Source organism: Haematobia irritans, chromosome 3, assembly GCF_050003625.1.
Source record: "Haematobia irritans isolate KBUSLIRL chromosome 3, ASM5000362v1, whole genome shotgun sequence".
In the NCBI taxonomy this organism is placed as follows: domain Eukaryota; kingdom Metazoa; phylum Arthropoda; class Insecta; order Diptera; family Muscidae; genus Haematobia; species Haematobia irritans.
In genome coordinates, this window is record NC_134399.1 from 73,848,821 (window position 1) to 73,992,999 (window position 144,179).

The window sequence follows — 144,179 nt, forward strand, 5'->3', positions numbered from 1 at the left end:
GAAAAATTGAAATTTTTATATGAAAAACTTCTTTTGTCCATATCTCCACCCATACTCCACCCAAAACCTAGAAAAATTTAAATTTTTATATGAAAAACTTCTTTTGCCCATATCTCCTTAAATATGCGTCCTAGAGCGAAAAGGACTTTAATTCGTGACCACCCTCAAAAAATTGAAAAATCCACCCAAAACCAAAAAAAAATTGAAATTTTTATATGAAAAACTTCTTTTGCCCATATCTCCTAAACTAATCGTCCTAGAGCGAAAAGGACTTTATTTTGTGACCACCCCAAAAAAATTGAAAAATCCACCCAAAACCTAAAAAAATTGAAATTTTTATATGAAAAACTTCTTTTGCCCATATCTCCTTAAATATGCGTCCTAGAGCGAAAAGGACTTTAATTCGTGACCACCCTCAAAAAATTGAAAAATCCACCCAAAGCCTAGAAAAATTGAAATTTTTATATGAAAAACTTCTTTTGCCCATATCTCCTATACTATGCATCCTAGAGCGAAAAGGACTTTATATCGTGACCACCCCAAAAAAATTTAAAAATCCACCCAAAGCCTAGAAAAATTGAAATTTTTATATGAAAAACTTCTTTTGCCCATATCTCCTAAACTATGCGTCCTAGAGCGAAAAGGACTTTATTTCGTGACCACCCCCAAAAAATTGAAAAGTCCACTCAAAACCTAAAAAAATTTAAATTTTTATATGAAAAACTTCTTTTGCCCATATCTCCTTAAATATGCGTCCTAGAGCGAAAAGGACTTTATTTCGTGACCACCCTCAAAAAGTTGAAAAATCCACCCAAAACCTTAAAAAAATTGAAATTTTTATATGAAAAACTTCTTTTGCCCATATCTCCTAAACTATGCGTCCTAGAGCGAAAAGGACTTTATTTCGTGACCATCCCAAAAAAATTGAAAAATCCACCCAAAACCTAAAAAATTGAAACTTTTATATGAAAAACTTCTTTTGCCCATATCTCCTAAACTAAGCGTCCTAGAGCGAAAAGGACTTTAATTCGTGACCACCCTCAAAAAATTGAAAAATCCACACAAAACCTAAAAAAATTGAAATTTTTATATGAAAAACTTCTTTTGGCTATATCTCCTTAAATATGCGTCCTAGAGCGAAAAGGACTTTAATTCGTGACCACCCTCAAAAAATTGAAAAATCCACCCAAAACCTAGAAAAATTGAAATTTTTATATGAAAAACTTCTTTTGTTCATATCTCCTAAACTATGCGTCCTAGAGCGAAAAGGACTTTATTTCGTGACCACCCCCAAAAAATTGAAAAGTCCACTCAAAACCTAAAAAAATTTAAATTTTTATATGAAAAACTTCTTTTGCCCATATCTCCTTAAATATGCGTCCTAGAGCGAAAAGGACTTTATTTCGTGACCACCCTCAAAAAGTTGAAAAATCCACCCAAAACCTTAAAAAAATTGAAATTTTTATATGAAAAACTTCTTTTGCCCATATCTCCTAAACTATGCGTCCTAGAGCGAAAAGGACTTTATTTCGTGACCATCCCAAAAAAATTGAAAAATCCACCCAAAACCTAAAAAATTGAAACTTTTATATGAAAAACTTCTTTTGCCCATATCTCCTAAACTAAGCGTCCTAGAGCGAAAAGGACTTTAATTCGTGACCACCCTCAAAAAATTGAAAAATCCACACAAAACCTAAAAAAATTGAAATTTTTATATGAAAAACTTCTTTTGGCTATATCTCCTTAAATATGCGTCCTAGAGCGAAAAGGACTTTAATTCGTGACCACCCTCAAAAAGTTGAAAAATCCACCCAAAACCTTAAAAAAATTGAAATTTTTATATGAAAAACTTCTTTTGCCCATATCTCCTAAACTAATCGTCCTAGAGCGAAAAGGACTTTATTTTGTGACCACCCCAAAAAAATTGAAAAATCCACCCAAAACCTAAAAAAATTGAAATTTTTATATGAAAAACTTCTTTTGCCCATATCTCCTTAAATATGCGTCCTAGAGCAAAAAGGACTTTAATTCGTGACCACCCTCAAAAAATTGAAAAATCCACCCAAAACCTAAAAAATTGACATTTTTATATGAAAAACTTCTTTTGCCCATATCTCCCTAAATATGCGTCCTAGAGCGAAAAGGACTTTAATTCGTGACCACCCCCAAAAAATTGAAAAATCCAACCAAAACCTAAAAAAATTGAAATTTTTATATGAAAAAATTCTTTTGCCCATATCTCCTTAAATATGCGTCCTAGAGCAAAAAGGACTTTAATTCGTGACCACCCTCAAAAAATTGAAAAATCCACCCAAAACCTAAAAAAATTGAAATTTTTATATGAAAAACTTCTTTTGGCTATATCTCCTTAAATATGCGTCCTAGAGCGAAAAGGACTTTAATTCGTGACCACCCTCAAAAAATTGAAAAATCCACCCAAAGCCTAGAAAAATTGAAATTTTTATATGAAAAGCTTCTTTTGCCCATATCTCCTAAACTAAGCGTCCTAGAGCGAAAAGGACTTTAATTCGTGACCACCCTCAAAAAATTGAAAAATCCACCCAAAACCTAAAAAAATTGAAATTTTTATATGAAAAACTTCGTTTGCCCATATCTCCTAAACTAAGCGTCCTAGAGCGAAAAGAACTTTAATTCGTGACCACCCTCAAAAAATTGAAAAATCCACCCAAAACCTAGAAAAATTGAAATTTTTATATGAAAAGCTTCTTTTGGCTATATCTCCTTAAATATGCGTCCTAGAGCGAAAAGGATGATAATTCGTGACCACCCTCAAAAAATTGAAATATCCACCCAAAACCTAAAAAAATTTAAATTTTTATATGAAAAACTTCTTTTGGCCATATCTCCTTAAATATGCGTCCTAGAGCGAAAAGGACTTTAATTCGTGACCACCCCCAAAAAATTGAAAAGTCCACTCAAAACCTAAAAAAATTTAAATTTTTATATGAAAAACTTCTTTTGCCCATATCTCCTTAAATATGCGTCCTAGAGCGAAAAGGACTTTAATTCGTGACCACCCCCAAAAAATTGAAAAATCCACCCAAAACCTTAAAAAAATTGAAATTTTTATATGAAAAACTTCTTTTGCCCATATCTCCTAAACTATGCGTCCTAGAGCGAAAAGGACTTTATTTCGTGACCACCCCAAAAAAATTGAAAAATCCACCCAAAACCTAAAAAAATTGAAATTTTTATATGAAAAACTTCTTTTGCCCATATCTCCTTAAATATGCGTCCTAGAGCGAAAAGGACTTTAATTCGTGACCACCCTCAAAAAATTGAAAAATCCACCCAAAACCTAAAAAAATTGAAATTTTTATATGAAAAACTTCTTTTGGCTATATCTCCTTAAATATGCGTCCTAGAGCGAAAAGGACTTTAATTCGTGACCACCCTCAAAAAATTGAAAAATCCACCCAAAGCCTAGAAAAATTGAAATTTTTATATGAAAAACTTCTTTTGCCCATATCTCCTAAACTATGCGTCCTAGAGCGAAAAGAACTTTGTGTCGTGACCACCCCAAAAAAATTGAAAAATCCACCCAAAACCTAAAAAAATTGAAATTTTTATATGAAAAACTTCTTTTGCCCATATCTCCCTAAATATGCGTCCTAGAGCGAAAAGGACTTTAATTCGTGACCACCCCCAAAAAATTGAAAAATCCACCCAAAACCTAAAAAAATTGAAATTTTTATATGAAAAAATTCTTTTGCCCATATCTCCTTAAATATGCGTCCTACAGCGAAAAGGACTTTAATTCGTGACCACCCTCAAAAAATTGAAAAATCCACCCAAAACCTAGAAAAATTTAAATTTTTATATGAAAAACTTCTTTTGCCCATATCTCCTTAAATATGCGTCCTAGAGCGAAAAGGACTTTAATTCGTGACCACCCTCAAAAAATTGAAAAATCCACCCAAACCCTAAAAAAATTGAAATTTTTATATGAAAAACTTCTTTTGCCCATATCTCCTAAACTAAGCGTCCTAGAGCGAAAAGGACTTTATTTCGTGACCACCCCAAAAAAATTTAAAAATCCACCCAAAACCTAAAAAAATTGAAATTTTTATATGAAAAACTTCTTTTGCCCATATCTCCTTAAATATGCGTCCTAGAGCGAAAAGGACTTTAATTCGTGACCACCCTCAAAAAATTGAAAAATCCACCCAAAGCCTAGAAAAATTGAAATTTTTATATGAAAAACTTCTTTTGCCCATATCTCCTATACTATGCGTCCTAGAGCGAAAAGGACTTTATATCGTGACCACCCCCAAAAAATTGAAAAATCCACTCAAAACCTAAAAAATTTAAATTTTTATATGAAAAACTTCTTTTGCCCATATCTCCCTAAATATGCGTCCTAGAGCGAAAAGGACTTTAATTCGTGACCACCACCAAAAAATTGAAAAATCCACCCAAAACCTAAAAAAATTGAAATTTTTATATGAAAAACTTCTTTTGACTATATCTCCTTAAATATGCGTCCTAGAGCGAAAAGGACTTTAATTCGTGACCACCCTCAAAAAATTGAAAAATCCACCCAAAGCCTAGAAAAATTGAAATTTTTATATGAAAAACTTCTTTTGCCCATATCTCCTAAACTAAGCGTCCTAGAGCGAAAAGGACTTTAATTCGTGACCACCCTCAAAAAATTGAAAAATCCACCCAAAACCTAAAAAAATTGAAATTTTTATATGAAAAACTTCTTTTGCCCATATCTCCTAAACTAAGCGTCCTAGAGCGAAAAGAACTTTAATTCGTGACCACCCTCAAAAAATTGAAAAATCCACCCAAAACCTAGAAAAATTGAAATTTTTATATGAAAATCTTCTTTTGGCTATATCTCCTTAAATATGCGTCCTAGAGCGAAAAGGATGATAATTCGTGACCACCCTCAAAAAATTTAAATATCCACCCAAAACCTAAAAAAATTGAAATTTTTATATGAAAAACTTCTTTTGGCCATATCTCCTTAAACATGCGTCCTAGAGCGAAAAGGACTTTAATTCGTGACCACCCTCAAAAAATTGAAAAATCCACCCAAAACCTTAAGAAAATTGAAATTTTTATATGAAAAACTTCTTTTGCCCATATCTCCCTAAATATGCGTCCTAGAGCGAAAAGGACTTTAATTCGTGACCACCCCCAAAAAATTGAAAAATCCACCCAAAACCTAAAAAAATTGAAATTTTTATATGAAAAACTTCTTTTGCCCATATCTCCCTAAATATGCGTCCTAGAGCGAAAAGGACTTTAATTCGTGACCACCCCAAAAAAATTGAAAAATCCACCCAAAACCTAAAAAAATTGAAATTTTTATATGAAAAACTTCTTTTGCCCATATCTCCTTAAATATGCGTCCTAGAGAGAAAAGGACTTTAATTCGTGACCACCCCCAAAAAATTGAAAAATCCACCCAAAACCTAAAAAAATTGAAATTTTTATATGAAAAACTTATTTTGCCCATATCTCCTTAAATATGCGTCCTAGAGCGAAAAGGACTTTAATTCGTGACCACCCTAAAAAAATTGAAAAATCCACCCAAAACCTAAAAAAATTGAAATTTTTATATAAAAAACTTCCTTTGGCCATATCTCCTTAAATATGCGTCCTAGAGCGAAAAGGACTTTAATTCGTGACCACCCCTAAAAAATTGAAAAGTCCACTCAAAACCTAAAAAAAATTAAATTTTTATATGAAAAACTTCTTTTGCCCATATCTCCTTAAATATGCGTCCTAGAGCGAAAAGGACTTTAATTCGTGACCACCCTCAAAAAATTGAAAAATCCACCCAAAACCTTAAAAAAATTGACATTTTTATATGAAAAACTGCTTTTGGCTATATCTCCTTAAATATGCGTCCCAGAGCGAAAAGGACTTTAATTCGTGACCACCCTCAAAAAATTGAAAAATCCACCCAACACCTAGAAAAATTAAAATTTTTATATGAAAAACTTCTTTTGTCCATATCTCCTTAAATATGCGTCCTAGAGCGACAAGGACTTTAATTCGTGACCACTCTCAAAAAATTAAAAAAACCACCCAAAACCTAAAAAAATTTAAATTTTTATATGAAAAACTTCTTTTGCCCATATATCCTTAAATATGCGTCCTAGAGCGAAAAGGACTTTAATTCGTGACCACCCTCAAAAAATTGAAAAATCCACCCAAAACCTAAAAAAATTGAAATTTTTATATGAAAAACTTCTTTTGCCCATATCTCCTTAAATATGCGTCCTAGAGCGAAAAGGACTTTAATTCGTGACCACCCTCAAAAAATTGAAAAATCCACCCAAAACCTAAAAAAATTGAAATTTTTATATGAAAAACTTCGTTTATCCATATCTCCTAAACTAAGCGTCCTAGAGCGAAAAGGACTTTAATTCGTGACCACCCTCAAAAAATTGAAAAATCCACCCAAAGCATAGAAAAATTGAAATTTTTATATGAAAAACTTCTTTTGCCCATATCTCCTAAACTATGCGTCCTAGAGCGAAAAGGACTTTATTTCGTGACCACCCCAAAAAATTGAAAAATCCACCCAAAACCTAAAAAAATTGAAATTTTTATATAAAAAACTTCTTTTGGCTATATCTCCTTAAATATGCGTCCTAGAGCGAAAAGGACTTTAATTCGTGACCACCCCCAAAAAATTGAAAAATCCACCCAAAACCTAAAAAAATTGAAATTTTTACATGAAAAAATTCTTTTGCCCATATCTCCTTAAATATGTGTCCTAGAGCGAAAAGGACTTTAATTCGTGACCACCCCCAAAAAATTGAAAAATCCACTCAAAACCTAAAAAATTGAAATTTTTATATGAAAAACTTCTTTTGCCCATATCTCCTTAAATATGCGTCCTAGAGCGAAAAGGTCTTTAATTCGTGACCACCCTCAAAAAATTGAAAAATCCACCCAAAACCTAAAAAAATTGAAATTTTTATATGAAAAACTTCTTTTGCCCATATCTCCTTAAATATGCGTCCTAGGGCGAAAAGGACTTTAATTCGTGACCACCCTCAAAAAATTCAAAAATCCACCCAAAACCTAAAAAACTTGAAATTTTTATATGAAAAACTTCTTTTGCCCATATCTCCTTAAATATGCGTCCTAAAGCGAAAAGGACTTTAATTCGTGACCACCCCCAAAAAATTGAAAAATCCACCCAAAACCTAAAAAAAATTTAAATTTTTATATGAAAAACTTCTTTTGGCCATATCTCCTTAAATATACGTCCTAGAGCGAAAATGACTTTAATTCGTGACCACCCTCAAAAAATTGAAAAATCCACCCAAAACCTAAAAAATTGAAATTTTTATATGAAAAACTTCTTTTGCCCATATCTCCTATACTAAGCGTCCTAGAGCGAAAAGGACTTTATATCGTGACCACCCCAAAAAAATTGAAAAAACCACCCAAAACCTAAAAAAATTGAAATTTTTATATGAAAAACTTCTTTTGGCCATATCTCCTTAAATATGCGTCCTAGAGCGAAAAGGATGATAAGTCGTGACCACCCTCAAAAAATTGAAAAATCCACCCAAAACCTAAAAAAATTTAAATTTTTATATGAAAAACTTCTTTTGCCCATATCTCCTTAAATATACGTCCTAGAGCGAAAAGGACTTTATTTCGTGAACACCCCAAAAAAATTGAAAAATCCACCCAAAACCTAAAAAAATTGAAATTTTTATATGAAAAACTTCTTTTGGCCATATCTCCTTAAATATGCGTCCTAGAGCGAAAAGGATGATAAGTCGTGACCACCCTCAAAAAATTGAAAAATCCACCCAAAACCTAAAAAAATTTAAATTTTTATATGAAAAACTTCTTTTGGCCATATCTCCTTAAATATACGTCCTAGAGCGAAAATGACTTTAATTCGTGACCAACCTCAAAAAATTGAAAAATCCAAAAAATTGAAAAATCCACCCAAAACCTAAAAAAATTTAAATTTTTATATGAAAAACTTCTTTTGCCCATATCTCCTTAAATATGCGTCCTAGAGCGAAAAGGACTTTAATTCGTGACCACCCTCAAAAAATTCAGAAATCCACCCACAACCTAAAAAAATTGAAATTTTTATATGAAAAACTTCTTTTGCCCATATCTCCTTAAATATGCGTCCTAGAGCGAAAAGGACTTTAATTCGTGACCACCCCCAAAAAATTGAAAAATCCACCCAAAACCTAAAAAAATTGAAATTTTTATATGAAAAACTTCTTTTGGCCATATATCCTAAACTAAGCGTCCTAGAGCGAAAAGGACTTTATTTCATGACCACCCCAAAAAAATTGAAAAATCCACCCAAAACCTAAAAAAATTGAAATTTTTATATGAAAAACTTCTTTTGCCCATATCTCCCTAAATATGCGTCCTAGAGCGAAAAGGACTTTAATTCGTGACCACCCCCAAAAAATTGAAAAATCCACCCAAAACCTAAAAAAATTGAAATTTTTATATGAAAAAATTCTTTTGCCCATATCTCCTAAACTAAGCGTCCTAGAGCGAAAAGGACTTTATTTCGTGACCACCCCAAAAAATTGAAAAATCCACCCAAAACCTAAAAAAATTGAAATTTTTATATGAAAAACTTCTTTTGCCCATATCTCCCTAAATATGCGTCCTAGAGCGAAAAGGACTTTAATTCGTGATCACCCTCAAAAAATTGAAAAATCCACCCAAAACCTAAAAAAATTGAAATTTTTATATGAAAAACTTCTTTTGGCTATATCTCCTTAAATATGCGTCCTAGAGCGAAAAGGACTTCAATTCGTGACCACCCTCAAAAAATTGAAAAATCCACCCAAAACCTAAAAAATTGAAATTTTTATATGAAAAACTTCTTTTGGCTATATCTCCTTAAATATGCGTACCCAAAGCCTAGAAAAATTGAAATTTTTATATGAAAGACTTCTTTTGCCCATATCTCCTAAACTATGCGTCCTAGAGCGAAAAGGACTTTATTTCGTGACCACCCCAAAAAAAATGAAAAATCCACCCAAAACCTAAAAAAATTGAAATTTTTATATGAAAAACTTCTTTTGCCCATATCTCCCTAAATATGCGTCCTAGAGCGAAAAGGACTTTAATTCGTGGCCACCCCCAAAAAATTGAAAAATCCACCCAAAACCTAAAAAAAATGAAATTTTTATATGAAAAAATTCTTTTGCCCATATCTCCTTAAATATGCGTCCTAGAGCGAAAAGGACTTTAATTCGTGACCACCCTCCAAAAATTGAAAAATCCACCCAAAACCTAAAAAAATTGAAATTTTTATATGAAAAACTTCTTTTGGCTATATCTCCTTAAATATGCGTCCTAGAGCGAAAAGGACTTTAATTCGTGACTACCCTCAAAAAATTGAAAAATCCACCCAAAACCTAAAAAAATTGACATTTTTATATGAAAAACTTCTTTTGCCCATATCTCCTAAACTAAGCGTCCTAGAGCGAAAAGGACTTTAATTCGTGACCACCCTAAAAAAATTGAAAAATCTACCCAAAACCTAAAAAATTTGAAATTTTTATACGAAAAACTTCTTTTGCCCATATCTCCTTAAATATGCGTCCTAGAGCCAAAAGGACTTTAATTCGTGACCAACCCCAAAAAATTTAAAAATCCACTCAAAACCTAAAAAAATTGAAATTTTTATATGAAAAACTTCTTTTGCCCATATCTCCCTAAATATGCGTCCTAGAGCGAAAAGGACTTTAATTCGTGACCACCCCCAAAAAATTGAAAAATCCACCCAAAACCTAAAAAAATTGAAATTTATATATGAAAAACTTCTTTTGCCCATATCTCCTTAAATATGCGTCCTAGAGCGAAAAGGACTTTAATTCGTGACCACCCCCAAAAAATTGAAAAATCCACCCAAAACCTAAAAAAATTGAAATTTATATATGAAAAACTTCTTTTGCCCATATCTTCTTAAATATGCGTCCTAGACCGAAAAGGACTTTATTTCGTGACCACCCCAAAAAAAATGAAAAATCCACCCAAAACCTAAAAAAATTGAAATTTTTATATTAAAAAATTCTTTTGCCCATATCTCCTAAACTAAGCGTCCTAGAGCGAAAAGGACTTTATTTCGTGACCACCCCAAAAAATTGAAAAATCCACCCAAAACCTAAAAAAATTGAAATTTTTATATGAAAAACTTCATTTGCCCATATCTCCCTAAATATGCGTCCTAGAGCGAAAAGGACTTTAATTCGTGACCTCCCTCAAAAAATTGAAAAATCCACCCAAAACCTAAAAAAATTGAAATTTTTATATGAAAAAATTCTTTTGCCCATATCTCCTTAAATATGCGTCCTTGAGCGAAAAGGACTTTAATTCGTGACCACCCCCAAAAAATTGAAAAATCCACCCAAAACCTAAAAAAATTGAAATTTTTATATGAAAAACTTCTTTTGCCCATATCTCCTTAAATATGCGTCCTAGAGCGAAAAGGACTTTAATTCGTGACCACCCTCAAAAAATTGAAAAATCCACCCAAAACCTAAAAAAATTGAAATTTTTATATGAAAAACTTCTTTTGGCTATATCTCCTTAAATATGCGTCCTAGAGCGAAAAGGTCTTTAATTCGTGACCACCCTCAAAAAATTGAAAAATCCACCCAAAGCCTAGAAAAATTGAAATTTTTATATGAAAAACTTCTTTTGCCCATATCTCCTGAACTAAGCGTCCTAGAGCGAAAAGGACTTTAATTCGTGACCACCCTCAAAAAATTGAAAAATCCACCCAAAACCTAAAAAATTGAAATTTTTATATGAAAAACTTCTTTTGGCTATATCTCCTTAAATATGCGTACCCAAAGCCTAGAAAAATTGAAATTTTTATATGAAAAACTTCTTTTGCCCATATCTCCTTAAATATGCGTCCTAGAGCGAAAAGGACTTTAATTCGTGACCACCCTCAAAAAATTGAAAAATCCACCCAAAACCTAAAAAAATTGAAATTTTTATATGAAAAACTTCTTTTGGCTATATCTCCTTAAATATGCGTCCTAGAGCGAAAAGGACTTTAATTCGTGACCACCCTCAAAAAATTGAAAAATCCACCCAAAACCTAAAAAAATTGACATTTTTATATGAAAAACTTCTTTTGCCCATATCTCCTAAACTAAGCGTCCTAGAGCGAAAAGGACTTTAATTCGTGACCACCCTAAAAAAATTGAAAAATCCACCCAAAACCTAAAAAATTTGAAATTTTTATATGAAAAACTTCTTTTGCCCATATCTCCTTAAATATGCGTCCTAGAGCGAAAAGGACTTTAATTCGTGACCACCCCCAAAAAATTGAAAAATCCACCCAAAACCTAAAAAAATTTAAATTTTTATATGAAAAACTTCTTTTGCCCATATCTCCCTAAATATGCGTCCTAGAGCGAAAAGGACTTTAATTCGTGACCACCCCCAAAAAATTTAAAAATCCACCCAAAACCTAAAAAAATTGAAATTTATATATGAAAAACTTCTTTTGCCCATATCTCCTTAAATATGCGTCCTAGAGCGAAAGGGACTTTAATTCGTGACCACCCCCAAAAAATTGAAAAATCCACCCAAAACCTAAAAAAATTGAAATTTATATATGAAAAACTTCTTTTGCCCATATCTCCTTAAATATGCGTCCTAGAGCGAAAAGGACTTTATTTCGTGACCACCCCAAAAAAATTGAAAAATCCACCCAAAACCTAAAAAAATTGAAATTTTTATATGAAAAAATCTTTTGCCCATATCTCCTAAACTAAGCGTCCTAGAGCGAAAAGGACTTTATTTCGTGACCACCCCAAAAAATTGAAAAATCCACCCAAAACCTAAAAAAATTGAAATTTTTATATGAAAAACTTCATTTGCCCATATCTCCCTAAATATGCGTCCTAGAGCGAAAAGGACTTTAATTCGTGACCACCCTCAAAAAATTGAAAAATCCACCCAAAACCTAAAAAAATTGAAATTTTTATATGAAAAAATTCTTTTGCCCATATCTCCTTAAATATGCGTCCTAGAGCGAAAAGGACTTTAATTCGTGACCACCCCCAAAAAATTGAGAAATCCACCCAAAACCTAAAAAAATTGAAATTTTTATATGAAAAACTTCTTTTGGCTATATCTCCTTAAATATGCGTCCTAGAGCGAAAAGGACTTTAATTCGTGACCACCATCAAAAAATTGAAAAATCCACCCAAAGCCTAGAAAAATTGAAATTTTTATATGAAAAACTTCTTTTGCCCATATCTCCTAAACTAAGCGTCCTAGAGCGAAAAGGACTTTAATTCGTGACCACCCTCAAAAAATTGAAAAATCCACCCAAAACCTAAAAAAATTGAAATTTTTATATGAAAAACTTCTTTTGCCCATATCTCCTTAAATATGCGTCCTAGAGCGAAAAGGACTTTAATTCGTGACCACCCTCAAAAAATTGAAAAATCCACCCAAAACCTAAAAAAATTGAAATTTTTATATGAAAAACTTCTTTTGGCTATATCTCCTTAAATATGCGTCCTAGAGCGAAAAGGTCTTTAATTCGTGACCACCCTCAAAAAATTGAAAAATCCACCCAAAGCCTAGAAAAATTGAAATTTTTATATGAAAAACTTCTTTTGCCCATATCTCCTAAACTAAGCGTCCTAGAGCGAAAAGGACTTTAATTCGTGACCACCCTCAAAAAATTGAAAAATCCACCCAAAACCTAAAAAAGTTGAAATTTTTATATGAAAAACTTCTTTTGGCTATATCTCCTTAAATATGTGTCCTAGAGCGAAAAGGACTTTAATTCGTGACCACCCTCAAAAAATTGAAAAATCCACCCAAAATCTAGAAAAATTTAAATTTTTATATGAAAAACTTCTTTTGTCCATATCTCCTTAAATATGCGTCCTAGAGCGAAAAGGACTTTAATTCGTGACCACTCACAAAAAATTAAAAAATCCACCCAAAACCTAAAAAAATTTAAATTTTTATATGAAAAACTTCTTTTGCCCATATCTCCTTAAATATGCGTCCTAGAGCGAAAAGGACTTTAATTCGTGACCACCCTCAAAAAATTCAAATATCCACCCAAAACCTAAAAAAATTGAAATTTTTATATGAAAAACTTCTTTTGCCCATATCTCCTAAACTAAGCGTCCTAGAGCGAAAAGGACTTTATTTCGTGACCACCCCAAAAAAATTGAAAAATCCACCCAAAACCTAAAAAAATTTAAATTTTTATATGAAAAACTTCTTTTGCCCATATCTCCTTAAATATGCGTCCTAGAGCGAAAAGGACTTTAATTCGTGACCACCCTCAAAAAATTGAAAAATCCACCCAAAACCTAAAAAAATTGAAATTTTTATATGAAAAACTTAATTTGCCCATATCTCCTAAACTAAGCGTCCTAGAGCGAAAAGGACTTTAATTCGTGACCACCCTCAAAAAATTGAAAAATCCACCCAAAGCCTAGAACAATTGAAATTTTTATATGAAAAACTTCTTTTGCCCATATCTCCTAAACTATGCGTCCTAGAGCGAAAAGGACTTTATTTCGTGACCACCCCAAAAAAATTGAAAAATCCACCCAAAACCTAAAAAAATTGAAATTTTTATATGAAAAACTTCTTTTGCCCATATCTCCCTAAATATGCGTCCTAGAGCGAAAAGGACTTTAATTCGTGGCCACCCCCAAAAAATTGAAAAATCCACCCAAAACCTAAAAAAATTGAAATTTTTACATGAAAAAATTCTTTTGCCCATATCTCCTTAAATATGCGTCCTAGAGCGAAAAGGACTTTAATTCGTGACCACCCTCAAAAAATTGAAAAATCCACCCAAAACCTAAAAAAATTGAAATTTTTATATGAAAAACTTCTTTGGCTATATCTCCTTAAATATGCGTCCTAGAGCGAAAAGGACTTTAATTCGTGACCACCCTCCAAAAATTGAAAAATCCACCCAAAACCTAAAAAAATTGACATTTTTATATGAAAAACTTCTTTTGCCCATATCTCCTAAACTAAGCGTCCTAGGTTAGGTTAGGTTAGGGTAGGTGGCAGCCCGATGTATCAGGCTCACTTAGACTATTCAGTCCATTGTGATACCACATTGGTGAACTTCTCTCTTATCACTGAGTGCTGCCCGATTCCATGTTAAGCTCAATGACAAGGGACCTCCTTTTTATAGCCGAGTCCGAACGGCGTTCCACATTGCAATGAAACCACTTAGAGAAGTTTTGAAACCCTCAGTAATGTCACCAGCATTACTGAGGTGGGATAATCCACCGCTGAAAAACTTTTTGGTGTTCGGTCGAAGCAGGAATCGAACCCACGACCTTGTGTATGCAAGGCGGGCATGCTAACCATTGCACCACGGTGGCTCCCAATCCTAAGCGAAAAGGACTTTAATTCGTGACCACCCTAAAAAAATTGAAAAATCCACCCAAAACCTAAAAAAATTGAAATTTTTATATGAAAAACTTCTTTTGCCCATATCTCCTTAAATATGCGTCCTAGAGCGAAAAGGACTTTAATTCGTGACCACCCCCAAAAAATTTAAAAATCCACTCAAAACCTAAAAAAATTGAAATTTTTATATGAAAAACTTCTTTTGCCCATATCTCCTTAAATATGCGTCCTAGAGCGAAAAGGACTTTAATTCGTGACCACCCTCAAAAAATTGAAAAATCCACCCAAAACCTAAAAAAATTGAAATTTTTATATGAAAAACTTCTTTTGCCCATATCTCCGTAAATATGCGTCCTAGGGCGAAAAGGACTTTAATTCGTGACCACCCTCAAAAAATTCAAAAATCCACCCAAAACCTAAAAAATTGAAATTTTTATATGAAAAACTTATTTTGCCCATATCTCCTTAAATATGCGTCCTAGAGCGAAAAGGACTTTAATTCGTGACCACCCCCAAAAAATTGAAAAATCCACCCAAAACCTAAAAAATTGAAAATTTTATATGAAAAACTTCTTTTGCCCATATCTCCTTAAATATGCGTCCTAGAGCGAAAAGGACTTTATTTCGTGACCACCCCAAAAAAATTGAAAAATCCACCCAAAACCTAAAAAAATTGAAATTTTTATATGAAAAACTTCTTTTGCCCATATCTCCCTAAATATGCGTCCTAGAGCGAAAAGGACTTTAATTCGTGACCACCCCCAAAAAATTGAAAAATCCACCCAAAACCTAAAAAAATTGAAATTTTTATATGAAAAAATTCTTTTGCCCATATCTCCTAAACTAACCTAGAGCGAAAAGGACTTTAATTCGTGACCACCCTCAAAAAATTGAAAAATCCACCCAAAACCTAAAAAAAATTTAAATTTTTATATGAAAAACTTCTTTTGCCCATATCTCCTTAAATATGCGTCCTAGAGCGAAAATGACTTTAATTCGTGACCACCCTCAAAAAATTGAAAAATCCACCCAAAACCTAAAAAAATTGAAATTTTTATATGAAAAACTTCTTTTGCCCATATCTCCTTAAATATGCGTCCTAGAGCGAAAATGACTTTAATTCGTGACCACCCTCAAAAAATTGAAAAATCCACCCAAAACCTAAAAAAATTGAAATTTTTATATGAAAAACTTCTTTTGCCCATATCTCCCTAAATATGCGTCCTAGAGCGAAAAGGACTTTAATTCGTGACCACCCTCAAAAAATTGAAAAATCCACCCAAAACCTAAAAAAATTGAAATTTTTATATGAAAAAATTCTTTTGCCCATATCTCCTTAAATATGCGTCCTAGAGCGAAAAGGACTTTAATTCGTGTCCACCCTCAAAAAATTGAAAAATCCACCCAAAACCTAAAAAAAATTACATTTTTATATGAAAAACTTCTTTTGCCCATATCTCCTAAACTAAGCGTCCTAGAGCGAAAAGGACTTTAATTCGTGACCACCCCAAAAAAATTGAAAAATCCACCCAACTATCTCCTTAAATATGCGTCCTAGAGCGAAAAGGATGATAATTCGTGACCACCCTCAAAAAATTGAAAAATCCACCCAAAACCTAAAAAAATTGAAATTTTTATATGAAAAACTTCTTTTGAACATATCTCCTTAAATATGCGTCCTAGAGCGAAAAGGACTTTAATTCGTGACCACCCTCAAAAAATTGAAAAATCCACCCAAAGCCTAGAAAAATTGAAATTTTTATATGAAAAACTTCTTTTGCCCATATCTCCTAAACTAAGCGTCCTAGAGCGAAAAGGACTTTATTTCGTGACCACCCTCAAAAAATTGAAAAATCCACCCAAAACCTAAAAAAATTGAAATTTTTATATGAAAAACTTCTTTTGCCCATATCTCCCTAAATATGCGTCCTAGAGCGAAAAGGACTTTAATTCGTGACCACCCTCAAAAAATTGAAAAATCCACCCAAAACCTAAAAAAATTGAAATTTTTATATGAAAAAATTCTTTTGCCCATATCTCCTTAAATATGCGTCCTAGAGCGAAAAGGACTTTAATTCGTGTCCACCCTCAAAAAATTGAAAAATCCACCCAAAACCTAAAAAAAATTACATTTTTATATGAAAAACTTATTTTGCCCATATCTCCTAAACTAAGCGTCCTAGAGCGAAAAGGACTTTAATTCGTGACCACCCCAAAAAAATTGAAAAATCCACCCAACTATCTCCTTAAATATGCGTCCTAGAGCGAAAAGGATGATAATTCGTGACCACCCTCAAAAAATTGAAAAATCCACCCAAAACCTAAAAAAATTGAAATTTTTATATGAAAAACTTCTTTTGCACATATCTCCTTAAATATGCGTCCTAGAGCGAAAAGGACTTTATTTCGTGACCACCCCAAAAAAATTGAAAAATCCACCCAAAACCTAAAAAAAATTAAATTTTTATATGAAAAACTTCTTTTGCCCATATCTCCCTAAATATGCGTCCTAGAGCGAAAAGGACTTTAATTCGTGACCACCCCCAAAAAATTGAAAAATCCACTCAAAACCTAAAAAAATTGAAATTTTTATATGAAAAACTTCTTTTGCCCATATCTCCTTAAATATGCGTCCTAGAGCGAAAAGGACTTTAATTCGTGACCACCCTCAAAAAATTGAAAAATCCACCCAAAACCTAAAAAAATTGAAATTTTTATATGAAAAACTTCTTTTGCCCATATCTCCGTAAATATGCGTCCTAGGGCGAAAAGGACTTTAATTCGTGACCACCCTCAAAAAATTCAAAAATCCACCCAAAACCTAAAAAAATTGAAATTTTTATATGAAAAACTTCTTTTGCCCATATCTCCTTAAATATGCGTCCTAGAGCGAAAAGGACTTTAATTCGTGACCACCCCCAAAAAATTGAAAAATCCACCCAAAACCTAAAAAATTGAAAATTTTATATGAAAAACTTCTTTTGCCCATATCTCCTTAAATATGCGTCCTAGAGCGAAAAGGACTTTAATTCGTGTCCACCCTCAAAAAATTGAAAAATCAACCCAAAACCTAAAAAAAATTACATTTTTATATGAAAAACTTCTTTTGCCCATATCTCCTAAACTAAGCGTCCTAGAGCGAAAAGGACTTTAATTCGTGACCACCCCAAAAAAATTGAAAAATCCACCCAACTATCTCCTTAAATATGCGTCCTAGGGCGAAAAGGACTTTAATTCGTGACCACCCTCAAAAAATTCAAAAATCCACCCAAAACCTAAAAAAATTGAAATTTTTATATGAAAAACTTCTTTTGCCCATATCTCCGTAAATATGCGTCCTAGGGCGAAAAGGACTTTAATTCGTGACCACCCTCAAAAAATTCAAAAATCCACCCAAAACCTAAAAAAATTGAAATTTTTATATGAAAAACTTCTTTTGCCCATATCTCCTTAAATATGCGTCCTAGAGCGAAAAGGACTTTAATTCGTGACCACCCCCAAAAAATTGAAAAATCCACCCAAAACCTAAAAAATTGAAAATTTTATATGAAAAACTTCTTTTGCCCATATCTCCTTAAATATGCGTCCTAGAGCGAAAAGGACTTTATTTCGTGACCACCCCAAAAAAATTGAAAAATCCACCCAAAACCTAAAAAAATTGAAATTTTTATATGAAAAACTTCTTTTGCCCATATCTCCCTAAATATGCGTCCTAGAGCGAAAAGGACTTTAATTCGTGACCACCCCCAAAAAATTGAAAAATCCACCCAAAACCTAAAAAAATTGAAATTTTTATATGAAAAAATTCTTTTGCCCATATCTCCTAAACTAACCTAGAGCGAAAAGGACTTTAATTCGTGACCACCCTCAAAAAATTGAAAAATCCACCCAAAACCTAAAAAAAATTTAAATTTTTATATGAAAAACTTCTTTTGCCCATATCTCCTTAAATATGCGTCCTAGAGCGAAAATGACTTTAATTCGTGACCACCCTCAAAAAATTGAAAAATCCACCCAAAACCTAAAAAAATTGAAATTTTTATATGAAAAACTTCTTTTGCCCATATCTCCTTAAATATGCGTCCTAGAGCGAAAATGACTTTAATTCGTGACCACCCTCAAAAAATTGAAAAATCCACCCAAAACCTAAAAAAATTGAAATTTTTATATGAAAAACTTCTTTTGCCCATATCTCCCTAAATATGCGTCCTAGAGCGAAAAGGACTTTAATTCGTGACCACCCTCAAAAAATTGAAAAATCCACCCAAAACCTAAAAAAATTGAAATTTTTATATGAAAAAATTCTTTTGCCCATATCTCCTTAAATATGCGTCCTAGAGCGAAAAGGACTTTAATTCGTGTCCACCCTCAAAAAATTGAAAAATCCACCCAAAACCTAAAAAAAATTACATTTTTATATGAAAAACTTCTTTTGCCCATATCTCCTAAACTAAGCGTCCTAGAGCGAAAAGGACTTTAATTCGTGACCACCCCAAAAAAATTGAAAAATCCACCCAACTATCTCCTTAAATATGCGTCCTAGAGCGAAAAGGATGATAATTCGTGACCACCCTCAAAAAATTGAAAAATCCACCCAAAACCTAAAAAAATTGAAATTTTTATATGAAAAACTTCTTTTGAACATATCTCCTTAAATATGCGTCCTAGAGCGAAAAGGACTTTAATTCGTGACCACCCTCAAAAAATTGAAAAATCCACCCAAAGCCTAGAAAAATTGAAATTTTTATATGAAAAACTTCTTTTGCCCATATCTCCTAAACTAAGCGTCCTAGAGCGAAAAGGACTTTATTTCGTGACCACCCTCAAAAAATTGAAAAATCCACCCAAAACCTAAAAAAATTGAAATTTTTATATGAAAAACTTCTTTTGCCCATATCTCCCTAAATATGCGTCCTAGAGCGAAAAGGACTTTAATTCGTGACCACCCTCAAAAAATTGAAAAATCCACCCAAAACCTAAAAAAATTGAAATTTTTATATGAAAAAATTTTTTTGCCCATATCTCCTTAAATATGCGTCCTAGAGCGAAAAGGACTTTAATTCGTGTCCACCCTCAAAAAATTGAAAAATCCACCCAAAACCTAAAAAAATTTACATTTTTATATGAAAAACTTCTTTTGCCCATATCTCCTAAACTAAGCGTCCTAGAGCGAAAAGGACTTTAATTCGTGACCACCCCAAAAAAATTGAAAAATCCACCCAACTATCTCCTTAAATATGCGTCCTAGAGCGAAAAGGATGATAATTCGTGACCACCCTCAAAAAATTGAAAAATCCACCCAAAACCTAAAAAAATTGAAATTTTTATATGAAAAACTTCTTTTGCCCATATCTCCCTAAATATGCGTCCTAGAGCGAAAAGGACTTTAATTCGTGACCACCCTAAAAAAATTGAAAAATCCACCCACAACCTAAAAAAATTGAAATTTTTATATGAAAAACTTCTTTTGCCCATATCTCCTTAAATATGCGTCCTAGAGCGAAAAGGACTTTAATTCGTGACCACCCTCAAAAAATTGAAAAATCCACCCAAAACCTAAAAAAATTGAAATTTTTATATGAAAAACTTCTTTTGGCCATATCTCCTAAACTAAGCGTCCTAGAGCGAAAAGGACTTTAATTCGTGACCACCCTAAAAAAATTGAAAAATCCACCCAAAACCTAAAAAAATTGAAATTTTTATATGAAAAACTTCTTTTGCCCATATCTCCTTAAATATGCGTCCTAGAGCGAAAAGGACTTTATTTCGTGACCACCCTCAAAAAATTGAAAAATCCACCCAAAACCTAAAAAAATTGAAATTTTTATATGAAAAACTTCTTTTGGCTATATCTCCCTAACTATGCGTCCTAGAGCGAAAATGACTTTAATTCGTGACCACCCCCAAAAAATTGAAAAATCCACCCAAAACCTAAAAAAATTGAAATTTTTATATGAAAAACTTCTTTTGCCCATATCTCCTTAAATATGCGTCCTAGAGCGAAAAGGACTTTAATTCGTGACCACCCTCAAAAAATTGAAAAATCCACCCAAAGCCTAGAAAAATTGAAATTTTTATATGAAAAACTTCTTTTGCCCATATCTCCTAAACTATGCGTCCTAGAGCGAAAAGGACTTTATTTCGTGACCACCCCAAAACAATTGAAAAATCCACCCAAAACCTAAAAAAATTGAAATTTTTATATGAAAAACTTCTTTTGCCCATATCTCCCTAAATATGCGTCCTAGAGCGAAAAGGACTTTAATTCGTGACCACCCCCAAAAAATTGAAAAATCCACCCAAAACCTAAAAAAATTGAAATTTTTATATGAAAAAATTCTTTTGCCCATATCTCCTTAAATATGCGTCCTAGAGCGAAAAGGACTTTAATTCGTGACCACCCTCAAAAAATTGAAAAATCCACCCAAAACCTAAAAAAATTGAAATTTTTATATGAAAAACTTCTTTTGGCTATATCTCCTTAAATATGCGTCCTAGAGCGAAAAAGAATTTAATTCGTGACAACCCTCAAAAAATTGAAAAATCCACCCAAAACCCAAAAAAACTGAAATTTTTATATGAAAAACTTCTTTTGGCTATATCTCCTTAAATATGCGTCCTAGAGCGAAAAGGACTTTAATTCGTGACCACCCTCAAAAAATTGAAAAATCCACCCACAGCCTAGAAAAATTGAAATTTTTATATGAAAAACTTCTTTTGGCTATATCTCCTAAACTATGCGTCCTAGAGCGAAAAGGACTTTATTTCGTGACCACCCCAAAAAAATTGAAAAATCCACCCAAAACCTAAAAAAATTGAAACTTTTATATGAAAAACTTCTTTTGCCCATATCTCCCTAAATATGCGTCCTAGAGCGAAAAGGACTTTAATTCGTGACCACCCTCAAAAAATTGAAAAATCCACCCAAAACCTAAAAAAAATGAAATTTTTATATGAAAAACTTCTTTTGGCTATATCTCCTTAAATATGCGTCCTAGAGCGAAAAGGACTTTAATTCGTGACCACCCTCAAAAAATTGAAAAACCCACCCAAAACCTAGAAAAATTTAAATTTTTATATGAAAAACTTCTTTTGTCCATATCTCCTTAAATATGCGTCCTAGAGCGAAAAGGACTTTAATTCGTGACCACCCTCAAAAAATTGAAAAATCCACCCAAAGCCTAAAAAAATTGAAATTTTTATATGAAAAACTTCTTTTGACCATATCTCCTTAAATATGCGTCCTAGAGCGAAAAGGACTTTATCGTGACCACCCCCAAAAAATTGAAAAGTCCACTCAAAACCTAAAAAAATTGAAATTTTTATATGAAAAACTTCTTTTGCCCATATCTCCTTAACTATGCGTCCTAGAGCGAAAAGGACTTTAATTCGTGACCACCCTCAAAAAATTGAAAAATCCACCCAAAACCTTAAAAAAATTGAAATTTTTATATGAAAAAATTCTTTTGCCCATTCTCCTAAGCTATGCGTCCTAGAGCGAAAAGGACTTTATTTCGTGACCACTCTCAAAAAATTGAAAAATCCACCCAAAACCTAAAAAAATTGAAATTTTTATATGAAAAGCTTCTTTTGGCTATATCTCCTTAAATATGCGTCCTAGAGCGAAAAGGATGATAATTCGTGACCACCCTCAAAAAATTGAAAAATCCACCCAAAGCCTAAAAAAATTGAAATTTTTATATGAAAAACTTCTTTTGACCATATCTCCTTAAATATGCGTCCTAGAGCGAAAAGGACTTTATCGTGACCACCCCCAAAAAATTGAAAAGTCCACTCAAAACCTAAAAAAATTGAAATTTTTATATGAAAAACTTCTTTTGCCCATATCTCCTTAAATATGCGTCCTAGAGCGAAAAGGACTTTAATTCGTGACCACCCTCAAAAAATTGAAAAATCCACCCAAAACCTTAAAAAAATTGAAATTTTTATATGAAAAAATTCTTTTGCCCATTCTCCTAAGCTATGCGTCCTAGAGCGAAAAGGACTTTATTTCGTGACCACTCTCAAAAAATTAAAAAATCCACCCAAAACCTAAAAAAATTTAAATTTGTATATGAAAAACTTCTTTTGGCTATATCTCCTTAAATATGCGTCCTAGAGCGAAAAGGACTTTAATTCGTGACCACCCCCAAAAAATTTAAAAATCCTCCCAAAACCTAAAAAAATTGAAATTTTTATATGAAAAACTTCTTTTGCCCATATCTCCTTAAATATGCGTCCTAGAGCGAAAAGGACTTTAATTCGTAACCACCCTCAAAAAATTGAAAAATCCACCCAAAACCTAAAAAAATTGAAATTTTTATATGAAAAACTTCTTTTGGCTATATCTCCTTAAATATGCGTCCTAGAGCGAAAAGGACTTTAATTCGTGACCACCCTCAAAAAATTGAAAAATCCACCCAAAACCCAAAAAAACTGAAATTTTTATATGAAAAACTTCTTTTGGCTATATCTCCTTAAATATGCGTCCTAGAGCGAAAAGGATGATAATTCGTGACCACCCTCAAAAAATTGAAAAATCCACCCAAAACCTAAAAAAATTGAAATTTTTATATGAAAAACTTCTTTTGGCCATATCTCCTTAAATATGCGTCCTAGAGCGAAAAGGACTTTAATTCGTGACCACCCCCAAAAAATTGAAAAGTCCACTCAAAACCTAAAAAAATTTAAATTTTTATATGAAAAACTTCTTTTGCCCATATCTCCTTAAATATGCGTCCTAGAGCGAAAAGGACTTTAATTCGTGACCACCCCAAAAAAATTGAAAAATCCACCCAAAACCTTAAAAAAATTGAAATTTTTATATGAAAAACTTCTTTTGCCCATATCTCCTAAACTATGCGTCCTAGAGCGAAAAGGACTTTATTTCGTGACCACCCCAAAACAATTGAAAAATCCACCCAAAACCTAAAAAAATTGAAATTTTTATATGAAAAACTTCTTTTGCCCATATCTCCCTAAATATGCGTCCTAGAGCGAAAAGGACTTTAATTCGTGACCACCCCCAAAAAATTGAAAAATCCACCCAAAACCTAAAAAAATTGAAATTTTTATATGAAAAAATTCTTTTGCCCATATCTCCTTAAATATGCGTCCTAGAGCGAAAAGGACTTTAATTCGTGACCACCCTCAAAAAATTGAAAAATCCACCCAAAACCTAAAAAAATTGAAATTTTTATATGAAAAACTTCTTTTGCACATATCTCCTTAAATATGCGTCCTAGAGCGAAAAAGAATTTAATTCGTGACAACCCTCAAAAAATTGAAAAATCCACCCAAAACCCAAAAAAACTGAAATTTTTATATGAAAAACTTCTTTTGGCTATATCTCCTTAAATATGCGTCCTAGAGCGAAAAGGACTTTAATTCGTGACCACCCTCAAAAAATTGAAAAATCCACCCACAGCCTAGAAAAATTGAAATTTTTATATGAAAAACTTCTTTTGGCTATATCTCCTAAACTATGCGTCCTAGAGCGAAAAGGACTTTATTTCGTGACCACCCCAAAAAAATTGAAAAATCCACCCAAAACCTAAAAAAATTGAAACTTTTATATGAAAAACTTCTTTTGCCCATATCTCCCTAAATATGCGTCCTAGAGCGAAAAGGACTTTAATTCGTGACCACCCTCAAAAAATTGAAAAATCCACCCAAAACCTAAAAAAAATGAAATTTTTATATGAAAAACTTCTTTTGGCTATATCTCCTTAAATATGCGTCCTAGAGCGAAAAGGACTTTAATTCGTGACCACCCTCAAAAAATTGAAAAACCCACCCAAAACCTAGAAAAATTTAAATTTTTATATGAAAAACTTCTTTTGTCCATATCTCCTTAAATATGCGTCCTAGAGCGAAAAGGACTTTAATTCGTGACCACTCTCAAAAAATTAAAAAATCCACCCAAAACCTAAAAAAATTTAAATTTGTATATGAAAAACTTCTTTTGCCCATATCTCCTTAAATATGCGTCCTAGAGCGAAAAGGACTTTAATTCGTGACCACCCTCAAAAAATTGAAAAATCCACCCAAAACCTAAAAAAATTGAAATTTTTATATGAAAAACTTCTTTTGCCCATATCTCCTTAAATATGCGTCCTAGAGCGAAAAGGACTTTAATTCGTGACCACCCTCAAAAAATTGAAAAATCCACCCAAAACCTAAAAAAATTGAAATTTTTATATGAAAAACTTCGTTTGCCCATATCTCCTAAACTAAGCGTCCTAGAGCGAAAAGGATTTTAATTCGCGACCACCCTCAAAAAATTTAAAAATCCTCCCAAAACCCAAAAAAACTGAAATTTTTATATGAAAAACTTCTTTTGGCTATATCTCCTTAAATATGCGTCCTAGAGCGAAAAGGATGATAATTCGTGACCACCCTCAAAAAATTGAAAAATCCACCCAAAACCTAAAAAAAATGAAATTTTTATATGAAAAACTTCTTTTGGCCATATCTCCTTAAATATGCGTCCTAGAGCGAAAAGGACTTTAATTCGTGACCACCCCCAAAAAATTGAAAAGTCCACTCAAAACCTAAAAAAATTTAAATTTTTATATGAAAAACTTCTTTTGCCCATATCTCCTTAAATATGCGTCCTAGAGCGAAAAGGACTTTAATTCGTGACCACCCTCAAAAAATTGAAAAATCCACCCAAAACCCAAAAAAACTGAAATTTTTATATGAAAAACTTCTTTTGGCTATATCTCCTTAAATATGCGTCCTAGAGCGAAAAGGACTTTAATTCGTGACCACCCCCAAAAAATTTAAAAATCCTCCCAAAACCTAAAAAAATTGAAATTTTTATATGAAAAACTTCTTTTGCCCATATCTCCTTAAATATGCGTCCTAGAGCGAAAAGGACTTTAATTCGTAACCACCCTCAAAAAATTGAAAAATCCACCCAAAACCTAAAAAAATTGAAATTTTTATATGAAAAACTTCTTTTGGCTATATCTCCTTAAATATGCGTCCTAGAGCGAAAAGGACTTTAATTCGTGACCACCCTCAAAAAATTGAAAAATCCACCCAAAGCCTAGAAAAATTGAAATTTTTATATGAAAAACTTCTTTTGCCCATATCTCCTAAACTATGCGTCCTAGAGCGAAAAGGACTTTATTTCGTGACCACCCCAAAACAATTGAAAAATCCACCCAAAACCTAAAAAAATTGAAATTTTTATATGAAAAACTTCTTTTGCCCATATCTCCCTAAATATGCGTCCTAGAGCGAAAAGGACTTTAATTCGTGACCACCCCCAAAAAATTGAAAAATCCACCCAAAACCTAAAAAAATTGAAATTTTTATATGAAAAAATTCTTTTGCCCATATCTCCTTAAATATGCGTCCTAGAGCGAAAAGGACTTTAATTCGTGACCACCCTCAAAAAATTGAAAAATCCACCCAAAACCTAAAAAAATTGAAATTTTTATATGAAAAACTTCTTTTGGCTATATCTCCTTAAATATGCGTCCTAGAGCGAAAAAGAATTTAATTCGTGACAACCCTCAAAAAATTGAAAAATCCACCCAAAACCCAAAAAAACTGAAATTTGTATATGAAAAACTTCTTTTGGCTATATCTCCTTAAATATGCGTCCTAGAGCGAAAAGGACTTTAATTCGTGACCACCCCCAAAAAATTTAAAAATCCTCCCAAAACCTAAAAAAATTGAAATTTTTATATGAAAAACTTCTTTTGCCCATATCTCCTTAAATATGCGTCCTAGAGCGAAAAGGACTTTAATTCGTAACCACCCCCAAAAAATTTAAAAATCCTCCCAAAACCCAAAAAAACTGAAATTTTTATATGAAAAACTTCTTTTGGCTATATCTCCTTAAATATGCGTCCTAGAGCGAAAAGGATGATAATTCGTGACCACCCCCAAAAAATTGAAAAATCCACCCAAAACCTAAAAAAATTGAAATTTTTATATGAAAAAATTCTTTTGCCCATATCTCCCTAAATATGCGTCCTAGAGCGAAAAGGACTTTAATTCGTGACCACCCCCAAAAAATTGAAAAATCCACCCAAAACCTAAAAAAATTGAAATTTTTATATGAAAAAATTCTTTTGCCCATATCTCCTTAAATATGCGTCCTAGAGCGAAAAGGACTTTAATTCGTGACCACCCCCAAAAAATTTAAAAATCCTCCCAAAACCCAAAAAAACTGAAATTTTTATATGAAAAACTTCTTTTGGCTATATCTCCTTAAATATGCGTCCTAGAGCGAAAAGGATGATAATTCGTGACCACCCTCAAAAAATTGAAAAATCCACCCAAAACCTAAAAAAATTGAAATTTTTATATGAAAAACTTCTTTTGGCCATATCTCCTTAAATATGCGTCCTAGAGCGAAAAGGACTTTAATTCGTGACCACCCCCAAAAAATTGAAAAGTCCACTCAAAACCTAAAAAAATTTAAATTTTTATATGAAAAACTTCTTTTGCCCATATCTCCTTAAATATGCGTCCTAGAGCGAAAAGGACTTTAATTCGTGACCACCCCAAAAAAATTGAAAAATCCACCCAAAACCTTAAAAAAATTGAAATTTTTATATGAAAAACTTCTTTTGCCCATATCTCCTAAACTATGCGTCCTAGAGCGAAAAGGACTTTATTTCGCGACCACCCCAAAACAATTGAAAAATCCACCCAAAACCTAAAAAAATTGAAATTTTTATATGAAAAACTTCTTTTGCCCATATCTCCCTAAATATGCGTCCTAGAGCGAAAAGGACTTTAATTCGTGACCACCCCCAAAAAATTGAAAAATCCTCCCAAAACCTAAAAAAATTGAAATTTTTATATGAAAAACTTCTTTTGCCCATATCTCCTTAAATATGCGTCCTAGAGCGAAAAGGACTTTAATTCGTAACCACCCTCAAAAAATTGAAAAATCCACCCAAAACCTAAAAAAATTGAAATTTTTATATGAAAAACTTCTTTTGGCTATATCTCCTTAAATATGCGTCCTAGAGCGAAAAGGACTTTAATTCGTGACCACCCTCAAAAAATTGAAAAATCCACCCACAGCCTAGAAAAATTGAAATTTTTATATGAAAAACTTCTTTTGGCTATATCTCCTAAACTATGCGTCCTAGAGCGAAAAGGACTTTATTTCGTGACCACCCCAAAAAAATTGAAAAATCCACCCAAAACCTAAAAAAATTGAAACTTTTATATGAAAAACTTCTTTTGCCCATATCTCCCTAAATATGCGTCCTAGAGCGAAAAGGACTTTAATTCGTGACCACCCTCAAAAAATTGAAAAATCCACCCAAAACCTAAAAAAAATGAAATTTTTATATGAAAAACTTCTTTTGGCTATATCTCCTTAAATATGCGTCCTAGAGCGAAAAGGACTTTAATTCGTGACCACCCTCAAAAAATTGAAAAACCCACCCAAAACCTAGAAAAATTTAAATTTTTATATGAAAAACTTCTTTTGTCCATATCTCCTTAAATATGCGTCCTAGAGCGAAAAGGACTTTAATTCGTGACCACTCTCAAAAAATTAAAAAATCCACCCAAAACCTAAAAAAATTTAAATTTGTATATGAAAAACTTCTTTTGCCCATATCTCCTTAAATATGCGTCCTAGAGCGAAAAGGACTTTAATTCGTGACCACCCTCAAAAAATTGAAAAATCCACCCAAAACCTAAAAAAATTGAAATTTTTATATGAAAAACTTCTTTTGCCCATATCTCCTTAAATATGCGTCCTAGAGCGAAAAGGACTTTAATTCGTGACCACCCTCAAAAAATTGAAAAATCCACCCAAAACCTAAAAAAATTGAAATTTTTATATGAAAAACTTCGTTTGCCCATATCTCCTAAACTAAGCGTCCTAGAGCGAAAAGGATTTTAATTCGTGACCACCCTCAAAAAATTTAAAAATCCTCCCAAAACCCAAAAAAACTGAAATTTTTATATGAAAAACTTCTTTTGGCTATATCTCCTTAAATATGCGTCCTAGAGCGAAAAGGATGATAATTCGTGACCACCCTCAAAAAATTGAAAAATCCACCCAAAACCTAAAAAAATTGAAATTTTTATATGAAAAACTTCTTTTGGCCATATCTCCTTAAATATGCGTCCTAGAGCGAAAAGGACTTTAATTCGTGACCACCCCCAAAAAATTGAAAAGTCCACTCAAAACCTAAAAAAATTTAAATTTTTATATGAAAAACTTCTTTTGCCCATATCTCCTTAAATATGCGTCCTAGAGCGAAAAGGACTTTAATTCGTGACCACCCTCAAAAAATTGAAAAATCCACCCAAAACCCAAAAAAACTGAAATTTTTATATGAAAAACTTCTTTTGGCTATATCTCCTTAAATATGCGTCCTAGAGCGAAAAGGACTTTAATTCGTGACCACCCCCAAAAAATTTAAAAATCCTCCCAAAACCTAAAAAAATTGAAATTTTTATATGAAAAACTTCTTTTGCCCATATCTCCTTAAATATGCGTCCTAGAGCGAAAAGGACTTTAATTCGTAACCTCCCTCAAAAAATTGAAAAATCCACCCAAAACCTAAAAAAATTGAAATTTTTATATGAAAAACTTCTTTTGGCTATATCTCCTTAAATATGCGTCCTAGAGCGAAAAGGACTTTAATTCGTGACCACCCTCAAAAAATTGAAAAATCCACCCAAAGCCTAGAAAAATTGAAATTTTTATATGAAAAACTTCTTTTGCCCATATCTCCTAAACTATGCGTCCTAGAGCGAAAAGGACTTTATTTCGTGACCACCCCAAAACAATTGAAAAATCCACCCAAAACCTAAAAAAATTGAAATTTTTATATGAAAAACTTCTTTTGCCCATATCTCCCTAAATATGCGTCCTAGAGCGAAAAGGACTTTAATTCGTGACCACCCCCAAAAAATTGAAAAATCCACCCAAAACCTAAAAAAATTGAAATTTTTATATGAAAAAATTCTTTTGCCCATATCTCCTTAAATATGCGTCCTAGAGCGAAAAGGACTTTAATTCGTGACCACCCTCAAAAAATTGAAAAATCCACCCAAAACCTAAAAAAATTGAAATTTTTATATGAAAAACTTCTTTTGGCTATATCTCCTTAAATATGCGTCCTAGAGCGAAAAAGAATTTAATTCGTGACAACCCTCAAAAAATTGAAAATCCACCCAAAACCCAAAAAAACTGAAATTTGTATATGAAAAACTTCTTTTGGCTATATCTCCTTAAATATGCGTCCTAGAGCGAAAAGGACTTTAATTCGTGACCACCCCCAAAAAATTTAAAAATCCTCCCAAAACCTAAAAAAATTGAAATTTTTATATGAAAAACTTCTTTTGCCCATATCTCCTTAAATATGCGTCCTAGAGCGAAAAGGACTTTAATTCGTAACCACCCTCAAAAAATTGAAAAATCCACCCAAAACCTAAAAAAATTGAAATTTTTATATGAAAAACTTCTTTTGGCTATATCTCCTTAAATATGCGTCCTAGAGCGAAAAGGACTTTAATTCGTGACCACCCTCAAAAAATTGAAAAATCCACCCAAAACCCAAAAAAACTGAAATTTTTATATGAAAAACTTCTTTTGGCTATATCTCCTTAAATATGCGTCCTAGAGCGAAAAGGATGATAATTCGTGACCACCCTCAAAAAATTGAAAAATCCACCCAAAACCTAAAAAAATTGAAATTTTTATATGAAAAACTTCTTTTGGCCATATCTCCTTAAATATGCGTCCTAGAGCGAAAAGGACTTTAATTCGTGACCACCCCCAAAAAATTGAAAAGTCCACTCAAAACCTAAAAAAATTTAAATTTTTATATGAAAAACTTCTTTTGCCCATATCTCCTTAAATATGCGTCCTAGAGCGAAAAGGACTTTAATTCGTGACCACCCCAAAAAAATTGAAAAATCCACCCAAAACCTTAAAAAAATTGAAATTTTTATATGAAAAACTTCTTTTGCCCATATCTCCTAAACTATGCGTCCTAGAGCGAAAAGGACTTTATTTCGTGACCACCCCAAAACAATTGAAAAATCCACCCAAAACCTAAAAAAATTGAAATTTTTATATGAAAAACTTCTTTTGCCCATATCTCCCTAAATATGCGTCCTAGAGCGAAAAGGACTTTAATTCGTGACCACCCCCAAAAAATTGAAAAATCCACCCAAAACCTAAAAAAATTGAAATTTTTATATGAAAAAATTCTTTTGCCCATATCTCCTTAAATATGCGTCCTAGAGCGAAAAGGACTTTAATTCGTTACCACCCTCAAAAAATTGAAAAATCCACCCAAAACCTAAAAAAATTGAAATTTTTATATGAAAAACTTCTTTTGGCTATATCTCCTTAAATATGCGTCCTAGAGCGAAAAAGAATTTAATTCGTGACAACCCTCAAAAAATTGAAAAATCCACCCAAAACCCAAAAAAAACTGAAATTTTTATATGAAAAACTTCTTTTGGCTATATCTCCTTAAATATGCGTCCTAGAGCGAAAAGGACTTTAATTCGTGACCACCCTCAAAAAATTGAAAAATCCACCCACAGCCTAGAAAAATTGAAATTTTTATATGAAAAACTTCTTTTGGCTATATCTCCTAAACTATGCGTCCTAGAGCGAAAAGGACTTTATTTCGTGACCACCCCAAAAAAATTGAAAAATCCACCCAAAACCTAAAAAAATTGAAACTTTTATATGAAAAACTTCTTTTGCCCATATCTCCCTAAATATGCGTCCTAGAGCGAAAAGGACTTTAATTCGTGACCACCCTCAAAAAATTGAAAAATCCACCCAAAACCTAAAAAAAATGAAATTTTTATATGAAAAACTTCTTTTGGCTATATCTCCTTAAATATGCGTCCTAGAGCGAAAAGGACTTTAATTCGTGACCACCCTCAAAAAATTGAAAAACCCACCCAAAACCTAAAAAAATTTAAATTTTTATATGAAAAACTTCTTTTGCCCATATCTCCTTAAATATGCGTCCTAGAGCGAAAAGGACTTTAATTCGTGACCACCCTCAAAAAATTGAAAAATCCACCCAAAACCTAAAAAAATTGAAATTTTTATATGAAAAACTTCGTTTGCCCATATCTCCTAAACTAAGCGTCCTAGAGCGAAAAGGATTTTAATTCGTTACCACCCTCAAAAAATTTAAAAATCCTCCCAAAACCCAAAAAAACTGAAATTTTTATATGAAAAACTTCTTTTGGCTATATCTCCTTAAATATGCGTCCTAGAGCGAAAAGGATGATAATTCGTGACCACCCTCAAAAAATTGAAAAATCCACCCAAAACCTAAAAAAATTGAAATTTTTATATGAAAAACTTCTTTTGGCCATATCTCCTTAAATATGCGTCCTAGAGCGAAAAGGACTTTAATTCGTGACCACCCCCAAAAAATTGAAAAGTCCACTCAAAACCTAAAAAAATTTAAATTTTTATATGAAAAACTTCTTTTGCCCATATCTCCTTAAATATGCGTCCTAGAGCGAAAAGGACTTTAATTCGTGACCACCCTCAAAAAATTGAAAAATCCACCCAAAACCCAAAAAAACTGAAATTTTTATATGAAAAACTTCTTTTGGCTATATCTCCTTAAATATGCGTCCTAGAGCGAAAAGGACTTTAATTCGTGACCACCCCCAAAAAATTTAAAAATCCTCCCAAAACCTAAAAAAATTGAAATTTTTATATGAAAAACTTCTTTTGCCCATATCTCCTTAAATATGCGTCCTAGAGCGAAAAGGACTTTAATTCGTAACCACCCTCAAAAAATTGAAAAATCCACCCAAAACCTAAAAAAATTGAAATTTTTATATGAAAAACTTCTTTTGGCTATATCTCCTTAAATATGCGTCCTAGAGCGAAAAGGACTTTAATTCGTGACCACCCTCAAAAAATTGAAAAATCCACCCAAAGCCTAGAAAAATTGAAATTTTTATATGAAAAACTTCTTTTGCCCATATCTCCTAAACTATGCGTCCTAGAGCGAAAAGGACTTTATTTCGTGACCACCCCAAAACAATTGAAAAATCCACCCAAAACCTAAAAAAATTGAAATTTTTATATGAAAAACTTCTTTTGCCCATATCTCCCTAAATATGCGTCCTAGAGCGAAAAGGACTTTAATTCGTGACCACCCCCAAAAAATTGAAAAATCCACCCAAAACCTAAAAAAATTGAAATTTTTATATGAAAAAATTCTTTTGCCCATATCTCCTTAAATATGCGTCCTAGAGCGAAAAGGACTTTAATTCGTGACCACCCTCAAAAAATTGAAAAATCCACCCAAAACCTAAAAAAATTGAAATTTTTATATGAAAAACTTCTTTTGGCTATATCTCCTTAAATATGCGTCCTAGAGCGAAAAAGAATTTAATTCGTGACAACCCTCAAAAAATTGAAAAATCCACCCAAAACCCAAAAAAAAACTGAAATTTTTATATAAAAAACTTCTTTTGGCTATATCTCCTTAAATATGCGTCCTAGAGCGAAAAGGACTTTAATTCGTGACCACCCTCAAAAAATTGAAAAATCCACCCACAGCCTAGAAAAATTGAAATTTTTATATGAAAAACTTCTTTTGGCTATATCTCCTAAACTATGCGTCCTAGAGCGAAAAGGACTTTATTTCGTGACCACCCCAAAAAAATTGAAAAATCCACCCAAAACCTAAAAAAATTGAAACTTTTATATGAAAAACTTCTTTTGCCCATATCTCCCTAAATATGCGTCCTAGAGCGAAAAGGACTTTAATTCGTGACCACCCTCAAAAAATTGAAAAATCCACCCAAAACCTAAAAAAAATAAAATTTTTATATGAAAAACTTCTTTTGGCTATATCTCCTTAAATATGCGTCCTAGAGCGAAAAGGACTTTAATTCGTGACCACCCTCAAAAAATTGAAAAACCCACCCAAAACCTAGAAAAATTTAAATTTTTATATGAAAAACTTCTTTTGTCCATATCTCCTTAAATATGCGTCCTAGAGCGAAAAGGACTTTAATTCGTGACCACTCTCAAAAAATTAAAAAATCCACCCAAAACCTAAAAAAATTTAAATTTGTATATGAAAAACTTCTTTTGCCCATATCTCCTTAAATATGCGTCCTAGAGCGAAAAGGACTTTAATTCGTGACCACCCTCAAAAAATTGAAAAATCCACCCAAAACCTAAAAAAATTGAAATTTTTATATGAAAAACTTCTTTTGCCCATATCTCCTAAACTAAGCGTCCTAGAGCGAAAAGGATTTTAATTCGTGACCACCCTCAAAAAATTGAAAAATCCACCCAAAGCCTAGAAAAATTGAAATTTTTATATGAAAAACTTCTTTTGCCCATACCTCCTAAACTATGCGTCCTAGAGCGAAAAGGACTTTATTTCGTGACCACCCCAAAAAAATTGAAAAATCCACCCAAAACCTAAAAAGTGAAATTTTTATATGAAAAACTTCTTTTGCCCATATCTCCCTAAATATGCGTCCTAGAGCGAAAAGGACTTTATTTCGTGACCACCCCCAAAAAATTGAAAAATCCACCCAAAACCTAAAAAAATTGAAATTTTTATATGAAAAACTTCTTTTGGCTATATCTCCTTAAATATGCGTCCTAGAGCGAAAAGGACTTTAATTCGTGACCACCCTCAAAAAATTGAAAAATCCACCCAAAGCCTAGAAAAATTGAAATTTTTATATGAAAAACTTCTTTTGCCCATATCTCCTAAACTATGCGTCCTAGAGCGAAAAGGACTTTATTTCGTGACCACCCAAAAAAAATTGAAAAATCCACCCAAAACCTAAAAAAATTGAAACTTTTATATGAAAAACTTCTTTTGTCCATATCTCCCTAAATATGCGTCCTAGAGCGAAAAGGACTTTAATTCGTGACCACCCCCAAAAAATTGAAAAATCCACCCAAAACCTAAAAAAATTTAAATTTTTATTTGAAAAAATTCTTTTGCCCATATCTCCTTAAATATGCGTCCTAGAGCGAAAAGGACTTTAATTCGTGACCACCCTCAAAAAATTGAAAAATCCACCCAAAACCTAAAAAAATTGAAATTTTTATATGAAAAACTTCTTTTGGCTATATCTCCTTAAATATGCGTCCTAGAGCGAAAAGGACTTTAATTCGTGACCACCCTCAAAAAATTGAAAAATCCACCCAAAACCTAGAAAAATTTAAATTTTTATATGAAAAACTTCTTTTGTCCATATCTCCTTAAATATGCGTCCTAGAGCGAAAAGGACCACTCTCAAAAAATTAAAAAATCCACCCAAAACCTAAAAAAATTTAAATTTTTATATGAAAAACTTCTTTTGCCCATATCTCCTTAAATATGCGTCCTAGAGCGAAAAGGACTTTAATTCGTGACCACCCTCAAAAAATTGAAAAATCCACCCAAAACCTAAAAAAATTGAAATTTTTATATGAAAAACTTCTTTTGCCCATATCTCCTAAACTAAGCGTCCTAGAGCGAAAAGGACTTTATTTCGTGACCACCCCAAAAAAATTGAAAAATCCACCCAAAACCTAAAAAAATTTAAACTTTTATATGAAAAACTTCTTTTGCCCATATCTCCTTAAATATGCGTCCTAGAGCGAAAAGGACTTTAATTCGTGACCACCCTCAAAAAATTGAAAAATCCACCCAAAACCTAAAAAAATTGAAATTTTTATATGAAAAACTTCTTTTGCCCATATCTCCTAAACTAAGCGTCCTAGAGCGAAAAGGACTTTATTTCGTGACCACCCCAAAAAAATTGAAAAATCCACCCAAAACCTAAAAAAATTGAAATTTTTATATGAAAAACTTCTTTTGCCCATATCTCCTTAAATATGCGTCCTAGAGCGAAAAGGACTTTAATTCGTGACCACCCTCAAAAAATTGAAAAATCCACCCAAAGCCTAGAAAAATTGAAATTTTTATATGAAAAACTTCTTTTGCCCATATCTCCCTAAATATGCGTCCTAGAGCGAAAAGGACTTTAATTCGTGACCACCCCCAAAAAATTGAAAAATACACCCAAAACCTAAAAAAATTGAAATTTTTATATGAAAAAATTCTTTTGCCCATATCTCCTTAAATATGCGTCCTAGAGCGAAAAGGACTTTAATTCGTGACCACCCTCAAAAAATTGACAAATCCACCCAAAACCTAAAAAAATTGAAATTTTTATATGAAAAACTTCTTTTGGCTATATCTCCTTAAATATGCGTCCTAGAGCGAAAAGGACTTTAATTCGTGACCACCCCCAAAAAATTGAAAAATCCACCCAAAGCCTAGAAAAATTGAAATTTTTATATGAAAAACTTCTTTTGCCCATATCTCCTAAACTAAGCGTCCTAGAGCGAAAAGGACTTTAATTCGTGACCACCCTCATAAAATTGAAAAATCCACCCAAAACCTAAAAAAATTGAAATTTTTATATGAAAAACTTCGTTTGCCCATATCTCCTAAACTAAGCGTCCTAGAGCGAAAAGGACTTTAATTCGTGACCACCCTCAAAAAATTGCAAAATCCACCCAAAGCCTAGAAAAATTGAAATTTTTATATGAAAAACTTCTTTTGCCCATATCTCCTTAAATATGCGTCCTAGAGCGAAAAGGACTTTATTTCGTGACCACCCCAAAAAATTGTAAAATCCACCCAAAGCCTAGAAAAATGGAAATTTTTATATGAAAAACTTCTTTTGCCCATATCTCCTAAACTATGCGTCCTAGAGCGAAAAGGACTTTATTTCGTGACCACCCCAAAAAAATTGAAAAATCCACCCAAAACCTAAAAAATTGAAATTTTTATATGAAAAACTTCTTTTGCCCATATCTCCCTAAATATGCGTCCTAGAGCGAAAAGGACTTTAATTCGTGACCACCCCCAAAAAATTGAAAACCTAAAACCTAAACCTAAAAAAATTGAAATTTTTATATGAAAAAATTCTTTTGCCCATATCTCCTTAAATATGCGTCCTAGAGCGAAAAGTACTTTAATTCTTGACCACCCTCAAAAAATTGAAAAATCCACCCAAAGCCTAGAAAAATTGAAATTTTTATATGAAACACTTATTTTGCCCATATATCCTTAAATATGCGTCCTAGAGCGAAAAGGACTTTAATTCGTGACCACCCTCAAAAAATTGAAAAATTCACCTAAAACCTAAAAAAATTGAAATTTTTATATGAAAAGCTTCTTTTGGCTATATCTCCTTAAATATGCGTCCTAGAGCGAAAAGTACTTTAATTCTTGACCACCCTCAAAAAATTGAAAAATCCACCCAAAGCCTAGAAAAATTGAAATTTTTATATGAAACACTTATTTTGCCCATATATCCTTAAATATGCGTCCTAGAGCGAAAAGGACTTTAATTCGTGACCACCCTCAAAAAATTGAAAAATCCACCCAAAACCTAAAAAAAGTGAAATTTTTATATGAAAAACTTCTTTTGCCCATATCTCCTAAACTAAGCGTCCTAGAGCGAAAAGGACTTTAATTCGTGACCACCCTCAAAAAATTGAAAAATCCACCCAAAACCTAGAAAAATTGAAATTTTTATATGAAAAGCTTCTTTTGGCTATATCTCCTTAAATATGCGTCCTAGAGCGAAAAGGATGATAATTCGTGACCACCCTCAAAAAATTGAAATATCCACCCAAAACCTAAAAAAATTGAAATTTTTATATGAAAAACTTCTTTTGGCCATATCTCCTTAAATATGCGTCCTAGAGCGAAAAGGACTTTAATTCGTGACCACCCCCAAAAAATTGAAAAGTCCACTCAAAACCTAAAAAAATTTAAATTTTTATATGAAAAACTTCTTTTGCCCATATCTCCTTAAATATGCGTCCTAGAGCGAAAAGGACTTTAATTCGTGACCACCCTCAAAAAATTGAAAAATCCACCCAAAACCTTAAAAAAATTGAAATTTTTATATGAAAAACTTCTTTTGCCCATATCTCCTAAACTAAGCGTCCTAGAGCGAAAAGGACTTTAATTCGTGACCACCCTCAAAAAATTGAAAAATCCACCCAAAACCTAAAAAAATTGAAATTTTTATATGAAAAACTTCTTTTGGCTATATCTCCTTAAATATGCGTCCTAGAGCGAAAAGGACTTTAATTCGTGACCACCCTCAAAAAATTGAAAAATCCACCCAAAACCTAGAACAATTTAAATTTTTATATGAAAAACTTCTTTTGTCCATATCTCCTTAAATATGCGTCCTAGAGCGAAAAGGACTTTAATTCGTGACCACCCTCAAAAAATTGAAAAATCCACCCAAAACCTAAAAAAATTGAAATTTTTATATGAAAAACTTCTTTTGCCCATATCTCCTAAACTAAGCGTCCTAGAGCGAAAAGGACTTTAATTCGTGACCACCCCCAAAAAATTGAAAAATCCACCCAAAACCTAAAAAAATTGAAATTTTTATATGAAAAAATTCTTTTGCCCATATCTCCTTAAATATGCGTCCTAGAGCGAAAAGGACTTTAATTCGTGACCACCCTCAAAAAATTGACAAATCCACCCAAAACCTAAAAAAATTGAAATTTTTATATGAAAAACTTCTTTTGGCTATATCTCCTTAAATATGCGTCCTAGAGCGAAAAGGACTTTAATTCGTGACCACCCTCAAAAAATTGAAAAATCCACCCAAAGCCTAGAAAAATTGAAATTTTTATATGAAAAACTTCTTTTGCCCATATCTCCTAAACTAAGCGTCCTAGAGCGAAAAGGACTTTAATTCGTGACCACCCTCAAAAAATTGAAAAATCCACCCAAAACCTAAAAAAATTGAAATTTTTATATGAAAAACTTCTTTTGGCTATATCTCCTTAAATATGCGTCCTAGAGCGAAAAGGACTTTAATTCGTGACCACCCTCAAAAAATTGAAAAATCCACCCAAAATCTAGAAAAATTTAAATTTTTATATGAAAAACTTCTTTTGTCCATATCTCCTTAAATATGCGTCCTAGAGCGAAAAGGACTTTAATTCGTGACCACTCTCAAAAAATTAAAAAATCCACCCAAAACCTAAAAAAATTTAAATTTTTATATGAAAAACTTCTTTTGCCCATATCTCCTTAAATATGCGTCCTAGAGCGAAAAGGACTTTAATTCGTGACCACCCTCAACAAATTGAAAAATCCACCCAAAACCTAAAAAAATTGAAATTTTTATATGAAAAACTTCTTTTGCCCATATCTCCTAAACTAAGCGTCCTAGAGCGAAAAAGACTTTATTTCGTGACCACCCCAAAAAAATTGAAAAATCCACCCAAAACCTAAAAAATTGAAATTTTTATATGAAAAACTTCTTTTGCCTTTAATTCGTGACCACCCTCAACAAATTGAAAAATCCACCCAAAACCTAAAAAAATTGAAATTTTTATATGAAAAACTTCGTTTGCCCATATCTCCTAAACTATGCGTCCTAGACCGAAAAGGACTTTAATTCGTGACCACCCCCAAAAAATTGAAAACCTAAACCTATAAAAATTGAAATTTTTATATGAAAAAATTCTTTTGCCCATATCTCCTAAACTAAGCGTCCTAGAGCGAAAAGGACTTTATTTCGTGACCACCCCAAAAAAATTGAAAAATCCACCCAAAACCTAAAAAATTGAAATTTTTATATGAAAAACTTCTTTTGCCTTTAATTCGTGACCACCCTCAACAAATTGAAAAATCCACCCAAAACCTAAAAAAATTGAAATTTTTATATGAAAAACTTCTTTTGCCCATATCTCCTAAACTATGCGTCCTAGAGCGAAAAGGACTTTATTTCGTGACCACCCCAAAAAAATTGAAAAATCCACCCAAAACCTAAAAAATTGAAATTTTTATATGAAAAACTTCTTTTGCCCATATCTCCCTAAATATGCGTCCTAGAGCGAAAAGGACTTTAATTCGTGACCACCCCCAAAAAATTGAAAACCTAAACCTTAAAAAATTGAAATTTTTATATGAAAAACTTCTTTTGGCCATATCTCCTTAAATATGCGTCCTAGAGCGAAAAGGACTTTAATTCGTGACCACCCTCAAAAAATTGAAAAATCCACCCAAAACCTAAAAAAATTGAAATTTTTATATGAAAAACTTCTTTTGCCCATATCTCCTAAACTAATCGTCCTAGAGCGAAAAGGACTTTAATTCGTGACCACCCCCAAAAAATTGAAAAATCCACCCAAAAACCTAAAAAAATTGAAATTTTTATATGAAAAAATTCTTTTGCCCATATCTCCTTAAATATGCGTCCTAGAGCGAAAAGGACTTTAATTCGTGACCACCCTCAAAAAATTGACAAATCCACCCAAAACCTAAAAAAATTGAAATTTTTATATGAAAAACTTCTTTTGGCTATATCTCCTTAAATATGCGTCCTAGAGCGAAAAGGACTTTAATTCGTGACCACCCTCAAAAAATTGAAAAATCCACCCAAAGCCTAGAAAAATTGAAATTTTTATATGAAAAACTTCTTTTGCCCATATCTCCTAAACTAAGCGTCCTAGAGCGAAAAGGACTTTAATTCGTGACCACCCTCAAAAAATTGAAAAATCCACCCAAAACCTAAAAAAATTGAAATTTTTATATGAAAAACTTCTTTTGGCTATATCTCCTTAAATATGCGTCCTAGAGCGAAAAGGACTTTAATTCGTGACCACCCTCAAAAAATTGAAAAATCCACCCAAAACCTAGAAAAATTTAAATTTTTATATGAAAAACTTCTTTTGTCCATATCTCCTTAAATATGCGTCCTAGAGCGAAAAGGACTTTAATTCGTGACCACTCTCAAAAAATTAAAAAATCCACCCAAAACCTAAAAAAATTTAAATTTTTATATGAAAAACTTCTTTTGCCCATATCTCCTTAAATATGCGTCCTAGAGCGAAAAGGACTTTAATTCGTGACCACCCTCAACAAATTGAAAAATCCACCCAAAACCTAGAAAAATTGAAATTTTTATATGAAAAACTTCTTTTGCCCATATCTCCTAAACTAAGCGTCCTAGAGCGAAAAGGACTTTATTTCGTGACCACCCCAAAAAAATTGAAAAATCCACCCAAAACCTAAAAAATAGAAATTTTTATATGAAAAACTTCTTTTGCCTTTAATTCGTGACCACCCTCAACAAATTGAAAAATCCACCCAAAACCTAAAAAAATTGAAATTTTTATATGAAAAACTTCGTTTGCCCATATCTCCTAAACTAAGCGTCCTAGAGCGAAAAGGACTTTAATTCGTGACCACCCTCAAAAAATTGAAAAATCCACCCAAAACCTAAAAAATTGAAATTTTTATATGAAAAACTTCTTCTGCCCATATCTCCCTAAATATGCGTCCTAGAGCGAAAAGGACTTTAATTCATGACCACCCCCAAAAAATTGAAAACCTAAACCAAAAAAAATTGAAATTTTTATATGAAAAAATTCTTTTGCCCATATCTCCTTAAATATGCGTCCTAGAGCGAAAAGGACTTTAATTCGTGACCACCCTCAAAAAATTGACAAATCCACCCAAAACCTAAAAAAATTGAAATTTTTATATGAAAAACTTCTTTTGGCTATATCTCCTTAAATATGCGTCCTAGAGCGAAAAGGACTTTAATTCGTGACCACCCTCAAAAAATTGAAAAATCCACCCAAAGCCTAGAAAAATTGAAATTTTTATATGAAAAACTTCTTTTGCCCATATCTCCTAAACTAAGCGTCCTAGAGCGAAAAGGACTTTAATTCGTGACCACCCTCAAAAAATTGAAAAATCCACCCAAAACCTAAAAAAATTGAAATTTTTATATGAAAAACTTCTTTTGGCTATATCTCCTTAAATATGCGTCCTAGAGCGAAAAGGACTTTAATTCGTGACCACCCTCAAAAAATTGAAAAATCCACCCAAAACCTAGAAAAATTTAAATTTTTATATGAAAAACTTCTTTTGTCCATATCTCCTTAAATATGCGTCCTAGAGCGAAAAGGACTTTAATTCGTGACCACTCTCAAAAAATTAAAAAATCCACCCAAAACCTAAAAAAATTTAAATTTTTATATGAAAAACTTCTTTTGCCCATATCTCCTTAAATATGCGTCCTAGAGCGAAAAGGACTTTAATTCGTGACCACCCTCAACAAATTGAAAAATCCACCCAAAACCTAAAAAAATTGAAATTTTTATATGAAAAACTTCTTTTGCCCATATCTCCTAAACTAAGCGTCCTAGAGCGAAAAGGACTTTATTTCGTGACCACCCCAAAAAAATTGAAAAATCCACCCAAAACCTAAAAAATAGAAATTTTTATATGAAAAACTTCTTTTGCCTTTAATTCGTGACCACCCTCAACAAATTGAAAAATCCACCCAAAACCTAAAAAAATTGAAATTTTTATATGAAAAACTTCGTTTGCCCATATCTCCTAAACTAAGCGTCCTAGAGCGAAAAGGACTTTAATTCGTGACCACCCTCAAAAAATTGAAAAATCCACCCAAAGCCTAGAAAAATTGAAATTTTTATATGAAAAACTTCTTTTGCCCATATCTCCTAAACTATGCGTCCTAGAGCGAAAAGGACTTTATTTCGTGACCACCCCAAAAAAATTGAAAAATCCACCCAAAGCCTAGAAAAATTGAAATTTTTATATGAAAAACTTCTTTTGCCCATATCTCCTAAACTATGCGTCCTAGAGCGAAAAGGACTTTAATTCGTGACCACCCCCAAAAAATTGAAAACCTAAACCTAAAAAAATTGAAATTTTTATATGAAAAAATTCTTTTGCCCATATCTCCTAAACTAAGCGTCCTAGAGCGAAAAGGACTTTATTTCGTGACCACCCCAAAAAAATTGAAAAATCCACCCAAAACCTAAAAAATTGAAATTTTTATATGAAAAACTTCTTTTGCCTTTAATTCGTGACCACCCTCAACAAATTGAAAAATCCACCCAAAGCCTAAAAAAATTGAAATTTTTATATGAAAAACTTCTTTTGCCCATATCTCCTAAACTATGCGTCCTAGAGCGAAAAGGACTTTATTTCGTGACCACCCCAAAAAAATTGAAAAATCCACCCAAAACCTAAAAAATTGAAATTTTTATATGAAAAACTTCTTCTGCCCATATCTCCCTAAATATGCGTCCTAGAGCGAAAAGGACTTTAATTCGTGACCACCCCCAAAAAATTGAAAACCTAAACCTAAAAAAATTGAAATTTTTATATGAAAAAATTCTTTTGCCCATATCTCCTTAAATATGCGTCCTAGAGCGAAAAGGACATTAATTCGTGACCACCCTCAAAAAATTGAAAAATCCACCTAAAACCTAAAAAAATTGAAATTTTTATATGAAAAACTTCTTTTGGCTATATCTCCTTAAAAATTGAAAAATCCACCCAAAACCTAAAAAATTGAAATTTTTATATGAAAAACTTCTTTTGGCCATATCTCCTAAACTAAGCGTCCTAGAGCGAAAAGGACTTTAATTCGTGATCACCCTCAAAAAATTGAAAAATCCACCCAAAACCTAAAAAAATTTAAATTTTTATATGAAAAACTTCTTTTGGCTATATCTCCTTAAATATGCGTCCTAGAGCGAAAAGGACTTTAATTCGTGACCACCCTCAAAAAATTGAAAAATCCACCCAAAACCTAGAAAAATTTAAATTTTTATATGAAAAACTTCTTTTGCCCATATCTCCACCCATACTCCACCCAAACCCTAGAAAAATTTAAATTTTTATATGAAAAACTTCTTTTGCCCATATCTCCTTAAATATGCGTCCTAGAGCGAAAAGGACTTTAATTCGTGACCACCCTCAAAAATTTGAAAAATCCACCCAAAACCTAAAAAAATTGAAATTTTTATATGAAAAATTTCTTTTGCCCATATCTCCTTAAATATGCGTCCTAGAGCGAAAATTACTTTAATTCGTGACCACCCTCAAAAAATTGAAAAATCCACCCAAAGCCTAGAAAAATTGAAATTTTTATATGAAAAACTTCTTTTGCCCATATCTCCTATACTATGCGTCCTAGAGCGAAAAGGACTTTATATCGTGACCACCCCAAAAAAATTTAAAAATCCACCCAAAGCCTAGAAAAATTGAAATTTTTATATGAAAAACTTCTTTTGCCCATATCTCCTAAACTATGCGTCCTAGAGCGAAAAGGACTTTATTTCGTGACCACCCCAAAAAAATTGAAAAATCCACCCAAAACCTAAAAAATTGAAATTTTTATATGAAAAACTTCTTTTGCCCATATCTTCCTAAATATGCGTCCTAGAGCGAAAAGGACTTTAATTCGTGACCACCCCCAAAAAATTGAAAAATCCACCCAAAACCTAAAAAAATTGAAATTTTTATATGAAAAACTTCTTTTGCCCATATCTCCTTAAATATGCGTCCTAGAGCGGAAAGGACTTTAATTCGTGACCACCCTCAAAAAATTGAAAAATCCACCCAAAACCTTAAAAAAATTGAAATTTTTATATGAAAAACTTCTTTTGCCCATATCTCCTAAACTATGCGTCCTAGAGCGAAAAGGACTTTATTTCGTGACCATCCCAAAAAAATTGAAAAATCCACCCAAAACCTAAAAAAATTGAAACTTTTATATGAAAAACTTCTTTTGCCCATATCTCCTAAACTAAGCGTCCTAGAGCGAAAAGGACTTTAATTCGTGACCACCCTCAAAAAATTTAAAAATCCACCCAAAACCTAAAAAAATTGAAATTTTTATATGAAAAATTTCGTTTGCCCATATCTCCTAAACTAAGCGTCCTAGAGCGAAAAGAACTTTAATTCGTGACCACCCTCAAAAAATTGAAAAATCCACCCAAAACCTAGAAAAATTGAAATTTTTATATGAAGAGCTTCTTTTGGCTATATCTCCTTAAATATGCGTCCTAGAGCGAAAAGGATGATAATTCGTGACCACCTTCAAAAAATTGAAATATCCACCCAAAACCTAAAAAAATTGAAATTTTTATATGAAAAACTTCTTTTGGCCATATCTCCTTAAATATGCGTCCTAGAGCGAAAAGGACTTTAATTCGTGACCACCCCGAAAAAATTGAAAAGTCCACTCAAAACCTAAAAAAATGTAAATTTTTATATGAAAAACTTCTTTTGCCCATATCTCCTTAAATATGCGTCCTAGAGCGAAAAGGACTTTAATTCGTGACCACCCTCAAAAAATTGAAAAATCCACCCAAAACCTTAAAAAAATTGAAATTTTTATATGAAAAACTTCTTTTGCCCATATCTCCTAAACTATGCGTCCTAGAGCGAAAAGGACTTTAATTCGTGACCACCCTCAAAAAATTGAAAAATCCACCCAAAACCTAAAAAAATTGAAATTTTTATATGAAAAACTTCTTTTGGCTATATCTCCTTAAATATGCGCCCTAGAGCGAAAAGGACTTTAATTCGTGACCACCCTCAAAAAATTGAAAAATCCACCCAAAGCCTAGAAAAATTGAAATTTTTATATGAAAAATTTCTTTTGCCCATATCTCCTTAAATATGCGTCCTAGAGCGAAAAGGACTTTAATTCGTGACCACCCTCAAAAAATTGAAAAATCCACCCAAAACCTAGAAAAATTTAAATTTTTATATGAAAAACTTCTTTTGCCCATATCTCCTTAAATATGCGTCCTAGAGCGAAAAGGACTTTAATTCGTGACCACCCTCAAAAAATTGAAAAATCCACCCAAACCCTAAAAAAATTGAAATTTTTATATGAAAAACTTCTTTTGCCCATATCTCCTAAACTAAGCGTCCTAGAGCGAAAAGGACTTTATTTCGCGACCACCCCAAAAAAATTTAAAAATGCACCCAAAACCTAAAAAAATTGAAATTTTTATATGAAAAACTTCTTTTGCCCATATCTCCTTAAATATGCGTCCTAGAGCGAAAAGGACTTTAATTCGTGACCACCCTCAAAAAATTGAAAAATCCACCCAAAGCCTAGAAAAATTGAAATTTTTATATGAAAAACTTCTTTTGCCCATATCTCCTATACTATGCGTCCTAGAGCGAAAAGGACTTTATATCGTGACCACCCCAAAAAAATTGAAAAATCCACCCAAAGCCTAGAAAAATTGAAATTTTTATATGAAAAACTTCTTTTGCCCATATCTCCTAAACTATGCGTCCTAGAGCGAAAAGGACTTTATTTCGTGACCACCCAAAAAAAATTGAAAAATCCACTCAAAACCTAAAAAATTAAAATTTTTATATGAAAAACTTCTTTTGCCCATATCTCCCTAAATATGCGTCCTAGAGCGAAAAGGACTTTAATTCGTGACCACCCCCAAAAAATTGAAAAATCCACCCAAAACCTAAAAAAATTGAAATTTTTATATGAAAAAATTCTTTTGCCCATATCTCCTTAAATATGCGTCCTAGAGCGAAAAGGACTTTAATTCGTGACCACCCTCAAAAAATTTAAAAATCCACCCAAAACCTAAAAAAATTGAAATTTTTATATGAAAAACTTCTTTTGGCTATATCTCCTTAAATATGCGTCCTAGAGCGAAAAGGACTTTAATTCGTGACCACCCTCAAAAAATTGAAAAATCCACCCAAAGCCTAGAAAAATTGAAATTTTTATATGAAAAACTTCTTTTGCCCATATCTCCTAAACTAAGCGTCCTAGAGCGAAAAGGACTTTAATTCGTGACCACCCTCAAAAAATTGAAAAATCCACCCAAAACCTAAAAAAATTGAAATTTTTATATGAAAAACTTCTTTTGCCCATATCTCCTAAACTAAGCGTCCTAGAGCGAAAATAACTTTAATTCGTGACCACCCTCAAAAAATTGAAAAATCCACCCAAAACCTAGAAAAATTGAAATTTTTATATGAAAACTTCTTTTGGCTATATCTCCTTAAATATGCGTCCTAGAGCGAAAAGGATGATAATTCGTGACCACCCTCAAAAAATTGAAATATCCACCCAAAACCTAAAAAAATTGAAATTTTTATATGAAAAACTTCTTTTGGCCATATCTCCTTAAATATGCGTCCTAGAGCGAAGAGGACTTTAATTCGTGACCACCCCCAAAAAATTGAAAAGTCCACTCTAAACCTAAAAAAATTTAAATTTTTATATGAAAAACTTCTTTTGCCCATATCTCCTTAAATATGCGTCCTAGAGCGAAAAGGACTTTAATTCGTGACCACCCTCAAAAAATTGAAAAATCCACCCAAAACCTTAAAAAAATTGAAATTTTTATATGAAAAACTTCTTTTGCCCATATCTCCCTAAATATGCGTCCTAGAGCGAAAAGGACTTTAATTCGTGACCACCCCCAAAAAAATGAAAAATCCACCCAAAACCTAAAAAAATTGAAATTTTTATATGAAAAACTTCTTTTGCCCATATCTCCCTAAATATGCGTCCTAGAGCGAAAAGGACTTTAATTCGTGACCACCCCCAAAAAATTGAAAAATCCACCCAAAACCTAAAAAAATTGAAATTTTTATATGAAAAACTTCTTTTGGCCATATCTCCTTAAATATGCGTCCTAGAGCGAAAAGGACTTTAATTCGTGACCACCCCCAAAAAATTGAAAAGTCCACTCAAAACCTAAAAAAATTGAAATTTTTATATGAAAAAATTCTTTTGCCCATATCTCCTTAAATATGCGTCCTAGAGCGAAAAGGACTTTAATTCGTAACCACCCTCAAAAAATTGAAAAATCCACCAAAACCTAAAAAAATTTAAATTTTTTTTTGAAAAACTTCTTTTGGCTATATCTCCTTAAATATGCGTCCTAGATCGAAAAGGACTTTAATTCGTGACCACCCTCAAAAAATTGAAAAATCCACCCAAAACCTAGAAAAATTTAAATTTTTATATGAAAAACTTCTTTTGTCCATATCTCCTTAAATATACGTCCTAGAGCGAAAAGGACTTTAATTCGTGACCACTCTCAAAAAATTGAAAAATCCACCCAAAACCTAAAAAAATTGAAATTTTTATATAAAAAACTTCTTTTGGCCATATCTCCTTAAATATGCGTCCTAGAGCGAAAAGGACTTTAATTCGTGACCACCCCTAAAAAATTGAAAAGTCCACTCAAAACCTAAAAAAAATTAAATTTTTATATGAAAAACTTCTTTTGCCCATATCTCCTTAAATATGCGTCCTAGAGCGAAAAGGACTTTAATTCGTGACCACCCTCAAAAAATTGAAAAATCCACCCAAAACCTTAAAAAAATTGACATTTTTATATGAAAAACTGCTTTTGGCTATATCTCCTTAAATATGCGTCCTAGAGCGAAAAGGACTTTAATTCGTGACCACCCTCAAAAAATTGAAAAATCCACCCAAAACCTAGAAAAATTTAAATTTTTATATGAAAAACTTCTTTTGTCCATATCTCCTTAAATATGCGTCCTAGAGCGACAAGGACTTTAATTCGTGACCACTCTCAAAAAATTAAAAAAACCACCCAAAACCTAAAAAAATTTAAATTTTTATATGAAAAACTTCTTTTGCCCATATATCCTTAAATATGCGTCCTAGAGCGAAAAGGACTTTAATTCGTGACCACCCTCAAAAAATTGAAAAATCCACCCAAAACCTAAAAAAAGTGAAATTTTTATATGAAAAACTTCTTTTGCCCATATCTCCTAAACTAAGCGTCCTAGAGCGAAAAGGACTTTATTTCGTGACCACCCCAAAAAAATTGAAAAATCCACCCAAAACCTAAAAAAATTGAAATTTTTATATGAAAAACTTCTTTTGCCCATATCTCCTTAAATATGCGTCCTAGAGCGAAAAGGACTTTAATTCGTGACCACCCTCAAAAAATTTAAAAATCCACCCAAAACCTAAAAAAATTGAAATTTTTATATGAAAAACTTCGTTTGCCCATATCTCCTAAACTAAGCGTCCTAGAGCGAAAAGGACTTTAATTCGTGACCACCCTCAAAAAATTGAAAAATCCACCCAAAGCCTAGAAAAATTGAAATTTTTATATGAAAAACTTCTTTTGCCCATATCTCCTAAACTATGCGTCCTAGAGCGAAAAGGACTTTATTTCGTGACCACCCCAAAAAAATTGAAAAATCCACCCAAAACCTAAAAAAATTGAAATTTTTATATGAAAAACTTCTTTTGGCTATATCTCCTTAAATATGCGTCCTAGAGCGAAAAGGACTTTAATTCGTGACCACCCCCAAAAAATTGAAAAATCCACCCAAAACCTAAAAAAATTGAAATTTTTACATGAAAAAATTCTTTTGCCCATATCTCCTTAAATATGCGTCCTAGAGCGAAAAGGACTTTAATTCGTGACCACCCCCAAAAAATTGAAAAATCCACTCAAAACCTAAAAAAAATTTAAATTTTTATATGAAAAACTTCTTTTGGCCATATCTCCTTAAATATACGTCCTAGAGCGAAAATGACTTTAATTCGTGACCACCCTCAAAAAATTGAAAAATCCACCCAAAACCTAAAAAAATTTAAATTTTTATATGAAAAACTTCTTTTGCCCATATCTCCTATACTAAGCGTCCTAGAGCGAAAAGGACTTTATTTCGTGACCACCCCAAAAAAATTGAAAAATCCACCCAAAACCTAAAAAAATTGAAATTTTTATATGAAAAACTTCTTTTGGCCATATCTCCTTAAATATGCGTCCTAGAGCGAAAAGGATGATAAGTCGTGACCACCCTCAAAAAATTGAAAAATCCACCCAAAACCTAAAAAAATTTAAATTTTTATATGAAAAACTTCTTTTGGCCATATCTCCTTAAATATACGTCCTAGAGCGAAAATGACTTTAATTCGTGACCACCCTCAAAAAATTGAAAAATCCACCCAAAACCTAAAAAAATTTAAATTTTTATATGAAAAACTTCTTTTGCCCATATCTCCTTAAATATGCGTCCTAGATCGAAAAGGACTTTAATTCGTGACCACCCTCAAAAAATTGAAAAATCCACCCAAAACCTAAAAAAATTGAAATTTTTATATGAAAAACTTCTTTTGGCCATATCTCCTAAACTAAGCGTCCTAGAGCGAAAAGGACTTTATTTCGTGACCACCCAAAAAAAATTGAAAAATCCACCCAAAACCTAAAAAAATTGAAATTTTTATATGAAAAACTTCTTTTGCCCATATCTCCCTAAATATGCGTCCTAGAGCGAAAAGGACTTTAATTCGTGACCACCCCCAAAAAATTGAAAAATCCACCCAAACCTAAAAAAATTGAAATTTTTATATGAAAAAATTCTTTTGCCCATATCTCCTAAACTAAGCGTCCTAGAGCGAAAAGGACTTTATTTCGTGACCACCCCAAAAAATTGAAAAATCCACCCAAAACCTAAAAAAATTGAAATTTTTATATGAAAAACTTCTTTTGCCCATATCTCCCCAAATATGCGTCCTAGAGCGAAACGGACTTTAATTCGTGATCACCCTCAAAAAATTGAAAAATCCACCCAAAACCTAAAAAAATTGAAATTTTTATATGAAAAAATTCTTTTGCCCATATCTCCTTAAATATGCGTCCTAGAGCGAAAAGGACTTTAATTCGTGACCACCCTCAAAAAATTGAAAAATCCACCCAAAACCTAAAAAAATTTAAATTTTTATATGAAAAACTTCTTTTTCCATATCTCCTTAAATATGCGTCCTAGAGCGAAAAGGACTTTAATTCGTGACCACCCTCAAAAAATTGAAAAATCCACCCAAAGCCTAGAAAAATTTAAATTTTTATATGAAAAACTTCTTTTGCCCATATCTCCTAAACTAAGCGTCCTAGAGCGAAAAGGACTTTAATTCGTGACCACCCTCAAAAAATTGAAAAATCCACCCAAATCTAAAAAAATTGAAATTTTTATATGAAAAACTTCTTTTGCCCATATCTCCTTAAATATGCGTCCTAGAGCGAAAAGGACTTTAATTCGTGACCACCCTCAAAAAATTGAAAAATCCACCCAAAACCTAAAAAAATTGAAATTTTTATATGAAAAACTTCTTTTTGCTATATCTCCTTAAATATGCGTCCTAGAGCGAAAAGGTCTTTAATTCGTGACCACCCTCAAAAAATTGAAAAATCCACCCAAAGCCTAGAAAAATTGAAATTTTTATATGAAAAACTTCTTTTGCCCATATCTCCTGAACTAAGCGTCCTAGACCGAAAAGGACTTTAATTCGTGACCACCCTCAAAAAATTGAAAAATCCACCCAAATCCTAAAAAAATTGAAATTTTTATATGAAAAACTTCTTTTGGCTATATCTCCTTAAATATGCGTCCTAGAGCGAAAAGGACTTTAATTCGTGACCACCCTCAAAAAATTGAAAAATCCACCCAAAACATAGAAAAATTGAAATTTTTATATGAAAAACTTCTTTTGCCCATATCTCCTATACTAAGCGTTCTAGAGCGAAAAGGACTTTATTTCGTGACCACCCCAAAAAAATTGAAAAATCCACCCAAAACCTAAAAAAATTGAAATTTTTATATGAAAAACTTCTTTTGCCCATATCTCCTTAAATATGCGTCCTAGAGCGAAAAGGACTTTAATTCGTGACCACCCTCAAAAAATTGAAAAATCCACCCAAAACCTAAAAAAATTGAAATTTTTATATGAAAAACTTCGTTTGCCCATATCTCCTAAACTAAGCGTCCTAGAGCGAAAAGGACTTTAATTCGTGACCACCCTCAAAAAATTGAAAAATCCACCCAAAGCCTAGAAAAATTGAAATTTTTATATGAAAAACTTCTTTTGCCCATATCTCCTAAACTATGCGTCCTAGAGCGAAAAGGACTTTATTTCGTGACCACCCTCAAAAATCCACCCAAAGCCTAGAAAAATTGAAATTTTTATATGAAAAACTTCTTTTGCCCATATCTCCTTAAATATGCGTCCTAGAGCGAAAAGGACTTTAATTCGTGACCACCCTCAAAAAATTGAAAAATCCACCCAAAACCTAAAAAAATTGAAATTTTTATATGAAAAACTTCTTTTGGCTATATCTCCTTAAATATGCGTCCTAGAGCGAAAAGGACTTTAATTCGTGACCACCCTCAAAAAATTGAAAAATCCACCCAAAACCTAAAAAAATTGACATTTTTATATGAAAAACTTCTTTTGCCCATATCTCCTAAACTAAGCGTCCTAGAGCGAAAAGGACTTTAATTCGTGACCACCCTAAAAAAATTGAAAAATCCACCCAAAACCTAAAAAATTTGAAATTTTTATATGAAAAACTTCTTTTGCCCATATCTCCTTAAATATGCGTCCTAGAGCGAAAAGGACTTTAATTCGTGACCACCCCCAAAAAATTGAAAAATCCACTCAAAACCTAAAAAAATTTAAATTTTTATATGAAAAACTTCTTTTGCCCATATCTCCCTAAATATGCGTCCTAGAGCGAAAAGGACTTTAATTCGTGACCACCCCCAAAAAATTTAAAAATCCACCTAAAACCTAAAAAAATTTAAATTTTTATATGAAAAACTTCTTTTGCCCATATCTCCTTAAATATGCGTCCTAGAGCGAAAAGGACTTTAATTCGTGACCACCCCCAAAAAATTGAAAAATCCACCTAAAACCTAAAAAAATTGAAATTTATATATGAAAAACTTCTTTTGCCCATATCTCCTTAAATATGCGTCCTAGAGCGAAAAGGACTTTATTTCGTGACCACCCCAAAAAATTGAAAAATCCACCCAAAACCTAAAAAAATTGAAATTTTTATATGAAAAAATTCTTTTGCCCATATCTCCTAAACTAAGCGTCCTAGAGCGAAAAGGACTTTATTTCGTGACCACCCCAAAAAATTGAAAAATCCACCCAAAACCTAAAAAAATTGAAATTTTTATATGAAAAACTTCATTTGCCCATATCTCCCTAAATATGCGTCCTAGAGCGAAAAGGACTTTAATTCGTGACCACCCTCAAAAAATTGAAAAATCCACCCAAAACCTAAAAAAATTGAAATTTTTATATGAAAAAATTCTTTTGCCCAAATCTCCTTAAATATGCGTCCTAGAGCGAAAAGGACTTTAATTCGTGACCACCCTCAAAAAATTGAAAAATCCACCCAAAACCTAAAAAAATTTAAATTTTTATATGAAAAACTTCTTTTGGCTATATCTCCTTAAATATGCGTCCTAGAGCGAAAAGGACTTTAATTCGTGACCACCCTCAAAAAATTGAAAAATCCACCCAAAACCTAACAAAATTGAAATTTTTATATGAAAAACTTCTTTTTCCCATATCTCCTAAACTATGCGTCCTAGAGCGAAAAGGATGATAATTCGTGATCACCCTCAAAAAATTGAAAAATCCACCCAAAACCTAAAAAAATTGAAATTTTTATATGAAAAAATTCTTTTGCCCAAATCTCCTTAAATATGCGTCCTAGAGCGAAAAGGACTTTAATTCGTGACCACCCTCAAAAAATTGAAAAATCCACCCAAAACCTAAAAAAATTTAAATTTTTATATGAAAAACTTCTTTTGGCTATATCTCCTTAAATATGCGTCCTAGAGCGAAAAGGACTTTAATTCGTGACCACCCTCAAAAAATTGAAAAATCCACCCAAAGCCTAGAAAAATTGAAATTTTTATATGAAAAACTTCTTTTGCCCATATCTCCTAAACTAAGCGTCCTAGAGCGAAAAGGACTTTAATTCGTGACCACCCTCAAAAAATTGAAAAATCCACCCAAAACCTAAAAAAAGTGAAATTTTTATATGAAAAACTTCTTTTGCCCATATCTCCTTAAGTATGCGTCCTAGAGCGAAAAGGACTTTAATTCGTGACCACCCTCAAAAAATTCAAAAATCCACCCAAAACCTAAAAAAATTGAAATTTTTATATGAAAAACTTCTTTTGGCTATATCTCCTTAAATATGCGTCCTAGAGCGAAAAGGTCTTTAATTCGTGACCACCCTCAAAAAATTGAAAAATCCACCCAAAGCCTAGAAAATTTAAAATTTTTATATGAAAAACTTCTTTTGCCCATATCTCCTAAACTAAGCGTCCTAGAGCGAAAAGGACTTTAATTCGTGACCACCCTCAAAAAATTGAAAAATCCACCCAAAACCTAAAAAAATTGAAATTTTTATAAGAAAAACTTCTTTTGGCTATATCTCCTTAAATATGTGTCCTAGAGCGAAAAGGACTTTAATTCGTGACCACCCTCAAAAAATTGAAAAATCCACCCAAAACCTAGAAAAATTTAAATTTTTATATGAAAAACTTCTTTTGCCCATATCTCCTAAACTAAGCGTCCTAGAGCGAAAAGGACTTTAATTCGTGACCACTCACAAAAAATTAAAAAATCCACCCAAAACCTACAAAAATTTAAATTTTTATATGAAAAACTTCTTTTGCCCATATCACCTTAAATATGCGTCCTAGAGCGAAAAGGACTTTAATTCGTGACCACCCTCAAACAATTCAAAAATCCACCCAAAACCTAAAAAAATTGAAATTTTTATATGAAAAACTTCTTTTGCCCATATCTCCTAAACTAAGCGTCCTAGAGCGAAAAGGACTTTATTTCGTGACCACCCCAAAAAAATTGAAAAATCCACCCAAAACCTAAAAAAATTGAAATTTTTATATGAAAAACTTCTTTTGCCCATATCTCCTTAAATATGCGTCCTAGAGCGAAAAGGACTTTAATTCGTGACCACCCTCAAAAAATTGAAAAATCCACCCAAAACCTAAAAAAATTGAAATTTTTATATGAAAAACTTCTTTTGCCCATATCTCCTAAACTAAGCGTCCTAGAGCGAAAAGGACTTTATTTCGTGACCACCCCAAAAAAATTGAAAAATCCACCCAAAACCTAAAAAAATTGAAATTTTTATATGAAAAACTTCTTTTGCCCATATTTCCTTAAATATGCGTCCTAGAGCGAAAAGGACTTTAATTCGTGACCACCCTCAAAAAATTGAAAAATCCACCCAAAGCCTAGAAAAATTGAAATTTTTATATGAAAAACTTCTTTTGCCCATATCTCCTAAACTATGCGTCCTAGAGCGAAAAGGACTTTATTTCGTGACCACCCCAAAAAAATTGAAAAATCCACCCAAAACCTAAAAAAATTGAAATTTTTATATGAAAAACTTCTTTTGGCTATATCTCCTTAAATATGCGTCCTAGAGCGAAAAGGACTTTAATTCGTGACCACCCCCAAAAAATTGAAAAATCCACCCAAAACCTAAAAAAATTGAAATTTTTACATGAAAAAATTCTTTTGCCCATATCTCCTTAAATATGCGTCCTAGAGCGAAAAGGACTTTAATTCGTGACCACCCCCAAAAAATTGAAAAATCCACTCAAAACCTAAAAAAAATTTAAATTTTTATATGAAAAACTTCTTTTGGCCATATCTCCTTAAATATACGTCCTAGAGCGAAAATGACTTTAATTCGTGACCACCCTCAAAAAATTGAAAAATCCACCCAAAACCTAAAAAAATTTAAATTTTTATATGAAAAACTTCTTTTGCCCATATCTCCTATACTAAGCGTCCTAGAGCGAAAAGGACTTTATTTCGTGACCACCCCAAAAAAATTGAAAAATCCACCCAAAACCTAAAAAAATTGAAATTTTTATATGAAAAACTTCTTTTGGCCATATCTCCTTAAATATGCGTCCTAGAGCGAAAAGGATGATAAGTCGTGACCACCCTCAAAAAATTGAAAAATCCACCCAAAACCTAAAAAAATTTAAATTTTTATATGAAAAACTTCTTTTGGCCATATCTCCTTAAATATACGTCCTAGAGCGAAAATGACTTTAATTCGTGACCACCCTCAAAAAATTGAAAAATCCACCCAAAACCTAAAAAAATTTAAATTTTTATATGAAAAACTTCTTTTGCCCATATCTCCTTAAATATGCGTCCTAGATCGAAAAGGACTTTAATTCGTGACCACCCTCAAAAAATTGAAAAATCCACCCAAAACCTAAAAAAATTGAAATTTTTATATGAAAAACTTCTTTTGGCCATATCTCCTAAACTAAGCGTCCTAGAGCGAAAAGGACTTTATTTCGTGACCACCCCAAAAAAATTGAAAAATCCACCCAAAACCTAAAAAAATTGAAATTTTTATATGAAAAACTTCTTTTGCCCATATCTCCCTAAATATGCGTCCTAGAGCGAAAAGGACTTTAATTCGTGACCACCCCCAAAAAATTGAAAAATCCACCCAAACCTAAAAAAATTGAAATTTTTATATGAAAAAAATCTTTTGCCCATATCTCCTAAACTAAGCGTCCTAGAGCGAAAAGGACTTTATTTCGTGACCACCCCAAAAAATTGAAAAATCCACCCAAAACCTAAAAAAATTGAAATTTTTATATGAAAAACTTCTTTTGCCCATATCTCCCTAAATATGCGTCCTAGAGCGAAACGGACTTTAATTCGTGATCACCCTCAAAAAATTGAAAAATCCACCCAAAACCTAAAAAAATTGAAATTTTTATATGAAAAAATTCTTTTGCCCATATCTCCTTAAATATGCGTCCTAGAGCGAAAAGGACTTTAATTCGTGACCACCCTCAAAAAATTGAAAAATCCACCCAAAACCTAAAAAAATTTAAATTTTTATATGAAAAACTTCTTTTGGCTATATCTCCTTAAATATGCGTCCTAGAGCGAAAAGGACTTTAATTCGTGACCACCCTCAAAAAATTGAAAAATCCACCCAAAGCCTAGAAAAATTTAAATTTTTATATGAAAAACTTCTTTTGCCCATATCTCCTAAACTAAGCGTCCTAGAGCGAAAAGGACTTTAATTCGTGACCACCCTCAAAAAATTGAAAAATCCACCCAAATCTAAAAAAATTGAAATTTTTATATGAAAAACTTCTTTTGCCCATATCTCCTTAAATATGCGTCCTAGAGCGAAAAGGACTTTAATTCGTGACCACCCTCAAAAAATTGAAAAATCCACCCAAAACCTAAAAAAATTGAAATTTTTATATGAAAAACTTCTTTTTGCTATATCTCCTTAAATATGCGTCCTAGAGCGAAAAGGTCTTTAATTCGTGACCACCCTCAAAAAATTGAAAAATCCACCCAAAGCCTAGAAAAATTGAAATTTTTATATGAAAAACTTCTTTTGCCCATATCTCCTGAACTAAGCGTCCTAGACCGAAAAGGACTTTAATTCGTGACCACCCTCAAAAAATTGAAAAATCCACCCAAATCCTAAAAAAATTGAAATTTTTATATGAAAAACTTCTTTTGGCTATATCTCCTTAAATATGCGTCCTAGAGCGAAAAGGACTTTAATTCGTGACCACCCTCAAAAAATTGAAAAATCCACCCAAAACATAGAAAAATTGAAATTTTTATATGAAAAACTTCTTTTGCCCATATCTCCTATACTAAGCGTTCTAGAGCGAAAAGGACTTTATTTCGTGACCACCCCAAAAAAATTGAAAAATCCACCCAAAACCTAAAAAAATTGAAATTTTTATATGAAAAACTTCTTTTGCCCATATCTCCTTAAATATGCGTCCTAGAGCGAAAAGGACTTTAATTCGTGACCACCCTCAAAAAATTGAAAAATCCACCCAAAACCTAAAAAAATTGAAATTTTTATATGAAAAACTTCGTTTGCCCATATCTCCTAAACTAAGCGTCCTAGAGCGAAAAGGACTTTAATTCGTGACCACCCTCAAAAAATTGAAAAATCCACCCAAAGCCTAGAAAAATTGAAATTTTTATATGAAAAACTTCTTTTGCCCATATCTCCTAAACTATGCGTCCTAGAGCGAAAAGGACTTTATTTCGTGACCACCCTCAAAAATCCACCCAAAGCCTAGAAAAATTGAAATTTTTATATGAAAAACTTCTTTTGCCCATATCTCCTTAAATATGCGTCCTAGAGCGAAAAGGACTTTAATTCGTGACCACCCTCAAAAAATTGAAAAATCCACCCAAAACCTAAAAAAATTGAAATTTTTATATGAAAAACTTCTTTTGGCTATATCTCCTTAAATATGCGTCCTAGAGCGAAAAGGACTTTAATTCGTGACCACCCTCAAAAAATTGAAAAATCCACCCAAAACCTAAAAAAATTGACATTTTTATATGAAAAACTTCTTTTGCCCATATCTCCTAAACTAAGCGTCCTAGAGCGAAAAGGACTTTAATTCGTGACCACCCTAAAAAAATTGAAAAATCCACCCAAAACCTAAAAAATTTGAAATTTTTATATGAAAAACTTCTTTTGCCCATATCTCCTTAAATATGCGTCCTAGAGCGAAAAGGACTTTAATTCGTGACCACCCCCAAAAAATTGAAAAATCCACTCAAAACCTAAAAAAATTTAAATTTTTATATGAAAAACTTCTTTTGCCCATATCTCCCTAAATATGCGTCCTAGAGCGAAAAGGACTTTAATTCGTGACCACCCCCAAAAAATTTAAAAATCCACCTAAAACCTAAAAAAATTGAAATTTATATATGAAAAACTTCTTTTGCCCATATCTCCTTAAATATGCGTCCTAGAGCGAAAAGGACTTTAATTCGTGACCACCCCCAAAAAATTGAAAAATCCACCTAAAACCTAAAAAAATTGAAATTTATATATGAAAAACTTCTTTTGCCCATATCTCCTTAAATATGCGTCCTAGAGCGAAAAGGACTTTATTTCGTGACCACCCCAAAAAATTGAAAAATCCACCCAAAACCTAAAAAAATTGAAATTTTTATATGAAAAAATTCTTTTGCCCATATCTCCTAAACTAAGCGTCCTAGAGCGAAAAGGACTTTATTTCGTGACCACCCCAAAAAATTGAAAAATCCACCCAAAACCTAAAAAAATTGAAATTTTTATATGAAAAACTTCATTAGCCCATATCTCCCTAAATATGCGTCCTAGAGCGAAAAGGACTTTAATTCGTGACCACCCTCAAAAAATTGAAAAATCCACCCAAAACCTAAAAAAATTGAAATTTTTATATGAAAAAATTCTTTTGCCCAAATCTCCTTAAATATGCGTCCTAGAGCGAAAAGGACTTTAATTCGTGACCACCCTCAAAAAATTGAAAAATCCACCCAAAACCTAAAAAAATTTAAATTTTTATATGAAAAACTTCTTTTGGCTATATCTCCTTAAATATGCGTCCTAGAGCGAAAAGGACTTTAATTCGTGACCACCCCAAAAAAATTGAAAAATCCACCCAAAACCTAAAAAAATTGAAATTTTTATATGAAAAACTTCTTTTGCCCATATCTCCCTAAATATGCGTCCTAGAGCGAAAAGGACTTTAATTCGTGACCACCCCCAAAAAATTGAAAAATCCACCCAAACCTAAAAAAATTGAAATTTTTATATGAAAAAATTCTTTTGCCCATATCTCCTAAACTAAGCGTCCTAGAGCGAAAAGGACTTTATTTCGTGACCACCCCAAAAAATTGAAAAATCCACCCAAAACCTAAAAAAATTGAAATTTTTATATGAAAAACTTCTTTTGCCCATATATCCCTAAATATGCGTCCTAGAGCGAAACGGACTTTAATTCGTGATCACCCTCAAAAAATTGAAAAATCCACCCAAAACCTAAAAAAATTGAAATTTTTATATGAAAAAATTCTTTTGCCCATATCTCCTTAAATATGCGTCCTAGAGCGAAAAGGACTTTAATTCGTGACCACCCTCAAAAAATTGAAAAATCCACCCAAAACCTAAAAAAATTTAAATTTTTATATGAAAAACTTCTTTTGGCTATATCTCCTTAAATATGCGTCCTAGAGCGAAAAGGACTTTAATTCGTGACCACCCTCAAAAAATTGAAAAATCCACCCAAAGCCTAGAAAAATTTAAATTTTTATATGAAAAACTTCTTTTGCCCATATCTCCTAAACTAAGCGTCCTAGAGCGAAAAGGACTTTAATTCGTGACCACCCTCAAAAAATTGAAAAATCCACCCAAATCTAAAAAAATTGAAATTTTTATATGAAAAACTTCTTTTGCCCATATCTCCTTAAATATGCGTCCTAGAGCGAAAAGGACTTTAATTCGTGACCACCCTCAAAAAATTGAAAAATCCACCCAAAACCTAAAAAAATTGAAATTTTTATATGAAAAACTTCTTTTTGCTATATCTCCTTAAATATGCGTCCTAGAGCGAAAAGGTCTTTAATTCGTGACCACCCTCAAAAAATTGAAAAATCCACCCAAAGCCTAGAAAAATTGAAATTTTTATATGAAAAACTTCTTTTGCCCATATCTCCTGAACTAAGCGTCCTAGACCGAAAAGGACTTTAATTCGTGACCACCCTCAAAAAATTGAAAAATCCACCCAAATCCTAAAAAAATTGAAATTTTTATATGAAAAACTTCTTTTGGCTATATCTCCTTAAATATGCGTCCTAGAGCGAAAAGGACTTTAATTCGTGACCACCCTCAAAAAATTGAAAAATCCACCCAAAACATAGAAAAATTGAAATTTTTATATGAAAAACTTCTTTTGCCCATATCTCCTATACTAAGCGTTCTAGAGCGAAAAGGACTTTATTTCGTGACCACCCCAAAAAAATTGAAAAATCCACCCAAAACCTAAAAAAATTGAAATTTTTATATGAAAAACTTCTTTTGCCCATATCTCCTTAAATATGCGTCCTAGAGCGAAAAGGACTTTAATTCGTGACCACCCTCAAAAAATTGAAAAATCCACCCAAAACCTAAAAAAATTGAAATTTTTATATGAAAAACTTCGTTTGCCCATATCTCCTAAACTAAGCGTCCTAGAGCGAAAAGGACTTTAATTCGTGACCACCCTCAAAAAATTGAAAAATCCACCCAAAGCCTAGAAAAATTTAAATTTTTATATGAAAAACTTCTTTTGCCCATATCTCCTAAACTATGCGTCCTAGAGCGAAAAGGACTTTATTTCGTGACCACCCTCAAAAATCCACCCAAAGCCTAGAAAAATTGAAATTTTTATATGAAAAACTTCTTTTGCCCATATCTCCTTAAATATGCGTCCTAGAGCGAAAAGGACTTTAATTCGTGACCACCCTCAAAAAATTGAAAAATCCACCCAAAACCTAAAAAAATTGAAATTTTTATATGAAAAACTTCTTTTGGCTATATCTCCTTAAATATGCGTCCTAGAGCGAAAAGGACTTTAATTCGTGACCACCCTCAAAAAATTGAAAAATCCACCCAAAACCTAAAAAAATTGACATTTTTATATGAAAAACTTCTTTTGCCCATATCTCCTAAACTAAGCGTCCTAGAGCGAAAAGGACTTTAATTCGTGACCACCCTAAAAAAATTGAAAAATCCACCCAAAACCTAAAAAATTTGAAATTTTTATATGAAAAACTTCTTTTGCCCATATCTCCTTAAATATGCGTCCTAGAGCGAAAAGGACTTTAATTCGTGACCACCCCCAAAAAATTGAAAAATCCACTCAAAACCTAAAAAAATTTAAATTTTTATATGAAAAACTTCTTTTGCCCATATCTCCCTAAATATGCGTCCTAGAGCGAAAAGGACTTTAATTCGTGACCACCCCCAAAAAATTTAAAAATCCACCTAAAACCTAAAAAAATTGAAATTTATATATGAAAAACTTCTTTTGCCCATATCTCCTTAAATATGCGTCCTAGAGCGAAAAGGACTTTAATTCGTGACCACCCCCAAAAAATTGAAAAATCCACCTAAAACCTAAAAAAATTGAAATTTATATATGAAAAACTTCTTTTGCCCATATCTCCTTAAATATGCGTCCTAGAGCGAAAAGGACTTTATTTCGTGACCACCCCAAAAAATTGAAAAATCCACCCAAAACCTAAAAAAATTGAAATTTTTATATGAAAAAATTCTTTTGCCCATATCTCCTAAACTAAGCGTCCTAGAGCGAAAAGGACTTTATTTCGTGACCACCCCAAAAAATTGAAAAATCCACCCAAAACCTAAAAAAATTGAAATTTTTATATGAAAAACTTCATTAGCCCATATCTCCCTAAATATGCGTCCTAGAGCGAAAAGGACTTTAATTCGTGACCACCCTCAAAAAATTGAAAAATCCACCCAAAACCTAAAAAAATTGAAATTTTTATATGAAAAAATTCTTTTGCCCAAATCTCCTTAAATATGCGTCCTAGAGCGAAAAGGACTTTAATTCGTGACCACCCTCAAAAAATTGAAAAATCCACCCAAAACCTAAAAAAATTTAAATTTTTATATGAAAAACTTCTTTTGGCTATATCTCCTTAAATATGCGTCCTAGAGCGAAAAGGACTTTAATTCGTGACCACCCTCAAAAAATTGAAAAATCCACCCAAAGCCTAGAAAAATTGAAATTTTTATATGAAAAACTTCTTTTGCCCATATCTCCTAAACTAAGCGTCCTAGAGCGAAAAGGACTTTAATTCGTGACCACCCTCAAAAAATTGAAAAATCCACCCAAAACCTAAAAAAATTGAAATTTTTATATGAAAAAATTCTTTTGCCCAAATCTCCTTAAATATGCGTCCTAGAGCGAAAAGGACTTTAATTCGTGACCACCCTCAAAAAATTGAAAAATCCACCCAAAACCTAAAAAAATTTAAATTTTTATATGAAAAACTTCTTTTGGCTATATCTCCTTAAATATGCGTCCTAGAGCGAAAAGGACTTTAATTCGTGACCACCCTCAAAAAATTGAAAAATCCACCCAAAGCCTAGAAAAATTGAAATTTTTATATGAAAAACTTCTTTTGCCCATATCTCCTAAACTAAGCGTCCTAGAGCGAAAAGGACTTTAATTCGTGACCACCCTCAAAAAATTGAAAAATCCACCCAAAACCTAAAAAAAGTGAAATTTTTATATGAAAAACTTCTTTTGCCCATATCTCCTTAAGTATGCGTCCTAGAGCGAAAAGGACTTTAATTCGTGACCACCCTCAAAAAATTCAAAAATCCACCCAAAACCTAAAAAAATTGAAATTTTTATATGAAAAACTTCTTTTGGCTATATCTCCTTAAATATGCGTCCTAGAGCGAAAAGGTCTTTAATTCGTGACCACCCTCAAAAAATTGAAAAATCCACCCAAAGCCTAGAAAATTTAAAATTTTTATATGAAAAACTTCTTTTGCCCATATCTCCTAAACTAAGCGTCCTAGAGCGAAAAGGACTTTAATTCGTGACCACCCTCAAAAAATTGAAAAATCCACCCAAAACCTAAAAAAATTGAAATTTTTATAAGAAAAACTTCTTTTGGCTATATCTCCTTAAATATGTGTCCTAGAGCGAAAAGGACTTTAATTCGTGACCACCCTCAAAAAATTGAAAAATCCACCCAAAACCTAGAAAAATTTAAATTTTTATATGAAAAACTTCTTTTGCCCATATCTCCTAAACTAAGCGTCCTAGAGCGAAAAGGACTTTAATTCGTGACCACTCACAAAAAATTAAAAAATCCACCCAAAACCTACAAAAATTTAAATTTTTATATGAAAAACTTCTTTTGCCCATATCTCCTTAAATATGCGTCCTAGAGCGAAAAGGACTTTAATTCGTGACCACCCTCAAACAATTCAAAAATCCACCCAAAACCTAAAAAAATTGAAATTTTTATATGAAAAACTTCTTTTGCCCATATCTCCTAAACTAAGCGTCCTAGAGCGAAAAGGACTTTATTTCGTGACCACCCCAAAAAAATTGAAAAATCCACCCAAAACCTAAAAAAATTGAAATTTTTATATGAAAAACTTCTTTTGCCCATATCTCCTTAAATATGCGTCCTAGAGCGAAAAGGACTTTAATTCGTGACCACCCTCAAAAAATTGAAAAATCCACCCAAAACCTAAAAAAATTGAAATTTTTATATGAAAAACTTCTTTTGCCCATATCTCCTAAACTAAGCGTCCTAGAGCGAAAAGGACTTTATTTCGTGACCACCCCAAAAAAATTGAAAAATCCACCCAAAACCTAAAAAAATTGAAATTTTTATATGAAAAACTTCTTTTGCCCATATTTCCTTAAATATGCGTCCTAGAGCGAAAAGGACTTTAATTCGTGACCACCCTCAAAAAATTGAAAAATCCACCCAAAGCCTAGAAAAATTGAAATTTTTATATGAAAAACTTCTTTTGCCCATATCTCCTAAACTATGCGTCCTAGAGCGAAAAGGACTTTATTTCGTGACCACCCTCAAAAAATTCAAAAATCCACCCAAAGCCTAGAAAAATTGAAATTTTTATATGAAAAACTTCTTTTGCCCATATCTCCTAAACTATGCGTCCTAGAGCGAAAAGGACTTTATTTCGTGACCACCCCAAAAAAATTGAAAAATCCACCCAAAACCTAAAAAAATTGAAATTTTTATATGAAAAACTTCTTTTGCCCATATCTCCCTAAATATGCGTCCTAGAGCGAAAAGGACTTTAATTCGTGACCACCCTCAAAAAATTTAAAAATCCACCCAAAACCTAAAAAAATTGAAATTTTTATATGAAAAACTTCGTTTGCCCATATCTCCTTAAATATGCGTCCTAGAGCGAAAAGGACTTTAATTCGTGACCACCCTCAAAAAATTGAAAAATCCACCCAAAGCCTAGAAAAATTGAAATTTTTATATGAAAAACTTCTTTTGCCCATATCTCCTAAACTATGCGTCCTAGAGCGAAAAGGACTTTATTTCGTGACCACCCCAAAAAAATTGAAAAATCCACCCAAAACCTAAAAAAATTGAAATTTTTATATGAAAAACTTCTTTTGGCTATATCTCCTTAAATATGCGTCCTAGAGCGAAAAGGACTTTAATTCGTGACCACCCCCAAAAAATTGAAAAATCCACCCAAAACCTAAAAAAATTGAAATTTTTACATGAAAAAATTCTTTTGCCCATATCTCCTTAAATATGCGTCCTAGAGCGAAAAGGACTTTAATTCGTGACCACCCCCAAAAAATTGAAAAATCCACTCAAAACCTAAAAAAAATTTAAATTTTTATATGAAAAACTTCTTTTGGCCATATCTCCTTAAATATACGTCCTAGAGCGAAAATGACTTTAATTCGTGACCACCCTCAAAAAATTGAAAAATCCACCCAAAACCTAAAAAAATTTAAATTTTTATATGAAAAACTTCTTTTGCCCATATCTCCTATACTAAGCGTCCTAGAGCGAAAAGGACTTTATTTCGTGATCACCCCAAAAAATTTGAAAAATCCACCCAAAACCTAAAAAAATTGAAATTTTTATATGAAAAACTTCTTTTGGCCATATCTCCTTAAATATGCGTCCTAGAGCGAAAAGGATGATAAGTCGTGACCACCCTCAAAAAATTGAAAAATCCACCCAAAACCTAAAAAAATTTAAATTTTTATATGAAAAACTTCTTTTGGCCATATCTCCTTAAATATACGTCCTAGAGCGAAAATGACTTTAATTCGTGACCACCCTCAAAAAATTGAAAAATCCACCCAAAACCTAAAAAAATTTAAATTTTTATATGAAAAACTTCTTTTGCCCATATCTCCTTAAATATGCGTCCTAGATCGAAAAGGACTTTAATTCGTGACCACCCTCAAAAAATTGAAAAATCCACCCAAAACCTAAAAAAATTGAAATTTTTATATGAAAAACTTCTTTTGGCCATATCTCCTAAACTAAGCGTCCTAGAGCGAAAAGGACTTTATTTCGTGACCACCCCAAAAAAATTGAAAAATCCACCCAAAACCTAAAAAAATTGAAATTTTTATATGAAAAACTTCTTTTGCCCATATCTCCCTAAATATGCGTCCTAGAGCGAAAAGGACTTTAATTCGTGACCACCCCCAAAAAATTGAAAAATCCACCCAAACCTAAAAAAATTGAAATTTTTATATGAAAAAATTCTTTTGCCCATATCTCCTAAACTAAGCGTCCTAGAGCGAAAAGGACTTTATTTCGTGACCACCCCAAAAAATTGAAAAATCCACCCAAAACCTAAAAAAATTGAAATTTTTATATGAAAAACTTCTTTTGCCCATATCTCCCTAAATATGCGTCCTAGAGCGAAACGGACTTTAATTCGTGATCACCCTCAAAAAATTGAAAAATCCACCCAAAACCTAAAAAAATTGAAATTTTTATATGAAAAAATTCTTTTGCCCATATCTCCTTAAATATGCGTCCTAGAGCGAAAAGGACTTTAATTCGTGACCACCCTCAAAAAATTGAAAAATCCACCCAAAACCTAAAAAAATTTAAATTTTTATATGAAAAACTTCTTTTGGCTATATCTCCTTAAATATGCGTCCTAGAGCGAAAAGGACTTTAATTCGTGACCACCCTCAAAAAATTGAAAAATCCACCCAAAGCCTAGAAAAATTTAAATTTTTATATGAAAAACTTCTTTTGCCCATATCTCCTAAACTAAGCGTCCTAGAGCGAAAAGGACTTTAATTCGTGACCACCCTCAAAAAATTGAAAAATCCACCCAAATCTAAAAAAATTGAAATTTTTATATGAAAAACTTCTTTTGCCCATATCTCCTTAAATATGCGTCCTAGAGCGAAAAGGACTTTAATTCGTGACCACCCTCAAAAAATTGAAAAATCCACCCAAAACCTAAAAAAATTGAAATTTTTATATGAAAAACTTCTTTTTGCTATATCTCCTTAAATATGCGTCCTAGAGCGAAAAGGTCTTTAATTCGTGACCACCCTCAAAAAATTGAAAAATCCACCCAAAGCCTAGAAAAATTGAAATTTTTATATGAAAAACTTCTTTTGCCCATATCTCCTGAACTAAGCGTCCTAGACCGAAAAGGACTTTAATTCGTGACCACCCTCAAAAAATTGAAAAATCCACCCAAATCCTAAAAAAATTGAAATTTTTATATGAAAAACTTCTTTTGGCTATATCTCCTTAAATATGCGTCCTAGAGCGAAAAGGACTTTAATTCGTGACCACCCTCAAAAAATTGAAAAATCCACCCAAAACATAGAAAAATTGAAATTTTTATATGAAAAACTTCTTTTGCCCATATCTCCTATTCTAAGCGTTCTAGAGCGAAAAGGACTTTATTTCGTGACCACCCCAAAAAAATTGAAAAATCCACCCAAAACCTAAAAAAATTGAAATTTTTATATGAAAAACTTCTTTTGCCCATATCTCCTTAAATATGCGTCCTAGAGCGAAAAGGACTTTAATTCGTGACCACCCTCAAAAAATTGAAAAATCCACCCAAAACCTAAAAAAATTGAAATTTTTATATGAAAAACTTCGTTTGCCCATATCTCCTAAACTAAGCGTCCTAGAGCGAAAAGGACTTTAATTCGTGACCACCCTCAAAAAATTGAAAAATCCACCCAAAGCCTAGAAAAATTGAAATTTTTATATGAAAAACTTCTTTTGCCCATATCTCCTAAACTATGCGTCCTAGAGCGAAAAGGACTTTATTTCGTGACCACCCTCAAAAATCCACCCAAAGCCTAGAAAAATTGAAATTTTTATATGAAAAACTTCTTTTGCCCATATCTCCTTAAATATGCGTCCTAGAGCGAAAAGGACTTTAATTCGTGACCACCCTCAAAAAATTGAAAAATCCACCCAAAACCTAAAAAAATTGACATTTTTATATGAAAAACTTCTTTTGCCCATATCTCCTAAACTAAGCGTCCTAGAGCGAAAAGGACTTTAATTCGTGACCACCCTAAAAAAATTGAAAAATCCACCCAAAACCTAAAAAATTTGAAATTTTTATAAGAAAAACTTCTTTTTCCCATATCTCCTTAAATATGCGTCCTAGAGCGAAAAGGACTTTAATTCGTGACCACCCCCAAAAAATTGAAAAATCCACTCAAAACCTAAAAAAATTTAAATTTTTATATGAAAAACTTCTTTTGCCCATATCTCCCTAAATATGCGTCCTAGAGCGAAAAGGACTTTAATTCGTGACCACCCCCAAAAAATTTAAAAATCCACCTAAAACCTAAAAAAATTGAAATTTATATATGAAAAACTTCTTTTGCCCATATCTCCTTAAATATGCGTCCTAGAGCGAAAAGGACTTTAATTCGTGACCACCCCCAAAAAATTGAAAAATCCACCTAAAACCTAAAAAAATAGAAATTTATATATGAAAAACTTCTTTTGCCCATATCTCCTTAAATATGCGTCCTAGAGCGAAAAGGACTTTATTTCGTGACCACCCCAAAAAATTGAAAAATCCACCCAAAACCTAAAAAAATTGAAATTTTTAAATGAAAAAATTCTTTTGCCCATATCTCCTAAACTAAGCGTCCTAGAGCGAAAAGGACTTTAATTCGTGACCACCCTCAAAAAATTGAAAAATCCACCCAAAACCTAAAAAAATTGAAATTTTTATATGAAAAAATTCTTTTGCCCAAATCTCCTTAAATATGCGTCCTAGAGCGAAAAGGACTTTAATTCGTGACCACCCTCAAAAAATTGAAAAATCCACCCAAAACCTAAAAAAATTGAAATTTTTATATGAAAAAATTATTTTGCCCAAATCTCCTTAAATATGCGTCCTAGAGCGAAAAGGACTTTAATTCGTGACCACCCTCAAAAAATTGAAAAATCCACCCAAAACCTAAAAAAATTTAAATTTTTATATGAAAAACTTCTTTTGGCTATATCTCCTTAAATATGCGTCCTAGAGCGAAAAGGACTTTAATTCGTGACCACCCTCAAAAAATTGAAAAATCCACCCAAAGCCTAGAAAAATTGAAATTTTTATATGAAAAACTTCTTTTGCCCATATCTCCTAAACTAAGCGTCCTAGAGCGAAAAGGACTTTAATTCGTGACCACCCTCAAAAAATTGAAAAATCCACCCAAAACCTAAAAAAATTGAAATTTTTATATGAAAAAATTCTTTTGCCCAAATCTCCTTAAATATGCGTCCTAGAGCGAAAAGGACTTTAATTCGTGACCACCCTCAAAAAATTGAAAAATCCACCCAAAACCTAAAAAAATTTAAATTTTTATATGAAAAACTTCTTTTGGCTATATCTCCTTAAATATGCGTCCTAGAGCGAAAAGGACTTTAATTCGTGACCACCCTCAAAAAATTGAAAAATCCACCCAAAGCCTAGAAAAATTGAAATTTTTATATGAAAAACTTCTTTTGCCCATATCTCCTAAACTAAGCGTCCTAGAGCGAAAAGGACTTTAATTCGTGACCACCCTCAAAAAATTGAAAAATCCACCCAAAACCTAAAAAAAGTGAAATTTTTATATGAAAAACTTCTTTTGCTCATATCTCCTTAAGTATGCGTCCTAGAGCGAAAAGGACTTTAATTCGTGACCACCCTCAAAAAATTCAAAAATCCACCCAAAACCTAAAAAAATTGAAATTTTTATATGAAAAACTTCTTTTGGCTATATCTCCTTAAATATGCGTCCTAGAGCGAAAAGGTCTTTAATTCGTGACCACCCTCAAAAAATTGAAAAATCCACCCAAAGCCTAGAAAATTTAAAATTTTTATATGAAAAACTTCTTTTGCCCATATCTCCTAAACTAAGCGTCCTAGAGCGAAAAGGACTTTAATTCGTGACCACCCTCAAAAAATTGAAAAATCCACCCAAAACCTAAAAAAATTGAAATTTTTATAAGAAAAACTTCTTTTGGCTATATCTCCTTAAATATGTGTCCTAGAGCGAAAAGGACTTTAATTCGTGACCACCCTCAAAAAATTGAAAAATCCACCCAAAACCTAGAAAAATTTAAATTTTTATATGAAAAACTTCTTTTGCCCATATCTCCTAAACTAAGCGTCCTAGAGCGAAAAGGACTTTAATTCGTGACCACTCACAAAAAATTAAAAAATCCACCCAAAACCTACAAAAATTTAAATTTTTATATGAAAAACTTCTTTTGCCCATATCTCCTTAAATATGCGTCCTAGAGCGAAAAGGACTTTAATTCGTGACCACCCTCAAACAATTCAAAAATCCACCCAAAACCTAAAAAAATTGAAATTTTTATATGAAAAACTTCTTTTGCCCATATCTCCTAAACTAAGCGTCCTAGAGCGAAAAGGACTTTATTTCGTGACCACCCCAAAAAAATTGAAAAATCCACCCAAAACCTAAAAAAATTGAAATTTTTATATGAAAAACTTCTTTTGCCCATATCTCCTTAAATATGCGTCCTAGAGCGAAAAGGACTTTAATTCGTGACCACCCTCAAAAAATTGAAAAATCCACCCAAAACCTAAAAAAATTGAAATTTTTATATGAAAAACTTCTTTTGCCCATATCTCCTAAACTAAGCGTCCTAGAGCGAAAAGGACTTTATTTCGTGACCACCCCAAAAAAATTGAAAAATCCACCCAAAACCTAAAAAAATTGAAATTTTTATATGAAAAACTTCTTTTGCCCATATTTCCTTAAATATGCGTCCTAGAGCGAAAAGGACTTTAATTCGTGACCACCCTCAAAAAATTGAAAAATCCACCCAAAGCCTAGAAAAATTGAAATTTTTATATGAAAAACTTCTTTTGCCCATATCTCCTAAACTATGCGTCCTAGAGCGAAAAGGACTTTATTTCGTGACCACCCTCAAAAAATTCAAAAATCCACCCAAAGCCTAGAAAAATTGAAATTTTTATATGAAAAACTTCTTTTGCCCATATCTCCTAAACTATGCGTCCTAGAGCGAAAAGGACTTTATTTCGTGACCACCCCAAAAAAATTGAAAAATCCACCCAAAACCTAAAAAAATTGAAATTTTTATATGAAAAACTTCTTTTGCCCATATCTCCCTAAATATGCGTCCTAGAGCGAAAAGGACTTTAATTCGTGGCCACCCCCAAAAAATTGAAAAATCCACCCAAAACCTAAAAAAATTGAAATTTTTATATGAAAAAATTCTTTTGCCCATATCTCCTTAAATATGCGTCCTAGAGCGAAAAGGACTTTAATTCGTGTCCACCCTCAAAAAATTGAAAAATCCACCCAAAACCTAAAAAAATTGAAATTTTTATATGAAAAACTTATTTTGCCCATATCTCCTTAAATATGCGTCCTAGAGCGAAAAGGACTTTAATTCGTGACCACCCTCAAAAAATTGAAAAATCCACCCAAAACCTAAAAAAATTGACATTTTTATATGAAAAACTTCTTTTGCCCATATCTCCTAAACTAAGCGTCCTAGAGCGAAAAGGACTTTAATTCGTGACCACCCTAAAAAAATTGAAAAATCCACCCAAAACCTAAAAAAATTGAAATTTTTATATGAAAAACTTCTTTTGCCCATATCTCCTTAAATATGCGTCCTAGAGCGAAAATGACTTTAATTCGTGACCACCCTCAAAAAATTGAAAAATCCACCCAAAACCTAAAAAAATTGAAATTTTTATATGAAAAACTTCTTTTGCCCATATCTCCTTAAATATGCGTCCTAGGGCGAAAAGGACTTTAATTCGTGACCACCCTCAAAAAATTCAAAAATCCACCCAAAACCTAAAAAAATTGAAATTTTTATATGAAAAACTTCTTTTGCCCATATCTCCTTAAATATGCGTCCTAGAGCGAAAAGGACTTTAATTCGTGACCACCCTAAAAAAAATTGATAAATCCACCCAAAACCTAAAAAAATTGAAATTTTTATATGAAAAACTTCTTTTGCCCATATCTCCTAAACTAAACGTCCTAGAGCGAAAAGGACTTTAATTCGTGACCACCCCAAAAAAATTGAAAAATCCACCCACAACCTAAAAAATTTGAAATTTTTATATGAAAAACTTCTTTTGCCCATATCTCCTTAAATATGCGTCCTAGAGCGAAAAGGACTTTAATTCGTGACCACCCTCAAAAAATTGAAAAATCCACCCAAAACCTAAAAAAATTGAAATTTTTATATGAGAAACTTCTTTTGCCCATATCTCCTTAAATATGCGTCCTAGAGCGAAAAGGACTTTATTTCGTGACCACCCCAAAAAAATTGAAAAATCCACCCAAAACCTAAAAAAATTGAAATTTTTATATGAAAAACTTCTTTTGCCCATATCTCCCTAAATATGCGTCCTAGAGCGAAAAGGACTTTAATTCGTGACCACCCCCAAAAAATTGAAAAATCCACCCAAAACCTAAAAAAATTGAAATTTTTATATGAAAAAATTCTTTTGCCCATATCTCCTAAACTAACCTAGAGCGAAAAGGACTTTAATTCGTGACCACCCTCAAAAAATTGAAAAATCCACCCAAAACCTAAAAAAATTTAAATTTTTATATGAAAAACTTCTTTTGCCCATATCTCCTTAAATATGCGTCCTAGAGCGAAAATGACTTTAATTCGTGACCACCCTCAAAAAATTGAAAAATCCACCCAAAACCTAAAAAAATTGAAATTTTTATATGAAAAACTTCTTTTGCCCATATCTCCTTAAATATGCGTCCTAGAGCGAAAATGACTTTAATTCGTGACCACCCTCAAAAAATTGAAAAATCCACCCAAAACCTAAACAAATTGAATTTTTTATATGAAAAACTTATTTTGCCCATATCTCCTTAAATATGCGTCCTAGAGCGAAAAGGACTTTAATTCGTGACCACCCTCAAAAAATTGAAAAATCCACCCAAAACCTAAAAAAATTGAAATTTTTATATGAAAAACTTCTTTTGCCCATATTTCCTTAAATATGCGTCCTAGAGCGAAAAGGACTTTAATTCGTGACCACCCTCAAAAAATTTAAAAATCCACCCAAAACCTAAAAAAATTGAAATTTTTATATGAAAAACTTCTTTTGCCCATATCTTCTAAACTAAGCGTCCTAGAGCGAAAAGAACTTTAATTCGTGACCACCCTAAAAAAATTGAAAAATCCACCCAAAACCTAAAAAAATTGAAATTTTTATATGAAAAACTTCTTTTGCCCATATCTCCTTAAATATGCGTCCTAGAGCGAAAAGGACTTTAATTCGTGACCACCCCCAAAAAATTGAAAAATCCACTCAAAACCTAAAAAAATTGAAATTTTTATATGAAAAACTTCTTTTGCCCATATCTCCTTAAATATGCGCCCTAGAGCGAAAAGGACTTTAATTCGTGACCACCCTCAAAAAATTGAAAAATCCACCCAAAACCTAAAAAAATTGAAATTTTTATATGAAAAACTTCTTTTGCCCATATCTCCTTAAATATGCGTCCTAGGGCGAAAAGGACTTTAATTCGTGGACACCCTCAAAAAATTCAAAAATCCACCCAAAACCTAAAAAAATTGAAATTTTTATATGAAAAACTTCTTTTGCCCATATCTCCCTAAATATGCGTCCTAGAGCGAAAAGGACTTTAATTCGTGACCACCCCCAAAAAAATGAAAAATCCACCCAAAACCTAAAAAAATTGAAATTTTTATATGAAAAACTTATTTTGCCCATATCTCCTTAAATATGCGTCCTAGAGCGAAAAGGACTTTATTTCGTGACCACCCCAAAAAAATTGAAAAATCCACCCAAAACCTAAAAAAATTTAAATTTTTATATGAAAAACTTCTTTTGCCCATATCTCCCTAAATATGCGTCCTAGAGCGAAAAGGACTTTAATTCGTGACCACCCTCAAAAAATTGAAAAATCCACCCAAAACCTAAAAAAAATTGAAATTTTTATATGAAAAAATTCTTTTGCCCATATCTCCTAAACTAAGCGTCCTAGAGCGAAAAGGACTTTAACTCGTGACCACCCTCAAAAAATTGAAAAATCCACCCAAAACCTAAAAAAATTTAAATTTTTATATGAAAAACTTCTTTTGCCCATATCTCCTTAAATATGCGTCCTAGAGCGAAAATGACTTTAATTCGTGACCACCCTCAAAAAATTGAAAAATCCTCCCAAAACCTAAAAAAATTGAAATTTTTATATGAAAAACTTATTTTGCCCATATTTCCTTAAATATGCGTCCTAGAGCGAAAAGGACTTTAATTCGTGAATACCCTCAAAAAATTCAAAAATCCACCCAAAACCTAAAAAAATTGAAATTTTTATATGAAAAACTTCTTTTGCCCATATTTCCTTAAATATGCGTCCTAGAGCGAAAAGGACTTTAATTCGTGACCACCCTCAAAAAATTGAAAAATCCACCCAAAACCTAAAAAAATTGACATTTTTATATGAAAAACTTCTTTTGCCCATATCTCCTAAACTAAGCGTCCTAGAGCGAAAAGGACTTTAATTCGTGACCACCCTAAAAAAATTGAAAAATCCACCCAAAACCTAAAAAAATTGAAATTTTTATATGAAAAACTTCTTTTGCCCATATCTCCTTAAATATGCGTCCTAGAGCGAAAAGGACTTTAATTCGTGACCACCCTCAAAAAATTGAAAAATCCACCCAAAACCTAAAAAAATTGAAATTTTTATATGAAAAACTTCTTTTGCCCATATCTCCTTAAATATGCGTCCTAGGGCGAAAAGGACTTTAATTCGTGACCACCCTCAAAAAATTCAAAAATCCACCAAAAACCTAAAAAAATTGAAATTTTTATATGAAAAACTTCTTTTGCCCATATCTCCCTAAATATGCGTCCTAGAGCGAAAAGGACTTTAATTCGTGACCACCCCCAAAAAATTGAAAAATCCACCCAAAACCTAAAAAAATTGAAATTTTTATATGAAAAACTTCTTTTGCCCATATCTACTTAAATATGCGTCCTAGATCGAAAAGGACTTTATTTCGTGACCACCCCTAAAAAATTGAAAGATCCACCCAAAACCTAAAAAAATTGAAATTTTTATATGAAAAAATTCTTTTGCCCATATCTCCTAAACTAAGCGTCCTAGAGCGAAAAGGACTTTATTTCGTGACCACCCTCAAAAAATTGAAAAATCCACCCAAAACCTAAAAAAATTGAAATTTTTATATGAAAAACTTCTTTTGCCCATATCTCCCTAAATATGCGTCCTAGAGCGAAAAGGACTTTAATTCGTGACCACCCTCAAAAAATTGAAAAATCCACCCAAAACCTAAAAAAATTTACATTTTTATATGAAAAACTTCTTTTGCCCATATCTCCTAAACTAAGCGTCCTAGAGCGAAAAGGACTTTAATTCGTGACCACCCTAAAAAAATTGAAAAATCCTCCCAAAACCTAAAAAAATTGAAATTTTTATATGAAAAACTTCTTTTGCCCATATCTCCTTAAATATGCGTCCTAGAGCGAAAAGGACTTTAATTCGTGACCACCCCCAAAAAATTGAAAAATCCACTCAAAACCTAAAAAAATTGAAATTTTTATATGAAAAACTTCTTTTGCCCATATCTCCTTAAATATGCGTCCTAGAGCGAAAAGGACTTTAATTCGTGACCACCCTCAAAAAATTGAAAAATCCACCCAAAACCTAAAAAATTGAAATTTTTATATGAAAAATTTCTTTTGCCCATATCTCCTTAAATATGCGTCCTAGGGCGAAAAGGACTTTAATTCGTGACCACCCTCAAAAAATTCAAAAATCCACCCAAAACCTAAAAAAATTGAAATTTTTATATGAAAAACTTCTTTTGCCCATATCTCCTTAAATATGCGTCCTGGAGCGAAAAGGACTTTAATTCGTGACCACCCTAAAAAAATTGAAAAATCCACCCAAAACCTAAAAAAATTGAAATTTTTATATGAAAAACTTCTTTTGCCCATATCTCCTAAACTAAGCGTCCTAGAGCGAAAAGGACTTTAATTCGTGACCACCCCAAAAAAATTGAAAAATCCACCCAAAACCTAAAAAAAATTAAATTTTAATATGAAAAACTTCTTTTGCCCATATCTCCTTAAATATGCGTCCTAGATCGAAAAGGACTTCAATTCGTGACCACCACAAAAAAATTGAAAAATCCACCCAAAACCTAAAAAAATTGAAATTTTTATATGAAAAACTTCTTTTGGCCATATCTCCTTAAATATACGTCCTAGAGCGAAAATGACTTTAATTCGTGACCACCCCCAAAAAATTGAAAAGTCCACTCAAAACCTAAAAAAATTTAAATTTTTATATGAAAAACTTCTTTTGGCTATATCTCCTTAAATATGCGTCCTAGAGCGAAAAGGTCTTTAATTCGTGACCACCCTCAAAAAATTGAAAAATCCACCCAAAGCCTAGAAAAATTTAAATTTTTATATGAAAAACTTCTTTTGCCCATATCTCCTAAACTAAGCGTCCTAGAGCGAAAAGGACTTTAATTCGTGACCACCCTCAAAAAATTGAAAAATCCACTCAAAACCTAAAAAAATTGAAATTTTTATATGAAAAACTTCTTTTGCCCATATCTCCTTAAATATGCGTCCTAGAGCGAAAAGGACTTTAATTCGTGACCACCCTCAAAAAATTCAAAAATCCACCCAAAACCTAAAAAAATTGAAATTTTTATATGAAAAACTTCTTTTGCCCATATCTCCTTAAATATGCGTCCTAGAGCGAAAAGGACTTTATTTCGTGACCACCCCAAAAAATTGAAAAATCCACCCAAAACCTAAAAAAATTGAAATTTTTATATGAAAAACTTCTTTTGCCCATATCTCCCTAAATATGCGTCCTAGAGCGAAAAGGACTTTAATTCGTGACCACCCTCAAAAAATTGAAAAATCCACCCAAAACCTAAAAAAATTGAAATTTTTATATGAAAAAATTCTTTTGCCCATATCTCCTTAAATATGCGTCCTAGAGCGAAAAGGACTTTAATTCGTGACCACCCTCAAAAAATTTAAAAATCCACCCAAAACCTAAAAAAATTGAAATTTTTATATGAAAAAATTCTTTTGCCCATATCTCCTTAAATATGCGTCCTAGAGCGAAAAGGACTTTAATTCGTGACCACCCTAAAAAAATTGAAAAATCCACCCAAAACCTAAAAAAATTGAAATTTTTATATGAAAAACTTCTTTTGCCCATATCTCCTTAAATATGCGTCCTAGAGCGAAAAGGACTTTATTTCGTGACCACCCCAAAAAAGTGAAAAATCCACCCAAAACCTAAAAAAATTGAAATTTTTATATGAAAAACTTCTTTTGGCTATATCTCCTTAAATATGCGTCCTAGAGCGAAAAGGACTTTAATTCGTGGCCACCCCCAAAAAATTGAAAAATCCACCCAAAACCTAAAAAAATTGAAATTTTTATATGAAAAAATTCTTTTGCCCATATCTCCTAAACTAAGCGTCCTAGAGCGAAAAGGACTTTTATTCGTGACCACCCTCACAAAATTGAAAAATCCACCCAAAACCTAAAAAAATTTAAATTTTTATATGAAAAACTTCTTTTGCCCATATCTCCTTAAATATGCGTCCTAGAGCGAAAAGGACTTTAATTCGTGACCACCCCAAAAAAATTGAAAAATCCACCCAAAACCTAAAAAAATTGACATTTTATATGAAAAACTTCTTTTGGCTATATCTCCCTAAATATGCGTCCTAGAGCGAAAAGGACTTTAATTCGTGACCACCCTCAAAAAATTGAAAAATCCACCCAAAACCTAAAAAAATTGAAATTTTTATATGAAAAAATTCTTTTGCCCATATCTCCTTAAATATGCGTCCTAGAGCGAAAAGGACTTTAATTCGTGACCACCCTCAAAAAATTGAAAAATCCACCCAAAACCTAAAAAAATTTACATTTTTATATGAAAAACTTCTTTTGCCCATATCTCCTAAACTAAGCGTCCTAGAGCGAAAAGGACTTTAATTCGTGACCACCCTAAAAAAATTGAAAAATCCTCCCAAAACCTAAAAAAATTGAAATTTTTATATGAAAAACTTCTTTTGCCCATATCTCCTTAAATATGCGTCCTAGAGCGAAAAGGACTTTAATTCGTGACCACCCCCAAAAAATTGAAAAATCCACTCAAAACCTAAAAAAATTGAAATTTTTATATGAAAAACTTCTTTTGCCCATATCTCCTTAAATATGCGTCCTAGAGCGAAAAGGACTTTAATTCGTGACCACCCTCAAAAAATTGAAAAATCCACCCAAAACCTAAAAAATTGAAATTTTTATATGAAAAATTTCTTTTGCCCATATCTCCTTAAATATGCGTCCTAGGGCGAAAAGGACTTTAATTCGTGACCACCCTCAAAAAATTCAAAAATCCACCCAAAACCTAAAAAAATTGAAATTTTTATATGAAAAACTTCTTTTGCCCATATCTCCTTAAATATGCGTCCTAGAGCGAAAAGGACTTTAATTCGTGACCACCCTAAAAAAATTGAAAAATCCACCCAAAACCTAAAAAAATTGAAATTTTTATATGAAAAACTTCTTTTGCCCATATCTCCTAAACTAAGCGTCCTAGAGCGAAAAGGACTTTAATTCGTGACCACCCCAAAAAAATTGAAAAATCCACCCAAAACCTAAAAAAAATTGAAATTTTTATATGAAAAACTTCTTTTGCATATATCTCCTTAAATATGCGTCCTAGAGCGAAAAGGATGATAATTCGTGACCACCCACAAAAAATTGAAAAATCCACCCAAAACCTAAAAAAATTGAAATTTTTATATGAAAAACTTCTTTTGGCCATATCTCCTTAAATATACGTCCTAGAGCGAAAATGACTTTAATTCGTGACCACCCCCAAAAAATTGAAAAGTCCACTCAAAACCTAAAAAAATTTAAATTTTTATATGAAAAACTTCTTTTGGCTATATCTCCTTAAATATGCGTCCTAGAGCGAAAAGGTCTTTAATTCGTGACCACCCTCAAAGAATTGAAAAATCCACCCAAAGCCTAGAAAAATTGAAATTTTTATATGAAAAACTTCTTTTGCCCATATCTCCTAAACTAAGCGTCCTAGAGCGAAAAGGACTTTAATTCGTGACCACCCTCAAAAAATTGAAAAATCCACTCAAAACCTAAAAAAATTGAAATTTTTATATGAAAAACTTCTTTTGCCCATATCTCCTTAAATATGCGTCCCAGAGCGAAAAGGACTTTAATTCGTGACAACCCTCCAAAAATTGAAAAATCCACCCAAAACCTAAAAAAATTGAAATTTTTATATGAAAAACTTCTTTTGGCTATATCTCCTTAAATATGCGTCCTAGAGCGAAAAGGTCTTTAATTCGTTACCACCCTCAAAAAATTGAAAAATCCACCCAAAGCCTAGCAAAATTGAAATTTTTATACGAAAAACTTCTTTTGCCCATATCTCCTAAACTAAGCGTCCTAGAGCGAAAAGGACTTTAATTCGTGACCACCCTAAAAAAATTGAAAAATCCACCCAAAACCTAAAAAAATTGAAATTTTTATATGAAAAACTTCTTTTGGCTATATCTCCTTAAATATGCGTCCTAGAGCGAAAAGGACTTTAATTCGTGACCACCCTCAAAAAATTGAAAAATCCACCCAAAACCTAGAAAAATTTAAATTTTTATATGAAAAACTTCTTTTGTCCATATCTCCTTAAATATGCGTCCTAGAGCGAAAAGGACTTTAATTCGTGACCACTCTCAAAAAATTGAAAAATCCACCCAAAACCTAAAAAAATTTAAATTTTTATATGAAAAACTTCTTTTGCCCATATCTCCTTAAATATGCGTCCTAGAGCGAAAAGGACTTTAATTTGTGACCACCCTCAAAAAATTGAAAAATCCACCCAAAACCTAAAAAAATTGAAATTTTTATATGAAAAACTTCTTTTGCCCATATCTCCTAAACTAAGCGTCCTAGAGCGAAAAGGACTTTATTTCGTGACCACCCCAAAAAAATTGAAAAATCCACCCAAAACCTAAAAAAATTGAAATTTTTATATGAAAAACTTCTTTTGCCCATATCTCCCTAAATATGCGTCCTAGAGCGAAAAGGACTTTAATTCGTGACCACCCTCAAAAATTCAAAAATCCACCCAAAACCTAAAAAAAATGAAATTTTTATATGAAAAACTTCTTTTGCCCATATCTCCTTAAATATGCGTCCTAGAGCGAAAAGGACTTTAATTCGTGACCACCCTCAAAAAATTGAAAAATCCACCCAAAACCTAAAAAATTGAAATTTTTATATGAAAAACTTCTTTTGCCCATATCTCCTAAACTAAGCGTCCTAGAGCGAAAAGGACTTTAATTCGTGACCACCCTCAAAAAATTGAAAAATCCACCCAAAACCTAAAAAAATTGAAATTTTTATATGAAAAACTTCTTTTGCCCATATCTCCTAAACTAAGCGTTCTAGAGCGAAAAGGACTTTATTTCGTGACCACCCCAAAAAAATTGAAAAATCCACCCAAAACCTAAAAAAATTGAAATTTTATATGAAAAACTTCTTTTGCCCATATCTCCTTAAATATGCGTCCTAGACCGAAAAGGACTTTAATTCGTGACCACCCTCAAAAAATTGAAAAATCCACCCAAAACCTAAAAAAATTGAAATTTTTATATGAAAAACTTCTTTTGCCCATATCTCCCTAAATATGCGTCCTAGAGCGAAAAGGACTTTAATTCGTGGCCACCCCCAAAAAATTGAAAAATCCACCCAAAACCTAAAAAAATTGAAATTTTTATATGAAAAAATTCTTTTGCCCATATCTCCTTAAATATGCGTCCTAGAGCGAAAAGGACTTTAATTCGTGACCACCCTAAAAAAATTGAAAAATCCACCCAAAACCTAAAAAAATTGACATTTTTATATGAAAAACTTCTTTTGCCCATATCTCCTAAACTATGCGTCCTAGAGCGAAAAGGACTTTAATTCGTGACCACCCTAAAAAAATTGAAAAATCCACCCAAAACCTAAAAAAATTGAAATTTTTATATGAAAAACTTCTTTTGCCCATATCTCCTTAAATATGCGTCCTAGAGCGAAAAGGACTTTAATTCGTGACCACCCCCAAAAAATTGAAAAATCCACTCAAAACCTAAAAAAATTGAAATTTTTATATGAAAAACTTCTTTTGCCCATATCTCCTTAAATATGCGTCCTAGGGCGAAAAGGACTTTTATTCGTGACCACCCTCAAAAAATTCAAAAATCCACCCAAAACCTAAAAAAATTGAAATTTTTATATGAAAAACTTCTTTTGCCCATATCTCCTTAAATATGCGTCCTAGAGCGAAAAGGACTTTATTTCGTGACCACCCCAAAAAATTGAAAAATCCACCCAAAACCTAAAAAAATTAAAATTTTTATATGAAAAACTTCTTTTGCCCATATCTCCCTAAATATGCGTCCTAGAGCGAAAAGGACTTTAATTCGTGACCACCCTCAAAAAATTGAAAAATCCACCCAAAACCTAAAAAAATTGAAATTTTTATATGAAAAAATTCTTTTGCCCATATCTCCTTAAATATGCGTCCTAGAGCGAAAAGGACTTTAATTCGTGACCACCCTAAAAAAATTGAAAAATCCACCCAAAACCTAAAAAAATTGAAATTTTTATATGAAAAACTTCTTTTGCCCATATCTCCTTAAATATGCGTCCTAGAGCGAAAAGGACTTTATTTCGTGACCACCCCAAAAAATTGAAAAATCCACCCAAAACCTAAAACAATTGAAATTTTTATATGAAAAACTTCTTTTGGCTATATCTCCTTAAATATGCGTCCTAGAGCGAAAAGGACTTTAATTCGTGACCACCCCCAAAAAATTGAAAAATCCACCCAAAACCTAAAAAAATTTAAATTTTTATATGAAAAACTTCTTTTGCCCATATCTCCTTAAATATGCGTCCTAGAGCGAAAAGGACTTTAATTCGTGACCACCCTCAAAAAATTGAAAAATCCACCCAAAACCTAAAACAATTGAAATTTTTATATGAAAAAATTCTTTTGCCCGTATCTCCTAAACTAAGCGTCCTAGAGCGAAAAGGACTTTTACTCGTGACCACCCTCAAAAAATTGAAAAATCCACCCAAAACCTAAAAAAATTTAAATTTTTATATGAAAAACTTCTTTTGCCCATATCTCCTTAAATATGCGTCCTAGAGCGAAAAGGACTTTAATTCGTGACCACCCCAAAAAAATTGAAAAATCCACCCAAAACCTAAAAAAATTGAAATTTTTATATGAAAAACTTCTTTTGCCCATATCTCCTAAACTAAGCGTCCTAGAGCGAAAAGGACTTTAATTCGTGACCACCCCAAAAAAATTGAAAAATCTATCCAAAACCTAAAAAAATTGAAATTTTTATATGAAAAACTTCTTTTGCCCATATCTCCTGAACTAAGCGTCCTAGAGCGAAAAGGACTTTAAGTCGTGACCACCCTCAAAAAATTGAAAAATCCACCCAAAACCTAAAAAAATTGAAATTTTTATATGAAAAACTTCTTTGGCCATATCTCCTTAAATATACGTCCTAGAGCGAAAATGACTTTAATTCGTGACCACCCCCAAAAAATTGAAAAGTCCACTCAAAACCTAAAAAAATTTAAATTTTTATATGAAAAACTTCTTTTGCCCATATCTCCTTAAATATGCGTCCTAGAGCGAAAAGGACTTTAATTCGTGACCACCCTCAAAAAATTCAAAAATCCACCCACAACCTAAAAAAATTTAAATTTTTATATGAAAAACTTCTTTTGCCCATATCTCCTTAAATATGCGTCCTAGAGCGAAAAGGACTTTAATTCGTGAAAAATCCACCCAAAACCTAAAAAAATTGAAATTTTTATATGAAAAACTTCTTTTGGCCATATCTCCTAAACTAAGCGTCCTAGAGCGAAAAAGACTTTAATTCGTGACCACCCTAAAAAAATTGAAAAATCCACCCAAAACCTAAAAAAATTGAAATTTTTATATGAAAAACTTCGTTTGCCCATATCTCCTTAAATATGCGTCCTAGAGCCAAAAGGACTTTAATTCGTGACCACCCTCAAAAAATTGAAAAATCCACCCAAAACCTAAAAAAATTGAAATTTTTATATGAAAAACTTCTTTTGCCCATATCTCCTTAAATATGCGTCCTAGGGCGAAAAGGACTTTAATTCGTGACCACCCTCAAAAAATTCAAAAATCCACCCAAAACCTAAAAAAAATTAAATTTTAATATGAAAAACTTCTTTTGCCCATATCTCCTTAAATATGCGTCCTAGAGCGAAAAGGACTTCAATTCGTGACCACCACAAAAAAATTGAAAAATCCACCCAAAACCTAAAAAAATTGAAATTTTTATATGAAAAACTTCTTTTGGCCATATCTCCTTAAATATACGTCCTAGAGCGAAAATGACTTTAATTCGTGACCACCCCCAAAAAATTGAAAAGTGCACTCAAACCCTAACAAAATTTAAATTTTTATATGAAAAACTTCTTTTGCCCATATCTCCTTAAATATGCGTCCTAGAGCGAAAAGGACTTTAATTCGTGACCACCCTCATATAAAAATTGAAATTTTTATATGAAAAACTTCTTTTGGCCATATCTCCTAAACTAAGCGTCCTAGAGCGAAAAGGACTTTAATTCGTGACCACCCTAAAAAAATTGAAAAATCCATCCAAAACCTAAAAAAATTGAAATTTTTATATGAAAAACTTCTTTTGCCCATATCTCCTTAAATATGCGTCCTAGAGCGAAAAGGACTTTATTTCGTGACCACCCCAAAAAAATTGAAAAATCCACCCAAAACCTAAAAAAATTTAAATTTTTATATGAAAAACTTCTTTTGGCTATATCTCCTTAAATATGCGTCCTAGAGCGAAAAGGACTTTAATTCGTGACCACCCCCAAAAAATTGAAAAATCCACCCAAAACCTAAAAAAATTGAAATTTTTATATGAAAAACTTCTTTGGCCATATCTCCTTAAATATACGTCCTAGAGCGAAAAGGACTTTAATTCGTGACCACCCCTAAAAAATTGAACAATCCACCCAAAACCTAAAAAAATTGAAATTTTTATATGAAAAAATTCTTTTGCCCATATCTCCTAAACTAAGCGTCCTAGAGCGAAAAGGACTTTAATTCGTGACCACCCTCAAAAAATTGAAAAATCCACCCAAAACAAAAAAAATTGAAATTTTTATATGAAAAACTTCTTTTGCCCATATCTCCTTAAATATGCGTCCTAGAGCGAAAAGGACTTTAATTCGTGACCACCCTAAAAAAATTGAAAAATCCACCCAAAACCTAAAAAAATTTAAATTTTTATATGAAAAACTTCTTTTGCCCATATCTCCTAAACTAAGCGTCCTAGAGCGAAAAGGACTTTAATTCGTGACCACCCCAAAAAAATTGAAAAATCTATCCAAAACCTAAAAAAATTGAAATTTTTATATGAAAAACTTCTTTTGCCCATATCTCCTTAAATATGCGTCCTAGAGCGAAAAGGATGATAATTCGTGACCACCCTCAAAAAATTGAAAAATCCACCCAAAACCTAAAAAAATTGAAATTTTTATATGAAAAACTTCTTTGGCCATATCTCCTTAAATATACGTCCTAGAGCGAAAATGACTTTAATTCGTGACCACCCCCAAAAAATTGAAAAGTCCACTCAAAACCTAAAAAAATTTAAATTTTTATATGAAAAACTTCTTTTGCCCATATCTCCTTAAATATGCGTCCTAGAGCGAAAAGGACTTTAATTCGTGACCACCCTCAAAAAATTCAAAAATCCACCCACAACCTAAAAAAATTGAAATTTTTATATGAAAAACTTATTTTGCCCATATCTCCTTAAATATGCGTCCTAGAGCGAAAAGGACTTTAATTCGTGACCACCCTCAAAAAATTGAAAAATCCACCCAAAACCTAAAAAATTGAAATTTTTATATGAAAAACTTCTTTTGGCCATATCTCCTAAACTAAGCGTCCTAGAGCGAAAAAGACTTTAATTCGTGACCACCCTAAAAAAATTGAAAAATCCACCCAAAACCTAAAAAAATTGAAATTTTTATATGAAAAACTTCGTTTGCCCATATCTCCTTAAATATGCGTCCTAGAGCCAAAAGGACTTTAATTCGTGACCACCCTCAAAAAATTGAAAAATCCACCCAAAACCTAAAAAAATTGAAATTTTTATATGAAAAACTTCTTTTGCCCATATCTCCTTAAATATGCGTCCTAGGGCGAAAAGGACTTTAATTCGTGACCACCCTCAAAAAATTCAAAAATCCACCCAAAACCTAAAAAAAATGAAATTTTTATATGAAAAACTTATTTTGCCCATATCTCCTTAAATATGCGTCCTAGAGCGAAAAGGACTTCAATTCGTGACCACCACAAAAAAATTGAAAAATCCACCCAAAACCTAAAAAAATTGAAATTTTTATATGAAAAACTTCTTTTGGCCATATCTCCTTAAATATACGTCCTAGAGCGAAAATGACTTTAATTCGTGACCACCCCCAAAAAATTGAAAAGTGCACTCAAAACCTAAAAAAATTTAAATTTTTATATGAAAAACTTCTTTTGCCCATATCTCCTTAAATATGCGTCCTAGAGCGAAAAGGACTTTAATTCGTGACCACCCTAAAAAAATTGAAAAATCCACCCACAACCTAAAAAAATTGAAATTTTTATATGAAAAACTTCTTTTGCCCATATCTCCTTAAATATGCGTCCTAGAGCGAAAAGGACTTTAATTCGTGACCACCCTCAAAAAATTGAAAAATCCACCCAAAACCTAAAAAAATTGAAATTTTTATATGAAAAACTTCTTTTGGCCATATCTCCTAAACTAAGCGTCCTAGAGCGAAAAGGACTTTAATTCGTGACCACCCTAAAAAAATTGAAAAATCCACCCAAAACCTAAAAAAATTGAAATTTTTATATGAAAAACTTCTTTTGCCCATATCTCCTTAAATATGCGTCCTAGAGCGAAAAGGACTTTATTTCGTGACCACCCTCAAAAAATTGAAAAATCCACCCAAAACCTAAAAAAATTGAAATTTTTATATGAAAAACTTCTTTTGGCTATATCTCCCTAACTATGCGTCCTAGAGCGAAAATGACTTTAATTCGTGACCACCCCCAAAAAATTGAAAAATCCACCCAAAACCTAAAAAAATTGAAATTTTTATATGAAAAACTTCTTTTGCCCATATCTCCTTAAATATGCGTCCTAGAGCGAAAAGGACTTTAATTCGTGACCACCCTCAAAAAATTGAAAAATCCACCCAAAACCTAAAAAAATTGAAATTTTTATATGAACAACTTCTTTTGGCTATATCTCCTTAAATATGCGTCCTAGAGCGAAAAGGACTTTAATTCGTGACCACCCTCAAAAAATTGAAAAATCCACCCAAAGCCTAGAAAATTTGAAATTTTTATATGAAAAACTTCTTTTGCCCATATCTCCTAAATTAAGCGTCCTAGAGCGAAAAGGACTTTAATTCGTGACCACCCTCAAAAAATTGAAAAATCCACCCAAAACCTAAAAAAATTGAAATTTTTATATGAAAAACTTCTTTTGCCCATATCTCCGTAAATATGCGTCCTAGAGCGAAAAGGACTTTAATTCGTGACCACCCTCAAAAAATTGAAAAATCCACCCAAAACCTAAAAAAATTGAAATTTTTATATGAAAAACTTCTTTTGCCCATATCTCCTTAAATATGCGTCCTAGAGCGAAAATGACTTTAATTCGTGACCACCCTCAAAAAATTGAAAAATCCACCCAAAACCTAAAAAAATTGAAATTTTTATATGAAAAACTTATTTTGCCCATATCTCCTTAAATATGCGTCCTAGAGCGAAAAGGACTTTAATTCGTGACCACCCTCAAAAAATTCAAAAATCCACCCAAAACCTAAAAAAATTTACATTTTTTTATGAAAAACTTCTTTTGCCCATATCTCCTAAACTAAGCGTCCTAGAGCGAAAAGGACATTAATTCGTGACCACCCTAAAAAAATTGAAAAATCCACCCAAAACCTAAAAAAATTGAAATTTTTATATGAAAAACTTCTTTTGCCCATATCTCCTTAAATATGCGTCCTAGAGCGAAAAGGACTTTAATTCGTGACCACCCCCAAAAAATTGAAAAATCCACTCAAAACCTAAAAAAATTGAAATTTTTATATGAAAAACTTGTTTTGCCCATATCTCCTTAAATATGCGTCCTAGAGCGAAAAGCACTTTATTTCGTGACCACCCCAAAAAAAATTGAAAAATCCACCCAAAACCTAAAAAAATTGAAATTTTTATATGAAAAACTTCTTTTGCCCATATCTCCCTAAATATGCGTCCTAGAGCGAAAAGGACTTTAATTCGTGACCACCCTCAAAAATTCAAAAATCCACCCAAAACCTAAAAAAAATGAAATTTTTATATGAAAAACTTCTTTTGCCCATATCTCCTTAAATATGCGTCCTAGAGCGAAAAGGACTTCAATTCGTGACCACCACAAAAAAATTGAAAAATCCACCCAAAACCTAAAAAAATTGAAATTTTTATATGAAAAACTTCTTTTGGCTATATCTCCTTAAATATGCGTCCTAGAGCGAAAAGGACTTTAATTCGTGACCACCCTCAAAAAATTGAAAAATCCACCCAAAACCTAAAAAATTGAAATTTTTATGTGAAAAACTTCTTTTGGCCATATCTCCTAAACTAAGCGTCCTAGAGCGAAAAAGACTTTAATTCGTGACCACCCTAAAAAAATTGAAAAATCCACCCAAAACCTAAAAAAATTGAAATTTTTATATGAAAAACTTCTTTTGCCCATATCTCCTTAAATATGCGTCCTAGAGCGAAAAGGACTTTAATTCGTGACCACCCTAAAAAAATTGAAAAATCCACCCAAAACCTAAAAAAATTTAAATTTTTATATGAAAAACTTCTTTTGCCCATATCTCCTAAACTAAGCGTCCTAGAGCGAAAAGGACTTTAATTCGTGACCACCCCAAAAAAATTGAAAAATCTATCCAAAACCTAAAAAAATTGAAATTTTTATATGAAAAACTTCTTTTGCCCATATCTCCTTAAATATGCGTCCTAGAGCGAAAAGGATGATAATTCGTGACCACCCTCAAAAAATTGAAAAATCCACCCAAAACCTAAAAAAATTGAAATTTTTATATGAAAAACTTCTTTGGCCATATCTCCTTAAATATACGTCCTAGAGCGAAAGTGACTTTAATTCGTGACCACCCCCAAAAAATTGAAAAGTCCACTCAAAACCTAAAAAAATTTAAATTTTTATATGAAAAACTTCTTTTGCCCATATCTCCTTAAATATGCGTCCTAGAGCGAAAAGGACTTTAATTCGTGACCACCCTCAAAAAATTCAAAAATCCACCCACAACCTAAAAAAATTGAAATTTTTATATGAAAAACTTATTTTGCCCATATCTCCTTAAATATGCGTCCTAGAGCGAAAAGGACTTTAATTCGTGACCACCCTCAAAAAATTGAAAAATCCACCCAAAACCTAAAAAATTGAAATTTTTATATGAAAAACTTCTTTTGGCCATATCTCCTAAACTAAGCGTCCTAGAGCGAAAAAGACTTTAATTCGTGACCACCCTAAAAAAATTGAAAAATCCACCCAAAACCTAAAAAAATTGAAATTTTTATATGAAAAACTTCGTTTGCCCATATCTCCTTAAATATGCGTCCTAGAGCCAAAAGGACTTTAATTCGTGACCACCCTCAAAAAATTGAAAAATCCACCCAAAACCTAAAAAAATTGAAATTTTTATATGAAAAACTTCTTTTGCCCATATCTCCTTAAATATGCGTCCTAGGGCGAAAAGGACTTTAATTCGTGACCACCCTCAAAAAATTCAAAAATCCACCCAAAACCTAAAAAAAATGAAATTTTTATATGAAAAACTTATTTTGCCCATATCTCCTTAAATATGCGTCCTAGAGCGAAAAGGACTTCAATTCGTGACCACCACAAAAAAATTGAAAAATCCACCCAAAACCTAAAAAAATTGAAATTTTTATATGAAAAACTTCTTTTGGCCATATCTCCTTAAATATACGTCCTAGAGCGAAAATGACTTTAATTCGTGACCACCCCCAAAAAATTGAAAAGTGCACTCAAAACCTAAAAAAATTTAAATTTTTATATGAAAAACTTCTTTTGCCCATATCTCCTTAAATATGCGTCCTAGAGCGAAAAGGACTTTAATTCGTGACCACCCTAAAAAAATTGAAAAATCCACCCACAACCTAAAAAAATTGAAATTTTTATATGAAAAACTTCTTTTGCCCATATCTCCTTAAATATGCGTCCTAGAGCGAAAAGGACTTTAATTCGTGACCACCCTCAAAAAATTGAAAAATCCACCCAAAACCTAAAAAAATTGAAATTTTTATATGAAAAACTTCTTTTGGCCATATCTCCTAAACTAAGCGTCCTAGAGCGAAAAGGACTTTAATTCGTGACCACCCTAAAAAAATTGAAAAATCCACCCAAAACCTAAAAAAATTGAAATTTTTATATGAAAAACTTCTTTTGCCCATATCTCCTTAAATATGCGTCCTAGAGCGAAAAGGACTTTATTTCGTGACCACCCTCAAAAAATTGAAAAATCCACCCAAAACCTAAAAAAATTGAAATTTTTATATGAAAAACTTCTTTTGGCTATATCTCCCTAACTATGCGTCCTAGAGCGAAAATGACTTTAATTCGTGACCACCCCCAAAAAATTGAAAAATCCACCCAAAACCTAAAAAAATTGAAATTTTTATATGAAAAACTTCTTTTGCCCATATCTCCTTAAATATGCGTCCTAGAGCGAAAAGGACTTTAATTCGTGACCACCCTCAAAAAATTGAAAAATCCACCCAAAACCTAAAAAAATTGAAATTTTTATATGAACAACTTCTTTTGGCTATATCTCCTTAAATATGCGTCCTAGAGCGAAAAGGACTTTAATTCGTGACCACCCTCAAAAAATTGAAAAATCCACCCAAAGCCTAGAAAATTTGAAATTTTTATATGAAAAACTTCTTTTGCCCATATCTCCTAAATTAAGCGTCCTAGAGCGAAAAGGACTTTAATTCGTGACCACCCTCAAAAAATTGAAAAATCCACCCAAAACCTAAAAAAATTGAAATTTTTATATGAAAAACTTCTTTTGCCCATATCTCCTTAAATATGCGTCCTAGAGCGAAAAGGACTTTAATTCGTGACCACCCTCAAAAAATTGAAAAATCCACCCAAAACCTAAAAAAATTGAAATTTTTATATGAAAAACTTCTTTTGCCCATATCTCCTTAAATATGCGTCCTAGAGCGAAAATGACTTTAATTCGTGACCACCCTCAAAAAATTGAAAAATCCACCCAAAACCTAAAAAAATTGAAATTTTTATATGAAAAACTTATTTTGCCCATATCTCCTTAAATATGCGTCCTAGAGCGAAAAGGACTTTAATTCGTGACCACCCTCAAAAAATTCAAAAATCCACCCAAAACCTAAAAAAATTTACATTTTTTTATGAAAAACTTCTTTTGCCCATATCTCCTAAACTAAGCGTCCTAGAGCGAAAAGGACATTAATTCGTGACCACCCTAAAAAAATTGAAAAATCCACCCAAAACCTAAAAAAATTGAAATTTTTATATGAAAAACTTCTTTTGCCCATATCTCCTTAAATATGCGTCCTAGAGCGAAAAGGGCTTTAATTCGTGACCACCCCCAAAAAATTGAAAAATCCACTCAAAACCTAAAAAAATTGAAATTTTTATATGAAAAACTTGTTTTGCCCATATCTCCTTAAATATGCGTCCTAGAGCGAAAAGCACTTTATTTCGTGACCACCCCAAAAAAAATTGAAAAATCCACCCAAAACCTAAAAAAATTGAAATTTTTATATGAAAAACTTCTTTTGCCCATATCTCCCTAAATATGCGTCCTAGAGCGAAAAGGACTTTAATTCGTGACCACCCTCAAAAATTCAAAAATCCACCCAAAACCTAAAAAAAATGAAATTTTTATATGAAAAACTTCTTTTGCCCATATCTCCTTAAATATGCGTCCTAGAGCGAAAAGGACTTCAATTCGTGACCACCACAAAAAAATTGAAAAATCCACCCAAAACCTAAAAAAATTGAAATTTTTATATGAAAAAATTCTTTTGCCCATATCTCCTTAAATATGCGTCCTAGAGCGAAAAGGACTTTAATTCGTGACCACCCTCAAAAAATTGAAAAATCCACCCAAAACCTAAAAAAATTTACATTTTTATATGAAAAACTTCTTTTGCCCATATCTCCTAAACTAAGCGTCCTAGAGCGAAAAGGACTTTAATTCGTGACCACCCTAAAAAAATTGAAAAATCCTCCCAAAACCTAAAAAAATTGAAATTTTTATATGAAAAACTTCTTTTGCCCATATCTCCTTAAATATGCGTCCTAGAGCGAAAAGGACTTTAATTCGTGACCACCCCCAAAAAATTGAAAAATCCACTCAAAACCTAAAAAAAATGAAATTTTTATATGAAAAACTTCTTTTGCCCATATCTCCTTAAATATGCGTCCTAGAGCGAAAAGGACTTTAATTCGTGACCACCCTCAAAAAATTGAAAAATCCACCCAAAACCTAAAAAATTGAAATTTTTATATGAAAAATTTCTTTTGCCCATATCTCCTTAAATATGCGTCCTAGGGCGAAAAGGACTTTAATTCGTGACCACCCTCAAAAAATTCAAAAATCCACCCAAAACCTAAAAAAATTGAAATTTTTATATGAAAAACTTCTTTTGCCCATATCTCCTTAAATATGCGTCCTAGAGCGAAAAGGACTTTAATTCGTGACCACCCTAAAAAAATTGAAAAATCCACCCAAAACCTAAAAAAATTGAAATTTTTATATGAAAAACTTCTTTTGCCCATATCTCCTAAACTAAGCGTCCTAGAGCGAAAAGGACTTTAATTCGTGACCACCCCAAAAAAATTGAAAAATCCACCCAAAACCTAAAAAAAATTGAAATTTTTATATGAAAAACTTCTTTTGCATATATCTCCTTAAATATGCGTCCTAGAGCGAAAAGGATGATAATTCGTGACCACCCACAAAAAATTGAAAAATCCACCCAAAACCTAAAAAAATTGAAATTTTTATATGAAAAACTTCTTTTGGCCATATCTCCTTAAATATACGTCCTAGAGCGAAAATGACTTTAATTCGTGACCACCCCCAAAAAATTGAAAAGTCCACTCAAAACCTAAAAAAATTTAAATTTTTATATGAAAAACTTCTTTTGGCTATATCTCCTTAAATATGCGTCCTAGAGCGAAAAGGTCTTTAATTCGTGACCACCCTCAAAGAATTGAAAAATCCACCCAAAGCCTAGAAAAATTGAAATTTTTATATGAAAAACTTCTTTTGCCCATATCTCCTAAACTAAGCGTCCTAAAGCGAAAAGGACTTTAATTCGTGACCACCCTCAAAAAATTGAAAAATCCACTCAAAACCTAAAAAAATTGAAATTTTTATATGAAAAACTTCTTTTGCCCATATCTCCTTAAATATGCGTCCCAGAGCGAAAAGGACTTTAATTCGTGACAACCCTCCAAAAATTGAAAAATCCACCCAAAACCTAAAAAAATTGAAATTTTTATATGAAAAACTTCTTTTGGCTATATCTCCTTAAATATGCGTCCTAGAGCGAAAAGGTCTTTAATTCGTTACCACCCTCAAAAAATTGAAAAATCCACCCAAAGCCTAGCAAAATTGAAATTTTTATACGAAAAACTTCTTTTGCCCATATCTCCTAAACTAAGCGTCCTAGAGCGAAAAGGACTTTAATTCGTGACCACCCTAAAAAAATTGAAAAATCCACCCAAAACCTAAAAAAATTGAAATTTTTATATGAAAAACTTCTTTTGGCTATATCTCCTTAAATATGCGTCCTAGAGCGAAAAGGACTTTAATTCGTGACCACCCTCAAAAAATTGAAAAATCCACCCAAAACCTAGAAAAATTTAAATTTTTATATGAAAAACTTCTTTTGTCCATATCTCCTTAAATATGCGTCCTAGAGCGAAAAGGACTTTAATTCGTGACCACTCTCAAAAAATTGAAAAATCCACCCAAAACCTAAAAAAATTTAAATTTTTATATGAAAAACTTCTTTTGCCCATATCTCCTTAAATATGCGTCCTAGAGCGAAAAGGACTTTAATTTGTGACCACCCTCAAAAAATTGAAAAATCCACCCAAAACCTAAAAAAATTGAAATTTTTATATGAAAAACTTCTTTTGCCCATATCTCCTAAACTAAGCGTCCTAGAGCGAAAAGGACTTTATTTCGTGACCACCCCAAAAAAATTGAAAAATCCACCCAAAACCTAAAAAAATTGAAATTTTTATATGAAAAACTTCTTTTGCCCATATCTCCCTAAATATGCGTCCTAGAGCGAAAAGGACTTTAATTCGTGACCACCCTCAAAAATTCAAAAATCCACCCAAAACCTAAAAAAAATGAAATTTTTATATGAAAAACTTCTTTTGCCCATATCTCCTTAAATATGCGTCCTAGAGCGAAAAGGACTTTAATTCGTGACCACCCTCAAAAAATTGAAAAATCCACCCAAAACCTAAAAAATTGAAATTTTTATATGAAAAACTTCTTTTGCCCATATCTCCTAAACTAAGCGTCCTAGAGCGAAAAGGACTTTAATTCGTGACCACCCTCAAAAAATTGAAAAATCCACCCAAAACCTAAAAAAATTGAAATTTTTATATGAAAAACTTCTTTTGCCCATATCTCCTAAACTAAGCGTCCTAGAGCGAAAAGGACTTTATTTCGTGACCACCCCAAAAAAATTGAAAAATCCACCCAAAACCTAAAAAAATTGAAATTTTATATGAAAAACTTCTTTTGCCCATATCTCCTTAAATATGCGTCCTAGACCGAAAAGGACTTTAATTCGTGACCACCCTCAAAAAATTGAAAAATCCACCCAAAACCTAAAAAAATTGAAATTTTTATATGAAAAACTTCTTTTGCCCATATCTCCCTAAATATGCGTCCTAGAGCGAAAAGGACTTTAATTCGTGGCCACCCCCAAAAAATTGAAAAATCCACCCAAAACCTAAAAAAATTGAAATTTTTATATGAAAAAATTCTTTTGCCCATATCTCCTTAAATATGCGTCCTAGAGCGAAAAGGACTTTAATTCGTGACCACCCTAAAAAAATTGAAAAATCCACCCAAAACCTAAAAAAATTGACATTTTTATATGAAAAACTTCTTTTGCCCATATCTCCTAAACTATGCGTCCTAGAGCGAAAAGGACTTTAATTCGTGACCACCCTAAAAAAATTGAAAAATCCACCCAAAACCTAAAAAAATTGAAATTTTTATATGAAAAACTTCTTTTGCCCATATCTCCTTAAATATGCGTCCTAGAGCGAAAAGGACTTTAATTCGTGACCACCCCCAAAAAATTGAAAAATCCACTCAAAACCTAAAAAAATTGAAATTTTTATATGAAAAACTTCTTTTGCCCATATCTCCTTAAATATGCGTCCTAGGGCGAAAAGGACTTTTATTCGTGACCACCCTCAAAAAATTCAAAAATCCACCCAAAACCTAAAAAAATTGAAATTTTTATATGAAAAACTTCTTTTGCCCATATCTCCTTAAATATGCGTCCTAGAGCGAAAAGGACTTTATTTCGTGACCACCCCAAAAAATTGAAAAATCCACCCAAAACCTAAAAAAATTAAAATTTTTATATGAAAAACTTCTTTTGCCCATATCTCCCTAAATATGCGTCCTAGAGCGAAAAGGACTTTAATTCGTGACCACCCTCAAAAAATTGAAAAATCCACCCAAAACCTAAAAAAATTGAAATTTTTATATGAAAAAATTCTTTTGCCCATATCTCCTTAAATATGCGTCCTAGAGCGAAAAGGACTTTAATTCGTGACCACCCTAAAAAAATTGAAAAATCCACCCAAAACCTAAAAAAATTGAAATTTTTATATGAAAAACTTCTTTTGCCCATATCTCCTTAAATATGCGTCCTAGAGCGAAAAGGACTTTATTTCGTGACCACCCCAAAAAATTGAAAAATCCACCCAAAACCTAAAACAATTGAAATTTTTATATGAAAAACTTCTTTTGGCTATATCTCCTTAAATATGCGTCCTAGAGCGAAAAGGACTTTAATTCGTGACCACCCCCAAAAAATTGAAAAATCCACCCAAAACCTAAAAAAATTTAAATTTTTATATGAAAAACTTCTTTTGCCCATATCTCCTTAAATATGCGTCCTAGAGCGAAAAGGACTTTAATTCGTGACCACCCTCAAAAAATTGAAAAATCCACCCAAAACCTAAAACAATTGAAATTTTTATATGAAAAAATTCTTTTGCCCGTATCTCCTAAACTAAGCGTCCTAGAGCGAAAAGGACTTTTACTCGTGACCACCCTCAAAAAATTGAAAAATCCACCCAAAACCTAAAAAAATTTAAATTTTTATATGAAAAACTTCTTTTGCCCATATCTCCTTAAATATGCGTCCTAGAGCGAAAAGGACTTTAATTCGTGACCACCCCAAAAAAATTGAAAAATCCACCCAAAACCTAAAAAAATTGAAATTTTTATATGAAAAACTTCTTTTGCCCATATCTCCTAAACTAAGCGTCCTAGAGCGAAAAGGACTTTAATTCGTGACCACCCCAAAAAAATTGAAAAATCTATCCAAAACCTAAAAAAATTGAAATTTTTATATGAAAAACTTCTTTTGCCCATATCTCCTGAACTAAGCGTCCTAGAGCGAAAAGGACTTTAAGTCGTGACCACCCTCAAAAAATTGAAAAATCCACCCAAAACCTAAAAAAATTGAAATTTTTATATGAAAAACTTCTTTGGCCATATCTCCTTAAATATACGTCCTAGAGCGAAAATGACTTTAATTCGTGACCACCTCCAAAAAATTGAAAAGTCCACTCAAAACCTAAAAAAATTTAAATTTTTATATGAAAAACTTCTTTTGCCCATATCTCCTTAAATATGCGTCCTAGAGCGAAAAGGACTTTAATTCGTGACCACCCTCAAAAAATTCAAAAATCCACCCACAACCTAAAAAAATTTAAATTTTTATATGAAAAACTTCTTTTGCCCATATCTCCTTAAATATGCGTCCTAGAGCGAAAAGGACTTTAATTCGTGAAAAATCCACCCAAAACCTAAAAAAATTGAAATTTTTATATGAAAAACTTCTTTTGGCCATATCTCCTAAACTAAGCGTCCTAGAGCGAAAAAGACTTTAATTCGTGACCACCCTAAAAAAATTGAAAAATCCACCCAAAACCTAAAAAAATTGAAATTTTTATATGAAAAACTTCGTTTGCCCATATCTCCTTAAATATGCGTCCTAGAGCCAAAAGGACTTTAATTCGTGACCACCCTCAAAAAATTGAAAAATCCACCCAAAACCTAAAAAAATTGAAATTTTTATATGAAAAACTTCTTTTGCCCATATCTCCTTAAATATGCGTCCTAGGGCGAAAAGGACTTTAATTCGTGACCACCCTCAAAAAATTCAAAAATCCACCCAAAACCTAAAAAAAATTAAATTTTAATATGAAAAACTTCTTTTGCCCATATCTCCTTAAATATGCGTCCTAGAGCGAAAAGGACTTCAATTCGTGACCACCACAAAAAAATTGAAAAATCCACCCAAAACCTAAAAAAATTGAAATTTTTATATGAAAAACTTCTTTTGGCCATATCTCCTTAAATATACGTCCTAGAGCGAAAATGACTTTAATTCGTGACCACCCCCAAAAAATTGAAAAGTGCACTCAAAACCTAACAAAATTTAAATTTTTATATGAAAAACTTCTTTTGCCCATATCTCCTTAAATATGCGTCCTAGAGCGAAAAGGACTTTAATTCGTGACCACCCTCATATAAAAATTGAAATTTTTATATGAAAAACTTCTTTTGGCCATATCTCCTAAACTAAGCGTCCTAGAGCGAAAAGGACTTTAATTCGTGACCACCCTAAAAAAATTGAAAAATCCATCCAAAACCTAAAAAAATTGAAATTTTTATATGAAAAACTTCTTTTGCCCATATCTCCTTAAATATGCGTCCTAGAGCGAAAAGGACTTTATTTCGTGACCACCCCAAAAAAATTGAAAAATCCACCCAAAACCTAAAAAAATTTAAATTTTTATATGAAAAACTTCTTTTGGCTATATCTCCTTAAATATGCGTCCTAGAGCGAAAAGGACTTTAATTCGTGACCACCCCCAAAAAATTGAAAAATCCACCCAAAACCTAAAAAAATTGAAATTTTTATATGAAAAACTTCTTTGGCCATATCTCCTTAAATATACGTCCTAGAGCGAAAAGGACTTTAATTCGTGACCACCCCTAAAAAATTGAACAATCCACCCAAAACCTAAAAAAATTGAAATTTTTATATGAAAAAATTCTTTTGCCCATATCTCCTAAACTAAGCGTCCTAGAGCGAAAAGGACTTTAATTCGTGACCACCCTCAAAAAATTGAAAAATCCACCCAAAACAAAAAAAATTGAAATTTTTATATGAAAAACTTCTTTTGCCCATATCTCCTTAAATATGCGTCCTAGAGCGAAAAGGACTTTAATTCGTGACCACCCTCAAAAAATTCAAAAATCCACCCACAACCTAAAAAAATTGAAATTTTTATATGAAAAACTTATTTTGCCCATATCTCCTTAAATATGCGTCCTAGAGCGAAAAGGACTTTAATTCGTGACCACCCTCAAAAAATTGAAAAATCCACCCAAAACCTAAAAAATTGAAATTTTTATATGAAAAACTTCTTTTGGCCATATCTCCTAAACTAAGCGTCCTAGAGCGAAAAAGACTTTAATTCGTGACCACCCTAAAAAAATTGAAAAATCCACCCAAAACCTAAAAAAATTGAAATTTTTATATGAAAAACTTCGTTTGCCCATATCTCCTTAAATATGCGTCCTAGAGCCAAAAGGACTTTAATTCGTGACCACCCTCAAAAAATTGAAAAATCCACCCAAAACCTAAAAAAATTGAAATTTTTATATGAAAAACTTCTTTTGCCCATATCTCCTTAAATATGCGTCCTAGGGCGAAAAGGACTTTAATTCGTGACCACCCTCAAAAAATTCAAAAATCCACCCAAAACCTAAAAAAAATGAAATTTTTATATGAAAAACTTATTTTGCCCATATCTCCTTAAATATGCGTCCTAGAGCGAAAAGGACTTCAATTCGTGACCACCACAAAAAAATTGAAAAATCCACCCAAAACCTAAAAAAATTGAAATTTTTATATGAAAAACTTCTTTTGGCCATATCTCCTTAAATATACGTCCTAGAGCGAAAATGACTTTAATTCGTGACCACCCCCAAAAAATTGAAAAGTGCACTCAAAACCTAAAAAAATTTAAATTTTTATATGAAAAACTTCTTTTGCCCATATCTCCTTAAATATGCGTCCTAGAGCGAAAAGGACTTTAATTCGTGACCACCCTAAAAAAATTGAAAAATCCACCCACAACCTAAAAAAATTGAAATTTTTATATGAAAAACTTCTTTTGCCCATATCTCCTTAAATATGCGTCCTAGAGCGAAAAGGACTTTAATTCGTGACCACCCTCAAAAAATTGAAAAATCCACCCAAAACCTAAAAAAATTGAAATTTTTATATGAAAAACTTCTTTTGGCCATATCTCCTAAACTAAGCGTCCTAGAGCGAAAAGGACTTTAATTCGTGACCACCCTAAAAAAATTGAAAAATCCACCCAAAACCTAAAAAAATTTAAATTTTTATATGAAAAACTTCTTTTGCCCATATCTCCTTAAATATGCGTCCTAGAGCGAAAAGGACTTTATTTCGTGACCACCCTCAAAAAATTGAAAAATCCACCCAAAACCTAAAAAAATTGAAATTTTTATATGAAAAACTTCTTTTGGCTATATCTCCCTAACTATGCGTCCTAGAGCGAAAATGACTTTAATTCGTGACCACCCCCAAAAAATTGAAAAATCCACCCAAAACCTAAAAAAATTGAAATTTTTATATGAAAAACTTCTTTTGCCCATATCTCCTTAAATATGCGTCCTAGAGCGAAAAGGACTTTAATTCGTGACCACCCTCAAAAAATTGAAAAATCCACCCAAAACCTAAAAAAATTGAAATTTTTATATGAACAACTTCTTTTGGCTATATCTCCTTAAATATGCGTCCTAGAGCGAAAAGGACTTTAATTCGTGACCACCCTCAAAAAATTGAAAAATCCACCCAAAGCCTAGAAAATTTGAAATTTTTATATGAAAAACTTCTTTTGCCCATATCTCCTAAATTAAGCGTCCTAGAGCGAAAAGGACTTTAATTCGTGACCACCCTCAAAAAATTGAAAAATCCACCCAAAACCTAAAAAAATTGAAATTTTTATATGAAAAACTTCTTTTGCCCATATCTCCGTAAATATGCGTCCTAGAGCGAAAAGGACTTTAATTCGTGACCACCCTCAAAAAATTGAAAAATCCACCCAAAACCTAAAAAAATTGAAATTTTTATATGAAAAACTTCTTTTGCCCATATCTCCTTAAATATGCGTCCTAGAGCGAAAATGACTTTAATTCGTGACCACCCTCAAAAAATTGAAAAATCCACCCAAAACCTAAAAAAATTGAAATTTTTATATGAAAAACTTATTTTGCCCATATCTCCTTAAATATGCGTCCTAGAGCGAAAAGGACTTTAATTCGTGACCACCCTCAAAAAATTCAAAAATCCACCCAAAACCTAAAAAAATTTACATTTTTTTATGAAAAACTTCTTTTGCCCATATCTCCTAAACTAAGCGTCCTAGAGCGAAAAGGACATTAATTCGTGACCACCCTAAAAAAATTGAAAAATCCACCCAAAACCTAAAAAAATTGAAATTTTTATATGAAAAACTTCTTTTGCCCATATCTCCTTAAATATGCGTCCTAGAGCGAAAAGGACTTTAATTCGTGACCACCCCCAAAAAATTGAAAAATCCACTCAAAACCTAAAAAAATTGAAATTTTTATATGAAAAACTTGTTTTGCCCATATCTCCTTAAATATGCGTCCTAGAGCGAAAAGCACTTTATTTCGTGACCACCCCAAAAAAAATTGAAAAATCCACCCAAAACCTAAAAAAATTGAAATTTTTATATGAAAAACTTCTTTTGCCCATATCTCCCTAAATATGCGTCCTAGAGCGAAAAGGACTTTAATTCGTGACCACCCTCAAAAATTCAAAAATCCACCCAAAACCTAAAAAAAATGAAATTTTTATATGAAAAACTTCTTTTGCCCATATCTCCTTAAATATGCGTCCTAGAGCGAAAAGGACTTCAATTCGTGACCACCACAAAAAAATTGAAAAATCCACCCAAAACCTAAAAAAATTGAAATTTTTATATGAAAAACTTCTTTTGGCTATATCTCCTTAAATATGCGTCCTAGAGCGAAAAGGACTTTAATTCGTGACCACCCTCAAAAAATTGAAAAATCCACCCAAAACCTAAAAAATTGAAATTTTTATGTGAAAAACTTCTTTTGGCCATATCTCCTAAACTAAGCGTCCTAGAGCGAAAAAGACTTTAATTCGTGACCACCCTAAAAAAATTGAAAAATCCACCCAAAACCTAAAAAAATTGAAATTTTTATATGAAAAACTTCTTTTGCCCATATCTCCTTAAATATGCGTCCTAGAGCGAAAAGGACTTTAATTCGTGACCACCCTAAAAAAATTGAAAAATCCACCCAAAACCTAAAAAAATTTAAATTTTTATATGAAAAACTTCTTTTGCCCATATCTCCTAAACTAAGCGTCCTAGAGCGAAAAGGACTTTAATTCGTGACCACCCCAAAAAAATTGAAAAATCTATCCAAAACCTAAAAAAATTGAAATTTTTATATGAAAAACTTCTTTTGCCCATATCTCCTTAAATATGCGTCCTAGAGCGAAAAGGATGATAATTCGTGACCACCCTCAAAAAATTGAAAAATCCACCCAAAACCTAAAAAAATTGAAATTTTTATATGAAAAACTTCTTTTGGCCATATCTCCTTAAATATACGTCCTAGAGCGAAAATGACTTTAATTCGTGACCACCCCCAAAAAATTGAAAAGTCCACTCAAAACCTAAAAAAATTTAAATTTTTATATGAAAAACTTCTTTTGCCCATATCTCCTTAAATATGCGTCCTAGAGCGAAAAGGACTTTAATTCGTGACCACCCTCAAAAAATTCAAAAATCCACCCACAACCTAAAAAAATTGAAATTTTTATATGAAAAACTTATTTTGCCCATATCTCCTTAAATATGCGTCCTAGAGCGAAAAGGACTTTAATTCGTGACCACCCTCAAAAAATTGAAAAATCCACCCAAAACCTAAAAAATTGAAATTTTTATATGAAAAACTTCTTTTGGCCATATCTCCTAAACTAAGCGTCCTAGAGCGAAAAAGACTTTAATTCGTGACCACCCTAAAAAAATTGAAAAATCCACCCAAAACCTAAAAAAATTGAAATTTTTATATGAAAAACTTCTTTTGCCCATATCTCCTTAAATATGCGTCCTAGAGCCAAAAGGACTTTAATTCGTGACCACCCTCAAAAAATTGAAAAATCCACCCAAAACCTAAAAAAATTGAAATTTTTATATGAAAAACTTCTTTTGGCTATATCTCCCTAACTATGCGTCCTAGAGCGAAAATGACTTTAATTCGTGACCACCCCCAAAAAATTGAAAAATCCACCCAAAACCTAAAAAAATTGAAATTTTTATATGAAAAACTTCTTTTGCCCATATCTCCTTAAATATGCGTCCTAGAGCGAAAAGGACTTTAATTCGTGACCACCCTCAAAAAATTGAAAAATCCACCCAAAACCTAAAAAAATTGAAATTTTTATATGAACAACTTCTTTTGGCTATATCTCCTTAAATATGCGTCCTAGAGCGAAAAGGACTTTAATTCGTGACCACCCTCAAAAAATTGAAAAATCCACCCAAAGCCTAGAAAATTTGAAATTTTTATATGAAAAACTTCTTTTGCCCATATCTCCTAAATTAAGCGTCCTAGAGCGAAAAGGACTTTAATTCGTGACCACCCTCAAAAAATTGAAAAATCCACCCAAAACCTAAAAAAATTGAAATTTTTATATGAAAAACTTCTTTTGCCCATATCTCCTTAAATATGCGTCCTAGAGCGAAAAGGACTTTAATTCGTGACCACCCTCAAAAAATTGAAAAATCCACCCAAAACCTAAAAAAATTGAAATTTTTATATGAAAAACTTCTTTTGCCCATATCTCCTTAAATATGCGTCCTAGAGCGAAAATGACTTTAATTCGTGACCACCCTCAAAAAATTGAAAAATCCACCCAAAACCTAAAAAAATTGAAATTTTTATATGAAAAACTTATTTTGCCCATATCTCCTTAAATATGCGTCCTAGAGCGAAAAGGACTTTAATTCGTGACCACCCTCAAAAAATTCAAAAATCCACCCAAAACCTAAAAAAATTTACATTTTTTTATGAAAAACTTCTTTTGCCCATATCTCCTAAACTAAGCGTCCTAGAGCGAAAAGGACATTAATTCGTGACCACCCTAAAAAAATTGAAAAATCCACCCAAAACCTAAAAAAATTGAAATTTTTATATGAAAAACTTCTTTTGCCCATATCTCCTTAAATATGCGTCCTAGAGCGAAAAGGGCTTTAATTCGTGACCACCCCCAAAAAATTGAAAAATCCACTCAAAACCTAAAAAAATTGAAATTTTTATATGAAAAACTTGTTTTGCCCATATCTCCTTAAATATGCGTCCTAGAGCGAAAAGCACTTTATTTCGTGACCACCCCAAAAAAAATTGAAAAATCCACCCAAAACCTAAAAAAATTGAAATTTTTATATGAAAAACTTCTTTTGCCCATATCTCCCTAAATATGCGTCCTAGAGCGAAAAGGACTTTAATTCGTGACCACCCTCAAAAATTCAAAAATCCACCCAAAACCTAAAAAAAATGAAATTTTTATATGAAAAACTTCTTTTGCCCATATCTCCTTAAATATGCGTCCTAGAGCGAAAAGGACTTCAATTCGTGACCACTACAAAAAAATTGAAAAATCCACCCAAAACCTAAAAAAATTGAAATTTTTATATGAAAAACTTCTTTTGGCTATATCTCCTTAAATATGCGTCCTAGAGCGAAAAGGACTTTAATTCGTGACCACCCTCAAAAAATTGAAAAATCCACCCAAAACCTAAAAAATTGAAATTTTTATGTGAAAAACTTCTTTTGGCCATATCTCCTAAACTAAGCGTCCTAGAGCGAAAAAGACTTTAATTCGTGACCACCCTAAAAAAATTGAAAAATCCACCCAAAACCTAAAAAAATTGAAATTTTTATATGAAAAACTTCTTTTGCCCATATCTCCTTAAATATGCGTCCTAGAGCGAAAAGGACTTTAATTCGTGACCACCCTAAAAAAATTGAAAAATCCACCCAAAACCTAAAAAAATTTAAATTTTTATATGAAAAACTTCTTTTGCCCATATCTCCTAAACTAAGCGTCCTAGAGCGAAAAGGACTTTAATTCGTGACCACCCCAAAAAAATTGAAAAATCTATCCAAAACCTAAAAAAATTGAAATTTTTATATGAAAAACTTCTTTTGCCCATATCTCCTTAAATATGCGTCCTAGAGCGAAAAGGATGATAATTCGTGACCACCCTCAAAAAATTGAAAAATCCACCCAAAACCTAAAAAAATTGAAATTTTTATATGAAAAACTTCTTTGGCCATATCTCCTTAAATATACGTCCTAGAGCGAAAATGACTTTAATTCGTGACCACCCCCAAAAAATTGAAAAGTCCACTCAAAACCTAAAAAAATTTAAATTTTTATATGAAAAACTTCTTTTGCCCATATCTCCTTAAATATGCGTCCTAGAGCGAAAAGGACTTTAATCCGTGACCACCCTCAAAAAATTCAAAAATCCACCCACAACCTAAAAAAATTGAAATTTTTATATGAAAAACTTATTTTGCCCATATCTCCTTAAATATGCGTCCTAGAGCGAAAAGGACTTTAATTCGTGACCATCCTCAAAAAATTGAAAAATCCACCCAAAACCTAAAAAATTGAAATTTTTATATGAAAAACTTCTTTTGGCCATATCTCCTAAACTAAGCGTCCTAGAGCGAAAAAGACTTTAATTCGTGACCACCCTAAAAAAATTGAAAAATCCACCCAAAACCTAAAAAAATTGAAATTTTTATATGAAAAACTTCGTTTGCCCATATCTCCTTAAATATGCGTCCTAGAGCCAAAAGGACTTTAATTCGTGACCACCCTCAAAAAATTGAAAAATCCACCCAAAACCTAAAAAAATTGAAATTTTTATATTAAAAACTTCTTTTGCCCATATCTCCTTAAATATGCGTCCTAGGGCGAAAAGGACTTTAATTCGTGACCACCCTCAAAAAATTCAAAAATCCACCCAAAACCTAAAAAAAATGCAATTTTTATATGAAAAACTTATTTTGCCCATATCTCCTTAAATATGCGTCCTAGAGCGAAAAGGACTTCAATTCGTGACCACCACAAAAAAATTGAAAAATCCACCCAAAACCTAAAAAAATTGAAATTTTTATATGAAAAACTTCTTTTGGCCATATCTCCTTAAATATACGTCCTAGAGCGAAAATGACTTTAATTCGTGACCACCCCCAAAAAATTGAAAAGTGCACTCAAAACCTAAAAAAATTTAAATTTTTATATGAAAAACTTCTTTTGCCCATATCTCCTTAAATATGCGTCCTAGAGCGAAAAGGACTTTAATTCGTGACCACCCTAAAAAAATTGAAAAATCCACCCACAACCTAAAAAAAATGAAATTTTTATATGAAAAACTTCTTTTGCCCATATCTCCTTAAATATGCGTCCTAGAGCCAAAAGGACTTTAATTCGTGACCACCCTCAAAAAATTGAAAAATCCACCCAAAACCTAAAAAAATTGAAATTTTTATATTAAAAACTTCTTTTGCCCATATCTCCTTAAATATGCGTCCTAGGGCGAAAAGGACTTTAATTCGTGACCACCCTCAAAAAATTCAAAAATCCACCCAAAACCTAAAAAAAATGCAATTTTTATATGAAAAACTTATTTTGCCCATATCTCCTTAAATATGCGTCCTAGAGCGAAAAGGACTTCAATTCGTGACCACCACAAAAAAATTGAAAAATCCACCCAAAACCTAAAAAAATTGAAATTTTTATATGAAAAACTTCTTTTGGCCATATCTCCTTAAATATACGTCCTAGAGCGAAAATGACTTTAATTCGTGACCACCCCCAAAAAATTGAAAAGTGCACTCAAAACCTAAAAAAATTTAAATTTTTATATGAAAAACTTCTTTTGCCCATATCTCCTTAAATATGCGTCCTAGAGCGAAAAGGACTTTAATTCGTGACCACCCTAAAAAAATTGAAAAATCCACCCACAACCTAAAAAAAATGAAATTTTTATATGAAAAACTTCTTTTGCCCATATCTCCTTAAATATGCGTCCTAGAGCCAAAAGGACTGTAATTCGTGACCACCCTCAAAAAATTGAAAAATCCACCCAAAACCTAAAAAAATTGAAATTTTTATATGAAAAACTTCTTTTGCCCATATCTCCTTAAATATGCGTCCTAGGGCGAAAAGGACTTTAATTCGTGACCACCCTCAAAAAATTCAAAAATCCACCCAAAACCTAAAAAAATGTACATTTTTATATGAAAAACTTCTTTTGCCCATATCTCCTTAAATATGCGTCCTAGAGCGAAAAGGACTTTAATTCGTGACCACCCTAAAAAATTTAAAAATCCACCCAAAACCTAAAAAAATTTAAATTTTTATATGAAAAACTTCTTTTGCCCATATCTCCCTAAATATGCGTCCTAGAGCGAAAAGGACTTTAATTCGTGACCACCCCCAAAAAATTGAAAAATCCACCCAAAACCTAAAAAAATTGAAATTTTTATATGAAAAACTTCTTTTGGCCATATCTCCTTAAATATACGTCCTAGAGCGAAAATGACTTTAATTCGTGACCACCCTAAAAAAATTGAAAAATCCACCCAAAACCTAAAAAAATTGAAATTTTTATATGAAAAACTTCTTTTGCCCATATCTCCCTAAATATGCGTCCTAGACCGAAAAGGACTTAATTTCGTGACCACCCCAAAAAAATTGAAAAATCCACCCAAAACCTAAAAAAATTGAAATTTTTATATGAAAAACTTCTTTTGCCCATATCTCCCTAAATATGCGTCCTAGAGCGAAAAGGACTTTAATTCGTGACCACCCTCAAAAATTCAAAAATCCACCCAAAACCTAAAAAAAATGAAATTTTTATATGAAAAACTTCTTTTGCCCATATCTCCTCAATTAAGCGTCCTAGAGCGAAAAGGACTTTAATTCGTGACCACCCTCCAAAAATTGAAAAATCCACCCAAAACCTAAAAAAATTGAACTTTTTATATGAAAAACTTCTTTTGCCCATATCTCCTTAAATATGCGTCCTAGAGCGAAAAGGACTTTAATTCGTGACCACCCCAAAAAAATTGAAAAATCCACCCAAAACCTAAAAAAATTGAAATTTTTATATGAAAAACTTCTTTTGCCCATATCTCCTTAAATATGCGTCCTAGAGCGAAAAGGATGATAATTCGTGACCACCCTCAAAAAATTGAAAAATCCACCCAAAACCTAAAAAAATTGAAATTTTTATATGAAAAACTTCTTTTGCCCATATCTCCTTAAATATACGTCCTAGAGCGAAAATGACTTTAATTCGTGACCACCCCCAAAAAATTGAAAAGTCCACTCAAAACCTAAAAAAATGTAAATTTTTATATGAAAAACTTCTTTTGCCCATATCTCCTTAAATATGCGTCCTAGAGCGAAAAGGACTTTAATTCGTGACCACCCTAAAAAAATTTAAAAATCCACCCAAAACCTAAAAAAATTGAAATTTTTATATGAAAAACTTCTTTTGCCCATATCTCCCTAAATATGCGTCCTAGAGCGAAAAGGACTTTATTTCGTGACCACCCCAAAAAAATTGAAAAATCCACCCAAAACCTAAAAAAATTGAAATTTTTATATGAAAAAATTCTTTTGCCCATATCTCCTTAAATATGCGTCCTAGAGCGAAAAGGACTTTAATTCGTGACCACCCTCAAAAAATTGAAAAATCCACCCAAAACCTAAAAAAATTGAAATTTTTATATGAAAAACTTCTTTTGGCTATATCTCCTTAAATATGCGTCCTAGAGCGAAAAGGACTTTAATTCGTGACCACTCTCAAAAAATTGAAAAATCCACCCAAAGCCTAGAAAAATTGAAATTTTTATATGAAAAACTTCTTTTGCCCATATCTCCTAAACTAAGCGTCCTAGAGCGAAAAGGACTTTAATTCGTGACCACCCTCCAAAAATTGAAAAATCCACCCAAAACCTAAAAAAATTGAAATTTTTATATGAAAAACTTCTTTTGCCCATATCTCCTTAAATATGCGTCCTAGAGCGAAAAGGACTTTAATTCGTGACCACCCTAAAAAAATTTAAAAATCCACCCAAAACCTAAAAAAATTTAAATTTTTATATGAAAAAATTCATTTGCCCATATCTCCTTAAATATGCGTCCTAGAGCGAAAAGGACTTTAATTCGTGACCACCCTCAAAAAATTGAAAAATCCACCCAAAACCTAAAAAATTGAAATTTTTATATGAAAAACTTCTTTTGGCCATATCTCCTAAACTAAGCGTCCTAGAGCGAAAAAGACTTTAATTCGTGACCACCCTAAAAAAATTGAAAAATCCACCCAAAACCTAAAAAAATTGAAATTTTTATATGAAAAACTTCGTTTGCCCATATCTCCTTAAATATGCGTCCTAGAGCCAAAAGGACTTTAATTCGTGACCACCCTCAAAAAATTGAAAAATCCACCCAAAACCTAAAAAAATTGAAATTTTTATATGAAAAACTTCTTTTGCCCATATCTCCTTAAATATGCGTCCTAGGGCGAAAAGGACTTTAATTCGTGACCACCCTCAAAAAATTCAAAAATCCACCCAAAACCTAAAAAAATGTAAATTTTTATATGAAAAACTTCTTTTGCCCATATCTCCTTAAATATGCGTCCTAGAGCGAAAAGGACTTTAATTCGTGACCACCCTAAAAAATTTAAAAATCCACCCAAAACCTAAAAAAATTTAAATTTTTATATGAAAAACTTCTTTTGCCCATATCTCCCTAAATATGCGTCCTAGAGCGAAAAGGACTTTAATTCGTGACCACCCCCAAAAAATTGAAAAATCCACCCAAAACCTAAAAAAATTGAAATTTTTATATGAAAAAATTCTTTTGCCCATATCTCCTTAAATATGCGTCCTAGAGCGAAAAGGACTTTAATTCGTGACCACCCTCAAAAAATTGAAAAATCCACCCAAAACCTAAAAAAATTGAAATTTTTATATGAAAAACTTCTTTTGGCTATATCTCCTTAAATATGCGTCCTAGAGTGAAAAGGACTTTAATTCGTGACCACCCTCAAAAAATGGAAAAATCCAAAAACCTAAAAAAATTTAAATTTTTATATGAAAAACTTCTTTTGCCCATATTTCCTTAAATATGCGTCCTAGAGCGAAAAGGACTTTAATTCGTGACCACCCTCAAAAAATTGAAAAATCCACCCAAAACCTAAAAAAATTGACATTTTTATATGAAAAACTTCTTTTGCCCATATCTCCTAAACTAAGCGTCCTAGAGCGAAAAGGACTTTAATTCGTGACCACCCTAAAAAAATTGAAAAATCCACCCAAAACCTAAATTGAAAGTTTTATATGAAAAACTTCTTTTGCCCATATTTCCTAGAGCGAAAAGGACTTTAATTCGTGACCACCCTCAAAAAATTGAAAAATCCACCCAAAACCTAAAAAAAATGACATTTTTATATGAAAAACTTCTTTTGCCCATATCTCCTAAACTAAGCGTCCTAGAGCGAAAAGGACTTTAATTCGTGACCACCCTAAAAAAATTGAAAAATCCACCCAAAACCTAAAAAAATTTAAATTTTTATATGAAAAACTTCTTTTGCCCATATCTCCTAAACTAAGCGTCCTAGAGCGAAAAGGACTTTAATTCGTGACCACCCTAAAAAAATTGAAAAATCCACCCAAAACCTAAAAAAATTGAAATTTTTATATGAAAAACTTCTTTTGCCCATATCTCCTTAAATATGCGTCCTAGAGCGAAAAGGACTTTAATTCGTGACCACCCTCAAAAAATTGAAAAATCCACCCAAAACCTAAAAAAATTGAAATTTTTATATGAAAAAATTCTTTTGCCCATATCTCCTTAAATATTCGTCCTAGAGCGAAAAGGGCTTTAATTCGTGACCACCCTCAAAAAATTGAAAAATCCACCCAAAACCTAAAAAAATTGAAATTTTTATATGAAAAACTTCTTTTGAATATATCTCCTAAACTAAGCGTCCTAGAGCGAAAAGGACTTTAATTCGTGACCACCCTCAAAAAATTGAAAAATCCACCCAAAGCCTAGAAAAATTGAAATTTTTATATGAAAAACTTCTTTTGCCCATATCTCCTAAACTAAGCGTCCTAGAGCGAAAAGGACTTTAATTCGTGACCACCCTCAAAAAATTGAAAAATCAACCCAAAACCTAAAAAAATTGAAATTTTTATATGAAAAACTTATTTTGCCCATATCTCCTTAAATATGCGTCCTAGAGCGAAAAGGACTTTAATTCGTGACCACCCTCAAAAAATTGAAAAATCCACCCAAAACCTAAAAAAATTGACATTTTTATATGAAAAACTTCTTTTGCCCATATCTCCTTAAATATGCGCCCTAGAGCGAAAAGGACTTTAATTCGTGACCACCCTAAAAAAATTGAAAAATCCACCCAAAACCTAAAAAAATTGAAATTTTTATATGAAAAACTTCTTTTGCCCATATCTCCTAAACTAAGCGTCCTAGAGCGAAAAGGACTTTAATTCGTGACCACCCCAAAAAAATTGAAAAATCCACCCAAAACCTAAAAAAATTGAAATTTTTATATGAAAAACTTCTTTTGCCCATATCTCCTTAAATATGCGTCCTAGAGCGAAAAGGACAAAACCTAAAAAATTGAAATTTTTATATGAAAAACTTTTTTTGCCCATATCTCCTTAAATATGCGTCCTAGAGCGAAAAGGACTTTAATTCGTGACCTCCCTCAAAAAATTCAAAAATCCACCCAAAACCTAAAAAAATTGAAATTTTTATATGAAAAACTTCTTTTGCCCATATCTCCTTAAATATGCGTCCTAGAGCGAAAAGGACTTTAATTCGTGACCACCCTAAAAAAATTGAAAAATCCACCCAAAACCTAAAAAAATTGAAATTTGTATATGAAAAACTTCTTTTGCCCATATCTCCTAAACTAAGCGTCCTAGAGCGAAAAGGACTTTAATTCGTGACCACCCCAAAAAAAAATTGAAAAATCCACCCAAAACCTAAAAAAATTGAAATTTTTATATGAAAAACTTCTTTTGCCCATATCTCCTTAAATATGCGTCCTAGAGCGAAAAGGATGATAATTCGTGACCACCCTCAAAAAATTGAAAAATCCACCCAAAACCTAAAAAAATTGAAATTTTTATATGAAAAACTGCTTTTGGCCATATCTCCTTAAATATACGTCCTAGAGCGAAAATGACTTTAATTCGTGACCACCCCCAAAAAATTGAAAAGTCCACTCAAAACCTAAAAAAATTTAAATTTTTGTATGAAAAACTTCTTTTGCCCATATCTCCTTAAATATGCGTCCTAGAGCGAAAAGGACTTTAATTCGTGACCACCCTCAAAAAATTGAAAAATCCACACAAAACCTAAATAAATTTAAATTTTTATATAAAAAACTTCTTTTGTCCATATCTCCTTAAATATGCGTCCTAGAGCGAAAAGGACTTTAATTCGTGACCACCCTCAAAAAATTCAAAAATCCACCCAAAACCTAAAAAAATTTAAATTTTTATATGAAAAACTTCTGTTGCCCATATCTCCTTAAATATGCGTCCTAGAGCGAAAATGACTTTAATTCGTGACCACCCTCAAAAAATTGAAAAATCCGCCCAAAACCTAAAAAAATGGAAATTTTTATATGAAAAACTTATTTTGCCCATATCTCCTTAAATATGCGTCCTAGAGCGAAAAGGACTTTAATTCGTGACCACCCTCAAAAAATTGAAAAATCCACCCAAAACCTAAAAAAATTGAAATTTTTATATGAAAAACTTCTTTTGCCCATATCTCCTAAACTAAGCGTCATAGAGCGAAAAGGACTTTATTTCGTGACCACCCCAAAAAAATTGAAAAATCCACCCAAAATCTAAAAAAATTGAGATTTTGATATGAAAAACTTCTTTTGCCCATATCTCCTTAAATATGCGTCCTAGAGCGAAAAGGACTTTAATTCGTGATCACCCCCAAAAAATTGAAAAATCCACCCAAAACCTAAAAAAATTGAAAGTTTTATATGAAAAAAATCTTTTGTCCATATCTCCTTAAATATGCGTCCTAGAGCGAAAAGGGCTTTAATTCGTGACCACCCTAAAAAAATTGAAAAATCCACCCAAAACCTAAAAAAATTGAAATTTTTATATGAAAAACTTCTTTTGGCCATATCTCCTAAACTAAGCGTCCTAGAGCGAAAAGGACTTTAATTCGTGACCACCCTAAAAAAATTGAAATTTTTATATGAAAAACTTTTTTGCCCATATCTCCTTAAATATGCGTCCTAGAGCGGAAAGGACTTTAATTCGTGACCACCCTAAAAAAATTGAAAAATCCACCCAAAACCTAAAAAAATTGAAATTTTTATATGAAAAACTTTTTTGCCCATATCTCCTTAAATATGCGTCCTAGAGCGAAAAGGACTTTAATTCGTGACCACCCCCAAAAAATTGAAAAATCCACCCAAAACCTAAAAAAATTGAAATTTTTATATGAAAAAATTCTTTTGCCCATATCTCCTTAAATATGCGTCTTAGAGCGAAAAGGACTTTAATTCGTGACCACCCTCAAAAAATTGAAAAATCTACCCAAAACCTAAAAAAATTGAAATTTTTATATGAAAAACTTCTTTTGACTATATCTCCTTAAATATGCGTCCTAGAGCGAAAAGGACTTTAATTCGTGACCACCCGCAAAAAATTGAAAAATCCACCCAAAGCCTAGAAAATTTGAAATTTTTATATGAAAAACTTCTTTTGCCCATATCTCCTAAACTATGCGTCCTAGAGCGAAAAGGACTGTATTTCGTGACCACCCCAAAAAAATTGAAAAATCCACCCAAAACCTAAAAAAATTGAAATTTTTATATGAAAAACTTCTTTTGCCCATATCTCCCTAAATATGCGTCCTAGAGCGAAAAGGACTTTAATTCGTGATCACCTCCAAAAAATTGAAAAATCCACCCAAAACCTAAAAAAATTGAAAGTTTTATATGAAAAAAATCTTTTGTCCATATCTCCTTAAATATGCGTCCTAGAGCGAAAAGGGCTTTAATTCGTGACCACCCTAAAAAAATTGAAAACTCCACCCAAAACCTAAAAAAATTGAAATTTTTATATGAAAAACTTCTTTTGGCTATATCTCCTTAAATATGCGTCCTAGAGCGAAAAGGACTTTAATTCGTGACCACCCTCAAAAAATTGAAAAATCCACCCAAAACCTAGAAAAATTTAAATTTTTATATGAAAAACTTCTTTTGTCCATATCTCCTTAAATATGCGTCCTAGAGCGAAAAGGACTTTAATTCGTGACCACTCTCAAAAAATTAAAAAATCCGCCCAAAACCTAAAAAAATTTACATTTTTATATGAAAAACTTCTTTTGCCCATATCTCCTTAAATATGCGTCCTAGAGCGAAAAGGACTTTAATTCGTGACCACCCTCAAAAAATTGAAAAATCCACCCAAAACCTAAAAAAATTGAAATTTTTATATGAAAAACTTCTTTTGCCCATATCTCCTAAACTAAGCGTCCTAGAGCGAAAAGGACTTTAATTCGTGACCACCCGCAAAAAATTGAAAAATCCACCCAAAGCCTAGCAAATTGAAATTTTTATATGAAAAACTTCTTTTGCCCATATCTCCTAAACTAAGCGTCCTAGAGCGAAAAGGACTTTAATTCGTGACCACCCTCAAAAAATTGAAAAATCCACCCAAAGCCTAGAAAAATTGAAATTTTTATATGAAAAACTTCTTTTGCCCATATCTCCTAAACTATGCGTCCTAGAGCGAAAAGGACTTTATTTCGTGACCACCCCAAAAAAATTGAAAAATCCACCCAAAACCTAAAAAAATTGAAATTTTTATATGAAAAACTTCTTTTGCCCATATCTCCCTAAATATGCGTCCTAGAGCGAAAAGGACTTTAATTCGTGATCACCCCCAAAAAATTGAAAAATTCACCCAAAACCTAAAAAAATTGAAAGTTTTATATGAAAAAATTCTTTTGTCCATATCTCCTTAAATATGCGTCCTAGAGGGAAAAGGGCTTTAATTCGTGACCACCCTAAAAAAATTGAAAACTCCACCCAAAACCTAAAAAAATTGAAATTTTTATATGAAAAACTTCTTTTGGCTATATCTCCTTAAATATGCGTCCTAGAGCGAAAAGGACTTTAATTCGTGACCACCCTCAAAAAATTGAAAAATCCACCCAAAACCTAGAAAAATTTAAATTTTTATATGAAAAACTTCTTTTGTCCATATCTCCTTAAATATGCGTCCTAGAGCGAAAAGGACTTTAATTCGTGACCACTCTCAAAAAATTAAAAAATCCACCCAAAACCTAAAAAAATTTACATTTTTATATGAAAAACTTCTTTTGCCCATATCTCCTTAAATATGCGTCCTAGAGCGAAAAGGACTTTAATTCGTGACCACCCTCAAAAAATTGAAAAATCCACCCAAAACCTAAAAAAATTGAAATTTTTATATGAAAAACTTCTTTTGCCCATATCTCCTAAACTAAGCGTCATAGAGCGAAAAGGACTTTATTTCGTGACCACCCCAAAAAAATTGAAAAATCCACCCAAAATCTAAAAAAATTGAGATTTTTATATGAAAAACTTCTTTTGCCCATATCTCCTTAAATATGCGTCCTAGAGCGAAAAGGACTTTAATTCGTGACCACCCCCAAAAAATTGAAAAATCCACCCAAAACCTAAAAAAATTGAAATTTTTATATGAAAAACTTCTTTTGCCCATATCTTCTTAAATATGCGTCCTAGAGCGAAAAGGACTTTAATTCGTGACCACCCTCAAAAAATTGAAAAATCCACACAAAACCTAAAAAAATTGAAATTTTTATATGAAAAACTTCTTTTGGCTATATCTCCTTAAATATGCGTCCTAGAGCGAAAAGGACTTTAATTCGTGACCACCCTCAAAAAATTGAAAAATCCACCCAAATCCTAGAAAAATTGAAATTTTTATATGAAAAACTTCTTTTGCCCATATCTCCTAAACTATGCGCCCTAGAGCGAAAAGGACTTTATTTCGTGACCACCCCAAAAAAATTGAAAAATCCACCCAAAACCTAAAAAAGTTGAAATTTTTATATGAAAAACTTCTTTTGCCCATATCTCCTTAAATATGCGTCCTAGAGCGAAAAGGACTTTAATTCGTGACCACCCTCAAAAAATTGAAAAATCCACCCAAAACCTAAAAAAAATGAAATTTTTATATGAAAAACTTCTTTTGGCTATATCTCCTTAAATATGCGTCCTAGAGCGAAAAGGACTTTAATTCAAAAAATTGAAAAATCCACCCAAAGCCTAGAAAAATTGAAATTTTTATATGAAAAACTTCTTTTGCCCATATCTCCTAAACTATGCGCCCTAGAGCGAAAAGTACTTTATTTCGTGACCACCCCAAAAAAATTGAAAAATCCACCCAAAACCTAAAAAAGTTGAAATTTTTATATGAAAAACTTCTTTTGCCCATATCTCCTTAAATATGCGTCCTAGAGCGAAAAGGACTTTAATTCGTGACCACCCTAAAAAAATTGAAAAATCCACCCAAAACCTAAAAAAATTGAAATTTTTATATGAAAAACTTCTTTTGCCCATATCTCCTTAAATATGCGTCCTAGAGCGAAAAGGACTTTATTTCGTGACCACCCCAAAAAAATTGAAAAATCCACCCAAAACCTAAAAAATTGAAATTTTTATATGAAAAACTTCTTTTGCCCATATCTCCCTAAATATGCGTCCTAGAGCGAAAAGGACTTTAATTCTTGACCACCCCCAAAAAATTGAAAAATCCACCCAAAACCTAAAAAAATTGAAATTTCTATATGAAAAAATTCTTTTGCCCATATCTCTTTAAATATGCGTCTTAGAGCGAAAAGGACTTTAATTCGTGACCACCCTCAAAAAATTGAAAAATCCACCCAAAGCATAGAAAAATTGAAATTTTTATATGAAAAACTTCTTTTGCCCATATCTCCTAAACTAAGCGTCCTAGAGCGAAAAGGACTTTAATTCGTGACCACCCTCAAAAAATTGAAAAATCCACCCAAAACCTAAAAAAATTGAAATTTTTATATGAAAAACTTCTTTTGCCCATATCTCCTAAACTATGCGTCCTAGAGCGAAAAGGACTTTAATTCGTGACCACCCTCAAAAAATTGAAAAATCCACCCAAAGCCTAGAAAAATTGAAATTTTTATATGAAAAACTTCTTTTGCCCATATCTCCTAAACTATGCGTCCTAGAGCGAAAAGGACTTTATTTCGTGACCACCCCAAAAAAATTGAAAAATCCACCCAAAACCTAAAAAAATTGAAATTTTTATATGAAAAACTTCTTTTGCCCATATCTCCCTAAATATGCGTCCTAGAGCGAAAAGGACTTTAATTCGTGACCACCCCCAAAAAATTGAAAAATCCACCCAAAACCTAAAAAAATTGAAATTTTTATATGAAAAAATTCTTTTTTCCATATCTCCTTAAATATGCGTCCTAGAGCGAAAAGGGCTTTAATTCGTGACCACCCTCAAAAAATTGAAAAATTGAAATTTTTATATGAAAAACTTCTTTTGGCTATATCTCCTTAAATATGCGTCCTAGAGCGAAAAGGACTTTAATTCGTGACCACCCTCAAAAAATTGAAAAATCCACCCAAAACCTAGAAAAATTTAAATTTTTATATGAAAAACTTCTTTTGTCCATATCTCCTTAAATATGCGTCCTAGAGCGAAAAGGACTTTAATTCGTGACCACTCTCAAAAAATTAAAAAATCCACCCAAATCCTAAAAAAATTTAAATTTTTATATGAAAAACTTCTTTTGCCCATATCTCCTTAAATATGCGTCCTTGAGCGAAAAGGACTTTAATTCGTGACCACCCTCAAAAAATTGAAAAATCCACCCAAAACCTAAAAAAATTGAAATTTTTATATGAAAAACTTATTTTGCCCATATCTCCTAAACTAAGCGTCCTAGAGCGAAAAGGACTTTATTTCGTGACCACCCCAAAAAAAATTGAAAAATCCACCCAAAACCTAAAAAATTCAAATTTTTATATGAAAAACTTCTTTTGCCCATATCTCCTTAAATATGCGTCCTAGAGCGAAAAGGACTTTAATTCGTGACCACCCCCAAAAAATTGAAAAATCCACCCAAAACCTAAAAAAATTGAAATTTTTATATGAAAAACTTCTTTTGCCCATATCTCCTTAAATATGCGTCCTAGAGCGAAAAGGAATTTAATTCGTGACCACCCTCAAAAAATTGAAAAATCCACACAAAACCTAAAAAAATTGAAATTTTTATATGAAAAACTTCTTTTGGCTATATCTCCTTAAATATGCGTCCTAGAGCGAAAAGGACTTTAATTCATGACCACCCTCAAAAAATTGAAAAATCCACCCAAAACCTAAAAAAATTTACATTTTTATATGAAAAACTTCTTTTGCCCATATCTCCTTAAATATGCGTCCTAGAGCGAAAAGGACTTTAATTCGTGACCACCCTCAAAAAATTGAAAAATCCACCCAAAACCTAAAAAAATTGAAATTTTTATATGAAAAACTTCTTTTGCCCATATCTCCTTAAATATGCGTCCTAGAGCGAAAAGGAATTTAATTCGTGACCACCCTCAAAAAATTGAAAAATCCACACAAAACCTAAAAAAATTGAAATTTTTATATGAAAAACTTCTTGTGGCTATATCTCCTTAAATATGCGTCCTAGAGCGAAAAGGACTTTAATTCGTGACCACTCTCAAAAAATTAAAAAATCCACCCAAAACCTAAAAAAATTGAAATTTTTATATGAAAAACTTCTTTTGCCCATATCTCCTTAAATATGCGTCCTAGAGCGAAAAGGACTTTAATTCGTGACCACCCTCAAAAAATTGAAAAATCCACCCAAAACCTAAAAAAATTGAAATTTTTATATGAAAAACTTCTTTTGCCCATATCTCCTAAACTAAGCGTCATAGAGCGAAAAGGACTTTATTTCGTGACCACCCCAAAAAAATTGAAAAATCCACCCAAAATCTAAAAAAATTGAGATTTTGATATGAAAAACTTCTTTTGCCCATATCTCCTTAAATATGCGTCCTAGAGCGAAAAGGACTTTATTTCGTGACCACCCCAAAAAAATTGAAAAATCCACCCAAAACCTAAAAAATTGAAATTTTTATATGAAAAACTTCTTTTGCCCATATCTCCCTAAATATGCGTCCTAGAGCGAAAAGGACTTTAATTCTTGACCACCCCCAAAAAATTGAAAAATCCACCCAAAACCTAAAAAAATTGAAATTTCTATATGAAAAAATTCTTTTGCCCATATCTCTTTAAATATGCGTCTTAGAGCGAAAAGGACTTTAATTCGTGACCACCCTCAAAAAATTGAAAAATCCACCCAAAGCATAGAAAAATTGAAATTTTTATATGAAAAACTTCTTTTGCCCATATCTCCTAAACTAAGCGTCCTAGAGCGAAAAGGACTTTAATTCGTGACCACCCTCAAAAAATTGAAAAATCCACCCAAAACCTAAAAAAATTGAAATTTTTATATGAAAAACTTCTTTTGCCCATATCTCCTAAACTATGCGTCCTAGAGCGAAAAGGACTTTAATTCGTGACCACCCTCAAAAAATTGAAAAATCCACCCAAAGCCTAGAAAAATTGAAATTTTTATATGAAAAACTTCTTTTGCCCATATCTCCTAAACTATGCGTCCTAGAGCGAAAAGGACTTTATTTCGTGACCACCCCAAAAAAATTGAAAAATCCACCCAAAACCTAAAAAAATTGAAATTTTTATATGAAAAACTTCTTTTGCCCATATCTCCCTAAATATGCGTCCTAGAGCGAAAAGGACTTTAATTCGTGACCACCCCCAAAAAATTGAAAAATCCACCCAAAACCTAAAAAAATTGAAATTTTTATATGAAAAAATTCTTTTTTCCATATCTCCTTAAATATGCGTCCTAGAGCGAAAAGGGCTTTAATTCGTGACCACCCTCAAAAAATTGAAAAATTGAAATTTTTATATGAAAAACTTCTTTTGGCTATATCTCCTTAAATATGCGTCCTAGAGCGAAAAGGACTTTAATTCGTGACCACCCTCAAAAAATTGAAAAATCCACCCAAAACCTAGAAAAATTTAAATTTTTATATGAAAAACTTCTTTTGTCCATATCTCCTTAAATATGCGTCCTAGAGCGAAAAGGACTTTAATTCGTGACCACTCTCAAAAAATTAAAAAATCCACCCAAATCCTAAAAAAATTTAAATTTTTATATGAAAAACTTCTTTTGCCCATATCTCCTTAAATATGCGTCCTTGAGCGAAAAGGACTTTAATTCGTGACCACCCTCAAAAAATTGAAAAATCCACCCAAAACCTAAAAAAATTGAAATTTTTATATGAAAAACTTATTTTGCCCATATCTCCTAAACTAAGCGTCCTAGAGCGAAAAGGACTTTATTTCGTGACCACCCCAAAAAAAATTGAAAAATCCACCCAAAACCTAAAAAATTCAAATTTTTATATGAAAAACTTCTTTTGCCCATATCTCCTTAAATATGCGTCCTAGAGCGAAAAGGACTTTAATTCGTGACCACCCCCAAAAAATTGAAAAATCCACCCAAAACCTAAAAAAATTGAAATTTTTATATGAAAAACTTCTTTTGCCCATATCTCCTTAAATATGCGTCCTAGAGCGAAAAGGAATTTAATTCGTGACCACCCTCAAAAAATTGAAAAATCCACACAAAACCTAAAAAAATTGAAATTTTTATATGAAAAACTTCTTTTGGCTATATCTCCTTAAATATGCGTCCTAGAGCGAAAAGGACTTTAATTCATGACCACCCTCAAAAAATTGAAAAATCCACCCAAAACCTAAAAAAATTTACATTTTTATATGAAAAACTTCTTTTGCCCATATCTCCTTAAATATGCGTCCTAGAGCGAAAAGGACTTTAATTCGTGACCACCCTCAAAAAATTGAAAAATCCACCCAAAACCTAAAAAAATTGAAATTTTTATATGAAAAACTTCTTTTGCCCATATCTCCTTAAATATGCGTCCTAGAGCGAAAAGGAATTTAATTCGTGACCACCCTCAAAAAATTGAAAAATCCACACAAAACCTAAAAAAATTGAAATTTTTATATGAAAAACTTCTTGTGGCTATATCTCCTTAAATATGCGTCCTAGAGCGAAAAGGACTTTAATTCGTGACCACTCTCAAAAAATTAAAAAATCCACCCAAAACCTAAAAAAATTGAAATTTTTATATGAAAAACTTCTTTTGCCCATATCTCCTTAAATATGCGTCCTAGAGCGAAAAGGACTTTAATTCGTGACCACCCTCAAAAAATTGAAAAATCCACCCAAAACCTAAAAAAATTGAAATTTTTATATGAAAAACTTCTTTTGCCCATATCTCCTAAACTAAGCGTCATAGAGCGAAAAGGACTTTATTTCGTGACCACCCCAAAAAAATTGAAAAATCCACCCAAAATCTAAAAAAATTGAGATTTTGATATGAAAAACTTCTTTTGCCCATATCTCCTTAAATATGCGTCCTAGAGCGAAAAGGACTTTAATTCGTGACCACCCCCAAAAAATTGAAAAATCCACCCAAAACCTAAAAAAATTGAAATTTTTATATGAAAAACTTCTTTTGCCCATATCTTCTTAAATAAGCGTCCTAGAGCGAAAAGGACTTTAATTCGTGACCACCCTCAAAAAATTGAAAAATCCACACAAAACCTAAAAAAATTGAAATTTTTATATGAAAAACTTCTTTTGGCTATATCTCCTTAAATATGCGTCCTAGAGCGAAAAGGACTTTAATTCGTGACCACCCTCAAAAAATTGAAAAATCCACCCAAAGCCTAGAAAAATTGAAATTTTTATATGAAAAACTTCTTTTGCCCATATCTCCTAAACTATGCGCCCTAGAGCGAAAAGGACTTTATTTCGTGACCACCCCAAAAAAATTGAAAAATCCACCCAAAACCTAAAAAAGTTGAAATTTTTATATGAAAAACTTCTTTTGCCCATATCTCCTTAAATATGCGTCCTAGAGCGAAAAGGACTTTAATTCGTGACCACCCTCAAAAAATTGAAAAATCCACCCAAAACCTAAAAAAATTGAAATTTTTATATGAAAAACTTCTTTTGGCTATATCTCCTTAAATATGCGTCCTAGAGCGAAAAGGACTTTAATTCAAAAAATTGAAAAATCCACCCAAAGCCTAGAAAAATTGAAATTTTTATATGAAAAACTTCTTTTGCCCATATCTCCTAAACTATGCGCCCTAGAGCGAAAAGAACTTTATTTCGTGACCACCCCAAAAAAATTGAAAAATCCACCCAAAACCTAAAAAAGTTGAAATTTTTATATGAAAAACTTCTTTTGCCCATATCTCCTTAAATATGCGTCCTAGAGCGAAAAGGACTTTAATTCGTGACCACCCTAAAAAAATTGAAAAATCCACCCAAAACCTAAAAAAATTGAAATTTTTATATGAAAAACTTCTTTTGCCCATATCTCCTTAAATATGCGTCCTAGAGCGAAAAGGACTTTATTTCGTGACCACCCCAAAAAAATTGAAAAATCCACCCAAAACCTAAGAAAATTGAAATTTTTATATGAAAAACTTCTTTTGCCCATATCTCCCTAAATATGCGTCCTAGAGCGAAAAGGACTTTAATTCGTGACCACCCCCAAAAAATTGAAAAATCCACCCAAAACCTAAAAAAATTGAAATTTTTATATGAAAAAATTCTTTTGCCCATATCTCCTTAAATATGCGTCTTAGAGCGAAAAGGACTTTAATTCGTGACCACCCTCAAAAAATTGAAAAATCCACCCAAAGCCTAGAAAAATTGAAATTTTTATATGAAAAACTTCTTTTGCCCATATCTCCTAAACTAAGCGTCCTAGAGCGAAAAGGACTTTAATTCGTGACCACCCTCAAAAAATTGAAAAATCCACCCAAAACCTAAAAAAAATTGAAATTTTTATATGAAAAACTTCTTTTGCCCATATCTCCTAAACTATGCGTCCTAGAGCGAAAAGGACTTTAATTCGTGACCACCCTCAAAAAATTGAAAAATCCACCCAAAGCCTAGAAAAATTGAAATTTTTATATGAAAAACTTCTTTTGCCCATATCTCCTAAACTATGCGTCCTAGAGCGAAAAGGACTTTATTTCGTGACCACCCCAAAAAAATTGAAAAATCCACCCAAAACCTAAAAAAATTGAAATTTTTATATGAAAAACTTCTTTTGCCCATATCTCCCTAAATATGCGTCCAAGAGCGAAAAGGACTTTAATTCGTGACCACCCCCAAAAAATTGAAAAATCCACCCAAAACCTAAAAAAATTGAAATTTTTATAGAAAAAATTCTTTTTTCCATATCTCCTTAAATATGCGTCCTAGAGCGAAAAGGGCTTTAATTCGTGACCACCCTCAAAAAATTGAAAACTCCACCCAAAACCTAAAAAAATTGAAATTTTTATATGAAAAACTTCTTTTGGCTATATCTCCTTAAATATGCGTCCTAGAGCGAAAAGGACTTTAATTCGTGACCACCCTCAAAAAATTGAAAAATCCACCCAAAACCTAGAAAAATTTAAATTTTTATATGAAAAACTTCTTTTGTCCATATCTCCTTAAATATGCGTCCTAGAGCGAAAAGGACTTTAATTCGTGACCACTCTCAAAAAATTAAAAAATCCACCCAAATCCTAAAAAAATTGAAATTTTTATATGAAAAACTTCTTTTGCCCATATCTCCCTAAATATGCGTCCTAGAGCGAAAAGGACTTTAATTCGTGACCACCCCCAAAAAATTGAAAAATCCACCCAAAACCTAAAAAAATTGAAATTTTTATATGAAAAAATTCTTTTGCCCATATCTCCTTAAATATGCGTCTTAGAGCGAAAAGGACTTTAATTCGTGACCACCCTCAAAATATTGAAAAATCCACCCAAAGCCTAGAAAAATTGAAATTTTTATATGAAAAACTTCTTTTGCCCATATCTCCTAAACTAAGCGTCCTAGAGCGAAAAGGACTTTAATTCGTGACCACCCTCAAAAAATTGAAAAATCCACCCAAAACCTAAAAAAATTGAAATTTTTATATGAAAAACTTCTTTTGCCCATATCTCCTAAACTATGCGTCCTAGAGCGAAAAGGACTTTAATTCGTGACCACCCTCAAAAAATTGAAAAATCCACCCAAAGCCTAGAAAAATTGAAATTTTTATATGAAAAACTTCTTTTGCCCATATCTCCTAAACTATGCGTCCTAGAGCGAAAAGGACTTTATTTCGTGACCACCCCAAAAAAATTGAAAAATCCACCCAAAACCTAAAAAAATTGAAATTTTTATATGAAAAACTTCTTTTGCCCATATCTCCCTAAATATGCGTCCTAGAGCGAAAAGGACTTTAATTCGTGACCACCCCCAAAAAATTGAAAAATCCACCCAAAACCTAAAAAAATTGAAATTTTTATATGAAAAAATTCTTTTTTCCATATCTCCTTAAATATGCGTCCTAGAGCGAAAAGGGCTTTAATTCGTGACCACCCTCAAAAAATTGAAAACTCCACCCAAAACCTAAAAAAATTGAAATTTTTATATGAAAAACTTCTTTTGGCTATATCTCCTTAAATATGCGTCCTAGAGCGAAAAGGACTTTAATTCGTGACCCCCCTCAAAAAATTGAAAAATCCACCCAAAACCTAGAAAAATTTAAATTTTTATATGAAAAACTTCTTTTGTCCATATCTCCTTAAATATGCGTCCTAGAGCGAAAAGGACTTTAATTCGTGACCACTCTCAAAAAATTAAAAAATCCACCCAAATCCTAAAAAAATTTAAATTTTTATATGAAAAACTTCTTTTGCCCATATCTCCTTAAATATGCGTCCTAGAGCGAAAAGGAATTTAATTCGTGACCACCCTCAAAAAATTGAAAAATCCACACAAAACCTAAAAAAATTGAAATTTTTATATGAAAAACTTATTTTGCCCATATCTCCTAAACTAAGCGTCCTAGAGCGAAAAGGACTTTATTTCGTGACCACCCCAAAAAAATTGAAAAATCCACCCAAAACCTAAAAAATTCAAATTTTTATATGAAAAACTTCTTTTGCCCATATCTCCTTAAATATGCGTCCTAGAGCGAAAAGGACTTTAATTCGTGACCACCCCCAAAAAATTGAAAAATCCACCCAAAACCTAAAAAAATTGAAATTTTTATATGAAAAACTTCTTTTGCCCATATCTCCTTAAATATGCGTCCTAGAGCGAAAAGGAATTTAATTCGTGACCACCCTCAAAAAATTTAAAAATCCACACAAAACCTAAAAAAATTGAAATTTTTATATGAAAAACTTCTTTTGGCTATATCTCCTTAAATATGCGTCCTAGAGCGAAAAGGACTTTAATTCGTGACCACCCTCAAAAAATTAAAAAATCCACCCAAATCCTAAAAAAATTTAAATTTTTATATGAAAAACTTCTTTTGCCCATATCTCCTTAAATATGCGTCCTTGAGCGAAAAGGACTTTAATTCGTGACCACCCTCAAAAAATTGAAAAATCCACCCAAAACCTAAAAAAATTGAAATTTTTATATGAAAAACTTATTTTGCCCATATCTCCTAAACTAAGCGTCCTAGAGCGAAAAGGACTTTATTTCGTGACCACCCCAAAAAAAATGAAAAATCCACCCAAAACCTAAAAAATTCAAATTTTTATATGAAAAACTTCTTTTGCCCATATCTCCTTAAATATGCGTCCTAGAGCGAAAAGGACTTTAATTCGTGACCACCCCCAAAAAATTGAAAAATCCACCCAAAACCTAGAAAAATTTAAATTTTTATATGAAAAACTTCTTTTGTCCATATCTCATTAAATATGCGTCCTAGAGCGAAAAGGACTTTAATTCATGACCACTCTCAAAAAATTAAAAAATCCACCCAAATCCTAAAAAAATTTAAATTTTTATATGAAAAACTTCTTTTGCCCATATCTCCTTAAATATGCGTCCTTGAGCGAAAAGGACTTTAATTCGTGACCACCCTCAAAAAATTGAAAAATCCACCCAAAACCTAAAAAAATTGAAATTTTTATATGAAAAACTTATTTTGCCCATATCTCCTAAACTATGCGCCCTAGAGCGAAAAGGACTTTATTTCGTGACCACCCCAAAAAAATTGAAAAATCCACCCAAAACCTAAAAAAATTGAAATTTTTATATGAAAAACTTCTTTTGCCCATATCTCCTTAAATATGCGTCCTAGAGCGAAAAGGACTTTAATTCGTGACCACCCTCAAAAAATTGAAAAATCCACCCAAAACCTAAAAAAATTGAAATTTTTATATGAAAAACTTCTTTTGGCTATATCTCCTTAAATATGCGTCCTAGAGCGAAAAGGACTTTAATTCGTGACCACCCTCAAAAAATTGAAAAATCCACCCAAAACCTAGACAAATTTAAATTTTTATATGAAAAACTTCTTTTGTCCATATCTCCTTAAATATGCGTCCTAGAGCGAAAAGGACTTTAATTCGTGACCACTCTCAAAAAATTAAAAAATCCACCCAAAACCTAAAAAATTGAAATTTTTATATGAAAAACTTCTTTTGCCCATATCTCCTTAAATATGCGTCCTAGAGCGAAAAGGACTTTAATTCGTGACCACCCTCAAAAAATTGAAAAATCCACCCAAAAAAAATTAAATTTTTATATGATAAACTTCTTTTGCCCATATCTCCTTAAATATGCGTCCTAGAGCGAAAAGGACTTTAATTCGTGACCACCCTCAAAAAATTCAAAAATCCACCCAAAACCTAAAAAAATGAAATTTTTATATGAAAAACTTCGTGACAACCCTAAAAAAATTGAAAAATCCACTCAAAACCTAAAAAGATTTAAATTTTTATATGAAAAACTTCTTTTGCCCATATCTCCTTAAATATGCGTCCTAGAGTGAAAAGGCCTTTAATTCGTGACCACCCTCAAAAAATTCAAAAATCCACCCAAAACCTAAAAAACATTGAAATTTTTATATGAAAAACTCCTTTTGCCCATATCTCCTAAACTATGCGTCCTAGAGCGAAAAGGACTTTATTTCGTGACCACCTCAAAAAAATTGAAAAATCCACCCAAAACCTAAAAAAATTGAAATTTTTATATGAAAAACTTCTTTTGCTCATATCTCCTTAAATATGCGTCCTAGAGCGAAAAGGACTTTAATTCGTGACCACCCCCAAAAATTGAAAAATCCACTCAAAACCTAAAAAAAATTGAAATTTTTATATGAAAAGCCTCTTTTGCCCATATCTCCTTAAATATGCGTCCTAGAGCGAAAAGGACTTTAATTCATGACCACCCTCAAAAAATTCAAAAATCCACCGACAACCTAAAAAAATTGAAATTTTTATATGAAAAACTTCTTTTGCCCATATCTCCTTAAATATGCGTCCTAGAGCGAAAAGGACTTTAATTCGTGACCACCCTCAAAAAATTGAAAAATCCACCCAAAACCTAAAAAAATTGAAATTTTTATATGAAAAACTTCTTTTGGCCATATCTCCTAAACTAAGCGTCCTAGAGCGAAAAGGACTTTAATTCGTGACCACCCTAAAAAATTGAAAAATCCACCCAAAACTAAAAAAATTGAAATTTTTATATGAAAAACTTCTTTTGCCCATATCTCCTTAAATATGCGTCCTAGAGCGAAAAGGACTTTAATTCGTGACCACCCTCAAAAAATTGAAAAATCCACCCAAAACCTAGAAAAATTTAAATTGTTATATGAAAAACTTCTTTTGTCCATATCTCCTTAAATATGCGTCCTAGAGCGAAAAGGACTTTAATTCGTGACCACTCTCAAAAAATTAAAAAATCCACCCAAAACCTAAAAAAATTTAAATTTTTAGAGCGAAAAGGACTTTAATTCGTGACCACCCTCAAAAAATTGAAAAATCCACCCAAAACCTAGAAAAATTTAAATTTTTATATGAAAAACTTCTTTTGTCCATATCTCCTTAAATATGCGTCCTAGAGCGAAAAGGACTTTAATTCGTGACCACCCTCAAAAAATTGAAAAATCCACCCAAAACCTAAAAAAATTTAAATTTTTATATGAAAAACTTCTTTTGTCCATATCTCCTTAAATATGCGTCCTAGAGCGAAAAGGACTTTAATTCGTGACCACTCTCAAAAAATTAAAAAATTCACCCAAAACCTAAAAAAAATTAAATTTTTAGAGCGAAAAGGACTTTATTTCGTGACCACCCTAAAAAATTGAAAAATCCACCTAAAACCTAAAAAAATTGAAATTTTTATATGAAAAACTTCTTTTGCCCATATCTCCTTAAATATGCGTCCTAGAGCGAAAAGGACTTTAATTCGTGACCACCCTCAAAAAATTGAAAAATCCACCCAAAACCTAAACAAATTTAAATTTTTATATGAAAAACTTCTTTTGCCCATATCTCCTTAAATATGCGTCCTAGAGCGAAAAGGACTTTAATTCGTGACCACCCTCAAAAAATTGAAAAATCCACCCAAAACCTAAAAAAATTGAAATTTTTATATGAAAAACTTCTTTTGCCCATATCTCCTTAAATATGCGTCCTAGAGCGAAAAGGACTTTAATTCGTGACCACCCTCAAAAAATTGAAAAATCCACCCAAAACCTAAAAAATTGAAATTTTTATATGAAAAACTTCTTTTGCCCATATCTCCTTAAATATGCGTCCTAGAGCGAAAAGGACTTTAATTCGTGACCACCCTCAAAAAATTGAAAAATCCACCCAAAACCTAAAAAAATTGAAATTTTTATATGAAAAACTGCTTTTGCTCATATCTCCTTAAATATGCGTCCTTGAGCGAAAATGACTTTAATTCGTGACCACCCCCAAAAATTGAAAAATCCACTCAAAACCTAAAAAAAATTGAAATTTATATATGAAAAACTTCTTTTGCCCATATCTCCTTAAATATGCGTCCTGAAGCGAAAAGGACTTTAATTCGTGACCACCCTCAAAAAATTCAAAAATCCACCCACAACCTAAAAAAATTGAAATTTTTATATGAAAAACTTCTTTTGCCCATATCTCCTTAAATATGCGTCCTAGAGCGAAAAGGACTTTAATTCGTGACCACCCTAAAAAAATTGAAAAATCCACCCAAAACCTAAAAAAATTGAAATTTTTATATGAAAAACTTCTTTTGCCCATATCTCCTTAAATATGCGTCCTAGAGCGAAAAGGACTTTAATTCGTGACCACCCTCAAAAAATTGAAAAATCCACCCAAAACCTAGAAAAATTTAAATTTTTATATGAAAAACTTCTTTTGTCCATATCTCCTTAAATATGCGTCCTAGAGCGAAAAGGACTTTAATTCGTGACCACCCTCAAAAAATTAAAAAATCCACCCAAAACCTAAAAAAATTTAAATTTTTAGAGCGAAAAGGACTTTAATTCGTGACCACCCTCAAAAAATTGAAAAATCCACCCAAAACCTAGAAAAATTTAAATTTTTATATGAAAAACTTCTTTTGTCCATATCTCCTTAAATATGCGTCCTAGAGCGAAAAGGACTTTATTTCGTGACCACCCCAAAAAAATTGAAAAATCCACCCAAAACCTAAAAAAATTGAAATTTTTATATGAAAAACTTCTTTTGCCCATATCTCCTTAAATATGCGTCCTAGAGCGAAAAGGACTTTAATTCGTGACCACCCTCAAAAAATTGAAAAATCCACCCAAAACCTAGAAAAATTTAAATTTTTATATGAAAAACTTCTTTTGTCCATATCTCCTTAAATATGCGTCCTAGAGCGAAAAGGACTTTAATTCATGACCACTCTCAAAAAATTAAAAAATCCACCCAAAACCTAAAAAAATTGAAATTTTTATATGAAAAACTTCTTTTGCCCATATCTCCTTAAATATGCGTCCTAGAGCGAAAAGGACTTTAATTCGTGACCACCCTAAAAAAATTGAAAAATCCACCCAAAACCAAAAAAAAATTAAATTTTTATATGAAAAACTTCTTTTGCCCATATCTCCTTAAATATGCGTCCTAGAGCGAAAAGGCCTTTAATTCGTTACCACCCTCAAAAAATTCAAAATTCCACCCAAAACCTAAAAAAATTGAAATTTTTATATGAAAAACTTCTTTTGCCCATATCTCCTACACTATGCGTCCTAGAGCGAAAAGGACTTTAATTCGTGACCACCCTCAAAAAATTGAAAAATCCACCCAAAACCTAAAAAATTGAAATTTTTATATGAAAAACTTCTTTTGCCCATATCTCCTTAAATATGCGTCCTAGAGCGAAAAGGACTTTAATTCGTGACCACCCTCAAAAAATTTAAAAATCCACCCAAAACCTAAAAAAATTGAAATTTTTATATGAAAAACTTCTTTTGCTCATATCTCCTTAAATATGCGTCCTTGAGCGAAAATGACTTTAATTCGTGACCACCCCCAAAAATTGAAACATCCACTCAAAACCTAAAAAAAACTGAAATTTTTATATGAAAAACTTCTTTTGCCCATATCTCCTTAAATATGCGTCCTGAAGCGAAAAGGACTTTAATTCGTGACCACCCTCAAAAAATTCAAAAATCCACCCACAACCTAAAAAAATTGAAATTTTTATATGAAAAACTTCTTTTGCCCATATCTCCTTAAATATGCGTCCTAGAGCGAAAAGGACTTTAATTCGTGACCACCCTAAAAAAATTGAAAAATCCACCCAAAACCTAAAAAAATTGAAATTTTTATATGAAAAACTTCTTTTGCCCATATCTCCTTAAATATGCGTCCTAGAGCGAAAAGGACTTTAATTCGTGACCACCCTCAAAAAATTGAAAAATCCACCCAAAACCTAGAAAAATTTAAATTTTTATATGAAAAACTTCTTTTGTCCATATCTCCTTAAATATGCGTCCTAGAGCGAAAAGGACTTTAATTCGTGACCACCCTCAAAAAATTGAAAAATCCACCCAAAACCTAGAAAAATTTAAATTTTTATATGAAAAACTTCTTTTGTCCATATCTCCTTAAATATGCGTCCTAGAGCGAAAAGGACTTTATTTCGTGACCACCCCAAAAAAATTGAAAAATCCACCCAAAACCTAAAAAATTTGAAATTTTTATATGAAAAACTTCTTTTGCCCATATCTCCTTAAATATGCGTCCTAGAGCGAAAAGGACTTTAATTCGTGACCACCCTCAAAAAATTGAAAAATCCACCCAAAACCTAGAAAAATTTAAATTTTTATATGAAAAACTTCTTTTGTCCATATCTCCTTAAATATGCGTCCTAGAGCGAAAAGGACTTTATTTCGTGACCACCCCAAAAAAATTGAAAAATCCACCCAAAACCTAAAAAAATTGAAATTTTTATATGAAAAACTTCTTTTGCCCATATCTCCTTAAATATGCGTCCTAGGGCGAAAAGGACTTTAATTCGTGACCACCCTAAAAAAATTGAAAAATCCACCCAAAACCTAAAAAAATTTAAATTTTTATATAAAAAACTTCTTTTGTCCATATCTCCTTAAATATGCGTCCTAGAGCGAAAAGGACTTTAATTCGTGACCACCCTCAAAAAATTGAAAAATCCACCCAAATCCTAAAAAAATTTAAATTTTTATATGAAAAACTTCTTTTGTCCATATCTCCTTAAATATGCGTCCTAGAGCGAAAAGGACTTTAATTCGTGACCACCCTCAAAAAATTGAAAAATCCACCCAAAACCTAAAAAAATTGAAATTTTTATATGAAAAACTTATTTTGCCCATATCTCCTTAAATATGCGTCCTAGAGCGAAAAGGACTTTAATTCGTGACCACCCTCAAAAAATTCAAAAATCCACCCAAAACCTAAAAAAATTGAAATTTTTATATGAAAAACTTCTTTTGCCCATATCTCCTTAAATATGCGTCCTAGAGCGAAAAGGACTTTAATTCGTGACCACCCTCAAAAAATTGAAAAATCCACCCAAAACCTAAAAAAATTGAAATTTTTATATGAAAAACTTCTTTTGCCCATATCTCCTTAAATATGCGTCCTAGGGCGAAAAGGACTTTAATTCGTGACCACCCTCAAAAAATTCAAAAATCCACCCAAAACCTAAAAAAATTGAAATTTTTATATGAAAAACTTCTTTTGCCCATATCTCCTTAAATATGCGTCCTAGAGCGAAAAGGACTTTAATTCGTGACCACCCTAAAAAAATTGAAAAATCCACCCAAAACCTAAAAAAATTGAAATTTTTATATGAAAAACTTCTTTTGCCCATATCTCCTAAACTAAGCGTCCTAGAGCGAAAAGGACTTTAATTCGTGACCACCCTCAAAAAATTCAAAAATCCACCCAAAACCTCAAAAAATTTAAATTTTTATATAAACAACTTCTCTTGTCCATATCTCCTTAAATATGCGTCCTAGAGCGAAAATGACTTTAATTCGTGACCACCCCCAAAAAATTGAAAAATCCACCCAAAACCTAAAAAAAATTTAAATTTTTATATGAAAAACTTCTTTTGCCCATATTTGCTTAAATATGCGTCCTAGAGCGAAAAGGACTTTAATTCGTGACCACCCTCAAAAAATTGAAAAATCCACCCAAAACCTAAAAAAATTTAAATTTTTATATGAAAAACTTCTTTTGGCTATATCTCCTTAAATATGCGTCCTAGAGCGAAAAGGACTTTAATTCGTGACCACCCTCAAAAAATTGAAAAATCCACCCAAAACCTAAAAAAATTGAAATTTTTATATGAAAAACTTCTTTTGGATATATCTCCTTAAATATGCGTCCTAGAGCGAAAAGGATGATAATTCGTGACCACCCTCAAAAAATTGAAAAATCCACCCAAAACCTAAAAAAATTGAAATTTTTATATGAAAAACTTCTTTTGCCCATATCTCCTTAAATATGCGTCCTAGAGCGAAAAGGATGATAATTCGTGACCACCCTCAAAAAATTAAAAAATCCACCCAAAACCTAAAAAAATTTAAATTTTTATATAAAAAACTTCTTTTGTCCATATCTCCTTAAATATGCGTCCTAGAGCGAAAAGGACTTTAATTCGTGACCACCCTCAAAAAATTAAAAAATCCCCCCAAATCCTAAAAAAATTGAAATTTTTATATGAAAAACTTCTTTTGCCCATATCTCCTTAAATATACGTCCTAGAGCGAAAATGACTTTAATTCGTGACCACCCCCAAAAAATTGAAAAGTCCACTCAAAACCTAAAAAAATTTAAATTTTTATATGAAAAACTTCTTTTGCCCATATCTCCTTAAATATGCGCCCTAGAGCGAAAAGGACTTTAATTCGTGACCACCCTCAAAAAATTGAAAAATCCACCCAAAACCTAAAAAAAATTAAATTTTTATATAAAAAACTTCTCTTGTCCATATCTCCTTAAATATGCGTCCTAGAGCGAAAATGACTTTAATTCCTGACCACCCCCAAAAAATTGAAAAATCCACCCAAAACCTAAAAAAAATTGAAATTTTTATATGAAAAACTTCTGTTGCCCATATCTCCTTAAATATACGTCCTAGAGCGAAAAGGACTTTAATTCGTGACCACCCCCAAAAAATTGAAATATCCACTCAAAACCTAAAAAAATTGAAATTTTTATATGAAAAACTTCTTTTGGATATATCTCCTTAAATATGCGTCCTAGAGCGAAAAGGATGATAATTCGTGACCACCCTCAAAAAATTCAAAAATCCACCCAAAACCTCAAAAAATTGAAATTTTTATATGAAAAGCTTCTTTTGGCCATAACTCCTTAAATATACGTCCTAGAGCGAAAAGGACTTTAATTCGTGACTACCCCCAAAAAATTGAAAAATCCACTCAAAACCTAAAAAAATTGAAATTTTTATATGAAAAACTTCTTTTGCCCATATCTCCTTAAATATGCGTCCTAGAGCGAAAAGGACTTTAATTCGTGACTACCCCCAAAAAATTGAAAAATCCACTCAAAACCTAAAAAAATTGAAATTTTTATATGAAAAACTTCTTTTGCCCATATCTCCTTAAATATGCGTCCTAGAGCGAAAAGGACTTTAATTCGTGACCACCCTCAAAAAATTGAAAAATCCACCCAAAACCTAAAAAATTGAAATTTTTATATGAAAAACTTCTTTTGCCCATATCTCCTTAAATATGCGTCCTAGAGCGAAAAGGACTTTAATTCGTGACCACCCTCAAAAAATTGAAAAATCCACCCAAAACCTAAAAAAATTTAAATTTTTATATAAAAAACTTCTTTTGTCCATATCTCCTTAAGTATGCGTCCTAGAGCGAAAAGGACTTTAATTCGTGACCACCCCCAAAAATTGGAAAATCCACTCAAAACCTAAAAAAATGGAAATTTTTATATGAAAAACTTCTTTTGCCCATATCTCCTTAAATATGCGTCCTAGAGCGAAAAGGACTTTAATTCGTGACCACCCACAAAAAATTCAAAAATCCACCCACAACCTAAAAAAATTGAAATTTTTATATGAAAAACTTCTTTTGCCCATATCTCCTTAAATATGCGTCCTAGAGCGAAAAGGACTTTAATTCGTGACCACCCTCAAAAAATTGAAAAATCCACCCAAAACCTAAAAAAATTGACATTTTTATATGAAAAACTTCTTTTGCCCATATCTCCTTAAATATGCGTCCTAGAGCGAAAAGGACTTTAATTCGTGACCACCCTAAAAAAATTGAAAAATCCACCCAAAACCTAAAAAAATTGACATTTTTATATGAAAAACTTCTTTTGCCCATATCTCCTTAAATATGCGTCCTAGAGCGAAAAGGACTTTATTTCGTGACCACCTCAAAAAAATTGAAAAATCCACCCAAAACCTAAAAAAATTGAAATTTTTATATGAAAAACTTCTTTTGCTCATATCTCCTTAAATATGCGTCCTAGAGCGAAAAGGCCTTTAATTCGTGACCACCCTCAAAAAATTCAAAAATCCACCCAAAACATAAAAAAATTGAAATTTTTATATGAAAAACTTCGTGACCACCCTCAAAAAATTGAAAAATCCACCCAAAACCTAAAAAAATTGAAATTTTTATATGAAAAACTTCTTTTGGCCATATCTCCTTAAATATGCGTCCAAGAGCGAAAAGGACTTTAATTCGTGACCACCCTCAAAAAATTGAAAAATCCACCCAAAACCTAAAAAAATTGAAATTTTTATATGAACAACTTCTTTTGGCTATATCTCCTTAAATATGCGTCCTAGAGCGAAAAGGACTTTAATTCGTGACCACCCTCAAAAAATTGAAAAATCCACCCAAAACCTAAAAAAATTGAAATTTTTATATGAAAAACTTCTTTTGGATATATCTCCTTAAATATGCGTCCTAGAGCGAAAAGGATGATAATTCGTGACCACCCTCAAAAAATTGAAAAATCCACCCAAAACCTAAAAAAATTGAAATTTTTATATGAAAAACTTCTTTTGCCCATATCTCCTTAAATATGCGTCCTAGAGCGAAAAGGACTTTAATTCGTGACCACCCTCAAAAAATTAAAAAATCCCCCCAAATCCTAAAAAAATTGAAATTTTTATATGAAAAACTTCTTTTGCCCATATCTCCTTATATATGCGTCCTAGAGCGAAAATGACTTTAATTCGTGACCACCCTCAAAAAATTGAAAAATCCACCCAAAACCTAAAAAAATTGAAATTTTTATATGAAAAACTTATTTTGCCCATATCTCCTTAAATATGCGTCCTAGAGCGAAAAGGACTTTAATTCGTGACCACCCTCAAAAAATTCAAAAATCCACCCAAAGCCTAAAAAAATTGAAATTTTTATATGAAAAACTTCTTTTGCCCATATTTGCTTAAATATGCGTCCTAGAGCGAAAAGGACTTTAATTCGTGACCACCCTCAAAAAATTGAAAAATCCACCCAAAACCTAAAAAAATTGACATTTTTATATGAAAAACTTCTTTTGCCCATATCTCCTAAACTAAGCGTCCTAGAGCGAAAAGGACTTTAATTCCTGACCACCCTAAAAAAATTGAAAAATCCACCCAAAACCTAAAAAAAATTTAAATTTTTATATGAAAAACTTCTTTTGCCCATATCTCCTTAAATATGCGTCCTAGAGCGAAAAGGACTTTAATTCGTGACTACCCCCAAAAAATTGAAAAATCCACTCAAAACCTAAAAAAATTGAAATTTTTATATGAAAAACTTCTTTTGCCCATATCTCCTTAAATATGCGTCCTAGAGCGAAAAGGACTTTAATTCGTGACCACCCTCAAAAAATTGAAAAATCCACCCAAAACCTAAAAAAATTGAAATTTTTATATGAAAAACTTCTTTTGCCCATATCTCCTTAAATATGCGTCGTAGAGCGAAAAGGACTTTAATTCGTGACCACCCTCAAAAAATTGAAAAATCCACCCAAAACCTAAAAAAATTTAAATTTTTATATAAAAAACTTCTTTTGTCCATATCTCCTTAAATATGCGTCCTAGAGCGGAAAGGACTTTAATTCTTGACCACCCCCAAAAATTGAAAAATCCACTCAAAACCTAAAAAAAATTGAAATTTTTATATGAAAAACTTCTTTTGCCCATATCTCCTTAAATATGCGTCCTAGAGCGAAAAGGACTTTAATTCGTGACCACCCTAAAAAAATTGAAAAATCCACCCAAAACCTAAAAAAATTGACATTTTTATATGAAAAACTGCTTTTGCCCATATCTCCTTAAATATGCGTCCTAGAGCGAAAAGGACTTTATTTCGTGACCACCTCAAAAAAATTGAAAAATCCACCCAAAACCTAAAAAAATTGGAATTTTTATATGAAAAACTTCTTTTGCTCATATCTCCTTAAATATGCGTCATAGAGCGAAAAGGCCTTTAATTCGTGACCACCCTCAAAAAATTCAAAAATCCACCCAAAACATAAAAAAATTGAAATTTTTATATGAAAAACTTCGTGACCACCCTCAAAAAATTGAAAAATCCACCCAAAACCTAAAAAAATTGAAATTTTTATATGAAAAACTTCTTTTGGCCATATCTCCTTAAATATGCGTCCAAGAGCGAAAAGGACTTTAATTCGTGACCACCCTCAAAAAATTGAAAAATCCACCCAAAACCTAAAAAAATTGAAATTTTTATATGAAAAACTTCTTTTGGCTATATCTCCTTAAATATGCGTCCTAGAGCGAAAAGGACTTTAATTCGTGACCATCCTCAAAAAATTGAAAAATCCACCCAAAACCTAAAAAAATTGAAATTTTTATATGAAAAACTTCTTTTGGATATATCTCCTTAAATATGCGTCCTAGAGCGAAAAGGATGATAATTCGTGACCACCCTCAAAAAATTGAAAAATCCACCCAAAACCTAAAAAAATTGAAATTTTTATATGAAAAACTTCTTTTGGCCATATCTCCTTAAATATACGTCCTAGAGCGAAAATGACTTTAATTCGTGACCACCCCCAAAAAATTGAAAAGTCCACTCAAAACCTAAAAAAATTTAAATTTTTATATGAAAAACTTCTTTTGCCCATATCTCCTTAAATATGCGTCCTAGAGCGAAAAGGACTTTAATTCGTGACCACCCTCAAAAAATTGAAAAATCCACCCAAAACCTAAAAAAATTTAAATTTTTATATAAAAAACTTCTTTTGTCCATATCTCCTTAAATATGCGTCCTAGAGCGAAAAGGACTTTAATTCGTGACCACCCTCAAAAAATTGAAAAATCCACCCAAAACTTAAAAAAATTGAAATTTTTATATGAAAAACTTATTTTGGCTATATCTCCTTAAATATGCGTCCTAGAGCGAAAAGGATGATAATTCGTGACCACCCTCAAAAAATTCAAAAATCCACCCAAAACCTAAAAAAATTGAAATTTTTATATGAAAAACTTCATTTGGCCATAACTCCTTAAATATACGTCCTAGAGCGAAACTGACTTTAATTCGTGACCACCCCCAAAAAATTGAAAAGTCCACTCAAAACCTAAAAAAATTTAAATTTTTATATGAAAAACTTCTTTTGCCCATATCTCCTTAAATATGCGTCCTAGAGCGAAAAGGACTTTAATTCGTGACCACCCTCAAAAAATTGAAAAATCCACCCAAAACCTAAAAAAATTTAAATTTTTATATAAAAAACTTCTTTTGTCCATATCTCCTTAAATATGCGTCCTAGAGCGAAAAGGACTTTAATTCGTGACCACCCTCAAAAAATTGAAAAATCCACCCAAAACCTAAAAAAATTGACATTTTTATATGAAAAACTTCTTTTGCCCATATCTCCTAAACTAAGCGTCCTAGAGCGAAAAGGACTTTAATTCGTGACCACCCTAAAAAAATTTAAAAATCCACCCAAAACCTAAAAAAAAATGAAATTTTTATATGAAAAACTTCTTCTGCCCATATCTCCTTAAATATGCGTCCTAGAGCGAAAAGGACTTTAATTCGTGACTACCCCCAAAAAATTGAAAAATCCACTCAAAACCTAAAAAAATTGAAATTTTTATATGAAAAACTTCTTTTGCCCATATCTCCTTAAATATGCGTCCTAGAGCGAAAAGGACTTTAATTCGTGACCACCCTCAAAAAATTGAAAAATCTACCCAAAACCTAAAAAAATTTAAATTTTTATATGAAAAACTTCTTTTGCCCATATCTCCTTAAATATGCGTCCTAGGGCGAAAAGGACTTTAATTCGTGACCACCCTCAAAAAATTCAAAAATCCACCCAAAACCTAAAAAAATTGAAATTTTTATATGAAAAACTTCTTTTGCCCATATCTCCTTAAATATGCGTCCTAGAGCGAAAAGGACTTTAATTCGTGACCACCCTAAAAAAATTGAAAAATCCACCCAAAACCTAAAAAAATTGAAATTTTTATATGAAAAACTTCTTTTGTCCATATCTCCTAAACTAAGCGTCCTAGAGCGAAAAGGACTTTAATTCGTGACCACCCTCAAAAAATTGAAAAATCCACCCAAAACCTAAAAAAATTGAAATTTTTATATGAAAAACTTCTTTTGGCCATATCTCCTTAAATATACGTCCTAGAGCGAAAATGACTTTAATTCGTGACCACCCCCAAAAAATTGAAAAGTCCACTCAAAACCTAAAAAATTTAAATTTTTATATGAAAAACTTCTTTTGCCCATATCTCCTTAAATATGCGTCCTAGAGCGAAAATGACTTTAATTCGTGACCACCCTCAAAAAATTGAAAAATCCACCCAAAACCTAAAAAAATTTAAATTTTTATATAAAAAACTTCTTTTGTCCATATCTCCTTAAATATGCGTCCTAGAGCGAAAATGACTTTAATTCGTGACCACCCCCAAAAAATTGAAAAATCCACCCAAAACCTAAAAAAAAATGAAATTTTTATATGAAAAACTTCTTTTGGCTATATCTCCTTAAATATACGTCCTAGAGCGAAAAGGACTTTAATTCGTGACCACCCCCAAAAAATTGAAAAATCCACTCAAAACCTAAAAAAATTGAAATTTTTATATGAAAAACTTCTTTTGCCCATATCTCCTTAAATATGCGTCCTAGAGCGAAAAGGATGATAATTCGTGACCACCCTCAAAAAATTCAAAAATCCACCCAAAACCTAAAAAAATTGAAATTTTTATATGAAAAACTTCTTTTGCCCATATTTGCTTAAATATGCGTCCTAGAGCGAAAAGGACTTTAATTCGTGACCACCCTCAAAAAATTGAAAAATCCACCCAAAACCTAAAAAAATTGACATTTTTATATGAAAAACTTCTTTTGCCCATATCTCCTAAACTAAGCGTCCTAGAGCGAAAAGGACTTTAATTCCTGACCACCCTAAAAAAATTGAAAAATCCACCCAAAACCTAAAAAAAATTTAAATTTTTATATGAAAAACTTCTTTTGCCCATATCTCCTTAAATATGCGTCCTAGAGCGAAAAGGACTTTAATTCGTGACTACCCCCAAAAAATTGAAAAATCCACTCAAAACCCAAAAAAATTGAAATTTTTATATGAAAAACTTCTTTTGCCCATATCTCCTTAAATATGCGTCCTAGAGCGAAAAGGACTTTAATTCGTGACCACCCTCAAAAAATTGAAAAATCCACCCAAAACCTAAAAAAATTGAAATTTTTATATGAAAAACTTCTTTTGCCCATATCTCCTTAAATATGCGTCGTAGAGCGAAAAGGACTTTAATTCGTGACCACCCTCAAAAAATTGAAAAATCCACCCAAAACCTAAAAAAATTTAAATTTTTATATAAAAAACTTCTTTTGTCCATATCTCCTTAAATATGCGTCCTAGAGCGGAAAGGACTTTAATTCGTGACCACCCCCAAAAATTGAAAAATCCACTCAAAACCTAAAAAAAATTGAAATTTTTATATGAAAAACTTCTTTTGCCCATATCTCCTTAAATATGCGTCCTAGAGCGAAAAGGACTTTAATTCGTGACCACCCTAAAAAAATTGAAAAATCCACCCAAAACCTAAAAAAATTGACATTTTTATATGAAAAACTGCTTTTGCCCATATCTCCTTAAATATGCGTCCTAGAGCGAAAAGGACTTTATTTCGTGACCACCTCAAAAAAATTGAAAAATCCACCCAAAACCTAAAAAAATTGGAATTTTTATATGAAAAACTTCTTTTGCTCATATCTCCTTAAATATGCGTCATAGAGCGAAAAGGCCTTTAATTCGTGACCACCCTCAAAAAATTCAAAAATCCACCCAAAACATAAAAAAATTGAAATTTTTATATGAAAAACTTCGTGACCACCCTCAAAAAATTGAAAAATCCACCCAAAACCTAAAAAAATTGAAATTTTTATATGAAAAACTTCTTTTGGCCATATCTCCTTAAATATGCGTCCAAGAGCGAAAAGGACTTTAATTCGTGACCACCCTCAAAAAATTGAAAAATCCACCCAAAACCTAAAAAAATTGAAATTTTTATATGAAAAACTTCTTTTGGCTATATCTCCTTAAATATGCGTCCTAGAGCGAAAAGGACTTTAATTCGTGACCATCCTCAAAAAATTGAAAAATCCACCCAAAACCTAAAAAATTGAAATTTTTATATGAAAAACTTCTTTTGGATATATCTCCTTAAATATGCGTCCTAGAGCGAAAAGGATGATAATTCGTGACCACCCTCAAAAAATTGAAAAATCCACCCAAAACCTAAAAAAATTGAAATTTTTATATGAAAAACTTCTTTTGGCCATATCTCCTTAAATATACGTCCTAGAGCGAAAATGACTTTAATTCGTGACCACCCCCAAAAAATTGAAAAGTCCACTCAAAACCTAAAAAAATTTAAATTTTTATATGAAAAACTTCTTTTGCCCATATCTCCTTAAATATGCGTCCTAGAGCGAAAAGGACTTTAATTCGTGACCACCCTCAAAAAATTGAAAAATCCACCCAAAACCTAAAAAAATTTAAATTTTTATATAAAAAACTTCTTTTGTCCATATCTCCTTAAATATGCGTCCTAGAGCGAAAAGGACTTTAATTCGTGACCACCCTCAAAAAATTAAAAAATCCACCCAAATCCTAAAAAAATTGAAATTTTTATATGAAAAACTTCTTTTGGCTATATCTCCTTAAATATGCGTCCTAGAGCGAAAAGGACTTTAATTCGTGACCACCCTCAAAAAATTGAAAAATCCACCCAAAACTTAAAAAAATTGAAATTTTTATATGAAAAACTTATTTTGGCTATATCTCCTTAAATATGCGTCCTAGAGCGAAAAGGATGATAATTCGTGACCACCCTCAAAAAATTCAAAAATCCACCCAAAACCTAAAAAAATTGAAATTTTTATATGAAAAACTTCTTTTGGCCATAACTCCTTAAATATACGTCCTAGAGCGAAACTGACTTTAATTCGTGACCACCCCCAAAAAATTGAAAAGTCCACTCAAAACCTAAAAAAATTTAAATTTTTATATGAAAAACTTCTTTTGCCCATATCTCCTTAAATATGCGTCCTAGAACGAAAAGGACTTTAATTCGTGACCACCCTCAAAAAATTGAAAAATCCACCCAAAACCTAAAAAAATTTAAATTTTTATATAAAAAACTTCTTTTGTCCATATCTCCTTAAATATGCGTCCTAGAGCGAAAAGGACTTTAATTCGTGACCACCCTCAAAAAATTGAAAAATCCACCCAAAACCTAAAAAAATTGACATTTTTATATGAAAAACTTCTTTTGCCCATATCTCCTAAACTAAGCGTCCTAGAGCGAAAAGGACTTTAATTCGTGACCACCCTAAAAAAATTGAAAAATCCACCCAAAACCTAAAAAAAAATGAAATTTTTATATGAAAAACTTCTTCTGCCCATATCTCCTTAAATATGCGTCCTAGAGCGAAAAGGACTTTAATTCGTGACTACCCACAAAAAATTGAAAAATCCACTCAAAACCTAAAAAAATTGAAATTTTTATATGAAAAACTTCTTTTGCCCATATCTCCTTAAATATGCGTCCTAGAGCGAAAAGGACTTTAATTCGTGACCACCCTCAAAAAATTGAAAAATCTACCCAAAACCTAAAAAAATTTAAATTTTTATATGAAAAACTTCTTTTGCCCATATCTCCTTAAATATGCGTCCTAGGGCGAAAAGGACTTTAATTCGTGACCACCCTCAAAAAATTCAAAAATCCACCCAAAACCTAAAAAAATTGAAATTTTTATATGAAAAACTTCTTTTGCCCATATCTCCTTAAATATGCGTCCTAGAGCGAAAAGGACTTTAATTCGTGACCACCCTAAAAAAATTGAAAAATCCACCCAAAACCTAAAAAAATTGAAATTTTTATATGAAAAACTTCTTTTGTCCATATCTCCTAAACTAAGCGTCCTAGAGCGAAAATGACTTTAATTCGTGACCACCCTCAAAAAATTGAAAAATCCACCCAAAACCTAAAAAAATTGAAATTTTTATATGAAAAACTTCTTTTGGCCATATCTCCTTAAATATACGTCCTAGAGCGAAAATGACTTTAATTCGTGACCACCCCCAAAAAATTGAAAAGTCCACTCAAAACCTAAAAAATTTAAATTTTTATATGAAAAACTTCTTTTGCCCATATCTCCTTAAATATGCGTCCTAGAGCGAAAATGACTTTAATTCGTGACCACCCTCAAAAAATTGAAAAATCCACCCAAAACCTAAAAAAATTTAAATTTTTATATGAAAAACTTCTTTTGTCCATATCTCCTTAAATATACGTCCTAGAGCGAAAAGGACTTTAATTCGTGACCACCCCCAAAAAATTGAAAAATCCACTCAAAACCTAAAAAAATTGAAATTTTTATATGAAAAACATCTTTTGGATATATCTCCTTAAATATGAGTCCTAGAGCGAAAAGGATGATAATTCGTGACCACCCTCAAAAAATTCAAAAATCCACCCAAAACGTAAAAAAATTGAAATTTTTATATGAAAAACTTCTTTTGGCCATAACTCCTTAAATATACGTCCTAGAGCGAAACTGACTTTAATTCGTGACCACCCCCAAAAAATTGAAAAGTCCACTCAAAACCTAAAAAAATTTAAATTTTTATATGAAAAACTTCTTTTGCCCATATCTCCTTAAATATGCGTCCTAGAGCGAAAAGGACTTTAATTCGTGACCACCCTCAAAAAATTGAAAAATCCACCCAAAACCTAAAAAAAATTAAATTTTTATATAAAAAACTTCTTTTGTCCATATCTCCTTAAATATGCGTCCTAGAGCGAAAAGGACTTTAATTCGTGACCACCCTCAAAAAATTGAAAAATCCACCCAAAACCTAAAAAAATTGAAATTTTTATATAAAAAACTTCTTTTGTCCATATCTCCTTAAATATGCGTCCTAGAGCGAAAAGGACTTTAATTCGTGACCACCCTCAAAAAATTAAAAAATCCACCCAAATCCTAAAAAAATTGAAATTTTTATATGAAAAACTTCTTTTGGCTATATCTCCTTAAATATGCGTCCTAGAGCGAAAAGGACTTTAATTCGTGACCACCCTCAAAAAATTGAAAAATCCACCCAAAACTTAAAAAAATTGAAATTTTTATATGAAAAACTTATTTTGGCTATATCTCCTTAAATATGCGTCCTAGAGCGAAAAGGACTTTAATTCGTGACCACCCTCAAAAAATTCAAAAATCCACCCAAAACCTAAAAAAATTGAAATTTTTATATGAAAAACTTCTTTTGCCCATATTTGCTTAAATATGCGTCCTAGAGCGAAAAGGACTTTAATTCGTGACCACCCTCAAAAAATTGAAAAATCCACCCAAAACCTAAAAAAATTGACATTTTTATATGAAAAACTTCTTTTGCCCATATCTCCTAAACTAAGCGTCCTAGAGCGAAAAGGACTTTAATTCGTGACCACCCTAAAAAAATTGAAAAATCCACCCAAAACCTAAAAAAAATGAAATTTTTATATGAAAAACTTCTTTTGCCCATATCTCCTTAAATATGCGTCCTAGAGCGAAAAGGACTTTAATTCGTGACTACCCCCAAAAAATTGAAAAATCCACTCAAAACCTAAAAAAATTGAAATTTTTATATGAAAAACTTCTTTTGCCCATATCTCCTTAAATATGCGTCCTAGAGCGAAAAGGACTTTAATTCGTGACCACCCTCAAAAAATTGAAAAATCCACCCAAAACCTAAAAAAATTGAAATGTTTATATGAAAAACTTCTTTTGCCCATATCTCCTTAAATATGCGTCCTAGAGCGAAAAGGACTTTAATTCGTGACCACCCTCAAAAAATTGAAAAATCCACCCAAAACCTAAAAAAATTTAAATTTTTATATGAAAAACTTCTTTTGCCCATATCTCCTTATATATGCGTCCTAGAGCGAAAAGGACTTTAATTCGTGACAACCCTAAAAAAAATTGAAAAATCCACCCAAAACCTAAAAAAATTGAAATTTTTATATGAAAAACTTCTTTTGCCCATATCTCCTTAAATATTCGTCCTAGAGCGAAAAGGATGATAATTCGTGACCACTCTCAAAAAATTGGAAAATCCACCCAAAACCTAAAAAAATTGAAATTTTTATATGAAAAACTTCTTTTGCCCATATCTCCTTAAATATGCGTCCTAGAGCGAAAAGGATGATAATTCGTGACCACCCTCAAAAAATTGAAAAATCCACACAAAACCTAAAAAAATTGAAATTTTTATATGAAAAACTTCTTTTGGCCATATCTCCTTAAATATACGTCCTAGAGCGAAAATGACTTTAATTCGTGACCACCCCCAAAAAATTGAAAAATCCACCCAAAACCTAAAAAAAAATGAAATTTTTATATGAAAAACTTCTTTTGGCTATATCTCCTTAAATATACGTCCTAGAGCGAAAAGGACTTTAATTCGTGACCACCCCCAAAAAATTGAAAAATCCACTCAAAACCTAAAAAAATTGAAATTTTTATATGAAAAACTTCTTTTGGATATATCTCCTTAAATATGCGTCCTAGAGCGAAAAGGATGATAATTCGTGACCACCCTCAAAAAATTAAAAAATCCACCCAAAACCTAAAAAAATTGAAATTTTTATATGAAAAACTTCTTTTGGCCATAACTCCTTAAATATACGTCCTAGAGCGAAACTGACTTTAATTCGTGACCACCCCCAAAAAATTGAAAAGTCCACTCAAAACCTAAAAAAATTGAAATTTTTATATGAAAAACTTCTTTTGCCCATATCTCCTTAAATATGCGTCCTAGAGCGAAAAGGACTTTAATTCGTGACCACCCTCAAAAAATTGAAAAATCCACCCAAAACCTAAAAAAATTGAAATTTTTATATGAAAAACTTCTTTTGTCCATATCTCCTAAACTAAGCGTCCTAGAGCGAAAAGGACTTTAATTCGTGACCACCCCAAAAAAATTCAAAAATCCACCCAAAACCTAAAAAAATTGAAATTTTTATATAAAAAACTTCTTTTGCCCATATCTCCTTAAATATGCGTCCTAGAGCGAAAAGGATGATAATTCGTGACCACCCTCAAAAAATTCAAAAATCCACCCAAAACCTAAAAAAATTGAAATTTTTATATGAAAAACTTCTTTTGGCCATATCTCCTTAAATATACGTCCTAGAGCGATAATGACTTTAATTCGTGACCACCCCCAAAAAATTGAAAAGTCCACTCAAAACCTAAAAAAATTTAAATTTTTATATGAAAAACTTCTTTTGCCCATATCTCCTTAAATATGCATCCTAGAGCGAAAAGGACTTTAATTCGTGACCACCCTCAAAAAATTGAAAAATCCACTCAAAACCTA